At 34.5% G+C, this 144,179-nt stretch overlaps 3 protein-coding genes, 1 long non-coding RNA gene, 1 other non-coding gene and 2 pseudogenes across 14 annotated transcripts; all 7 read right to left on the bottom strand.

Moving 5' to 3' along the window:
* Nucleotides 1–327: 327 nt before the first annotated feature.
* LOC146902770 (uncharacterized) lies at nt 328–7,100 on the bottom strand. 3 transcript variants are annotated; one of them, XM_085732340.1, is made up of 5 exons: nt 6,926–7,100; nt 6,262–6,341; nt 3,245–4,769; nt 2,117–2,196; nt 328–625 (listed from the first exon to the last, which is right to left on the bottom strand). In XM_085732340.1, the coding sequence occupies exon 3, from the start codon at nt 3,950–3,952 to the stop codon at nt 3,251–3,253; it is 702 nt and encodes a 233-aa protein (XP_085588466.1). In that variant the 5' UTR covers nt 3,953–4,769; nt 6,262–6,341; nt 6,926–7,100; the 3' UTR covers nt 328–625; nt 2,117–2,196; nt 3,245–3,250. The 3 variants fall into 3 exon arrangements, with proteins under 3 accessions (XP_085588466.1, XP_085588464.1, XP_085588467.1); XM_085732338.1 differs by lacking the exon at nt 6,262–6,341 and having other exon boundaries at nt 2,781–4,769; XM_085732341.1 differs by lacking the exon at nt 6,262–6,341 and having other exon boundaries at nt 6,926–7,099.
* Nucleotides 7,101–15,077: 7,977 nt separating this feature from the next.
* LOC146902771 (65-kDa microtubule-associated protein 1-like) lies at nt 15,078–19,668 on the bottom strand (annotated as a pseudogene). The gene is made up of 9 exons (XR_015023865.1): nt 19,474–19,668; nt 18,267–19,335; nt 18,153–18,183; nt 17,970–18,018; nt 16,817–16,891; nt 16,405–16,715; nt 15,853–15,940; nt 15,572–15,718; nt 15,078–15,412 (listed from the first exon to the last, which is right to left on the bottom strand). The product of XR_015023865.1 is annotated as a 65-kDa microtubule-associated protein 1-like (transcript).
* Nucleotides 19,669–23,377: 3,709 nt separating this feature from the next.
* On the bottom strand, nt 23,378–28,236 carry LOC146902772 (uncharacterized). Of its 4 annotated transcripts, XR_015023866.1 has the most exons (15): nt 28,101–28,236; nt 27,779–27,808; nt 27,505–27,686; nt 27,287–27,419; nt 26,460–26,554; nt 26,331–26,358; nt 26,099–26,187; nt 25,875–26,007; nt 25,636–25,716; nt 25,456–25,554; nt 25,196–25,272; nt 24,858–25,084; nt 24,185–24,228; nt 23,820–24,040; nt 23,378–23,726 (listed from the first exon to the last, which is right to left on the bottom strand). It is a non-coding gene; the product is annotated as an uncharacterized LOC146902772 (long non-coding RNA). The 4 variants fall into 4 exon arrangements; XR_015023869.1 differs by lacking the exon at nt 25,196–25,272 and having other exon boundaries at nt 23,820–23,988; nt 24,185–24,235; XR_015023868.1 differs by lacking the exon at nt 25,196–25,272 and having other exon boundaries at nt 23,838–24,040; nt 27,779–27,819; nt 28,101–28,204.
* A 5,962-nt stretch (nt 28,237–34,198) lies between these two features.
* On the bottom strand, nt 34,199–38,945 carry LOC146902773 (Galactosyltransferase family protein). 4 transcript variants are annotated; one of them, XM_085732343.1, is made up of 8 exons: nt 38,891–38,945; nt 37,170–37,974; nt 36,581–36,816; nt 36,220–36,498; nt 35,833–35,961; nt 35,500–35,676; nt 35,287–35,394; nt 34,199–34,601 (listed from the first exon to the last, which is right to left on the bottom strand). In XM_085732343.1, exons 1-8 carry the CDS (start codon nt 38,918–38,920, stop codon nt 34,395–34,397), a joined length of 1,971 nt encoding a protein of 656 aa, XP_085588469.1. In that variant the 5' UTR covers nt 38,921–38,945; the 3' UTR covers nt 34,199–34,394. The 4 variants fall into 4 exon arrangements, with proteins under 4 accessions (XP_085588469.1, XP_085588468.1, XP_085588471.1 ...); XM_085732342.1 differs by having other exon boundaries at nt 37,170–37,995; XM_085732345.1 differs by having other exon boundaries at nt 38,775–38,945.
* A 3,324-nt stretch (nt 38,946–42,269) lies between these two features.
* LOC146902774 (calcium-dependent lipid-binding family protein) lies at nt 42,270–92,849 on the bottom strand. Its single transcript, XM_085732346.1, has 63 exons — nt 92,648–92,849; nt 92,390–92,471; nt 91,553–91,656; nt 91,120–91,215; nt 90,996–91,043; nt 88,901–88,951; nt 87,712–87,815; nt 87,459–87,576; nt 85,783–85,884; nt 85,450–85,650; nt 84,960–85,117; nt 84,656–84,814; nt 79,698–79,790; nt 79,181–79,529; nt 78,751–78,864; nt 78,270–78,365; nt 76,520–76,587; nt 75,985–76,105; nt 75,686–75,907; nt 75,349–75,576; nt 75,138–75,247; nt 73,824–73,920; nt 71,576–71,674; nt 71,329–71,469; nt 70,764–70,832; nt 69,459–69,929; nt 69,038–69,355; nt 68,715–68,846; nt 67,087–67,200; nt 66,738–66,922; nt 65,820–65,928; nt 65,603–65,746; nt 63,450–63,725; nt 62,599–63,270; nt 61,712–61,918; nt 60,347–60,450; nt 59,692–59,987; nt 59,457–59,541; nt 56,667–57,362; nt 56,243–56,561; nt 53,958–54,116; nt 53,663–53,826; nt 53,336–53,516; nt 52,988–53,257; nt 52,687–52,893; nt 52,549–52,603; nt 52,173–52,303; nt 51,572–52,078; nt 50,675–51,478; nt 50,476–50,552; nt 49,567–50,014; nt 49,065–49,151; nt 48,740–48,895; nt 48,457–48,641; nt 47,555–48,079; nt 47,095–47,272; nt 46,844–46,989; nt 46,636–46,762; nt 45,478–45,699; nt 44,912–45,268; nt 43,508–43,666; nt 43,134–43,421; nt 42,270–42,904 (listed from the first exon to the last, which is right to left on the bottom strand). Exons 1-63 carry the CDS (start codon nt 92,660–92,662, stop codon nt 42,746–42,748), a joined length of 12,765 nt encoding a protein of 4,254 aa, XP_085588472.1. The 5' UTR covers nt 92,663–92,849; the 3' UTR covers nt 42,270–42,745.
* A 19,091-nt stretch (nt 92,850–111,940) lies between these two features.
* On the bottom strand, nt 111,941–112,047 carry LOC146902775 (small nucleolar RNA R71). Its single transcript, XR_015024402.1, has one exon. It is a non-coding gene; the product is annotated as a small nucleolar RNA R71 (small nucleolar RNA).
* Nucleotides 112,048–129,399: 17,352 nt separating this feature from the next.
* LOC146902776 (uncharacterized) lies at nt 129,400–130,947 on the bottom strand (annotated as a pseudogene).
* Nucleotides 130,948–144,179: the final 13,232 nt, after the last annotated feature.

Below are 144,179 nucleotides of genomic sequence, written 5' to 3' on the forward strand. Positions count from 1 at the left end.
AATCCATAATCCTAACATTCAATGAGACCCAGCTTGTCTGTCAAGCAAGTGAACCTATCAATCTTCAGAGCCTTTGTGAAACCATCTGCCAATTGAGCTTCAGTAGGACAGTACTCCACTTCAATCATTCCTTTTGAGACTTGTTCCCTGATGAAGTGGAATCTGATTTCTATATGCTTGCTTCTGCCATGTGCAATTGGATTCTTTGCCAAATTGATGGCTGACCTGTTGTCAATCTTCAGTTTCAGTGGTTTCTTAACTTCACAGTTAAGTTCCTTTGTAACACCCCGTTTTCCCAACATAAAAATTGCATCATAAATCAGAGTATTTAAATCACAAACGGAATGTCACATACTTCTTTTAAAACATAAAATGGATAATAATAATTATCTCTCAAATTCAACATCAAAATCTAAAATCATGCAGCGGAAAATAGTTCAGCATACTAAAGTCTTGGCACGCAGGCCTTATCAGAAAATCTCATAATTTGATTCAATACTTATTCGTAAAAAGTTCATAAAGACACGTAAGGAATAGATAAGAAAGCAAGCCCCATCCCGTTACGTATCAGAGCACCTAGACACGAGTGAGGAGTCCTCTCACGAACACTTCTAATCCTTATTACCTGCACATTACCCACGGTCGAGGCAACATATACGCAGAAGGGGTGAGATTTCACAGTCAATAAATTAAACATATAATTCATCAAAATGCATTTAACAACATAAATCATCATTTACATATAAAACATTTATCATTTAGCATTATATCGAATCATATTTAATTATCATTATCAAATATCATCATTAGTTCGTAAACAATTATCATCTCTAATTCATAAGCAAAAATCATAATCAAGTATCATCATATATTTTACAACTTAAGACATCATAAACATCAGCGTTAATAATCATTTAGTATCATATTATTATCTTCATCAATCATAAACAGACATCATCATCAAAATATCACCATCAAATCATAAACAAACATCATCATCAAGGCATCATCGTCAGACATCATCGTTAAATCATCATTAAATATAAGTTATGACGACTCTACAATGCAACTACAACTTCAACAACAACTTAGACAACTTCAACAACAACTTAGACAACTTCAACAACAACTTAAACAACTTCATTATGCATGTGGTACCACCAGGGCATTAAGCCCCCTTCGCTAAGGTCATATTTGGACCTGTCGGCATTAAGCCCCCATCGCTAAGGTCATAAAGGACCTGTCAGGCATTAAGCCCCCATCGCTAAGGTCATAAAGGACCTGTCAGGCATTAAGCCCCAATCGCTGACTATGCAACATCACAACTCTAAACGCAACTTGGACAACAACGTGAATATCTTATACGACTCCATTAAAATGGACAACTTCTTAAATCATGACAACTTAGACCGACTCATGCAACTTCAAGACATTAACAGTCAACAGCAGTAAACAGCAGCAAGGTATAGCATATAATGGTGCTTGAATGCATTAACATCATTTAAGGAATGAATTACATCAATTTAATTATCATAAAGCATCATAATATTACTTATGCAACATTACTAATAATCTCAGTCATCTAATCAGGCTTCTGGACATTCTGGAAATATCCTAACAACTCTCACTCTTACTCCTAAGATCAACTCACAACTACACGTGCGAAAGAATCGCATGGAACAACAATTTTGGGCAACTAACAGTCTAGCTCGCAATGGCGAGTAACTTGGCTCGCAGTGGCGAGCTCAATGGTCTTGCTCGCAATGGCGAGCGATTCTGCTCGCAATGGCGAGCGGTCCGGGTTAGCTCGCAATTGCGAGTGCTCAAGCTCGCAATTGCGAGCGATGTCAGTTCAAGCTCGGGCAGAAACCTAAAAATCTCAACTTTTCATCTCCCTTCATGATTCTAACACCAAAACAGCATCTAATTAACACCCTAATGTATATCCAAGGTCTGTACGCTAATTTTGCATCAATCTAACATCTTTTCATGGTTTAATCATCAAATCGATCATATAACCCTAATCCCAATTCTCACCAAAACTCAACATAATCATGTCAAATTCAATTCTCAGAATCATACCCTTAATAATATTGAAAGTTAGTCTCACCCTTACCTGAATTGAAGATTCACCAAATGAACTTAAGCAGCTTATTTAATGTGTCTCGCCTTCGTCGAACGTAACATCTAGTAATCCTTAAAAACAATAAATTATAATAAATATAGTGAACAGACACGAAATGCATCACGTACTACTTCTATTGAAATCTAATAATCCAAACTAATAATATATGGATTAATCTACATCACGTGTTTTTAGACTAAAGCAAAAGTAAAATATTAAGTTGATAGAATATGTATCAGTTGGCTTAAAACATGAAGATATCTATTACTTAGAATTCATAATGCTTCTTAGCAATTAGGCAAGACACTAAAACAATAATTTAGAGACTAGAGTGATTGTCCTTCAGGATCGGTTCTGCATAGTATCGGTGACATAACTTCTATTGTTTTACAAAGTTTAACTATTTGTTTACATGTTTTGGCAGTCCCAAACCTAACAAGGTTTAACTATCAACCCAACTAATTCATGCATCAGACTTGTTATGTCTTTCCACTACTGTTTATGTAAATTCAAATTAACAAAGTCCTCAATCCAACATCATCAACATAACCTAAGTAAATTTCACGTCCAATTCACCAATTATAGTAGTATTAAGGTGCGTACAAAATCAAAAGTATAGCGTTGCATGAATTTTGTATAGTTGATGATAGCTAACCTTTTCTAAAGAAGCAGCTGACTTCTTCGTTCTCTCATCACACGATGGCTTTTCTATAGTGCAGTACAACGGCGGCTCTCTTTGTTTCAACTAGTTCTCAGGCGATTAGGCTATTGACCGTATATAGGTTTTATTCATTTTGCTGAGCGGTGGTAGAATTTCTAACCTAATTCTCACATTGCCTTGTATGCTATTAGCTATTTATATGATATGATTAGGGTATTGTTAACTAAGTGGGCCAGTAACGTATTGTGTCTACTTGTTATTCTTACCCCCAATTCTACTTATCTAACAATTCTCATATTCTAATAAATAATAGAAATATGCCACGTAATAAAATACTAACACCTCTTATAAATAATTAAATCACATAAATAAATTTTAACTTAATAAAAATAATTAAATAAAAAGGAGGGCGTTACAACTCTCCCCAACTTAAAAGAATTTCGCCCTCGAAATTGTACCTCAGATCAATGATCCTCATCCTCCGTCTGAGTACCAGACAAGGCAAACACCTTACCCTTGGCCGGGGCCTTCTTTGGTTCAGTACACTTAGCAGAAATGTGCCCCTTTCCACCGCAATTGAAACAAATAATGTCGTCGTGCTTGCAATCTGAAATTGTATGCCCCTTGACGCCACAATGGAAGCACCCTTTCACCTCATCAGCACCACAAGCATTACTCTTGTGACCTTTTTCTCCACATTTGAAACAAACAATCCCAGCAGGTGTCTCATTCTTCTCAGGCCTTCCCTCATTATTCCCCCTTTGCTTGCCCTTATCAGCTAGAGCACTATAAGGCTTCCCACGATCTTGTTGCTGCTTACTCTTCCTCTCATTCACAATCTTATAATGAGCCTTTGAATCATCTTCATAGATTCTGCATCTGCTCACCAAAGCAGAAAAGTCACGGATCTGTTGGTAACCAATGGCTCGCATAATATCAGCACGCAAACCATTCTCAAACTTGATACACTTAGAAAACTCAGCATTGTCTCTGGCATAGTGTGGATAGAACTGAGCCAGCTCCACAAACTTCGTTGCATACTCTGTCACTGACATGTTTCCTTGCTTCAGCTCAAGGAACTCGATCTCTTTCCTTCCGCGAACATCTTCAGGAAAATATCTGTTTAAGAACTCTCTCCTAAACACAGCCCAAGTAATAACCATCATCTTCTTGCTCTAGGGTAGTTTGAGTGCTCACCCACCAGTCATCAGCTTCCTCGGCCAGCATGTGCGTACCAAAACGCACCTTCTGATCATCAGTACATTGCATAACTCGGAAAACTCTTTCAACCTCTTTGAGCCACGTCTGTGCTCCATCAAGGTCGTACCTTTCTTTGAAAGTAGGAGGATGATTCCTCAGAAAAGCCTCCAACATTCTCACTTCAGCATTAACACCAGCACCAGCATTTTGTTGTTGCCCTATAGCTTGGGCCACAACTTCCAATGCAGCAGCTACCGCAACATCGTTTCTTCCAGCCATTCTGGTTCTCTTATAACAGATAAAATTTGTAGCCTCCAGATCTCTTCTCCATACAACACACAACAATTGGAATAACATAATAATGGTATTCCAACTACTAAAAGACACAACTCGACTCACTACTTGGCCGGATGGACCGACCTGCTCTGATACCAATTGTAACACCCCGTTTTCCCAACATAAAAATTGCATCATAAATCAGAGTATTTAAATCACAAACGGAATGTCACATACTACTTTTAAAACATAAAATGGATAATAATAATTATCTCTCAAATTCAACATCAAAATCTAAAATCATGCAGCGGAAAATAGTTCAGCATACTAAAGTCTTGGCACGCAGGCCTTATCAGAAAATCTCATAATCTGATTCAATACTTATTCGTAAAAAGTTCATAAAGACACGTAAGGAATAGATAAGAAAGCAAGACCCATCCCGTTACGTATCAGAGCACCTAGACACAAGTGAGGAGTCCTCTCACGAACACTTCTAATCCTTATTACCTGCACATTACCCACGGTCGAGGCAACATATACGCAGAAGGGGTGAGATTTCACAGTCAATAAATTAAACATATAATTCATCAAAATGCATTTAACAACATAAATCATCATTTACATATAAAACATTTATCATTTAGCATTATATCGAATCATATTTAATTATCATTATCAAATATCATCATTAGTTCGTAAACAATTATCATCTCTAATTCATAAGCAAAAATCATAATCAAGTATCATCATATATTTTACAACTTAAGACATCATAAACATCAGCGTTAATAATCATTTAGTATCATATTATTATCTTCATCAATCATAAACAGACATCATCATCAAAATATCACCATCAAATCATAAACAAACATCATCATCAAGGCATCATCGTCAGACATCATCGTTAAATCATCATTAAATATAAGTTATGACGACTCTACAATGCAACTACAACTTCAACAACAACTTAGACAACTTCAACAACAACTTAGACAACTTCAACAACAACTTAAACAACTTCATTATGCATGTGGTACCACCAGGGCATTAAGCCCCCTTCGCTAAGGTCATATTTGGACCTGTCGGCATTAAGCCCCCATCGCTAAGGTCATAAAGGACCTGTCAGGCATTAAGCCCCCATCGCTAAGGTCATAAAGGACCTGTCAGGCATTAAGCCCCAATCGCTGACTATGCAACATCACAACTCTAAACGCAACTTGGACAACAACGTGAATATCTTATACGACTCCATTAAAATGGACAACTTCTTAAATCATGACAACTTAGACCGACTCATGCAACTTCAAGACATTAACAGTCAACAGCAGTAAACAGCAGCAAGGTATAGCATATAATGGTGCTTGAATGCATTAACATCATTTAAGGAATGAATTACATCAATTTAATTATCATAAAGCATCATAATATTACTTATGCAACATTACTAATAATCTCAGTCATCTAATCAGGCTTCTGGACATTCTGGAAATATCCTAACAACTCTCACTCTTACTCCTAAGATCAACTCACAACTACACGTGCGAAAGAATCGCATGGAACAACAATTTTGGGCAACTAACAGTCTAGCTCGCAATGACGAGTAACTTGGCTCGCAGTGGCGAGCTCAATGGTCTTGCTCGCAATGACGAGCGATTCTGCTCGCAATGGCGAGCGGTCTGGGTTAGCTCGCAATTGCGAGTGCTCAAGCTCGCAGTTTGCGAGCGATGTCAGTTCAGGCTCGGGCAGAAACCTAAAAATCTCAACTTTTCATCTCCCTTCATGATTCTAACACCAAAACAGCATCTAATTAACACCCTAATGTATATCCAAGGTCTGTACGCTAATTTTGCATCAATCTAACATCTTTTCATGGTTTAATCATCAAATCGATCATATAACCCTAATCCCAATTCTCACCAAAACTCAACCTAATCATGTCAAATTCAATTCTCAGAATCATACCCTTAATAATATTGAAAGTTAGTCTCACCCTTACCTAAATTGAAGATTCACCAAATGAACTTAAGCAGCTTATTTAATGTGTCTCGCCTTCGTCGAACGTAACATCTAGTAATCCTTAAAAACAATAAATTATAATAAATATAGTGAACAGACACGAAATGCATCACGTACTACTTCTATTGAAATCTAATAATCCAAACTAATAATATATGGATTAATCTACATCACGTGTTTTTAGACTAAAGCAAAAGTAAAATATTAAGTTGATAGAATATGTATCAGTTGGCTTAAAACATGAAGATATCTATTACTTAGAATTCATAATGCTTCTTAGCAATTAGGCAAGACACTAAAACAATAATTTAGAGACTAGAGTGATTGTCCTTCAGGATCGGTTCTGCATAGTATCGGTGACATAACTTCTATTGTTTTACAAAGTTTAACTATTTGTTTACATGTTTTGGCAGTCCCAAACCTAACAAGGTTTAACTATCAACCCAACTAATTCATGCATCAGACTTGTTATGTCTTTCCACTACTGTTTATGTAAATTCAAATTAACAAAGTCCTCAATCCAACATCATCAACATAACCTAAGTAAATTTCACGTCCAATTCACCAATTATAGTAGTATTAAGGTGCGTACAAAATCAAAAGTATAGCGTTGCATGAATTTTGTATAGTTGATGATAGCTAACCTTTTCTAAAGAAGCAGCTGACTTCTTCGTTCTCTCATCACACGATGGCTTTTCTATAGTGCAGTACAACGGCGGCTCTCTTTGTTTCAACTAGTTCTCAGGCGATTAGGCTATTGACCGTATATAGGTTTTATTCATTTTGCTGAGCGGTGGTAGAATTTCTAACCTAATTCTCACATTGCCTTGTATGCTATTAGCTATTTATATGATATGATTAGGGTATTGTTAACTAAGTGGGCCAGTAACGTATTGTGTCTACTTGTTATTCTTACCCCCAATTCTACTTATCTAACAATTCTCATATTCTAATAAATAATAGAAATATGCCACGTAATAAAATACTAACACCTCTTATAAATAATTAAATCACGTAAATAAATTTTAACTTAATAAAAATAATTAAATAAAAAGGAGGGCGTTACATCCTTCATCACATTGTCAAGCCATATTGCTTGACATGCTGCAAATGTACCAGCAATGTACTCAGCTTCACATGAAGATAGAGCAGTGACTGGTTGCTTCTTAGTGCACTATGAGATTGCAGCACGATTGAACTTGAATAGGTAGCCAGAAGTGCTCTTCCTATCCAATCTATCACCACACCAATCTGAATCAGAGTATCCTTCTAGTTCAGCTTCTCCTCCTTTGTTAATAGTTGGAAATAGTAGGCCATACTTTAGTGTACCTTTCACATACCTCAGTATCCTCTTTGCTGCAGTGAGATGAGACTTTCTTGGATCATTCATGAATCTACTGATGATACTTACTGCAAAGCATATATCTGGCCTGTTATTGCATAAGTATCTCAGTGATCCAACTATCTATTTGAATTCAGTGGACTCTACCCTTTCTTCACTACTGCATTCATCCAGTTTAGCATTTGTTTCAGATGGATTTGATGCAATATTGCAATCAATCATTTGAAACCTTTCAAGCAGTTCTCCAAAATGTACTTCTGATGATGCATCACTATGCCTGCTTTGCTAGTTGTGAATTCAAATCCAAGGAAATATGATAGCTTTCCCAAATCTGTCATTTCAAACTCACTCTTCATAGTGTGTTTGAACTTCTCAATCTCACTTTGATTACTTCCAGTCACTAGTAAATCATCGACATATAGGAAGATTATAGTTATGTTCTCATCAGCTAGTTTCTGAACATACATACCATATTCTGCTTTGCATTTCCTGAAGCCAGTTTGAAGTAGGAACTGATCAATTCTCTTGTTCCATGCTCTAGGTGCTTGTTTCAGGTGTAACGCCCTCCTTTTATTTAATTATTTTTATTAAGTTAGAGTCTATTTATGTGATTATATATTTATATGAGGTGTTAGTATTTTATTATGTGACATTATTCTATTATTTATTAGAACATGAGAATTATTAGTGTCAGTAGAATTGGAGGTTAGAATAGAAAGAAAAATAAGTTATTGGGCCTAAATAGATTTAGGAAGAGTGATTAGTATTATAAATAAGGAAGCTTAGGTTAGAAAGAGTTTTTATGTTAAACCGCTTTTTGGAAAAGAGGAGAACAAGGAGAGAAGAGAAGAGGAGAACTCAGAGAGAGAACCCTAAGAACGAAGAATGCTGCTTTTGATTTCAGAAAAACAATCTAAGGTAAGGGTGGGACTATCTTTCACTAATATTAAGTATGTGAATCATTAGATTGCATCTAACATGCTTTAGGATGAGTTTGTGAGATTATGAGAAATTAGGGCTGTATAAACATAGGGTAGTGAAGGGTTTTTGTTTTTCATGATCTTTTATTTAATTCATGTTAAGTTCGTGCTTTAATTTGCTGATGAAATTTTGGGTATATTCTTGTCTCTAAATTATTATTAGATACTACACTTCATCGTTGGAAAATAAGAAGTGAAAATTGATTTCTGGCTTCGAGTTTTATAAGCTATACCAAACCGTCAAGTTTGACTAGTTGAGCCGTAAATCGGTGTTTGATTAATTTAGCCCAACATCCCAGCCAATCTCAATTAGTTTTGAACTAGTAAAGAACTGGTCGTGTCACAAGTAACTAACTATGTTTAATTAGCCTCCCAACCTATACACATAATGATCTACTGGTTAAGGGATAAACACTGGAGAGTGATAGACGTAGCGAGGACTCAAAGTAACCATGGATACAAGTTCTATGAAATTTTAGTTAAGATGCCTTTAAATTCCTTATATTATATTTAGTGTCGTTAAAGGGGTGACATGCACATATATTGTGGAGGTTTAAGGTAAAAGCTTTGCCATCTAGATAGATATACCCAATTCATTTAGTAGCACACTTTTGAGGTTACACCTCAATTTTATTCTTAGTAAACTAGTTACAAACCCGTGCTTCGCACGGGGTGGATAGCTTTTTTTCGGATAATTTTGTTGACAAACACATATTTGTTAATATGCTTAAAAGTAAACTGATTCGAAATTTAGATATTACATGCATATAAATATAAAAAACCATGATCCATAACATATCAAATCCTAGATAGGTCTACCATAAACGAAACCAAAACAGAAGTTATACAACAGATTCTAAAGTAATTGTGTTTGATGGAAAACAAACAAAAATCTAAAATTAGAAAATATAACGGGTTGAATAACGTATTTTGTAAAAAAATTGTTCTAAAGGAAAAATGAGCAAATTAAGGAAGATAGTTGCATTTTTCTAAGAGATTGTTGTTAATTATAAATGTGAGAATTAAGTAAGCATATTGCACAGACATTAGAAATGTGCACCTTTTTAAAATATTTATCAAAGCATCAAAAGAGCATATACTACAATCAACATTTAAGGTAGTAGTCAGGTCTATCTATTTAGATACAACACTAATTATCTCAAATAGCTAAAATAGACCCGTGTATATACATTAAAGACATTGAAGAGATCTAAAGACAATCGAATTTTTAATAAGAGTACTTAAAAAATGCATAATAATTGTATTTTTAGTGGACAAAAGATAGAATACTATCACAAAGTGCTTATTCGTTATTAGTAAGAAAATATAAATGGGATCTGCGGTGCCCTGCGTAACAAAAAAAAGTAAACTGATTCCAAAGTGCTTATTTTTCATTAACCTTTCCTGTAAATATTTATCATACACGGGTTGTCCACATGAAATTAACCTTAGTAACTTCATAACCTTAGAAAAACTTTATTATTATGAAGTGATGCACGGGTTGAATTACTTTTCCTTAAAAAAATTGTTCCAAAGGAAAAATGAGCAAATTAAGGAATATTGCACAAACATTAGAAATATTTATCAAAGCCTTACCAAGTCTTGATTCATAAAAAGAGCATATATTTTGTTGATGAAATCAGGAAAACAACATAATAATTAAGATTAAACTAATTGGAACCAATGAAGGAACCAATGATGTGCAAATTACGATTACATATTAGCTAAAATTATAAAATCGAGCGCTACTGTCGTAGAGTTACCAAAAAGGGATTAACACCAATATTCACATCACACAAAATGAACCAAAGAAACAACATTCCCAAGTTAATATAGTTTTTGAAAAACTTTGTTATAAAGGAAGAAAGAGCAAATTAAGGAAATAGCTGCATTTTTCAAAAAAAAAAATTGTTGCCCTTTTTACACTCTAGCATACTAAGGGAAAATGCAAACTTCATAAATGTGAAAATCAAGCAAGCATATTGCACAAATCGTAGCTATATGCACCTTTTTAAAAATTTATCGAAGGATTATATAGTTTTGCTGCAGGAAAAGAACATGTCTTATTTTGTTAAGAGATTAGGAAAAAACATTAACATGATACTAATAGGAATCAATGAAGGAACCAACAATGTGCAGATTATAAGATGTGAAGTAAATATCAAAGAGACTGTCATTGTCATATACTAACCAAAAAGGGATTTTTGTGAATAAGTTTTGAAGAAATACTTATGAATTTACTTGATTGTTGGTTGGTTTCTTTGTGAAACCGACCCCTTCTTTAAATTTGACCTTAATTATTTACTTTGCTCATTTTTTACTCTTTATATAAGATGCTATTGGAGCTTTTCATGATGTAACTTCTACAAACAAAAGTGGATTAAAGATAAGATCAATCAGTTTCGGCATGAATACTTTATTTTGGTAAATTACTTGAAAAAATAGGTGATTTTCCAAAATGAAACGAATTTCGGTAAAAGGGTAGGATAAATTGTGATAACATTAAGACATTAAATTTTTTCTTGCTAAATGAAACAGAAGTTTTTTGGTTCCACATGTGCTCATAAATAAATTCTTTGGATTTTTTAATTAAAGAAAATAGGATTTGGTTTCATATATGGTCATAAATAAATTCTTTAGTATTTTCAGGAAAAAATGAAATGGTTTTTGTTTTTCTTTATGGTGATAAAATGGTTTATGTTCTTGTAAATAAAATAGCGCTTGTTCACTTTTGTTATATGCTCATTTCTCACTTGAAAAGAATATGTTCAAATAAAATGTCAATTTTCAAAATGGTTTTAGTAAAATTATTATTACTACTTTTTATATTACTTTCGATAGATAATTTAAATTTAAGGTGAGAAGAGAATACTATTTCAGTCTATGTTAAGAAATACTTGAACTCAAAATCTGATGTCAAAGATCCGTCTTTTGACCACCCAATCAAACACTTGGAGTTACTCATACTTTTTATTTAAATTATGAAAAATGATTTAATATGAATTTTTTTCGAGAAAGTAGTATCATTTTTGGTTATGGTCCAGTTAGGTCATAGAGTGCATAATGGACAACATCAAGAGTTAGATCAAATGCATGGTTCTTATCAGGGATTGTTTACATATAAGCTCCATTTTTCCTTCAATTAATGATGTGGTAACATGCAAGTGATTTGTTGGGTTGAGATGAATTTAAAAAAAAAAAACCATGGTATATTTTTTTGGGTTAAATATGTTTTTGGTCCCTATAAAATTGTGACCTTCTAAGTTTAGTCATTACTTAATTTTAATAGCATTTTCAATCCCTACAAAAAAAAATTTACTTATAATTTTAGTCCCTGCTAAAATAAATTTTGTTTAATTATCCTTAAACTCTTAAATTTTTTAACGATTCTTTTTATACAAGTTTAGAACACTATGAAAGGTTCATTTACTAAAATCTATAATTTTTTAACATGAAATAAATTAAATATGAATTTTTTAAAACGACAAAAGTTTAAGATATAAGTAACAAAAATATGAATGTAGAAATTAAATTTTTGCGATATTTTTTCCGGAGGACCTTTTAATAACGTTCTTAACACGCCTGTAAAAAATTGTTGAAAAACTTAAGAGTTTAAGCATAAATTAAACAAATTTGGATTGAGTAAGGACTAATATTGAGTGCAGAATTTTTTTGTAGGGATTAAAAAAGCTATTAAAATTAAGTAAGGACTAAACTTACAAGGTTGCAATTTTGTAGGGACCAAAAACATAATTAACCCTATTTTTTTTATTGACTCAACTGAACATGTATCTAGACTATTAAGTGTAGTTTTTGACCTCTAAAATTTCCATAAATGCATTTTCAGAAAACATAAAACGTGTATGCCTAAAATAATGTCAGGGATGGGAAAAGTTGCTCTCTATTTTTATAGTACCTGCATTTTGTCAACCTTAAACCTTCGTCCATGTCTTATGGACAGATTTTGATAACTCCAGAGAATGATGTGTGGACTTTGAAGTCAATAACATTGGTTTATTATTCTTATTGATGAAGCTATTTTTCCATATTTTAAAATGAAAACAAATAGAAATTAGAAAGTATTATATAAAAAGAAGCAGACCTGCTAGATGAAACATAAATTTTATACTATTGGCACTTTGAACAACGGGTAGGTACCACACTAAAGATAAAAGAAGCACAAGACATGCATAGCAAAAGCCACAGGTAGCTACAATACAACAGCAAATCATGGGACATAATAATCTACAAACATCTTACAATAGTCTCTAAATCCACAGTGAAATTTAAATTACAAATTTGTGGGACATGCTTGACTAACTCAGCGAATAAGTTGTTCAAGTCGAAGTCAAAACTGAATCTAACTTTGTTGCCCACCTGAAGAGTGTTGTCAAATGCGAACTGAATCCAAGCATCTTTCATACATTTCTCATCCCTATCCCTGGACTGAATAATGTCAGTTTTATACAATTCCATTTTGTCTAAATCCATCAAAATAATCGACATCTTCTTGACTAAATAACTTTTTACAGAAAATGTTTTTAATCTCTGTACCTGTATTCATTCAGTCCCTATTAAAGCAGAATAAGGACCAAGATTTATATAAGGACTAAATTTGAAAAATTGTGAATTTTATAGAGACTAACATTAACCCTAAGATTAAAAAGAAAATAAAAGAAAGTGAGACCAAATAAAACTTTAAGAAAAATGTAACCTGGAAATGATGGATGAACCTTTACCTGACCAACTGATGTTGCTCCATGTCGCTTTGATAATTTACTCCGATCAGGAGCTAAAATCAAGGAAACGTCTGCAAAATGAGGCATATGGGAAATTCTAGTGCCTGTAAACAGATTCATGCACACATGCAGAACAAACCAAAATCAGTGACCAAGATGCTATAAAAGATTATATACTTTACTGTTTGCGCTTTACCTTATATATTAATGCCTGCCTTAGAGTGTTTGGTAAATGCTCCTCTGCTCTGAATTACAAACACTTTGCGAAATAAGATAGCGAAAGTATTTAATCAAACAGATTCATTTGATTGAATAAGAACTTTAACCATTACCTGATAACATGAGAAATAGCCATGGTAGCATTATTAACTGTCACACAAAAGTTATAAACTGGCTGACCGTTACTCCTCATTATCACAAAATCTCCAGGTGTATTCAAATTCCAACTAACCATCAAGACACTAACAAAGAAAGTTAATATCTAGTCAACATGATTTGCAAGAAATTTGTTTATTTTTTTATCAATGAAAAGCACATCTTAAACATGTAAAGAAATAATGTGTTTATGCGATTACATTAATCCACTGTTTCAAAGGGATCATGGATAGCAAATTATGAGATGAAGTACATTACTTAATCAGTTGACTTATGAATATGAAGGCAACACATTAAAAGAAGTGAAGTACTTCATTTTTGTACTACATGGAGTAGGAAATCACCGATCATACCTTCAAAAAAAATACCAAGATAAAAAAAATGGATAAAGGGCGGAAGAGAAATAAAGAACTCACCTCGCCTCGTATTAAGTCAGTAATTTTTAAAATTCCTTTGGGGACACGAAACTGGAATGTATAAGGAGTTCCTTTTGCCGGCTCTTCTTCTACTTCCGCATTTGTCGCATTCGCCCATTTACCTGTGTATACTTGAGGCAAATTTTTTAGTTTAGCATCATTGGGAGAAGCTTTATGTCACTCACTAAATGAGGTTATCTATTTTTCCCATGTCTCAACGAAATGTTTATGCATTAAGCTGATATGGTATTCATTAAAGTCTATGCCAATAATTAAGCTGTTATGGTATTCCTCAATGAACCAAACGGCCAAGGCATATACCAATAATTTTAAACTTTAGCCAAATTCAACCCTTCCACCGAATTTAATACACATATGGAATCTATAATATAAATATCCAACATGAGCTGTTAAAGTGTTTGTGCAAACAGTACTTATATATAAAAGCAAATGTGTAAAAAACTTGTATTTGTGATTAAGTCACCCTCAAATTCTGGTGTTGCAGACAGAGGTCACGACAGTAATTTGTGGACAGAAAGAATTGAAAACACTTTTAAATATTAGCGTCACATGAGAAAGCTCTATCCTTAATATATTCAAAACTCCACATTTACTCATGAACTCATATTTTCACATATTCCGACACAACAATATACACATGTTACCAAGAACTATTAATTATTAAGAAATACCTGTTCTAAAAAGGAATCAACAACACTGGGGTCATCGCTGCTACTCCCATTAACCTTGTAAGAACCATCGTGGTTTGGATTCGCAATGTTTTCTTCTCAACAATAATTGTTTGTTCTTCAAAGCCTCAAACTCACATGAATAAAATCCTGCATTTTATGCCTTGAAATAAAAAAGAAAATCAAAATATTTCAAATATAACATAAAATATAAGAACTCAGAAGGCTATAGTCTAATCAACAAAATGCTAACCTCACGAATTAAGGTTGGAAATTAAGCTCTCATTAGGGTGATGTTGGGATGGGTTCAGTACCAGAAACATGGGAAGCAGCGTCTTCTTTTGACATGGCCACAAATTCACAGGAGCAACTGGTCTAGTATTATCCCTTTTTCCATCTTTTGATATGGACCTGCTTCCATTTTGATGAGCATTAAGCGATAGCCGTCGGCAAGGAGTACCGTTGGCCCCTCCATTAGCACGAGGGCCACCTACCTTCTTAGCAGCACTAACTGGCCTAGCAGGGCTTCGTTTTGAACCAAAGGGGGCTTCTGGTTCCGTGCTTTGCTGCTCCTGAAATTTCTTCTGATCATATACAGTGGAAAGTCCAGAGAGTATTCGAGTCGGTAAAATTGTAGTGAACAGAATTACGTCAAGTTGACTGTTTACTTTTGCTCAGTCTTATTATTAGCAAATGCTCCAGTTAATTTGATAATCAGTCATCCTAATCATCATACCAATAAAACTTACCCTCATTCTTCGTTTTTCTTCTTCCGGTTCATGCCTAAGCATGGCATATTCATCTGACAGCAAGAAGACGAACACCATCATATGTGAATGACATATCATGAGTCTCTTCCCAAGCACATGTTTTGGCAACCAATGTATCAACCAAAGCTGCATTTACACCAAAAGAAACAATGTTAATTCTTCCAATAATGTAGCATCTTTTTGTTTTACCTAATATTGACAGCAAATATAACTAATAATAACATTATCTGATGGTGGTTGTGGTTTCATTCCATACATACCGGGAATTTTATTTACCAGTATCCGGGCTTTCTCTGCTCGCTTGAGGTTTAAATGTGCACCTCTGCTTGCATTATACCTGTTGTCATTCTGTTTTGCATTGTTGTGTATGACAAAATTATTAAATCGAAAATGATATATTGGACAAACTTATGCAACCATTTAATGCAATGATCAAATTGCAGTAAAGCTAAACTTGGTAATTCTGGAAACATGGCAAGGCACTATCAAAAAGCAAATCACTCATACTGATAGGCTATAGAAGAAAAATGAGCAAATTAAGGGAAATGGCTGCATTTTTCAAAGAAATAGCTGCATTTAGTATCAATTAGTTCTTAACTCTTTATTGCTTGAAGTTTTTAGTTGGAAGCAAGTCATCATTATCAACCAATACCATACAGATTATGAAGAGTTTACTTGGTTAAAATTTTAAATTTTCTTTGATACATCAATGCTTTTATACATCAATGCTAACATGATAGTAAATGTCTTGACTCGCCTCTCTCACCAAAACTGGACACAGAAAAAAAATGCACAAGGGAGATTATAATTACCCGATTATAGTCCTCAAGCCAGCTCTCCTCTTCACATGCTGACATCCATTTCTCAATCTTGTCCAATATACCTTTTCGGCTTAAAGCTTCTTCTTGGCTTTTGCTATTTGATTGTCCATGTCAGCCAGTAATTCAGTTGGTTCAATGTCTCCAGAATCAATCAATGCCATGATCTTCTATCTTGCAGCATCTGAATCTATTACTATATGAGCATTAGAAAATATCTCTTCAAGTTCTGCTTGCTTCTTGAAAGCAATTTCCTTCATCCTGCTTGCTTTAAGCTGGTCAAGTCTCTCAATTTCCACTTCAGCCTTCATAAAAAGAACAAAATAATATGTTAGCATAAGTTTCAGACCCCAAACTTTTAAACTTCAAAAGGTCTCTAGCAACCCTCAAGTGTTCATGTGATTACTCGATATTTCTGTTTGGCTTGCCACTTAGCAATTAGATCCTTGAAATAGGGCATGATGCATTGGAAAGAACTAAGCTGTGAGTGGACCAATAATAAGTGGTAAGCAAAAAGGGTTACTCCAACCCTAAGTATAAATAATATAGAGGCTATATTCTTGTATAAAATGTGCGACATCCATAGTAATAAATAATATACAGTTCTTTGACTTATTTCTAGAAAAATTTTAACTTGATTTTTAGCAGTCATTCTCTATATTTTCTTTTCCATTGATCTAGTACCATATTGCTCAACATTTAAATTTTATACTCCCTCCGGTCTCATTTATAAGCAAATTTTGACTTTTTAAATTCATTGAATAAATAATGTATGTGGTCTATATCATATACCACATACATCATTTATTTAATGTACCTAAAAAGTGAAAATTTGCTTATAAATGAGACCGGAGGGAGTACCTCACTGTACAATAGTCCACTATAGATTTTAAAGAATTATCTACAGTTCTACACTGATTTTGTAAATCTTTCTTGAATGAAACAGGTGGTGAACACAACAAAAATGACAGCAAGGATATACAGTTATATACACACATAACACATTCATCTAGCTTTTACCCAAAAAAACAAAGGCAAAGTGTGGAGCCCTATTTATTTTCCTCAAACCTCCTCCTTCCTCTCACTCTCAGTCTCACTCACACTCCCAAAACAACAAAATGGCACCAAGCACTTCACTCATTTCTCATCTTAAATTTTAAAACTGATAAGATGCAAACAATAAGATGCTATACCAACATTTAAAATGGATTTAAAACCATTTTAAGATGCCTTTGTTTTTATAATTGATCAAACTTATTTCACACATTTTGGTTTTAGCGAAGGTGAAAACTCATTTCTGACAAATACCAACATTTCACACATTTTGGTTTTAGCTAAGGTGAAAACTCATTTCTGACAAATCAATTTTGTGTATTCAACAACCAAACTCACCAAAATCCAAGATAATGTATCGAGTACACTACTGCAGATTCAAAATGGATACTTAAGATTTATAGGAAATGACAGATTTGGTGAATATTTATTGAAAACCATTCTAGTTGAATTAATGCCAATATCTTAAACAAAAATCTAAAATACCAAAGAAGAGCATAAGCTACCTGTTAGGAACCATGGAATCTTCAAGTGGAACACATACCCCTATAACCACTACATCAGCAAGTACATGTTGATTAGTACAATATCAACACATTTCACTACTACAATATCTAGAAGTAGAGCATTGTTAATAGCTCTGTGATAAACATATCAATCATAAACAAATCATAAATAACAAATGGTACCTTCTCTTTGATACAAAATGTCCACTCCAACCTATCAATCATAAACATAACCAAATCACATAACATTACCAATATCAGCAAAAGCACATTTCAGTTTCTAAATAAATAACAAACCATGGCAAATCATCATGTTTTCCTCCCTTTAATAATCCATATTTGCGAGCTATGCAACATTGACTGCACATATATTTATAGGCTAACAATTGTAGCTTCTCACTTGCGATGCCCGGGGACATGAAAAAGGTGATGCTACCGTGAAACCAAACAGCTTATAAGTTGTCAGGGAGATTGAAATCGAAAATACCTTTGTATTTCAGTGATGGTGTCACAGCTGGTTTTAAATTCATGAATTTTAATGGATCAAACCTATTGATGATAGTGAGTGAAATCCAGCAATTCATGCTTTTGGACAGCAAGAAAAGATTTTTAAAAATTAATCCATTGAGTTACATAAAGGTTCTGAAGGAAACTTGATATACACATCTCACAAATATGACACCCAAAACATGATAGCACCCAACAACCATAAAAACGGCATCTGAAAGATGGCTTAACAGAGTTTATGATATATGACATCAACCGTAATAACATGACATTTGGCAAATTAACACCCAAATCACAGAAGCAGCCATAATTTGATAAATGATAGCAATATGAGACTGGTTTCTTATCCCATGACAGCAGCCAACAAAACCAGTAATTTAAAAATCCTAATAACATATCAAAGGACCCTAACCAAGACAACAAAATTCCATTTATTTTCAAGAATCTGTAAAAGACCCAAAATTCAAGCATACCCTAATTCAGAAAACAACAACAAACCCAGTCAATCACCATTCTCAAATCTCAACAACAAACCCACAAAAAATTAAAATTTCCAAAACTCATAAAAACCAATCCGAACTGCCATCAAAGATTAGCAAATTACCTCTTTTTTATTCTAAGAACAACAATAAAAATTTCACTCTCACAACAAACCCAATAATTCCTTTATCTAAAATTTTTAAACGTAAAATTCATGTATACAAAAAGGAATCAATAAACAACAAAACAAAATCAAGATATCAAAACCTCAATTATAATCAAAAACAATTTTCTGGAAACATGCAAGCAAAATTACAACTGAAACCAAAAAAAAAATCTGGAAAAAAGAAACCTGCACTAATCCACAGTAGTAATGCACCTGCAATTTCAATTAAATCAACAACATTAACAACATAATTAACAATTTCATTAACAATAACAAAAACCCAATCAAACAAAAAAAGGGTATTTGTGGTTCAGCCAAATCAAAAACGAAAATTGAATAATCACAACTCACTTTGATTCTCTGCAATTTTTGTTGATAGATTTGAGAAGAAAATGATACATGCAAAGCTTCAATCACTCAACAATGGAGGTTTTGTGAGTTATGGGTGAGAGGGAGTATGCAAGTTGAGGAAGAAGAAGGAGGATCTGTTTGTTTTTTTCTTCTTTCTCTCGTCCCCCCTTCTTTCTCCCGTTCCCGTTTCTGTCTCCCGTTTTTTTTTTCTTTTTCTTTTCACATATACTAGTTGTCAACCCGTGCTTCGCACGGGGTGGATTGCTTTTTTTCGGATAATTTTGTTGGCAAACACATATTTGTTAATACGCTTAAAAGTAAACTGATTCGAAATTTAGATATTACATGCATATAAATATAAAAAAGCATGATCCAAAAACGAATATTGCACAGATAAGAAGATAAAATCGAATAGGAGCTTGTCGCCCTCTTGTAGGTGATTGTCCCTAACAAACTGGAACCAACCTCCTCCCAAGGATTTTTTTAGCCTTGTTACGCTCAGTGGTAATGAGGCGGCAATTGTATTCCTGACCGGTAAGCACATCAAGCAACCGCATTGTCTTTCTTGTAGTTGTATTTTTCAAAAAAATAGCTGCATTTTTCACATTCTAGCAAATTAAGGGAAAGAGCAAAATATGAGTGAAAATGCAAACTTAATATTCATAAAAAAAAAGGTAAAAAAAAATGTAAGGACAATTTTTTTTTAATCTAATATAACAATAAAAAAAGGGTCCTTAAACGCATGGTTATTTGATTTTTTTTTCTTTCAAAAATGATATAAAGGATGGAAAAACCTAGAATAAAAGAAAATTGTCAAAGAATGGATGATAATTACTATAGCCACTTTTGAACATCTAAATTTACTTGAATCTTGAAATAAAGGGGAATGGAGAGAAGTTTCTTTGTAACACTCTTTAAGGTTCTCACGCAATTTTTTTTTATGGTTCAAGTGAACGTTATAGTTTAAGTATCCGCTAATAAATACTGTTACAAACTAAGTATATGATATCTCATATAATCCATTAGATATTAAGTTGTTAAATATTAGTTACATAAAATTATTCAAGCTTTGTGGTAAGAGAAACCAAAATACAATAAAAAACCTCATTTGTAGTAATTTATACATAATCACAAATCACAACAAAGATGTATGATGACCAAGGTTTTTCTATATGTCCCTGCAGCCAACATCATTTTTTGTTTACCTTAAATAACAGTCCAAATTGTGTACTTTGCATTTTTAAAACTTCAATAGTCTTAGATTAATATCTAAAGAGTGCAATATTAGATGTAGTTAGTTGATTATAAGGATAACGAAATGCAAGCAGAAAGCAAGATAATTACATTTAACATATTTAACCATAGTAAGTTCATTGTAGCAATTTGTGATTAGCATTGAATTGAATAAGATGCAATCATAATTGGAATCTTGATCTTCATAATTAACTTATTACATACCATTATCTCCTTTCTCATTGTCAGCTGGATATTATCTGAGTGTCTAGGAAGCGAAAATATTTCAATTGTAGTTGAAGAAAATGTTCAAAGTCTCCAAATCTAATGCATCTGAACTATTAAACTCAGTGGTTAAAATTGTGAATGATTTCCTAGCTGAAGCGCCTTGATTTGGTGTTCAGAAGACAAGAAGCATAGTGTAGATTCTTTCCTAAAAAAAAGAATAGTGCATATTGCAACATTGTTTATGAATTTATGGTAAATGTAATAATAACATGACCCGCATAAATGTCTCCAATAGCACACAAGTCTCCATCTAATCAATGCAAGAAAATAAAAAATGCAAAAGCAGGATGATTTACATTCAAATGAAATGATGGCATGAGCACAGTTAGGCCTCATTGTAATCATCAATTGTGAACATGAAGTGGGATTTTACTACTCTAGGGAAAACCCTTTCAATTGGGACCATTAAGATTAATATGCAGTGGCAAAGAAAGGAAAAAAAAATCATGAAACCAAATATGCACAAGAAATGGTCTAAAACTCTTTTGTAGAGCATTCTCTTTTCTGTCTTTGATATAACTCAACGTTACACAAGTGATGAACCTAACTTGTCAACAACATTCATGTATCTCTTGGAAGAGAAAACATATGGTGTTGGTGACATTTTTTTTATGACTTTATAAAGTTTCAATGAAAGAATCTGTAAAAACTTCCAATAAAAATTGTGAACATAACAATTACAAATACAGAAGAAGTATTATACCACTATATTACAGGTACAGAGATGGACATTGGTACTGAAACATCCCCTGCAGCAAAGCTTGAATCCCTAGTTTGAGCTGAATTGCTAGCCAATGCATAGCCTACACCTAATACACCATAATGTAGAGATGCATTTTCACATCTCTGAAACACTATAGCAAGTGAAGCGGCTTTACGTCTAGATCGCTTTGTCCCGGTAAATAGTAGGGTTTGAAGTAATCCGGCAATAGTTGGTGCCTTAACCGCCCTTTCAATTGCAGCTGAACCTCCACTCCGGCATAACTCGAGCAATGCTGCAACTGCATTCTCCTTACCCGTTGGTGTTCCACAACGCATCATTCCTATCAATCCAAACAAAGCAAACAAAAAGATGCAAATACAATGATATAAAATTACGTTATTCAACCCGACTCAATAGTCCTGAACAAAGAAAAAAATTGATGGTTCTAGTTAACAACACATTTATAAGAAGCACAAAAAGTTTATCACTGCAAATTAGGAATTGTCTAATTAAGCAATAAGTTAGTTAAGTCCTAATACTGCACTAATGGAACATGTTTTAGTTCATATCACTTCAGAAGAGTATATTGAAAAGGTAAAGCATTTGTTATAACTTCATAAGGATCTGATCCAGCCCCAATAAACACCAAATGAGTCCCATCAAATTCCTCCACATCAGGACAACCTACAATCATACATAACACACATTAGTCTCGGCATTGTGGTCCTACCCAACTCCGGGGATTTGTTTCTACCATTGTGAGCAGAGAATACACGATTTACACAGACAAAAAATACTAACAAATTTATGATTGTTTGTTGTGTTGTTCGAAGAGTACATACCACTTTCAACACAAATCTCAATTTCATTTTGATCATTCCCCTGAAGAACAACCCTGAAATCTCCTTCCAAAAGTGGTAACAAAACCACGTAGGTAGAACCATCTTGCCATTAAAATAATGTAGAAGAAAATGAGAACATGCTAGACAAAAAACAAACAACAGATGAAGAAGTTATTTGCTAAAGGAGTATTCAAATATAAAACTGTTAAGATATATGAACCCGTAAAGATTATCTTGTAAGAGAACCGTTGCCCGTCGTATGCTACGTTTGGTTTTTTCCTCAGACTCTCAGAAACATCTTTGTTAGCCTCATATCAACATAGCATACTTCATTTATTTGCTCTGGTGTAAAAGCTTGTCGTGCCTATCAGCAAACCAAAACACCAAATCAATATGGTTTTAACGAATCAATTCCTAATTGTGGATATTCATTGGTAAGCTATCTTAAGTAACATGACTAATTTGCAAACAATAAAAAAACGTTTTTGCTTCTTAAATGAATTTCTCAATATGTTTTGCTGGGCGGTGAGTTTCACGAAATCACAGTGCGTAAAAGCAAATTCAGCACGTTGAAGCTTCAACAAAATCACAGGTCCACAAGCCAAACATATTAGTTTCAATTTGCAATTGGTGACTTTTAAGCTATAATGGGTAAATTAACCTCAAACTTAACAGCTAGGCTTCTCATAGAATATGTAAAATGAGTGTATACAGTCTAATGAAATTCTTTTTTCCCCTCATCTCATGCATCAAAATCACTACAATAAAACCGCCAGTCACTAACAATAATTAAAAAAACAAACAACGAAATCGAATTGAATGCGAAAGCCAAAATTACCTCAAGCAATAGATCAATAACACGCTCCATCTGAGCACCAACGGGGGCTTTACGTATATTATTAATCTGCTGAAGCCTCTCAGTATCATTTGAGAATTTAACACCAGTTTTTGAATTTCTTCCATTTGATGAAGCATTTGCAGCCACCACCGGAGTATTAGGTTTTCTGCTACCAACTTTGCTCGACGCAATTCTCAAGAGTGTCGATTGACACTTCTCTTGTTGTTTCTTGAACCTATCTAGCTTTTCCGCCACAAACATTCAAATGTGCTTCTCCACCATGACACAATGTGTGGCTTGACACTATATCAGAAGTTCGTCGCAATCATCATCAACACAAAAACTAACGCTGCATATAGTGATGGATCAATTCAATATAATTCATTCCACTGAAATAACTCATTAAACCTAAATCTATTAGTCCTTCAGAGAAAGTACAAACTTTTTGGGAAAAGGTTACCGAAGTATCCAAAGTTTCAAACATTTGTACATGTTTCTGTCTCCTTAAGATTATTGTGCTGCTGTAGTGTCAATTTATATCCTTTCTTAATGTTCCATACATGATATCACCATGTATCTTCTTCAGCGCTACCCAAACTTGCCAACAATTTCTGATTCAAATGGAAGCATTATACTTAATGTTCTGTCAAAATTGCCATCCTTCTAAATATGCACAAAGGAAGAAAAAAAATCAAATCTTAAAAACGCAATTTTGAAGAGATAAAAAAAAGTTCACATTGCATGTATTTTACAGAGAAATAAACAAATGGTTTTCACATGAAAAAAAAATGAAACATTGGTACTGACCTGCACTTTTATATCATAGTTCCAATCTCACGGAACCATCAATCCTACAAACTTCAAAACCCTTATTCAGTAAAATATTAATCCATTTTATTGGGCACTTTAGTCCACTAACTAAAAATTCAAATATGATATCATGATATAGCGTAGTTCATCCAAATAAATTGTGCATTTGAACAAAATATGACTGTGAGTGGTTTCAAAAATTCCAAATCATGGTTCATCATCAAGATTAATTCAGTTTAATGAACCATGTAACATGCCATTGAACATGTTTATCAAAGGTCTAGAAAAGTTACAAACCAATTGTTTAGCATACTTTAATTTCAGGAATCAAACTTGAAGTCTGAAAGTAAAGCAATGCAAAGCCTAAAATTCAAAACTTAATGTTGTTGCACATGGGAATCCCAATTTGGAATCAAAACCAAATGAATGTCAACCCAATTTTTAACACAATGAAACAATCATCAATGGAAGTAACCAAACAAAGGCTAACAAACAATGTAACAAAGCACAAACCTTCTTGTTCCACTTTAATTTCAAACAGGACAACAAAGCTATAAAATTGAACAAAAAGTTTGATATCCATCGAAGGAGTTTTAAGTATGAAGTTCAGGGTTTGATCCTTGGAAACTAACATATATCTATCCAAAAAAAGAAAGAGTTGACTACTCACATTGTTTTTCCATATGCTTTGCCTATCTCACTTGAGACTGTGTCACTCAACTTGGTATAGAAACTTGCAACAAACCCAAGTCTCCAAAGCTGAGAAAAAGCCGCTCCTCCAACTCCAAAAATTGTGAGGAAAGCACAAACGCAATCGGCAACACTATATCCAATTACACTCCCTGGACCCCTTCTTCCTTTTCTTTTCTCAGCAACCCCTTTTGTTCCAGCTGTACCCTAAACAAACACCAAACCAATCAACTCTAAAGTATAAAAAGCATCAACCCTAGAACCAAAAACAATGAAAATTTTCATATCCATTATCATAATTGCATAGACAACACATACTGTGTGTCCTTGTAGAACTTGAATTTCCCAAACTCAAATCCAAATTGTGATCTGCAGCATTACCTGATGATATGATTCTGTCATTTAATAATGCACTTAATTATTAATTAGCTTTAAGTGAATTTGAATAATTAAAATGTAAACAAACACTTCCAATTAAAAGTGCTAGCCAGAATTAAGTTCATTATCAAAATGAAAACAGGAAAAACACCCCAAAATTCTACAGACCTTAATAAACCAAATCAAGTTCGTAGTCCTACCTGAGTGGCTTGGTGAAGAAGTCATCTGCTTGATCTTTTAACTACCAGTGACAATCCAAGATTCAAGGACTCTAAATCCAATTTTCCAAATGTCTGATCCTATAAAAGAACCAGAATTATACAGCTTGGTTAAGGCGCATATGGTTCATGGTCCATGTGGTTTAACAAACAGAAACTCACCTTGCATGAGAGATGGGAAATGCTCTAAATACTATCCTAAGAAATTCCAATCAGTAACAATTGTCGATCAAGAAGGAATCCCTGTTATAGTAGAAAATATGGGATATCAGTCGCCATTTACCATAACCGAGAACATAAAAACTATCAACGCAATCTGCCATAGCGCCGTAGTGACAGATATTCCATAACAATGCTAAGAAAAAGCATTAGAAACAAATTAATTTTTTCCAGAATCTCACCTTACAATATGTCTGGACGTTGTTCACCTTATAAATTGTGCAATCTCACATTTCCTTCTCATGTGACTTCTTTTTTTATTAATAAATTGTGCACCTTCTCTTGATTGACCAACCTTTTAGCATCTTCAAAAGCCTATATAGAACAAAAATGGAATCACATTTCTCTTCCATCAAAAGTGCTACAACAATAACTATTTATACCTTAACCACTAAACACCACTAACCTTTGGTTCAGATTGTTTAAGACACTTTATCAAGTTCAACACCACTAACTTGATCAGTACCATCATCATTCCCTTTGTACCTATACCACCTAAAACACAATACAAAGTAACCCAAATTAACAACTTAAACTTGCCATATCAAGTTGCACAAATTAATCTCAAATTGCAATCTGCAGCTATAAACTTAAAAATCAGGAGGGAGATCCGCAAGCTTGTTGCTGACAGCAGGCACCTTAATGGATTTATTCACTCTATGCTTCCTGTCAAGAACACGTCAAGTTATAAATATCATATTATTACGGTTTCTTAAACCTTTAAAGTAACAGAAAATAACTATTAATGTAGCAACCATAAGAATTACCTCTTCAAATTTCTCCTTCTCATTTTGCACATGATTTGAGGTTCCACTCCCCTCCCTCAAATTCTGAAAAAGAAATACCTACCAAAAAAAGATAACTATAGAAACCATAGTCACAAACCAAGAAATGAAATCCACCAAATCAAGGACATAATTGAATTCACACAAGGGAGACAGAGAAAGGTAATAGCAAAGAAAGAATTTCTTTATTGGTCATGTGTTGGAGATAATACTGGGAATTTTTTTTTATGGCGACCAATTGGTTAAATTTTTGGAAAATATTAGACATTTAAGAACCTCAATTCTGCTATCAATTGCTAATTCTTCAAAAACCATTTTAAAAAAAATGATACATCATAAAAGCCTATTTTTGTTACGGCAATATGAGTAGTAGACATATAGATGACAAATATGTTTTCACAGAATGTAGAACCCTATAAACTTTGCTACTTGCATAATCATAAGCTTTATAGAAAATACCTATTTGATGTAGAGCATGAACTTCGGCAACAGACCTGACGAGTTCCCGTTCAAAGTTTCATATCCTACCCTCAAGTTTTTATTTTTTATTTTTACAATTGAATAAAAACTCATTTGTGTAAAATAAATCACAATTTCAACTTAATGAATTTAGTGGTACACATCATATTCATTGTTTTAGGTCTCTAAAACTGCAACATTGTGGCTTAAAAAATCTTAATATACATCATGCTAGGATTAAAAAATGAAGATATTTGACAGATAAAAATGCAACAAATGATGCTTGTTAAGTGATACCAAACTTCAAAACAACTTATATTCATAGTTGTTCGTTGGCAACTTAAAAATACCTATTGTTAAGTGATACCAAACTTTAACACATCAAAACAACTTATATTCATGGTGGTTCAGCACAAATTCCTACTTCTGCCCCCAACTTCAAAATCGTCTACAGAAGTCAAATCTGGACCAAAATCAATGAAACTGGTACAAAAACGTCCGGAATTTCGTTAGCTAACCATAGCATCAAAAATCACTTGATTCCAAGTTACAGGGAGTGAGTTCTTACCGTTTTAGTGGAGCCCTGTCCCAAATACGGGTTTCACCAAACTTCTTCCAAAAACAGCTTATTCCTAGCTTGTATCCCAATCAGCAGCCTAATTACAATTTATCCACTTCTGCCCTTGCCCTAATCCTCCATAATCACTTTCTGTCAGCTTCTAAAACAGCTCAATTATGATTTAAGCAATTCTGTCAACTCCCAAAATAGTTTATCAGTTCACCAACTACTCATATGGTAACTTAAATATAGCATTGGTAATATAAAGAACACATAACCATACCTGCAACAACTTGTATTCCAACTTAAGCTTCTGCAAAACAACTTAATGGACAACTTATTGCTTCTAAAGACTTCAATTTTAACCCAAACACTAAAACATCAATTCAAACATACCCCACAACAACTTAATTGCTACTTTCTAAACAATCTGATGGCAATAGTTCAAAACTATACAAATTGAGAAATTTAATTTCACATAGATGAATTAAACCCAAAATTGCAAAGAAACAAACCAAAAACCTAAATTTTTGAATTAAAAGCACAAAACTCATTCAATCTGAGACATGCATGGCCTTAGATTCAAGAAGGAATAAGAAAATCACCTCTTTGATGAAGAAGAAGAAGACGCCGACCCTTCTTTCTCTATTCCCGTTTCCTCTTTCTCTCATCCCCCTTCTTCCTCTCCCGTTCCAATCTCTCGTCCCCCTTCTTTTGTTTTGTTTTTTTTTTTTTCCTTTTCACATATATATAGGCAAGGGGAGTCCATTTACTAATTTACGAAAATGCCCTTATTAAGGGCAAAATTGTAATTTCCACGGACATTGATTTTCCTATCTAGTTTAGTAGATAGGCAAGGGGAGCTCCAATTTGTAATTTACCAAAATGCCCCCACAAGGGCAAAATGGTAAAAAGAAGGGACAATGATTTTCTTATTTAGTTTAGTAGATAAAGGATGATTATAAGAATATATATGTGTGGTTCGTGTAATTTTTATTAGTAATCAAAGGTATAAAGCTTGATAATTAGGGTTTCTAAATTACAATTTTTATTTAGTAATTAGTATTATACGCATATGTTTTTCTTCTTCTTTTAATTCGATGAATTGAATTGATGAGTTATTTAATTAAGTTTAATTGATGAACTAATTGACCAAGTGTAATTTGTGAAATTGATTTGTTATTCGAGGATGTGTAAAAGATGTGTTATTTGAAGATGTGTGATTTAAAGATGGGTTATATAAAGATGTGATCTTGTTATTTATGCACTATATGTGTTAATTATAATGCTTATGATGATGTGATGTTTAAGATGTTGTTGATTATCATTTGATGCTGTATTTATATGCTGCATATACTGCTGAGTCTTATTTAAGATGTAAGTGTCGGTCTAAGTCAAGAAGTTATAAGAGATGTTCATGATGTTGTCTAAGTTGTAGGAAGATTGAGTCCATTGCATACTCATTAAAGATGGGGGCTTGAGGCCTGGCAGCTTAATGCTCAAACTACGTTGGGGGCTTTAGGCCCGACATCTTTATGCTCAAACTACGTTGGGGGCTTTAGGCCCGGCAGCTTCATGCTCACTTGTTGAAGAGCCTAATTACGCTCATATATGTTGCTGAATGGTACCACATGCATTTGCATATCAATAAGTTTTTACGAAGGTTTAAGATGTTAAGAGTTGCATTGTCAAGTTGAGTCGCATCGTCGAGTCAAGTGTTGAGTTGAATAAGATGTCTGATGATTTTAAGATGATGTTTGCTTATGTTTTAAAGATGATATTTGATTATGAATTTGAATATGAAGTTGTTTATGAATTTGATTATGAAGTTGATTATGATAATGCTATGTTTGATAATGCTATGATGTTTATGATTAATATTTGACGATATGTGATGATGTTTGTGATTAATATATGTGATGATGTTCGTGATTATTATTTGATGATATAAGATGAAATATATGACTAATGTAGGAGATTAATGATGCTAGTTAATGAAGTTTAAGATATGTTAATGATATTTAAGTTGTTAAATGTAATTTATGATTTATAAGCTTGATATTATTGTTTGAGAAATCTCACCCCTTCTGCTTGAAAATGTTGCTCTTCGTATGGGTAACTTGCAGGTAATCAAGATTAGCTGCGGTCGTGGGTGACTATCTCTCACTGTGTCCTTAGGTGCTCTGATACGTAACGGGATGGGGGTTTTGATACTATTTTCTGTTCCTTTACGTATTACTTTTGAAGTTTACGAATTATTATTGAACTAAGATTTATGATACTTTTATGATGAGGCCTGCGTGCCAAGACTATTTCTATTGTTAAACTAAATCTGCTGCGAAGTTTTTAAATATTATGTTGATGAATTTTTGAAGGATAAATTATTATCTATTTTGTTAAAATTTTATGAATAAAGAGATGTAGCATTCCGTTTATGTGAATTACTCTGATAATTTATTATGAAATTTCTATGTTGGGAAAACGGGGTGTTACATCAGGCCATAGAGTGCTTTATGTAATTTGTACACCATATGCTCCTTCCCATTTACTTCAAATCTTGGTGGTTGTGTAACATACACATCTTCATCCAAAGGTCCATTCAGAAATGCAAATTTTACATCCAGGTGTGTAGTGACCAGTTTTTGCTGCTTGCAAGTGCCACTACCAATCTTATTGTTTCTAATCTAGCAACAGGAGCAAATACTTCATTATAGTCAACACCATATCTCTGTAAGAAACCTCTAGCAACCAATCTGGATTTGTATTTAGAAACTGACCCATCAGGATTCAGTTTTACCTTGAAAATCCATTTGACATCTATGGTTTTCTTCTTCTCAGGTAACTCAACAAGTTTCCAGGTGTTATTCTTCTCAATAGCTTTGATTTCTTCAATCATAGCTTTCTTCCAAACTTCAGTTTGAATTGCTTCTTTGTAGTTTAGAGGTTCTGCATCAGCCAATAATGCAAAGTGAATGAGTTCACCTTCATTATTCACTGCACTATCAGGCAATATCTCACAATCTTCCAATCTGCTTGGAATATGCATGTTTCTTTGTGGCCTCAGGATTGGTGGTGTGACTTGATCATCATTAGAATCAACTTCAGAATCAGCTGCAATCTCTTCATCATCTTGAGCTACCTCCATATCTTCATCAGATGTTTCACTCTGATCTGATTCAGTGAAGATATGTGAGTTCACATTCTTAATCTCAGTGTCAATCTCCCATCTTCAGGCTTCATTGTCATCTACTATTACATCCCTGCTAATGTGAACTTTCTTACTTATTGGATCATACAACTTGTATGCTCCAGTTGAATGATAACCAAGCAAGATCATTTTCTCACTTTTATCATCCAACTTGCTTCTCTTAGCATCTGGAATGTGCTTATAGCAGATAAATCCAAACACTTTCAAGTGTTTGACACTTGGTTTTCTTCCACTCCAAGCTTCTTCTGGCACTTTGTTCTTCAACTTCTTAGTTGGACATTTGTTCAAAATGTAAGTAGCTCTACTGACTGCTTCTCCCCAAAACATATGAGGCATATTCTTCTGTTTCAACATACTTCTGGCCATGTCAAGGATTGTTCTATTTCTTCTCTCTGCCAAGCCATTATGTTGAGGAGTATAGGGAGATGTCACTTCATGAGATATACCCTCATTGCTGCAAAATTCTTCAAAACTCTTAGAGGTATACTCTCCACCACCATCTGTTCTTAAAGTCTTAATTGATTTTCCACTTTCCTTCTCAGTCAAGACTTTAAATTTCTTGAACACTTCTAAAGCTTCACTCTTTAGCTTTATAGTGTATAACCACAGCATTCTGGTATGCTCATCTACAAAGGTGATAAAGTACTTGCTTCCACCTATTGTAGGTACCTCAAATGGGCCACAAATATCAGAGTGAACAACCTCTAGAGCAGTATTGGACCTCTTAGGCTTCTCAGACACAAATGGGAGCCTACTTTTCTTGCCCTTCAAGCATGTTTCACAGGTTTTCTTATTTGCATCCAAAACTGGTAAACCAGATACTAAATTCTTAGTTCTTAAGTATGATAAGCTTCTAAAATTTAGATGACCATACCTCATGTGCCATAACCAGTTTACACCTTCATCAGAAGCAGCTGACATACACACATCTTTGGCATTTTGAATGCTGCACAGAAAGGTTCTATTCTTTGTTAACTTTGACTTCAGTATCAGATTCTGTTGCTTATCATATAGATTCAAGGTGTTGCCATGCATAGTGACTGAAAATCCCTTTTCAATCAGTTGCCCAGTACTCAATAGGTTGCATTTCATTCCTGGAACCAGTAACACCTTCTCTATCAATGCATTTCTTCCATCCTTCATCTTTATAGCAATGTCACCAATACCTTCTGACTCAAGATTTCTGTTGTCTGCAAGTCTAACATTTGTTTTCCTTGAGGAATCAAAGTTAATCAGCCATTCTCTACGTCCAGTCATATGATTGGAGCACCCTGAATCAAGGTACCAATCTTCACAAAGTGAATTTCCTTCACATGTAGTAGCCATCAGCAAAACTACTTCAGAATCTGAACCATCTTGTGCTATGTTTGCCTTTTCTTCACCTTTCTGATTTCTCTTTCCATCTTTCTTGTGCCAACATTCATCAGCATAGTGTCCAAACTTATCACAGTTGTAACACTGAATCTTTCTCTTATCAAAATCTTTCCTTTTGTTCTGATTTTGACCAGAAGTTGCACCAGACTTTGAGTTTTCACCCTTTTCATTAGGCTTACCCCAATTTACCTTCTTGGATCTTCCTCTCCCTCTTTGCTTTGAATTCTTGTCATTTCCATCCTTCTTGGTGGTTTGTGCTTGCAGAGCTTGTTGAGCACTTCTTTCTGAACTTCTTTCAATCACTAACATCTCATGAGCTTCAAGTGATGATTGAAGTTCCTCAATCTTCAGAGTTTTTACATCTTTGGATTCTTGTATGGCAACTACTATGAAATCAAATTTAGATGTGAGAGATCTCATTATCTTACCCACAACTTTTTGATCTGAAACTTCTTCTCCACATGCCTTCATCTGGTTCACTACAGATTGCAATTTGGAGATGTAATCACTGATCCTCTGATCTTCTTCCATCAGCATCAACTCATACTTTCTTCTCAATGACTGAAGCTTCACTTGCTTCACATTGTCACCTCCTTCATAGTATTTTGCCAGAATATCCCAAGCCTCTTTGGATCTTGTTATCTTTGAGATCTTCTCAAAGTGATTAGAATCCACATTCTGTTGGATGTAGAACAACGCTTTGCAATCTTTCTTCTTTTGTTCCCTGAACGCAGCTCTTTGAACATCAGTTGCATTTGCAGCAAGATCTTCATATCCATTCTCAACCAATTCAAGAACATCTTGCGCGCCAAATAGCGACCTCATCAATGCACTCCACCTTTCCCAATTCTTCCCATCAAGAACCAGTATATTTGTACCAAAACCTCCATTGTTGGCCATGATTGCTTCGCACGAAACCTTTGAATCTTCACACTTCACTCGTGTTTCCCAGAAAATTCACCCCTCACAATGTCTCTCGTGTTTCCCAGAATGAAGAACCAGAGCTCTAGATGCCAATTATTAGCGCAGCAATGGTTTCTTGGTGCACAAGCAATTTCAAAAAAACTAGGGTAGGGTTTCAATGGAGAAGATGAAGTTGGTTAAAGGTGTTGATGAGTTTGTTATGATTGTGAGAGAGAGAGAATATTGAAGAAAAATTGTATTCACACATTGTTATGAAAGAGTTACAAGCATTTATATATATACAATGACTTAGAGATTAAGTCTCTTGTAACTAACTATTAAATCTTTGTAACTAGCTGTTAAATCTTTGTAACAAACTAAACAATCTCTGTAACAAAACTAAACTCTTTGTAACAAACTAAACTCTTAAGTGTTTGCTAATCATGATTATGGATTAAAACACACAAACTAATAGTTCCCACCATCGGCTCAACTTTTTTTTTTATAGGGTTAAATATATTTTTAACCCCTTTAAATATTCTAACTTTCCATTTTAGTCCTTCCAAAAATTTCTTTAAATTTTAATCGCTTTAAATTTTCTGTTATCAATTTCAGTCTTTTTTTAAAAAAAATAGTTCACGTCCCACATTTTCAAGTGATTTTTCTACGCCGTGTCATTATTAAGACCTTAAAATATCATTAACTTATAAACTTAACTATTTAATCTTTAATTTAAAGTATAGATAAATTAATAAAGATTAAATAATTAAACCAATGACATTTTAAGGCCATATCAATGACATGTCATAAAAAATATGTCACTTAAAAGATGCAGGGTGAACTATTGTAAGAAAGCAGAGACTAAAATTGTTAAGTAAAAATTTAGAGGTATCAAAGGTTTAAAAGAGGAATTAAAAATAAAAATTATAGTACTTAGAGGAACAAGAACTTATTTAACCTTTTGTGAAGGAAAAAAAAAAAACAAAACTTTTTTTTGACAAAACTTATTTGACCTTTGTTTTTTATTTTTTTTTTTGGTGGAAAATTTGACCTTTGTTTTAACCAATTTTTTTTATATAAGAGACCACCAGCTCAATTCTAACGATATAAGAGACCACCAAGACTACAGTTTTGTCAAAAATAGGGGACAAAAACTGCATTTAAGCCTAAATTTTAATGTTCAGTACTAGAAAATTAACTGAACATATATCACTGGTGTTTTCAAACAAAACAGTTTAAGTGAGAAACTGTTTCTTTATACTTAAATGGTCAGAATGAATGAATAAATCAATTAACAGTAGAATACAAAAAAAAAAAATGATTAGTAATTACAACATATTAAATTACCCATTTAAATACAGCTCAAACCTCATAATCAACAGAGTTATTAATTATAGCTACAAAACTTTGATATCTACTCACAACATTCTGGTTTGTGTTCTTTCTGCAGTTTCTCCCAAAGGCATAACACCATCCTTGGATTTTGATAATGCGCAAGTACATAATTTGAGTCACATCCAGCATTGTAAAACCTCTCATCATTCTCATAATGAACTTCTTTTCCACCATTCCTAAATTGTTCAATCCATATGCCCATGGCAACATCTTCTAATTTAAAGAACTGTGAATAAATAAATAAATAAAATGCAGCAGTTAATGGAAGGTACAAAAACATACCATATAGCAAGATGAATAGAAGAAAAATGCAATGATGGCAATTTAGCCTTTTGCGAATACATATTTAAGATGATACTTTGTGTATGTCCATTTAAGTTCCAATTCTTTTAACATAAGTGGTTCCCAGGAAAATATGTGATATTAAGTGTGATTTGATTCCTCTTAAAATTTGGATCGGGCCTAACTCAATCCTTACAAAACCGTAAGGTGAGAACTGCCCCCATTTATAAGTTCATTTTCAGACCTTCTCATCCAATCAATTTGAGACTCTTAATGCATATGTCATACGCCCAAGACTGGACATATGGAGTGTGACCCAAGTGTTCCAATAGTGAGTGGCCCAATGGGTTTTTGTTAGGTTTTAATGTCATCTTAAAATTTGGGTTGGGCCTAACTCAACCATTACAAATCTGGCTTGTAAGGTGAGAATTACCCCCACTTATGAACTCATTTTGTGGACTTATCTCATCAAATGTGGGACTCTTGGTGATTCCCAGTCCCAACAATCAAGTAAAGTATGCGGCGACCTTTTGACACTTCTAATACGAGAAAACCCTTAAGATATATCCTTGAAATATCCGAAAGATTATAACAAAACTTCATGATGGGAAAGGAGGAATTCTTCTTACTTTGAGTTTTCTTTCCTGGTGGCCAAAGACAACGAATTTTGCTATGTCGCGAGATATGACATATCCAGGACCATGTGCCCATGGTGGGTACGTATCATGTGACCATTCCTAAAATAACAATAAGATAATGATTAATAGAAAAATAAAAATTTATGGGAGGATACTAATTCAATTTATGAATACACACACACACACACACACACAGGTTAATACCTCGTCACTGATGTACCACTTGCTGTCCTTATCCCTATCAGGAGATGACTTAGAAGATATTAGACCGTACAAGAGGCCTTCAGATGGCTTCCCTTTGAGGCTGGAAAGCACTTCATCAATCCTTATGAAAGCATCATCATCTGTTTTCATGATGTATTTAGAAGGGATGATTTTTGTCTGCAATTAAAAAATAAATAACAAATAAGGTTGCATAGTAATAAATATAGTGATTTGACCACTAAATAAAAATCACTGCTTATTGACCAGCATTAACTAACAAATAAACAACAACAATCACAATATCTTCTTTGCATATGATGTTGATCAACTCACCCCCAAAATGCAAATTGCAATTGTCTTCAAAGAAATCAAACTATAATAATCAACAAAAGGCATTAATTGGATATCTCCATATGCTTGAGCTTCCGTCCATAATTCAAGATTAACTCTATTATTCTTATGCTGCAATCAAATGAAATAAAATGTCACAGAACAGTTTTTAACAAGAGAGGAATAATTTAAAGGAAGAAAACTTTGCTATAATATTGAATGCATGGTTTAGTCCACACTACAGCATTTGGTGGGTTAAGACTGTTAGAGTATGGCAGCTTTTAATTCAATTTCACCTATTGCCATTTTATTGTGCTAAAAAAATCATTTGATTCTTTTGATAATGAATTTCAGCATTCAGATATCACAAGTCTAAAATACATGACTTACAAGTCCAATGAAAAATCTGACAGCAACTTCACCAGAACGTACAGCCTCATATTGCATCCAGGACCTCCTCAGAGCCATTCGGCGCTCAAAGTTATTTCCGGTAGAGAATACTCCGATCAACAAAACAAGCCTTTTTCTAGGGATAGCTGGAGCCTTCAGGTTCTCAACATCAACAACGATATCATTATCTTCCGTAACAGGTAAACCTTTAGCCAGAACTGATAACAGACTTAAACTGCCTGCTACTTTAATCGTGCTGACTAACCATGGTTCAAGATTCTGCATCGACAAAAATATAAAATGTTGGAATGACCATTCCAATTATTTAATTTTTAGCAGTATTTATCTTCCTATATCATACCTCCCTATATGCAAAAGATGTTTCATGCCTTCCATTTACAGTCATATGAAATCCTTCTGACCCAACCCACAATGTGGCAGTGAAAGGATTAGCCTCAGAAAAAGGGAAATTAGCAGTTCTATGTGCACTTTCTGAGGAAATATTAGAAGGTATATCGCTAGTAAGTTGACTAGCATTTACATTCTCTTCGTTGTTACTTCTGACAGCTTGTACATTGCAGAGAACAAGATCATCAACTACATCATAGAGTTGGACAATTTAGAATTCACCACTAAAAGCTTCCCTCATAAAAAACTGCACTCAAGAATAAAAGGAAGCAAGATAGCATAACCTGAGGTGTTGCTAATGTAGTTACTACAGCCTACTAAGGAATGAAGATGGTATTTAAACAAGACATAATCCAAGCTAGGTTCGAATTATAAATCAATAGTTTTATATCCTCGACATAAAAATCACATATTTCTAGTTGGTTTTACCTTTTGTCCATTATAATTGCATGCAAACGAATTTAACATGTAAAGTTCTATCAATGATCATCACTTCTAACAATGAAAGAATCGTGAATATATGATAATCATGCTAAATATACCTTTGCGGATGTTAGCAGAACCATGAGCAGGGCATCTTTCCTCTTTCCCCCACCCAAAATCACTAGTCCATGTATTTTGAACAATATACGGCATCTCTGTCATGTTTTCTCCAGGAAGACTCACATTATAATGCAAGATAATTGGAGGATTTGGCTCCTCTTCTAGCTCTTGTCCAGCTAGCTCAATCTGAAAGCTACTGTTTTGTCCATTAGGGATGCCGATCAGTGTAATAGAAGAATCTACGACCAAACCACAAGGGAGATCCAGTGTGATTTCACTATCTGTCATTGTCTTGCCAAGTTTGGTCACAGAGAATGGACAGTTTTGATTTTCTGGGCCGTCTATCTTACTAATCTTCGAGGCTTTGTCGTTTTCAACAGTCGACAGCAACTCTTTCCAAGCTACAGAAGCCTCTTTAACTCCTTGAGCTATTTCGGGTAAAGCATCTGACCTCGACAGCAACAAACGTAAATGTGTCCAAACAAGTACAACATTCATTGCTTGTTCAGATAAATTTTTCGTGTCATACAGATCATCTAGCCCTGTGACATGTATCAAATGTGGCCGTTTTGTTGGTTTTGGTGCCATTTTCTGATCTGCATCGAAAGAGGTTACTACTGCAACGTTGCTGTTTTCTTTAATAGAATCATTTGGTGGTGAATGGTTATTGAAAAAACTGTATGCTGACTGTTTTGCTGACTGCTTTTGTGGCTGAATTCCTTTAAGACTGTACAGTAGAAACAACGTCATACCTAAAGCCATGATAAAAAGGCCTCCATACCACTTCTTCATTTTCAATAAACCCTGAAATAAATATAACCGTTTCTGCAGACAAAGAATTTGACGAGTCTCATCATAAAATGAATAAAAAAGTCATCTAGGAGTACACAGCCCCGACACTTGAGATTGAAAGCGTGTTCGGTGTCCAACACTAACACATGTTGTTACATTCAATCCCTTCTATTTTCTTAAATTATTACTAGTGTCTACGTGTCAGTAGTGTTGTGTCTGTGTCAGTGTTTCGTAGAGAGTCACACACACACGTAAAGAAAGAACGAAAGCTAATTGACAAGGTTAATTTAACATGATCTAATGTGTGGATCATGATGAACTAGAACTATCCCTAATTTTATGCCTTTTTGCAAAATGCAACAAATAATGGAGGAAGGAGCCATTTCTAGGATATTCAAACCTCACAACGGGGACTCCTATATCATAATAAGGCATTATAGAAAGTAACCTATTCTACTTCACATACTTTTTTTTAATTAATGTTAGTGATTAATTAGTAGTTAGATTAATATTTACTCATTCGTCCGAGTTTGATTGAATCTAGGATCTCCAGCTTCGTATTCCTTAACTCAAATCAGTTGAGCTACCCAACCTCCAAATATTGAAAATGTAATATGAACAATGAGCATGAGTAATTGTACACTCCAGAAAAATAGATAGAAAATAAAATAAATGAATCAATAGAGTTTACATTATTGAATCTTAATTGACATGGTTTGAACAAGAAACAAGAAAGTTTGAATGAAAGTTGCAAAAAGTAAAACAGTTGAATGAATGCAAGTAAAGTGTAGTGTTATTTGCTACGCTCATACCTTGATGTTGTGCTGAATAAACCTAATTCAAATGTTTGAGTAAAGAAAAGCGCAAGATCCGCATATGTGAATTTGAAAGAGAAAAGAGCAGTACTTCAGAAACAAAGGAAACTCACCAGCTCCAGCTCCAGGTGTGAAACACTCATACCTATTCACCACCATATTCATAACACCGATTCAACAAATTAGTAAAGAAATAAATACTAACGTGGTTGAAATTTTTAAGGCACATTCTAGCTTGTAAAGTGCGCATCTTAAGGAACTAATTATAAAAATACTATACGCATAAAAAGTTGTGCATTCAACTTCTTAAAAGTTGTCGTGTTATATTTTTTAATACAAAGTTTGCTCTTTTTAAACAGCTTAACATGCACCTTAAAATTACAAGGTAGCATGACCCAATTTTCTATAAACTCAAAAGGATTTTAAATTTTATTTTCTATTATCATTTTATTTATGTTTAACTAACCAAAAGATAGACTTTTTGCTCTTTTGTTGAGTCAAAGTTGAAAAATGTGAACGGTGTTCTTTTATGAAATTTTGATTTTGATTAAAGATAAAATATAAATGCGTTGAAAAATGTGAACGGTGAAATTTTGATTTTGATTAAAGATAAAACATAAATGTTTTTTTGCTTTCAAATTATAACAAATCAAACTAATCATGATTATCTATTTCAATGACCCCAACAAATATAACAAAAATAATATAATTTAGGCCAAATACCTCTCTGGGTCCTTTAAGTTTCACGTTTGTAACAGATAGGTCCTTTAAGTTTCAAAGGTTACAGATAGGTCCTTTAAGTTTCTAAGGTTTCAGATAGGTCCTTTAAGTTTCGAGTTTGTTTTAGATAAGTCCTTTCTATCAACCTCCGTTAAGGACCTATCTGAAACCTTAGAAACTTAAAGGACCTATCTGTAACCTTTGAAACTTAAAGGACCTATCTGTTACAAACGTGAAACTTAAATTGTTATTTTTTTGTAATGAGAATAATTTTCTTTATATACATTGCGTGTTTTTCCTGGTAGAAATATACACAGCAATAATTTTGATATATTCAAAATATAATAATCTTTGTATATTCTACCAAAAAAACAATAATAATTTTGATAAACGCTCTCTCATACTCAAATTATGTTTTTACTCTATTTCTCTTTATCCTTCTCTTTGTTGTTATTGTGTTTTTACTCTATCTCTTCATCTTTCTCTCGTTTTTTATTAATAAAAAGAAAAAAAAATATTATTTCAAAACTTATCTCAAAATAGTTGTACAAGGATGATTACTGAATATTTTTCCTCAGTTTAGATTTTTTTTATGTTTTGAGAAATTTTAGGACGGTGCGTGTTAACTTGCGCAATAGGTGGGTTGTCGGATTGATCCTATAATATATTTGCGTGTAATTTCCGATCCATTAGCAATCATTCTCATATTTTTGTCCAAATTACACAAATATTTTGTTTACTCCCTCCGTCCCGGAATATCTGACCCATTTTCTAAAAAAAAATGTCCCAAAATAAATGAGTCATTTCAATTTTCAATACAACTTTCATCATTCTCAATACAATATAACTCTAATTAATACTACTTTCATCATTTCCAATACAATATATTCTACTTTTCCCTTTATTTATACATTTTTCTTAATCTGTGTGAAAAACCAAACTGGCTCAGATAAAACAGGACGGAGGGAGTATTATAAGAAGAGAAATGATATTTTGACAACCACTTTTTGACAACTTTTGGACAACTTTCTCTCTCATACTCACATGATGTTGTTATCCTCTCTCTTCCTTTTTCTCTCTCCATTGTTTTTGACCAATAAGAAGTGAGAAAAACAAGGTTGTCAACAAAGTTGTCATCAAATGGATGTCAAAATATCATTACTCTTATAAGAATCGTGTTTGTGAGTCGAACTTTCGGAGACTCACTATGGTTATAGTAAATATTAAGGTGTAGCCAATGTAAATATAAGTATTTACAAATCATATATCCAAAAAAATTCACGTTATCATCAAAATTTATTAAATCCACATCATCGCTACATGAGTCAATATTTATTGGCAAAATTACACAAATATTGTACACTTCTTTTGTAAAAAACCAAAATAGATTTTTTAATCGACTTTTTGTAAAATCCATCCCTTGAAGACGATTATCGTTATATTGGCAATCTAAAGAATAACTTAAGATGAACATAATAATAGTTATAAATAAAAACTGAAACCATCCATCCAATGAAGACCAGAAACTAACACTTACATTTGTCGGGGATTAGAATGACCAAAAAAAAAAATGTATACCGCATGAAATAAACAAGTGTCAATGCCACTTCAAGGTTTTCATCCATTATACGACTTATTTCCTTTTTCTTATTTTACCGACACAGCCGATGACCAACTCCGACAGAGTCGGCGGTTTAAATTTGGTGTAGTTTTTATTTTTTTTGAGGAATTATATTTGGTGTAGTAAGACAATCAAATTTTTAATATTTGTAGTAAGACAGTAAAATTTAAAAATTTGTTCATAATTAGTAGTTAGACAATCAAATTTTAAAATTTTGTTTATAATTTGACTTTTTACACATCGAGACAATCAACTTTCTTTTGTAATTTTTAATACAATTATTTATCTTTTTTTTTGTTGAGGGAATTATTTATCTTTTTCTTATAATACCATTAATCATTTTTTATTTCCCTCCTTGCAATATATAATTAAGAGTATTATTATTTTTTTTAGGGAATAATTAAGAGTATTATTGAAAATCAATAATATCACAGAATTTAAAATGCCAAGTAAATTACGAACGAAAATTATCCTGCAAATGCAACAATTAAAAAAAAAACTGAGTATTTTTTTTTTAATCACAAAGTATTTCATGATTTCTCTTTAAATACTCAAATATCCATTCAATTGAAACAACAATTTGAACGAGTTACTATGTTGATAAAAAATGCACATGAACACATAAATACAAATTTCATATCTTTTTAATCAACGACTCACTAATAGTCAATACTGTTGTGGGTTTGATCCTCGACGCACGGAAATCTCTAATAATACTAGTCAACAACTTATTGATCCAATACATGATTTAGGGGTCTTTGGCCAATTCAACTTTTCATACTATTTATTCCATTCAATTCTATCCATTTATAGATAACCAAACACAACCTAAGTTTTTCTCCCTACAATTTATGAAACACCTTTTTTTACAAGTATTATTGTTAGTGGTATATTATATGATTTATTTTTTCTAATTTGGTAATGAGTTGGCATCTGTTTTGTGTGATTTCTTGCTCAGCCGAAATGTAAGAGATCACTCTTTATCCCAGGGTAAAGTCCTAACATTTATTAATGATGGATCATACACAAACATTCAAAAATTGCATCTTCAAATGGAGGAACGCGTTTATGATAAATTTCGAGGTCATGCAGAGCAGCCACACATCATTGAGTTTTGCTCAATATATCAAAATTTGAAAAGGGCATGGAGGTGGACAAGTAAAGGTCCTTACTATGAGCTGTGATTTTTATATGTACAACGAAATTGTTTTCCTTCAATACTATACAAGAACTATTGGAGATGATACAGAGGACTAATGCCTACTCCCTAAGAAATTCATTGATTTAGAATCAAAACCCTCCCCTAACCAATTATTATTGGTTCGGTATATTGTTCTGGGAACTGACATTACTATCTCAATGGTAATAGACAGGAAAATGCAAAATATGATACTTTTCAAACCGAATAGCAAATGGGCTCTTCTATGCCACCATTGGTTGAACGGATGTCAGCAAGAATAAGATCAAACAGGAGGCTCTTCTACACCGCATTTGTTGAACGGATATCAGCAAGAATAAAATCAAACAAATTGATGACGTTGCGAAAGGGGGAAATTTGGCTGGGCAATTTGAGACAAATCCTTGACTATGTTGAATGTAGTGAAGCAGTATATGATGAAACTCAGTCCTAGTGATTGGAACTGCTTCCAAAACTCGAAGAGAGAGGAACTGATCCAGGCATCTGTTGTGGGGACCAGGGGCATACGCCTTCTTTTGGGGTTACATCTACACTAGGACCATCAACAAGTGGAGAATATGGCTTGGTTACTTTATTTTTCAGCATTCCCTGAATATCAATGGAAACTAAGTCAGAACTGAGTAATATTATGTCTAATATTTGGGAACAAATATATGTTCATTAGGCATGCTTATGCATTTGAGAGTCAGAGAAAAGTTTCCAAAAGTCAGTTTAGCCTGGTTCAGTTAATTAAATGCGAGAAGGATACCACAGGAAATACCTAACTAATAGACAAATGAATGTTAAATGAAGCACGATGAAGGGAATAAAAACATACTTTTGATGCACTTGGGCCATAAATGCTCAATGCATGGTCAATTGAAGAGTAGACTTGAAGAGCTTGATGGGATTCAGGGTTGCATTTTACAATGCGAACATTTTCTTTAACATCCAATGATCTAGACTTCAAATATAAAATGAGACGCGAAGGAGGAGATTTTGGGTTGTCTTTTTTTCCATGTGTCTGTTCCATTGCAGCCAAGTCATCCCACATTATATCCCATGCTATTGAACAAGGATCCTTTGCAGGGCTAAACTTCCTCTGAGCAATAATATTGGACGGTTGCTAACAACGAAAACAGATAGCTGATAAGTAACAGTGGATTGAAGAAAATGGGAATTCATTTATTGTTCAAAATCGTGAATACATACTTGCAGTAATATGACTCTTCTATGGGTAACCATGAGGATTTTCCCTTTTGGAAGCATGAAATGATCTTCATAAGCATCTGATAAAGCAAATTTTCCTCGAACTTTGAACAGATCAACCTGGCCAAAAAATGAACCTGATTCTGCCAACTGTAGTATGACCTTCACGACAAAATATGGCAATTGTTTAAAATTGAGCTCCCAAAATAGTCAAATTTCATACAAAAATCAAAAGATACAAAGGAATTGAGGCTCATTGATTGCACAACTCGCTCATGCAATATAACAAGTGAATTAGATAGCAATTTTTTTGAGAAGTCACAGCAGTGACCATATCCCCATGGAGCTTAGCATTCGAAGTTGTGTTCCTGTGACTAGAAGGTCACAGGTTCAAGTCGTGAGATTAAACTCTTATAAATACAAGGTCTTAGAATTTTTGTTTGGGCCTAACACAGCCCCACAAAACCGGCCTGTGAGGTGATGACTACTCCCACTTATAAACACTTGTTCATGCCATCTCTCATCCAATGCTGGACTCACAAGGTAAGGCTCCATACAATTGAGACACAATGGGTCATGGAGGACCTGGGCCCTGCTATGGTGAGAGCTATCAAGCAATAACAATCCACAAAATTGAAATTTACTCTTAATAGCTGCTCAGTATCTACTGGACAGCATTAAAGTTCAAGGATAGCAGCTATTGAAGCTCATAATGGGATTGGGCAGTATAAAAAGCTTTAGGCATACTTGTTGGCAAGGTGTGACCACACACACACTTTCTATCAGAGAATGAGTAAGAAAGGTAAGGGATGAATCTCAAAACTAAATTTTATTCACCCTACAGTACATAATGCACTAACTGCATTTGTACACTATCCATGGTCCAATTTAGTTGGCACATTAACTGACTTCACTGACTGAATCAACTGCAACAACTAACTAACAAACTGTGTTAGACAGTAAACATTGAATTACCCTACAACAATATTTACTAAAATTTATGGTAAATTATTGAGACATTAGTTTAATTGAATGAGGGTAAATATTCTGTTAATGAGGGGTAATGGGAAATGTGCCAGTGTGATGAGAAATGCATGGATATAGACTTGTGAAAGTTTTACATTAGAGTTATTTTTGGTTCAGGATCATTGGCAACATCAGAGATAGTCAGTAAAACAAAGTGGATCTTCAAATACATTATTTTATACAATCCTAGCATTTGCCCTTTTAGCCTACAAATGTAGTGTTTGTCAAAAGTTGCATATTTCAGAAATGAATTGTACATGTAAAACATATTTCTTCGCTTCACAATACATATCATACTTGTTATTATAATTAAAAGTTAAATGTTCAAATAACAGAATGAGCTTCAGGTCTGTGATTTATAGTTAGTTGAACACATGGTACCTGTCCTTGAGCTTTGTACTCATCATAGAGTTGAAGCAAATTATCACCACTTATAACACGAGGCAATCTCCTCCGGAGAAGTTGTTCATCAGATGTTAGAGCAGAAGCAATTTTCATTCTCATAGCATTGGCACCTTCCGTCGTTTTTGACAGAAGGTCCAGAACACCACTCACTGGTTGCGCAGCTACACCAATAATACCCCTCCCAACACCCTGAACAAAACCTTCTACACCAGAAGTTTTTGCTCCTTCAAGAGGCTTCGTTAAAATGCCAGTTACCCCTCTGAATAAACCTTTAGCGAATGCACCACCTCCCTCTCTTATAACATCACCAAAATCCTCCACACCTTTACTTTCCTGTCACACAGTTATATTAAACATGGCTATCAGCATCCTATCAAATCACTACACATGACCAGAGATTTTTAAAATTGAAAAATAAGAATAAGAATAACAAAAAAAAAAAACGAAAGGAAAGTACTACTTAAGAGTTTTGACTTTTAGGTTTAATAGTAGTAATATGGCTATCAAAACTTAAAGCACAAGAAAAGAACAGCCTAGACAACCTGTCTCTGTCTACTTTGAATGAACTTCTTATCCATAGACAATGCAGCTACACCTTTGCTCATATGTCCAAGTGCACTACTTGCATTACCCAATATATCGACACCTGAGAGCAGCTGAAGTGGTTGACCTAGAAGATCTTTCCGGATATTTGAGATAGCCATGCTAATCATAGAACTCTGCCTCATGCATACGTTCTCGTTGAACCTCTGGTTTATCCTGACCTGCATCAGCACATTTATCATTAGAAGCACTTCGTTATATTCTCCAAATCCTAAAACTGCGTAAACTTAAGGCATAGCATATCTTTTTTCAAAAAAAGGCATAACATCTCAAAATTTATCATGCCTAAGATCTTCAGCATTTATAGATATATCTGCAGAAAAGATAGGTCTCATAAATTGAGATTATTGCAAAATTAGTCAAACAATGTTATGAGCATGGTCAGAATATAGTCTTAGCCAAGCCTTTAACAGAATCCTATAATAGCTCCTGTCGGCGAGGCATTTAGTCATGTTCTATAGAACAGAATCAGTTATAGCTAATGTAAGAATGAGAAACCACATCCGTTCTAATTGTTTTCAGACATCCCTAATATGTGTTGGGCAATACCGATCTAACATGTGCATCAGAACTATAAATAAGTAGATCACTGTAATCAGATCCCCTTTTTGTCAATGGAATTAATGGCAAATCAAATTCTATAAGATTGCACATTTATTTGTAGTAGTCAAATAATCATTCTTTCAATTAGCATAATTAGCTGTAAATATACATATGTCAGTTTAGCTAATTTAGTGGGTTGAAAGTGAACTTGACAGCTTGTAAATACATTGTATTTATATGAGAAATCAGAATGAAGAGGGACACAGTTTGACACTCATTTCTCTTAGTCTCTCTGAGTTTAACATCCCTCATTTCTCTTAGTTTCTCTGAGTCTAACATGGTGTCAGGTGAGGGGTGTCTCTCTTTATAAACTATAGTCAGACATTATCTTTAATCTATGTGGGGATTGGTTTTTCGAATACTTACATATCGCGTTCATAGTTAGAAAACAAACATAAAAGGCTGACTAAATAACCTTCAGCAAGAAGCTACTAGAGATTTACAGAAGGTTCCTTAAAATAAGGCAACTCAGAGAAAGAAACTAAAATACTTACAGGCATGTTTTCCGTGTTGCCTAATGCAGTCATTAAGGATGCCCAAAATCCAAGCACTCCCCTTGGTCTTTGACTTGGCGACATAGCCATCGACACTTTGAACCGTACTTCCGAAATATTAAGGACACTGTAATTCAAGGTAATGTCATGCAGTTTCTAAAAGCCCAACACAGATAATCACACATTTCCAACAGAGAGTATTGCTTACCCAATTTCGATGATTGGATCAACTGATGCAGCAGTAGTTTGAGATTCAGAAAGCCTACCGAGCTTCACCTGCTGGATCATTTCATGAAGGCGCCAAATAATAGGTTCATGGATGTTTATTAAAAAGGCAGCAGAACTTTCCGGCCCCTGCTTACCATAACCAGTTACAAAACAAGTCAAATCTCACGATTCATAAAAAAGTTATGAATTGACATATCTCTTTGCTAAATATTGTCATCTGATAAAACTCACGTGAAGACCAATATATGGATAGACACAAAGATCCAATGATCCATCTGACTGCATTGTAATGGAAAATTTCAGGATATAATCAGTTTCTGACACAACTCTCTGAGGCCTGAATAGAACTGGTGTTGGAGTTAATGGTAGTTGGTTGTCCACTTGTAGCCCACACATTCTGAGTTTGAATCTGGAACACCAGAGATATCACAATCTCAAAATTAGAATTTGTAAATAGAGTTGTGTTATTTGAACAACCATTTGATTGACCAGACAAAAATGTCTTGTAACCAAAATGTCTTGTATAGTTATTTTAAATCTTGGCTGAGTTGCACCAGTCAACAAGATATTAGGTATGAACTGTATTTTCACCAGGAAACTTGAGAAAATGTAACCGAAAATATATAAATGTCCATTTTTCATGTTGCAAACGAATTCAAAGATGCATATGTTGACTAAATGCAAATCTCACCTACTGATTCCGGAGCCCAAACCAGTCGAATATGCCAGAACAAGATTCTGAACAGACAGGTACAAAATTTCTTCCGGTGTATGGTCAATAATAGACACCCCAAGCTCAGCAAGATCAACATTGATGTGAAACTCAAAGTCTGTATCTGACATTAGTTGTTGCTTTTGAGAGTCATTCACTGATAATGAATGTCTTCTGCTCAGAACTCTAATAGGTTCAATTTCAGGCATCCAATCACTGATCTTAACAACATTGGTTTTCTCTTCCTTTACAATTGTAACACGCAAGGCTCTGGTTGGTCCATCTGCTACTTGGAGAGGCTGGTGATCAGAAATTTCATCGATATCGTACTTCAGCGATTTCATTGGGTCAGTTCCATCTACCAAGAGTTCCAATAAACGTCTCCTACCAAGATCTTCCCACAGAAATGAAGCAGCAGAATTTGGAAGCAGTAACTGCCAGGAATCACCGATACCATCAGCTTGACGAATGCGAATAGGCAGGAACATCGAACGATTTTCAACCCTGCCAATAGAAAAGTATATTAAAAACGGGGAAATGTCGGAACTAACACAGAGTGATGTTGATGAAGAAAGCGAAGAAGTCAAGAAAAATTTCGTCTCAAATCATAACCAAAATTTAGGCAACAACAACGGCATAGGTAGATGAAGTAATGGGAAATACACAATCCTTCAAATGTTACTTAAAAATAATACATTACACACCTTATCTTGGTCAAGTTGATCCTAAAGCCAGGAAAATAATTGCTTCAAATGATTTTCACAAAATATACAGGGATACACGTAAATACTATTCTCATTTACTTCAGTGTTAAAAAAAAAAATACAAGAAAAGATTAATATTATGATGATTCATAGGGAAGATAATGAGAGGAAAAAAACCTGTAAGGACTTGACAATGAATTTAGACGAAAAACAACTTCAAAGCGTGATCTCTTGGCACCACTTCTTACTGCTACCCTCAATTGCATTCTTTCATCTCCAACTTCTTTTTTCAAACTAATGCGCATCACACCTTCATAATTTACACTGAATGGTGCACTCCATTTGTAGCCATCGATACACAACTGAATGCATAATAGCAATTTCTCATAAGGAACTTTGTAAGATATAGATAACAAGGAAAATAAATAAGCTAGAAATATTTTGAAAATTAATAATAAACCTTCAAAAGTTCAACTTTAGCTGACGACTGCCATTCAAATGGTTTTGGAGGATCAGTGGGATGTATCCATACAACTGACTGAGTATCACATTGTTGCAAGCAGAGACTACATCCAATCCTATTGGTGAACATTGTATGTGGCTGGAAGTGAACCACCTGGACATCAAATAGAGTAACTATTATCAAGGGTATGGTATGGGGGCTGACTTGAAACACACGATGTGCAATAACCACGAAAGTTAAAGATATTGCAGGAACATAAGAGTATAGACTAAAAAATAAATTAATATATGCAAGTATTAGACTATTAGTATAACATTCCAACCTTTGTTCTGTCTGAAGTCATTTTCAACAATGCTGAAAGCTTGTAGTAGGATCCTTCAGATTTGAAAGCCTTAACATCAATGCGTTCCTAGAAGAGTTTTAATGAACATTATATACTAAGTCAAAAACCATACTAATATGCATATGCATTGCCAACAACAGGCAGTTGGTTTGTCCATCTATCATGGTTCGTAAGTTACAGGTTATAAAAAAAGTGATTTTGATATTCAATAATTTAGAGATTGATTTTCATAGATTTTTTTTTTTTTTAAAAAAAGTCGAATTGTTGTGTTTGTTTACCATAATGAAAATCAATGTTATGAAAAATGATTTTCTGGAGAAGGAACTCTAAACATGTCTCATTTGAAGCAGTTTTAGATATTATTTTTTCAGATTCTTATTTTTTTTTCCTTCAAAATTTGCGGATGAAAATTTCTAAAAGTTATTATCATTATTTTTTTTTCTTCTAAAAAAAGCCATAACAAACGAGCTCTTAGTAACACCTTGTTTTCCAGTTCAAGCAGAGATATCCCAGGGCTGTAAACTTCAGAATAGCGCATCGAAACAGAGATGCCCAACCTAGGAGACAGGTATGTGTCTTTCTGAGATTGAAATACCCCACTACGGCCAGCATAATCTTGTGGAGAAAGCATGCTAGGAAATGGACTATTATCTTCAATTGTTTCGAGTACTTGTAGGTTTCTCCTTGAACTAAAATGCCTTCTATCCATCGAGCTAATGGGATTTTTCAAAGCTGTCTTGGCAGACTTGACAGCCCTAGAGAGTAGGACTGAATCTGTCTCTGCATTTTCCAAAGGTTCCACTTCTACCAAACGATATGCCAACGGTAGAGAAGAATCATTGGCAATCCAATAAGGGACAAAAAGTCTTAGGGTTTTTGGTGCAGCACTGGTCCCACCCATGTCATGTTCTATACTCACACGCAATCTCCTGAAAAAATGATCATATATATCATCAATGCTAAAATAAAGATTACGCTTATAAAAAAATAATGTGTCAGTGCTACGCAACAAAAAGTCTGTTAAAATGAATAGCAATTAGCTTATGATTTTGCACAATGGTATTAATTAACCCAAAGGTAGGACTGAATTCAAATGAAGAAACATTATGGAAAATCAGGCTTAAGAAACACATAATATAACTACTAGTAAACTAGAAGATACATTTCAAGGGCATATTACATTTGAGAGCTTTGAGATCATCAAGCTCCAAAAATTAATTCAAATAAGAAAATATAGACACAAGAAAAATATTACTCCCCAAAACACAGGAAAAGTACATTATCACCAAGAGTAATATTGAAAAAGAATATCCATTATGATGGGTATTGCGTGAACACAAGTAACTTAAAGAAAATTAATTTGACATCTCCAAAAAAACAGATTACAAACCTTCTACTTTGTCGGTGAACCATCCAGAAATATGAGACGTGATTTGAGAAAGAAGGATCCAGTAGAAGAATTGGGTCCTGTACAAGGGAATCAAGGAAATAAGAAGAATAAGTAACAAGATTGCGAAGCACAGGCAATTTCAAATATAAATATCATAGTCATACAATGATAATACACGCAGAGCAAGATTAGTTATCACCTTTTCCATAACCCAACCATGCTGCACAGACAAAGTAAGATACAAAGGTTTCTGAATATCAACCGAATAGATATGTACACTCTGACGAGAAGAAATGACACCACGATGTCGCTCGACACAATTTCCTTCCTTTGTTTTCTCTGAGATTGAAAACTCAGCAGGACAAGGGAGCCGGTTTTCCAATTTCATTGGAGAGAAAATGGATATTCTCCAATCATATACAGGTATATTTAGTTCAGTATTAAGGACTGAGGCATCTGTACCCACACTAAACCATAACTGTTTATTTCCACTACTAGGGTTACAGCATAGAAGTATATCCTTTTTCTCCATCTCATTTAGCTTCAAAGAACAATTAGATGTCACACAATTTTGCCTAAAACCTGGATCTAACTGTTGGTCTTTGCTGTATATATAACTTGAACCAACAGCTACAGCATGACCCCATGAATACGAGGGTTGAGAGTTATCAAAACTAGGTCGAATTTGCAAATATTGTTCAGAGTCCTTTGACGTACTTCTCCATGATAAAACGGTAGAAGCTCCAGGGTGCACGGTACTCACTCCGCTCTGCAAGGATTCTTGACTTTGCTCAGAAATTGTTTGTCTAGTACGAATCCAACGCCTTCGACGGACAACATCAGAGGATAACTTCGTTGGAGATTTTGATGAAGCAGGAGGCCATCTTAAATTTTTAATGTCTGGTCCATATGCCCACCCTTCCTTGTCAACATTCTGAAACTTGTCTATGGACCAACCTGAAGCCCATTTCCACCCAGGAGGAAGTGGAGGTTCAAAGAAGTCCTGAAAAAATGATACAGGTGAATGACGATTTTAATCAGTGTGATAGGTAAGGAAATTAACAATTGATAACAGAAAGCCTATAAATATGCGAACCTTCGATGAGTAGGAAAAGTCCCTTGTGCTCCAGTGTCCAGGATTATCAGGGTGTACACCTGGCCAATTGTTACCCCAACCTGATGATAACTGATAATACTGATTTTGAAAGACTTCTTCAACTACAGTATTCGAAGTGTGTGTTCCAAGGGAAGGATCATGACCAAAAGAAGCTAGACACGTTGAAATATTCAACATAACATCTGAATCATTCACTACTGCGACAAGACCCCTCAAAATTACATGCTTCTTCCCATTTTTCATCACAACTTCCATACCAATATATTCATTTTGTAATGATTTTGGAGCAACTGAAAGTGGAAGCAATGATCGGATACTCTCCCACTCACCCTCTGGGTCAAGGCCCACCCAAAAACCTATCTCTCTATTACTAGTATTTTCACTTTCCAATTCTTTTTGAAGGTTAACAATAGTATTTCTTTCAAAATAAGAAGTTGAAACAGAGAGGCAGCCATCATGCTTGATTTCAACATTGCTTTGCTGAGCCTGCAAAACGAGAAAGAAGCAAAACATTATAGAAATTTAATAACTTATCGGACGGACAAATCTGGTAAAAACGCCATAATGTATGGTAACCAACCATTCTAGTAAGTGGATACGATCTAATATTTTGAACATCATATGGTTGATGAACCATTCTCACTGAAGCAACTTTCTTTAGAGTATTTGCACCATGTCCAACAGAAAAAGAAAGTGCACCTACGACATCCCCTGCATGATGAATACCCATGTTTTGAGGAAAAAAAACAAAAATAAGCTGAGTTACAGAAAAAAGAACTCCAATGTGGAAATGATTAATGATAACTAATCATTTGAAGAAAATGTAACATGTGGGAATTTTGATTTGAGAGATTCGATTAATCAGATTGCCTATAAACTTCTACAAACAAAGCCTCACTTAAAAGGGCAACCAAACAATATACGGCATTTCACTAAATAAAGAAGTCAATAAATACCTTTCCCAGCTTTTGCAGCAAGATTTGTAACCTCTATTTCCAATTTAGCAGGGGCCTGTAATTTTTTTTTCAACAACCATCATAAAAAATACATAAAAAATAAAAATAAATAAACCTCCTCAATTAATGATGCAATACCTTTCGAGGAACTTCAAATATAAAAAGTTCATTCCACTTTACATTGCCTTCATCCCAATTATTAATTCTTGATATTACAGGCTTGACACACTTTGTTCTTGCACTCTGGGGAAAAAGCTTTTGCTGCTCTGATGCCTGACTGTCAACAACGAGACGCAACGCACAGAAGAAGCTATGACTGTTACCATCATCATTGATAGGTAAACCCTACAAAATTTGAAACGAATTGATTTCAATGTTTTGGGTAGGAAGGAAAAGCAGGCATTCAATTAGAATTCTGCATAAGCATTTGCATCATGACCTTGGCTTCCAGTATCTGTACAGCAACATAAAAACGTGATTCTCTAGATTCATCTGCAACATTTAACCTATCTGAAAATCGCGGAGGTGGAATCCACACAGAAACACAATTTCCATGATGTAGCATATCAACTGTATCTACATCATGCTCAACTTTTTTGACAAAGATATCACACCCAAGCTTATTTTCTACTATCACAGTCTGCAAGTCATCCTCATCTAGTGCAGAAAATGTTGTACTTTCTCCTTTGCTGTGTTGACCACCAGCTTCCTGCAAACCAAACAGTTAGCAAGGCTTTTAAAAGATAGGAGCTCTAAAGGATAAATGGATAAGGGTTCAGATTTTGACCGCATTTAGCTTGGATGCTTTCTGTTCAAACTCTAACTGTCTTCTCCAGGAATGAACACTTCCCACAAAAGATTCAAGATTAGCCGCACTGACATTTACATTCAAGATGCTAGTTGCAGAAATTCGAATTCTCTTCCCTAATCCGAATGGTGGTTGAGCATTTGTATCAAATGTTTCAAACCTAAACAATTTAGAAAGGAAACATCTAATTATTGGCATATTTTCAACAGGATTTGCACATGAGTGAGGTAAAAAGAACATACTGAATCATTGGTATCTATTTTAATTAAAATATAGTACTGAGAAATAACATAACCAATCAATTACTTGAATATTCCATCAAATGGTTCCACGAGGGGTTCCCATGCCTCTAATTGTGCATTGAAGGTTGATGCAACAATGGAAGAAATAAGCACTGCATTCATCCCATGTAGTCCACCATGTGTTGCAAGCTTAATATTGGTAATTGTAGTGTCAAACAGGGGTCTCATCTGAAAGGTAGTTCAATTCAACGTTGAATTTATAAAATGAATACTCCTTTATAAAAAAAACTTATCATTGATAAATGACTCGGAAAGTATTGGCATTTGTTTTTGTAATAGACATAAAAAAAAAAACATACCATTCCACATAAGCTGTCTAAAATCGTCAGGGAAAAATATCGCAGCTTCAGCTCAGCATTTACATTCTCCCGGGTCTTCGGCTTTACTGAATCACCAATTATGTAAGCCAAACGGCTTGACGGCTTTTTAAGGTCAGAACGAGCCAGAAAAGTGCATGCCTGCATGTATATAACATGATAAATAAACTTCTTTTTGGAGTTTAAAATGTTACAACAACTCAACGGATATAAGCTTTTCCATAATGTAAATGTTCGTTATCTGAATTATCCTATTCGAATTTGAATGCTATCTTTCTTTTTTGTATTTTTTTTCTTCAGTTGCAGTAGATTGATTGGTATTTTTCATAGAAAATGTGGCCTACATATTCAATCTCCATACCTCTTTACACGAATGAGAGAAACAATTATTATCTTTTTTCCTAAATTACATGGTACAAAGATTCATGTTCTGGTCAAGAAACTGACCCATCAATGGTGAAAACAGTGATGATTACTGCACTAATTCCAACTCCCACAAAATCCATTAGGCCACCTGTTATTAGGTTTCCGCTATGAGGCCACCCACCATTTATATCCACACTCGAGATGTCCAGTCATGGGTGTGAGGGGGTGTGTTAAAGAGTCTCACATCGGATAAAAGATGGTTTAACATGTGTTTATAAGTGCGAGCAATCCTCACTGTCATAGGTTAGTAGGGAAGTATAACTACTAATCACATAATTGGCTAGACATTGTTTTTGAATTTACGATGTTTTTAACAAAAACGGAGGAGGAAGAATACACACTTTTAATTGTTATTATGGCATGGTATACCAATTTATAATGATGGCTTGACGCAAATAATACAAGAAAAACTAAAAAAGAAAAGACAATCCTTATAATCATGACTTCTCTCTATTTTATTTTTAATGAAATATCTCCTGTCTTCACTGTGCAGGCTCCTGGATTTTACAGATATTCTAATGTCTTGATGTTCCATTTCCCATTTTGGTTGTTGGTTCCATTTTCTTCCGTCAAGCCTTGTCGCACCTTCGACTCGACTCGTTCACTTGGACCTTCATCACAATGGCCCATTCGAGTCTTGTGTCGATCTCATATGATTGAGTAAATAAGAAAAAAAAAGACTGCTTCCTTTATTCCAGAATCAAGGAGTGTATCCTCCATTCCCCCTCCAACCATTTCCCCTTGCAATAGAGAAATAGGCTTTGTTTAGTCTGTAACTTTCCAATCCCCTTCCCCCATTACACTTTCTATTACTTAACCTTTTACCAACTATCCCTCCCAACTGTCCTAACTTTCCCGCCAAATTTCAAATTGAATTTCTTTTCCTACCGTACACTCCATAGCACCCTTCCCCTATCATTATTTTTGTCCCTAACATATTGTGAGTAAAACAAATTCTTTAAGAAATTGAGCTTGTTTATCTACCTATCAATGAAGCTACATTGTGATTGTAAAGGCCGCTACTTATTGCTTATAGTTACTTAACATAAAATAGATGGAGTCATTTGTATGCTTATGTTTCAACCATTCAGTAGCTAGTCGACATCCTCAAAGAGTTATTCCAACCTAACTTTGGAGATTATTGTAAGAAAATTTGGCATGGTGGATATCAATGCACCAAATTGAGAGTTATGAATAATGATTTGAATTAGTTTTGATTACTTGAATGTTAGCAAGCTCGTCAGAATTGTCCTAACCAACTCTATCTTTGATACTCAATCCTAATATCGCTTAATTCTTTTCACAAAACAATAATAGAAACAATTACCTTATCTTGGCCTCAAAACACATGATTAAGCATTAGAATGAAACTTTTGAAGATCACAAACAAGCAACTATATTTGTTTTACTTTAGAAGACATTGCTAAAGAGTGTATTGAAGAGTCCCACATTGGATGAGAGATGGCTTGATCAAGTGTTTATAAGTGGGGACTGCCCTCACCTCACAAGCTGGTTTTGTGGGGTTGTGTTAGACCTAACCACAAATTCTAAGATGGTATCAGAGCCTTCGCCAAGATCCGTTGGGCAACTACTATCAAGTTTCCGCTATTGCACCACCCACCATTTATATCATTTATATCGATGCACCAACCCCATTAGTGTTGGGCGTGAGGGTGTGTGTTTAAGAGTCCCACAGATGGCCTGATCAAGTGTTTATAAGTGGGGCCATCCTCACCTTACAAGCCAATTTGTCGGGGTTACGTTAGGCCCAACCATAAATTCAAAGAGACATTTATAAAGAATTTTTTATTGTATTCAGGAAAGGGAAAGTTATGGTTAACCTGATTTTCTACTTTCCAAATGCTCCAGGATTGAGGAGCTCTTGAACCTGCAGATCTTGATAGAGGAGCCTCATGAATGTTTGCTTGGCTAACAAGATCCATCCTAGGGCAGCAAAACAAATCTGCACGTGGTGCTTCATCTGTTCTCGTGACAACACAACCCAGAGAAACATAACCAGGAGGGGCAATAGGATACCAGAAGAAAACTTCCTCAATCCCTTTCCCTGCAATATGGGAAACTTTGGTAAATTGAAGAGGTTTTGAAGAGATTTCAGGATTGTCATTCTTGAAGATTATTCCCAGCGCAGGAGGTTCTAGGCTGAAAGGCAGGTAAAGAGAAAACATTAATCCCCATTAAACTTTCAACTAAACGATATGTGATAAAAGGTTTAGATAAATGGCTTAAAAGATAACAAGGTCTAACCCTTCAGTGATGCAATCTCCCAAGACAGCATAACCACGATGTGCAGTAGGTCGCCAAATAGAGACCGGACGACGGAGGTCACTGCCTTTGTCCCACCAAATCCTTTCAAAGTTTGGTGTAGACATATAGCAGTTGGTTGCCTTTGTAATAGACTTGAGAATATCCCATCCAGATGTATTTGTGCTTTTTGTTGTCTGCTGATTATTATTTTCCTGGTCAGAATTAAAATCTGACACTAGACCCATAAGAGGAGCTCTATTTGAATTCCAGACAAGAAGATGATTTAAGTCGTAAAATCTGTCTTTGAGAGGGAAGCCCGAAGAAGAATACGCAAAAAAAGAGCCAATAGCATTGTCAAGGCGCCATACGCTAAATCCAGAGGTAAATTGATCATTTGATGAGATATTAAATATGCAGTCCGAATACTTTGCTGATGTTACAAGATCAGAACGTAGGCAATAAACAACATGATTTGGGGGTGGTTGATTCCCAACATGAGCTACGCAACCCAGTGTTGTGTATCCTGGGGGCGCAACAGGCATCCAAAGAGAGCAATCACTGGCACCAACAGAATGGCCATCATTTCCACCTCCTTGAATATTCTGGAATGACCCAATAAGATGGAAATCAACAGGCTTCCTTACACGACCATATGTGTTACTTACTGCCATTACTGCCTGTGAAGGAGGAATTGGCCTGAAAAGACATTGAAATATAATATTAATGTAGTCAGAATTCAGATCAGAACCAGAAAGAAGTTTCACAAAAAAAAAAAAAAAAACTAGCAAAACAAGAACGTCATATTACATTTAGTGTAGAATGTAGATGGAAAAACAATATTCACTGTTTTCTTGTATTCAAGAAATGTTTTTGTTAATTAAAATCAATAAACTGTTAAGGTAGTTTGCATCATACAGCACTTTAACTCTTGAAGAAGTTTACATGAGAGGTCCTTCTGTTACAGTGATCTCTACTGAATGAATGAATTGTGTTTTCTACATTGTGAACTCTGTTACAGTGATAGCTATTTATATGAGAGGTGCTTCTGTGCCACCTCAACACATTCTGTTGAGGCAGTTATCACCAGACAGCTGGCACACTAATCAACATATAAGACAGATTACAAAATAGCTAAACTTAGTAATATCTATGCACTTCTCTGACAGAGCCATATGAGCTCACATGTAGTGAGTGCCATAGCTCAGTATTCAACCTCCGTACTGGATATAGCAACATTCCACTTCTTACTTTTCGATGAAATCAAATTGCCTCTAATAAGAACACAATGTCTTTGGGATGAACATCCTGCCAAATTTGCATCTATTGTATAGAACAATATCCGAATGACCAATATTTGTGCAGACTAGACCTTTCCTAGGGTACCTTTAATGTATCTCAAAAGATTCTAACCACAGCATCACAATGGACATCGAAAGGGGAACTCGTGAATTGATTCACAACTAAGTTTTTGTAGACATTACAACTAGGATTTTGGGATGTTTTCTAGGCCCATTGATTGTGAGCTCTGGTACAAACTCAAGACCGAGAGTTTGATGCTGAATAGCTTGAGCGAATAGCTTCCAGCGTTTTGTATTTATAATAATAAGGCTCAAGTCCCCTGACTGTCCCAATGTTGCGATTTTGGCCCCCTATAGAAAAAAATGACAAATTTAGTCCCCTATGTTTTAGCCCCTTTGCAATAGTAGTCCTTTTCTCCAATTTTGACTTATTCAACGCTGGCACGGCATCTCATTAAACCAGTTGGCATGCCACGTGGGTAATTAATGAATTAAAAAAAATAATTCCACATAATCATTTATGAAATTAAATATATAAAAAACGGAAAAAAAATCAGAAAATTGTTGAATCTTCATCATCTACAACAACAATCACTCCAACAACAACAACAACCTTCATGGGAAAAAAAACCCAGAAAATTATCACCAAACCTAATTCCTCCTTTGTTGAATCTCAAACCAAAATCTCTCCTCAATCTCTGCTCTCCAAATCTGAGATTATGAGTAAGGAGAGGTGAATATCATGAGATTTAAGAGAAAAGGGTGTGTGGCTGCAAGAGAATTTGGGAGATTCAGGCAATTACTCAAACCATGATTGGAACTTTCCAAACAAGATTCAGGCAATTACTAAAAATCGCTCATCAATGTAGCTACAACATACAAGATTCAGGCTATTACTCAAACCATGATTGGAACTTTCCAAACAAAAATTCAAACATGCCAAACAGTGAGGAGATAAGTTCTTCTCTCTTCCCGATTTTTAGATTCCACTCCATTCTCACTATCACTAGAAGAATCATTCTTCCTCCAAATTTTTCGCCTTTCAGACTTTTATGCCCCAACCCTCTTCTTATCACTCAAATCCCTAACCTAGGAACAGAACGAGGCTAATTACGGCAACAATTGGGCCTGGGCTTGCGGGGTTTCTGGGCCCCCTAATAATAAACTGTACAACAGGAATCCCTTGATTATAGAAATTAAATTTATTTTGTATCAGTCTAATTACATCAAAGATATATACATGGAAACAGAGAATATTCACATAGAAGAATATAAGGGACATAGTTCAAAAAAAAAAAAAAATCTATTGACAATGGATATCTCAACTAAAAATATTTTTTTTTTTAATTATCATCTTAAAGGACATTTCATCGTATTTTACCAGGGCGAAATTTAGTGTTAACAAAGTTCTACACTTAGATTTTTATGGGTACAAAAAAAAAAAAAAAAAAACAGTCAAAAAGATTTGAACACAATGAAAAAAAAGGTATACCTCGATGTCACACAATCTCCTAATATAACATAATTGGCAGGAGCTTGAGGCCTCCAAAAGGTAATATTATTGTTGGGACCTGTCTCTGAAAGAGAGAAGACCAAATAGTTCATTGTAAAAGCCTATTTTCTCAATTATATATATAGCATAGAACATAATGTTCAAGCGGATAAACTGAATACACGAAAATAAGAAAATATTGTGATCAGGCTATTGCATTTAATTAAGAAGAAACCTTTTTCAGACACCCAAACTCGATCAAAGTTGGTACATGGAACTAGGGGAGTTGCATTTCCAAGATTTAATGCAGCAGATGCCTGACTTTGAAGATTTAGTATAAGAGAAATAGCACTAAGTGAAAGATGAATACAGATGTCCGTTGAAAGCAAAGATATATTTGTTTTATCCTTCACAGATGTATATCCCCCAGAAATATCCACTGGATCTAGAATGACAAGACCAGAACCAGCTTCAACAGTAAAATCCTTCGCCAGGGCTCTAATCCAAGTGTCTTTTTCCTTTGAGGCATACCTACTCAAATAAACAGGAAAGTTGCAGATCAAATGCTTGCTGAGAAACTCATTCAATTTTTAAAGAATGTATTAACGAAAAGAAGTGAAATTGAACACTGCTTAGCTCAACTGAGCTGATATTGAAGGTTTTGATAGAAAGAAAATTAGGAGAATTAAATATGGGAATTCTTGGCAATAATAGTTCCAATTGAGGAACAATTAACTAAATAAGACGGTGTCTAATTAGTGGTTAATGGACAAAGTATAATGGCATGATTAATCACTTTGTTAATTGTTCGTGAACTGAATATATTTTTGTCAAGAATTCCTAAACAATAATTTTCCCAAGAAAATAAAATGTCAGCAAAAACGTCTCACATGAAGCTAAGGTCCAACTTTGCACGAATAAGCTTCTCACTGTAAGATGAATCATCGAGAAACGACTTAGTACCATCGTAGAAGGTGAAGTCAGAAGAAACAACCTAACAGAAAAGCAAAGCAGCCTTTAGACAAAAGAACACCAAAATCTAAAAAGCAAAATGGAAAATGAAAGATGACAAATCTTCAAGGGGAGGGTAGTTGTGCACATGAATTAAAGCTAGACAAATAAGTAAAGTAATTTTCGATGCGTTCTATTGAAAAGGGAAAACACAGCAAAAATGCAATGCAAACTATCTACAATAAACAATAAACCATTTTTGGAACTTCCTATCTTCGACTTTGATTGTTTATGAAACTAATCAATGATAATGGAAAATGAAAGATGTTAAATCTTCAAGTGGTGGGTAGTTGTTGACATGATTTGAAGCTAGACAAATAAGTAAAGTTATTTTCAATGTGTTCTATCGAAAAGGGAAAACACAGCAAAAATGCAATGCAAACTACCTACAATAAATAAATAAATACAGCATTTTTGTAGGTTCTTATCTTCGACTTTGATTGTTAAAGAAAATAATCAAGGATAATTGTTGATTCAGTATGACATAGACTAATAGCTTAGACATATTATGTTTCGAATAGAGCCTCAGATAGCAAAAACATTACTAGGAGAAGCAATACAATCTTAAAGCACAATAATTCCTCCAGAAGAGATATCTAGTCATAATCCAGTTGAGAGATAAGATAGCTCAAAACAAGTAAACTTAAATGATCAAATTATAGATAATTGATAATTAAACATGCCCAAATTTCAGATCACAATATAAAATTATAATTCATCATAAATTAACGGCTTATCATTACACTTGCCTTGTGTAAAAACTATTTTCAGCAGAGGGAATAAAAAAAGTTATTATGTGATTCAGAAAGGAAAAAAAAAGTCATGTGGAAGCATGGCAACTCATTGTCTATGAAATGGAATTTGAAGAAACGTCGACATGAAATCCTGAACAAAGTACAACATGACTAGATATCGCTTGAAAATGGTTTTGATAACCAGAAACAGCAAAGATCCAATGCACACATCTTGATCGACAAATCACAAACATGCAAAGAAATCCAATCGGTGTAGTCAAATATCAGTCATGGCGGATATCAGTGGCGGTTTTTGGGCTCTCCGCCATGCCCAATTTTGGCCGATATGCCAGGATTTTCAGCCATATTTCGATATGATGGCCCTGCAAAGTAATGGTATGGTGGGATCGACAACACTGGATCCAATTAAGATGTAAGGTCTTTGGGCATATGTGATTGTGCCATTCGAAGCATTGTGCGTTTTATTCTTGGAAACGTGAAGTATATTACCTGGGTTTCAAACGTAAAACTTTGAGTTTCGTTTGATTCACTCTGAGAATTTAAGGAAGACCCTGACGTTTGATTCATGGTGTCAAGGCTTTTGTCATCACCAGAAGACAAATTGCCTGGAACCACAATGTCAACACCATCTTCAATAGAGATTGAGTAGCTGCTATCATTACTCAGGTACGTATACTTCCTTAGCAGAGAACCATTCTGATAGATAAATGACAAATGTCAGTTTCTAATATGCAGCAACTCCTATATCTAATAGGGCAATAAATGCTTTTTAGAAATTCTTATTCCCTAATATTCAGTATTTATGGCCTATTTCTCTGGCCCTATTTGACCAACGAAGAAACCTTAAGAAAGAAAGATATCAGTAGAGATAAAGATGACACAACACATTCCCCTTAACATGGTGAAAAAAATTAAACAGTAGAGATAAAGATGACACGAGACATTCCCCTTAACATGGTGAAAAAAATTAAACAGCAGGAACCAACAAATGTAACACAGAGCTTGAAGAGAAACACTCACAACAACCTACCCTACCAACAAATTAAATGTCTTAAAAACACCAAGTGTTGCTCTCCATTGAAAACATTGAAGAACATCAAATATTAAATACTACAACAAACCATTTCCCCTTCAAGGTTCTACTTAAACAATTGACCATATTCAATAAAAAGTGCTTCAAAATCTGAGCAAACAAGATATTTGTGAAAACTTAGCACACGTGACATTGAAGATATACATTTTGCAAAGTATCATCAGTATTAATCACATTGTGAAATATTTCAATTCCTGAAGGCACTTTAAAGAGTTAATTTTGCCCTAAAGTATAAACATGAAATTAGAAGAAATAACTTCCTGATTAACGGGAAGCGTATTACCTCAATTTTTACATTAACAAATCGCAATCTTTTGCCGCGTCCAATGACTATAATTGGTCTAAACCTTGTACTGCGGACTTCTTTTGTATCTGTTTCAACAGATAAACAAATAACCTTTCCACAGCCATCGTATGTATATTCATCAATTCCTACCCAATCTGCAACTAATTGTTTAGATGGGGAGAGGTGCACCACATCCTCTTCCTGCCTGTAAACTGCTTCCATCAGCACTATGCTACTGTTTCTGCTAATCGGGTCGTTCTTTGGATCTGTTGTTTCCTCTCTTCCAGTGAGTGCTCCCAAAGCAGGCACAAAAAACTCTGCCACTGCAAGAAGAAAATCGGGCACAACAAGGACTCGAGGTTGCTGCACACGAATTACAAATGATTGGGATGACATACGCCACCTGTAGTCCATCAAGAACATTGTTGAAATGGGCATATTATCTATTCCAGCTTCACTGGTTGTCCTCCGAAAGCTGCCTGGGTTAAACAAAAAGGGAACCTTTACAGTAAAAGCTTGTTTGAAAGCATCAGTAGATGATCCAAGCATCAGGCGCATTTCAGGTTTCGTATCAGGACGAAAATCTAGTATGGAAAATTTTGGAATTGTCACAAACAAGTCTGTCTCTGATGAAGATGTCATACGATATGAAACCCAGAGACCTTCCAGCTGCATAAATAATCCCAATTAAAGAAATGAGAATGAAAGGTTAGCACATAAAATTCAGACATATCAAGCTGACAAAAAAACTCATTCATTTAGTTAAAATCAAATCACTAAGAAACTGTCATGGAAACAACTTCATTTGTATATATAGACAAGTGAATCATATAAATATAAATACTCACCGCAATATGAGCCAATGGCGACTCCCCATCAGTACCATTACAAAGCTCCAGCAAGGCATGGTTCCCCACAACAGTTATAATCGTAACGGTCTGTGACAATAGATTTTGACTGTTCAGGTTAACCTTATCAACCAGAAGCTTAATAGTATCCTTTGAACCAGATTTTCCACCACGAAAGCTAGCAGGAAGCCTTGGTTCTTCTGATAAATTCATGGTTGTACAATCCAAAATCACCTTATATTCTTTATCGGACATTACCCCGTGCAATAGATCCACCTGCTCAAGTGATCATAAAATTAACTGAAGGATATGGATTTTTTTAGTGAAATACAAGAATTAAAGCATGCAATCGCAGGTACTTACGACATGAAATCATTGTGGGATTTAGATATTGAGAAGACTTCATATTTTCAGACAAATACATGATATACCCTAAGCTTTAAAATGGATATAACAAAATTTGGATTTTTTTAGTGAAATACAATAATTAAAGCATGAAATCATAGGTACTTATGATATGAAAGCATTGTGCGATTTAGAGACGGAGAAGAAGATTGAGGGATACAATGTGACTAAATCTGTAGTGACTAACTAAATGCCAACCGTTGATGTAGATCTGATGGTTATTAATGATTCCTCTCATCTCTCACAATAAACACTCCTCTCACTTGATATGCCCTATATATAGAGGGTGTATCAAGTGAGAGGAGGTTTTAATGTGAGAGATGAGAGGGTTAAATCACAACCCTCAAATTAATCTTTCTTGTGGTATGTAATTTGCATAACTGTAGTGGAATTTCAGCGTCCTTGTCTTTTAACGCGTCTTCTCTCTTCTCTCAGACTTTTCCAATTCCTCATATTCCAAACCAAACTCACCATCTTTCAACAATCAACACCTTGAATCCTTCATATGCTCCTAAAACCTCAAATCGTTCTAGTTTGTTTTGTTTGTTGAAGTCTTAACAACAACTTTGACTCACGCCCAGCTGCGACGACGCCGTATTTTCAGGAGCAACTCAATGCACGTTGATTCACCATGATGAATTTCAATCCCTATTTGTAGAATCAGTTTTCGGCCACAGAGAATCACGGTATTGGGCGATTCGAAAAATTAGGCGATGGGTGATTGTGTTCTTTGTCTCTCTTTTATATATATGGCAGCCATTGATGACTGGTTTTGGAGTTTCTGGAGTTTTTGGGTCTGATTTCATGAATCTAATTTTGGAGTTTCTTGGTCTAATTATATCTTTATGAGTGACACCCATTGATGCTGGATTTTGGAGTTTCTTGATCTAATTTTATGAATTTTTCTTTTGATTAAAATATAATAATACAATTAGTTGTCGCTTTAAATCCCAAATAAAATTCAGCAAGACTTTTATATGATGTCTAATTGAGTCTCCAATTATACGTTTTCTAGTAATCAAATAGTTGGGAGATGTGATGTAAGGGAAAAGTCTGTACTTGAATCTTGAGGAATAGGGAGAAGAAGAAGAAAGAATAATCCCATATGCAAAGAAAGAGAGAGCGTATAAAAAATGTGAACCATTAAGATTGATCTAAGGGCTATGGTTTAATCCTCTCATCTCTCACAATAAAACCCCTCTCATTTGATATGTCCTCTATATATATATATATATATATATATATATATATATATATATATATATATATCATCTTAGGTCAGCAGATAGGTCAACAGAGTGTATATTCCCACGAAAATGAGGATTTTGGCATAATCTTTACAACTCTTTGTTAATCATAGATTATTTTTGTTTGTTCATAATTGGGGGTCAGCATTCTATGTTAACTCTTCTCCCTCTCCTAATTACAGGTACAATAGCCTCATACATACCCTCAACTTTAAAATTTTCTAATACAATAACTTCCTCTCCTTTTTTCAAAACACGCAACTTCTGATATATCTAAATCATAGTTTATGCAGCTTTACCAGAAAATATTAATAAATCTTATCTTGAAACTTCCTCAAAAAGATATATTTCTTGTACTTTTTTCATTTTGGTTGAAAAAGCGTTGAAAATTCTGACATTTCACCACACTTATCAATTCATATAAACATCTGGAAGAAATGTAGTTTTACACATTTTGAAGGAAATAAAATACAACTATTAGAAATTGGGATTTGAAGTTACCTTCACGTCGAGCGAAAATGTCGGAACTTTACGGAAAACATCCCTCAAACTTCGACGAACAAATATATCAAGTCCTTGACCTTCCCGTATCATTGGTTTTCCAAGACAACCATCAATTCCAACAGACATGTTAATTCCCAGAATCTGTAATTCATATGGAGTCAGGAATATGTCAATCATTTTAATCGCGATAGGTCATATGACGGGAAATCTGTACCTGAGCATGAAGAACATCAATATGCACAGCTGAAGGATCTTCTTCTCGAGATCCATGCCAACTGAATTCATTTTTAATCTGAAGCTTTCCCAGATCAAGTTGTATAAAACTGGAAGTGAATAAAGCAATTACATTTCAGGTTCTAAGATACAAAAACCATTCATGATCTTTCACCTTATAGCTTAGACTATTAGAAGAATTGATGTATCATGTATGGTATAGTATCAAAGTCTATACGACTAAGTGGATAGGTCTTCAATCCTGGCCATAACTTACCTTGAATTTTAGCATAACATACAGTAAACATACACATGGTACATCCCTCAAACATAAAGGACACTTGCATGACGGGGTGTTTTAGACATAAAAAGTTACTAATTTTGATGAAGCAAGTTCCTTAAAGGAAGAAGAGTGGAAACTGAACAAAAGATATGCTGTAAAAATAATTAGCCTTGAATTCAATTCTTTCTGCCTCTATATGCTTCTAGTACAATTGTTTCCCTTTCCAATATGCGATTAGAGGAAGACGTCATTATAAACCCATCTAAAATTAACAAACAAAAAAAAGTAACATCCACCAATTGATCTGTATTTACAGATATGCCAATAATTTAACGTAATGTTTCCATTAAAACCTTAAATTGATCTGTTGAATCTTAATATTGATATGTTAAGTCTTATGCCTTCCTTTATCCTGAATTAAAGAAACTGCCCCTATCAACAGTCCTATCAAATTTTCACACTTGATGTAATTTGATGCGACAGTTAATTTTGTCAATATTCGCATAATGCAGTTTCTTCTCAACTATAAGTGGAGTTTTACACTAATTGCCTAGACCATCATACAAAATATCCAACCACTTTGGAAAAGAAAAGATTGCTATTACATTCCATAAACAGATTTATAGATCCACTCACTCTTTGCTCATTGAGTTCCTTGGAACAACGATAATTGGTGTATCAAGTGCAAGATCCAGCTTCAATGCAGTAGCTCCATCTATTTCGTATTTCTGAATCAACCATTCAAATCCTCCAACTTTATCAACAAGTTTGATTGCTTCTTCCGTATGAGGGGATGCCAGTTCCATAAAGTACACCGTTATCTACAGAAGTAAAGCATAATCGACTTTTGTAATTTCTTTTTGTTAGACAAGGAAATATATCAACGTGGATGAACCCATAGACCACACAGATTTAAAATTCTCAAAGCAGGAGAAAAGCATAAATTTTAATTTGAGACCAAGTTTATTGAATTTTCTAAACGTACCTCTTGCACAAATCTATAAAGGAAAACAATGCGAACAGCAGAAAGTTGACCTTCCAAGCTGTAGTCATATCCTTCATAATCATCATCTTCGGCGCTATAAGAATTAAATTTGAACTGGAAAAAAAAAATTCAAATATAAATAACTTGAATGAAGACACCCAGAGTAATGAGCTAGTGGTGAGGGAATTGAATGAGGTTGAAGGTTCAAATTTCATTGTGACCGTTGTACACAAAAACAAATCAGTAAAATTTCCCTTTAAAGCATATAAATGATAACAAGAATGACCAAGCATTACTTTAACTTGAAAAATTATCATAAAATAATTTCAAGTTAAAACTTATTGTTGTTAAATGTGTTTGGGTCTCACTCACAAAAGCTAACACATAGGACGAAGTGTCCAAATGATTTCAATACCCATCCTCACGGTTAGTGTGAGCTGAACTCTAATCCTACATTGCCTGCAAAGTCCAGCTCTAATACCAGAATTTGGGTCTAACTCAACCGCAAAAGAGCCGTGGAACAAAAGAAATTTGCCTCTCTCCCTGTGGCATATGTGTACAGGGAAGACCTCGAGGTAGTGACATTTGTATTGTCCAATGTTGGTGCAAAGCTCTTGGACATTTTGCTTCCCATTGTCCTAAAAAGTTTTGCAACTTCTGCAGTAAAGGCCACATTATTAAAGAATGGCCACCAAGGAGAAATGCAACAGCTTCCACGGCCTCTGCTGGGTTTTATACTTTTGTTGTTTCTGTGGATCCGAATTTTCGTAATTCTATGCCTCTAAAATGGTGATGTCGTTAGTGCTCAAGAGGGAAGAGTGAATCCCCGTACAGGTGGACTTTCAAGCTGCACAGGGACGTTCGACGATATGTGAGAGAAAAGGACAGATTTCCAAACTGCATCAGCCGCTACTTCTGGACAGCCAACGGAGCAGCTAGAATTTTTTGGACTTTACAGCTAGGGTTTTAGTACTATTAGCAGGGCCACTGATCGTTAGCTATGGTCCCAAGTTGAGAATAATGACTTGTTGCAGAATAGCTTTATAAGATTAACTCTCAGCCTGTTGTATTTGTTAAAATTAAGAATCTTAAGATATTCCTTTAATTGTACAACTTTCTAGATTGATTGTTATTACTCCTACAATATACAACTTCCTAGCCTAGTGCTTACTTATTAAGCAGTTAATGCATTTATTGTCAAACCAATGTAAATACAAGTGTTGTTATCTCAGTATTTACACAGAATTCACACAACTAACATCAAATTCTATAATATTCGTTAATCTGTACAAAAGAAATCCCATGATCATAGCAATATTTACATTACGAAAATCAGAGTGTTAGATATCAGTCATTAGCCCATATAATTCAATTCTAGCCTGTATTTCATATAAAAAATATTGAGAACTATTCTCTATCTTAACTAGCAAGTTTTATTCTGTCAAAATAGTTTGCAGATTGTTTCGAATTTAAACTTTTCAAAAGCCGTTAAAAGCTAATTTTAATCAGTCAAAAGCTATATTGTCAATTGAAATGTATGACTGATGTCAAAATCAAACAGCTATTTAAAACAGTTAAGCTTATGTAGAGCAGTGGAATTTTACAGACACATGGAAAAGAAAACTCGCCTTTATAAGGGATTCAACACCTGGATTTCGAATGTCACAAAGCCAATCCCAACATTGATCTGACCCGAGAGACGTATCACATAGTCTAAAATTGCCTAATGTTCCATCAATAGAAAGAGAACTTGGGTGAACCTTCATAAGAGAAATAAACAATTTTAGATTTTTCAGATATGACAACAAATGGAAAGAAAAAAAAACTATGCTTCCAGAGCAACAATTACTGGAAAAGAATAATTTTAAAAAAGATAAGAAACAAGTTATGAATAGAAAGCCAAAGGAGAGAGGAAGGCGATAAGACCAACTATTAGAAAGTAAGTCATTACCTTGAGATCCATCAGGAAACTTTCTTGTACTAACTTGGCAAGTTGAGAACCATCCTCCTTGTTAAGAAAAATAGTTACACTGTCCATATTCATGTTCAAATGAAATACTACACGTTCTTTACCAAATCCTAATAATCCTCTAACGCGGCCCTTTTCATCAGTCCTTTCCTTTACTAAAGGTCTCTCTGGAGAAGTTTTCAAAGTGTCTGCATCACTTGTCACTTTATTTCCTGAGCTTATATCCAAGCCAAAACTTATCAATGCAACAATTGTGGGTCGGTTGCAAAAAAATTCCAGCTTGGACATACGAACACACATCTGAAGATGAACAAACAGAAATGTAAATACAGCATTGTATCTCATTACATAGAAGAGAAGACCTGAAAATCAGATTCAATGTTAACAATCCTCGTTAAAGTACCTGTGTATCGATACCATCATAATCAGGTGAGCCAGGGCTCCTTGTTGAGAAAGACATAGATACAAAATTTGAAGTATCACTTCCCTCTGCCTCATAATATTCCTCATGAGGAGTACTATTTCCAGTTTCGATTTCTTTTTCATGAATTAAACTTTCAAGAGACTCAAAATCAGAAGCAATCCCCATCAATCCTTGCTGATCCAACTCCATATTATGTAAAGAATGTCCTCCGTCTGTTTGAGAAATGAAGTCTGATAATGCATCCATAAAGCTATCATCGTCATCGGGAATCCCAAATGAATTGTCCTTCCCATGGGAGTCGGAGGAAGAACATAAAGTTTCATTCTTCAAGACTGAAACAGCTAGATATTGTGGAGATACAGATAGACGACCCTGAAGTTCATCCTTAATTTTTAAAGAATGCAATTTCATCTTCACTGTCAGATCACTATCTGCAAGAATGACATGCACCTGGGAGGCAAAACAGTAACCACAAATGACTTCGTTTCTAGGTCAGATATACAAAAGAAGCAAAATGCCAAACATGCTACTAAATTGGAATAATTTTGTTGGAAAAGAGCAACAACTCAAAAAACTTCATAAGAGAAATTTTATATAAAAATAATGGCAATGTAATCATTGAGACTGATATTGATGCTGACTATGCAGGGCCAGTTGATGGCAGGAGGTCCACTACTAAGTATTGTAGTTTCGTTGGAGGAAATTTAATAACTTCAAGGAGTACAAAGTAGTATGCCAAGCACATTCTAATACTGAAGGCGTGTTCCTCTCTTCCTGTAAATTGGTCACCTTGTACTGGAAATTTTTAGTTGTAGAAATAACTTAATTACTCACCTTTGTAAAATGCATTTTACATTTATTCTCCTTGCAATCAAATTAAACATTCTGCTAGGAGCTAATTCAACTAAGCAGATTAAGAAAAATTATCGCAATCTGAAAAAAAAAATCAAGTTCACCCAGAATATAGTAGCAAATTCAGTTTCTAGGACTTGGACCCGTGACCTTTCAATCACGTGACAACAACTTTACCGTTGCGCCAAGGCTCCCCCTTCGGACACATAAAACAGATTAAATAAATACACAAGTTCCTGTTGAAATCGAAAAATATATGCGTAATACTAAACACAAAATGTCACTGAAACCTACAGACACTTGCCCACATTCTTATACATAAGGACAAAAAATGCATAAAAAGACAATCAAAAGAGTTAACCAGTCTAGGGAAGTTCCAATTCAAGATTATATCGATCTAAGAACCAAATGTAGAATCTTATACAAACAAACCTTTCCCCCATCTGCAACAATTTCAAGAATAAGAGACTCATCAAGATTTCCATCAGTCGTGTTTCCAGCCTGCACATACATTAAAACACATACATTTCCACATATGTCAGATATTACTGATAATAGGTTTTCTAGAATATTCATTGTTGTTTAAGTTTATTTTGATTAGTTGGCAGACAACTGTCATAACTACCTTTCTGTTAGTGTGTTAGTTAAGCTGCTAGGCACTATAAATGCCAAGCTTGTATTCAGAATCCTCAAGAATCATTAATACTTGACAAATTAGTTAGTCAGTGGCAGTTGATAGTTCAGTTATGTTATACGGTGGCTTGTCTTACAATCTTCAGAGACTATAAATACAGCTGTACTCACAGATAAATACATAGTAACTTTCAGTTTAAACAGTTTTACTTAGAAAACTCTCTCGATTCAATACAGGACAGGCATAGTTTGGGAATGTGATAAAAAGTAACAACATGAAAGATGTGTGTGCGCTCGTGTACATATTACACTAATCATTTTTCATGCTTGTGCCAGAAAAAGCCTAAAAAGGAATGTATCAAACCTTTCCATATACAAACAGTTTGGCTTCCATCAATGCCCCATTTATAACAATATCAGCTGTTTTTGAATTTGTGTTATTAAGAACATTGTAGGATGCAGTAGCACCCTCAGAGTTACCTAGCACATCAACTGATAGAGGAGTCTGCAAGCAAAGTGTATACATCTAAGAAATTAACTATGAAGATCAAGGATATAATAACTTATCAAAGCAAAATGAATGTGAAAAAAGCATACTAAGGCTGTCTTACTGAAGCTTGATATGTAGCTTGGATGAGTCCCTTAAACCAGCAACCCTTCTCCTCTTCTTCCCGAAAGTCTAAGATCCAGGTACTAGAAGATTCCAGAGCCTGGAAGGAAAATCATATATCAAAGAGTCAGTCATGCAGAGCCAGTTAAAAAACAAGCATACCTATTCACAATGGTTACCTATACGAAGTTTCTAGCAGCTGAACCAAAATTTAATGTTTGATCCCCTACTTTTTATTTAAAAATCAGAAACCAAAAGATGTGCTCGTCAGACTTAGGAGAAGCCATGGGGCTGTCGCATGCTATGTATTGGGTGCAGAGCCTGCAACTAAGAAATGTAGATTTCGAGCTGGATGCCAAGAAGGTTGCAGATTATTATAATCATGGTAGTAGCGATATCTCCGAGTTTGGAGCAATTATTGATGATTGTAGACGGTGTCATAATTTGTTTTTTGAAAACTCTAAGGTAGAGTTTAGTCGGAGACAAGCGAACGAGGTCGCTCATACTCTTGCTCGAAAGGCCTTGTCCTTATCTAGTCCAATGTGTTTGATAATGTTCCACCTTGTATTTGGTCTTTAATATCAAATGAAAAGCTATAAAGCTACTTTCCTTCAAAAAAAAAGATGTGATCAAAGCATAAAGGTAGGTCATCTGGTCTTGTTTCATCGGGGTATTAGAGTTGATAGGTTGAGAGAGGAATACAAAAAAGGTTAAACTGAATTTGATTGAAATGGTTACACTAATGTTAACTCTGCCACAATTATCCATGTATATGCAGAGTTTTCAGGACTGTTTCAGTCCATTCCAACAGAAAATACTTCAATTTTCCCAAGGTCTTAATCTCAACTTCCTTGGCTAAGTGTTGGCCTAACAGTTGTTGCTCCTCTTCATCATCACATGTCGCTATAATGTCGTCCGCATAAACCAACACAACTGTCACTCCCCCGGACACAATGTTTGATAAATAGAGTATGGTCTCTGTTGGAGTCCTACCTCAGTTGAGAGATGGCCTGAATAAGTGTTTATAAGTGGGTGAAATCCTCACCTCACAAGCCGGTTTGTGGTGCTGTGCTAGGCACAATCACAAGTTCTAAGATCGTATCAGAGCTCTGGTTAGGTCCCTTCCGCAGTTTGGATTGATGGAGAGTGGTGGAATGGAATGGATTGGGATGGAAGCATGTTCCATTGTTTGGTTTTGTAAAAAAGGAGTGGGATGGAATGGAGTGTGATGGAACTCATTCCATCCAATACCACCCATTTAGCCAAATTGTCATTCCTCCCAATTCGGGGTGTATCCAATAGAATGGAACACGTTAATAATACAATTACAACTTTGCCCATACCTTTTCTACTAATTGTGCCGCATAGTAGAAATGCTTTCTTTCATTTCAGAATTCCTCTCTATATGTTTAGGCATAAATGATTTTGGTTATGTATATATTTATTTAAATATACAAAGCTATTATCTCGTACACACGCACACCAACATAGATGTAGGTGCATGACATGATGTGTTATAGACACCTTGGATTTATGAAGTCTCTTGTTCTGTGTTTTTGTCGACATTAATCCATGTTGTCAATTGCGTAAAATAGCACCGTTATAACATTGCTGTCAAGCTTAATTTTCCGTTAATTTGATTTCAATATTTAAATTGTGTAGTTTTATGCATTGCACAGTTATTTTCAATTCTAACTAACCAGTACTTTTCCTTCAAATAAAAATTAAAAATTAAAAAATCAGTACTCTACATTTTTTGTTGTTATTGACTTTGAGGACTCATGAATATGAAGGTGGTGGTTAAAAAAAAGCTTTGGCAAAATATATTAAATTTGTGGTGCTACTCATGTTTGTTCCGGTACTCGTTTATTAAGGTACTACTCATGAACGATGGCAAAATAACCAAACATCAATTAAATTGAATTGACAATTCAACAAATTTGATGCTTTTGAACTAAAGGGTAAAAATGAAATAAAAAAGTTATAACCCATTCCATTCCGTCCACTTTCCAAATAATGGAGTAGGAAATTAGTTTCATTCCGTCATAAAATATCCAAACAATGGAATGTAATCTTTATTCCATGTTCCATTCCATTCCGTTTCGTTCCGCTCCGTTAGTTTGATGTTATCCAAACAGAGCTAAGTGTTGAATGAGAGTTCGTAATGAACAGTAGTGGAAAAAATAGGAACAATTTTAGAAATGAAACACCATACATATCTCAAGATTACCGGAACGTATTTAGCTTACCTTCTGAATATCCATTCCCCTGGTGCTTACAGCAATACAAAATGGGGAGCCGCCAACATTCATTGGGGGAACATCAAGGACTTGCCTACCAGCCATGCTGCAGAATCCAAGCACAAAATTACATATATAAAATAAATTAAAACAAATTCTGTTTAAAGGTAGTATAACAGCAAACTCGTAAAAGCTGAAGGCAGAATAAAAAGTTGGAAGATTTGGAAGACATAGGCTTTGGTCTATACAAAAATATTGCATAAGGGTAAGGCCTAATTCAACCCCAAAAGCAAGCTCAAGCCTTATAAGGAATACTTTGGCTATATCTTTAGTCAACATACCCTCTCATGCCCATGAGAGATCATTAGAACATGGACATCTGTAGATGGCTTAACAACTCATTTGGGTAATGACAGTTTTTTAAATGATTTTCCCTCCCTATAATCAGCTCTTTCCAATTAGTAACTTGGCCAAAACCAATTTATATTATATTCATGATTCTAATTTACCTTTAGACTTTCAAATCGATAGCGCTTAAAAATTATTAAAGCTACTCAGTTGCTTCAATTACACTGATTTCTCAACGACTCCATACAAAAGACAGTAGGCTCTGGTTTTTTCTGGTGTATTATTTTTAGTTAGAAGATTCAGAATCGTAGAACTTACTGATTCTGTCAGCATTGCTAGGGCATGAAGATTTACCTTAAGTGATATCCAGCAGTTTCTAGCAGCAAGTGTTGGTAAATTAGTTCTAATGTTTTTTTTTTATAAAGCAATGAATTCAATAAATGCAGGAAAAGGCCTGAACCATGTACAATTGTTTCGTTACATATCTATATGAGAAAAGGATAAACCTAATCTATCTCCCGATATATATTATTGTAAGCAGCCATTCTTGTGATTCATAGTAGGAAGTAGATGTGCCCCTATACTTTGAAGCAGTTTTTGATTGTTTAATTTACCAAAAAAGATTCAAAAAAATAGTGTTCATTTTTAAGACAATGTGCAGTTCTTCAGTGCAATTGCGAGGTGACTCATGGCCCCATATCATTAAGGGGGCCACTTTATCCCATAACTTCCAAATATAGAATGTTCTTATCATGGCTATTTTAAAGGAAGTTCTAGTTTCTGACAAGAAAACAAATGGGGCAGCCTTGCTAAAATATTTTTTTCATAATTCTTTGTAAATTTTTCCATTCTGGAGGATAGTACACCCTCCATAAAAGAGTTGTTTTCCTCTTTTTTCTTGAATAAAATATTCTTCTGTTAAAAAAACATTGGCATTAATTTCCAACAAATAAAACTGAAAAGGATGAAAAAAACCTTAGGTATCGGTGGTAACTCTGGGACTTTGCAGATTCAAATACATAAAGATATGATCCTGAAAGCACCAAGAAACAAGGATGCCATGTAGCAACGGAATTGCCAATTCCCTATGCAATGAAACATTATTTTCAATTTATTGGGAAAAAACAAATTGATATCTTAGAAATAAATGACAAATAAGTGAATTTGCAAAGAATTATGGAAATACCTTCCACACTAGAATTCTACCATCAGTGGCAAGATCTGCAGGACCCCAAGGAGTAAGTTTAGATTGGAAACTATCTGACGCAGGCTGGCTACAAATCTCCATAGTCTGGTATAATATGTTCAGCAGTTCCATGATTCTGAAATATCTCTCTGATGAAAGGTGAATGCCAAGGTTCGGCACTTGAATGGAAATAAGCGTGGAGGGGTAACTTGGATGACGGACTTTAATCTTGAGTAACCACAGGCAGAAACATGATAAGTTAAGAACGATATATGCTTACTAACGTGTCATACAGACAATGATTATAGAATAGTTTGAATGAATATGATAAACAAACCTGATTAACAAGTACTGCCATTCCACACCTATCAAGCAGAGAATAAACATTTTCCTCTTTTTCGGTAGTGGATGAGTTCATTATTTGGCTATCATAATTTGGCTTCACCAAACTGCAACTCCCAAAATCAGAGCCACAGTCGGTAAAAAATGCAGCAATATCTCGTCCAGTAATGTAAAATCGAGAATAAAGATTCTGCCTCTGCTCATCAGACTGGCTTTCCTGTGAGAATACTGAATAATTTAAGAAAATACCACGGCCATAATCACAATTAAAATCTTGTCACTCAAGAAGCATACCGCGGTGTGTAGGGTGAAATGACCAAAATCCAAAAGAAAATGACTATCACATCTGTCGGAACCACTAGTTCTGAGAGGAACTCTTACTTTAGGAGCATCGAGATCAATATCAAATGCAAATCTGAAAAATCAGTCAAAAACAATAATCTATAATTGAGCATTATATACTAGTACAATTTAAGAGAAAAAACTAAGAAAACGAAATGAAAAAAATAAAACACGAAGTGAAGAATAATGCTTTAGCATTTAAAAAAAAGAATACATTTCCATTTTAATCCTCACAAATTCCTTAGGAAAAGCTTCTGGCCACATCTCACTCAGGATATCTAATAATTCAAGCATATTGGTTCTGGCCACATCTCACTCAGGATATCTAATAATTCAAGCATATTGGATCACTGGCTTCATGAACACTGTTAACTTTTTCATAGGTATGAACATTGAAAAAAGAGGTATCAACGAAACAACAGGAAAGACAGATGAAGCAAAAACATTCCAGAAAATAGAAAAAGAACAAAGTAATAACGGTGAATACCTGCTTTTTTCCTCTAAAACCATTTGAAATTGCTCCTGTGCTCTACGAGTCACTTTCTCAAACTTCATCTGCCCTTCCAGTTATCGGTTAAACAAGTTAGGCCAGAAAGAGTATAAAGCTACAACAGGTCCCCATTCAATACATGCTGGGGAAAAATACATTCGAAAATTGAAGTGATAATATTGCCTTAAATAATTGTTTTATTTTATTTTATTTGCTGCAAAAGTCTGGATAAAGGAAGGCACACCCTCTTCTAAGGCCAGAGAGATCACCAACCTCAGCAAAAACTTACAATGGAACTCACGTAGTGCCTCTACCCAATTGAGAAATTTCAGACTTGAACTCAAGTCACACTCAATATGAGCACATCACATTTCCAAATTCACCTTAATTAAAACATTAATATTTTTTAATTGGACCCTGTTCACATTGTAATAGTCCCAATTCTAACAAAAAAATATATTGTGTAACCAAAAAAATTTGTAATAGTCCCAATTAAGAAAAGTTTACAGATTTAATTTTTCTGTTTTCTCTCCTCTCTTAAAACTCTCCCTCCATCTCCATAATTATACTTGAGGTGATATCTCAGTGGTATGAGCTTAGCCTTGCAACCTAAGGTACCGAGTTAAATCCCCTAGGGGTCGGATGTAAAATGGTCATTAATGCCACTTTAATTAATTAAAAAAAAAAAAAAAAACTCCCTCCATCTTTGTAATGGAGTTTCTATGTTTTTTCACAATGCAAATTTTGTTTATTTTTAATCCCTACAATTAACAAAAAGTTGTGTTTTATGCAGGGACGAATATAGAGGAGGGCGGGCATGCCCCCCCCCCCCCCCCCCCCCCTCTTTCCTTCTAATTCTCATATATATAAACACAGCCTATATAAAATTAATAACTTCTATACATTATATTCAATATAAAATACTGTATGTGTTATTCTTTCAAAAAAATACTATGTGTTATATTATACTATAACATATATATTTTTAAAGTATTATTATATATTATACTATAACATATATATTATTAAAGTATTATTACCATTAAATGTTGAGATTAATTTATATCAATTGGTATAAACTTTTTTTACACATGTATTCAATTAAATCATGTCAAATAGACATTTGTAGAGATATTTTAGGAGTTGACCGAGAAAATTGGCATCATGGAATGATTTGATAGGATACATGTGTAAAAAATGTTTTACATCATCGATGTATACAATTAAATTTTTCAATCTTTATATAATATTATTTGTCAAAAAAAAAATTTAGCCCTCAGCTTAATATATTTCTGGATCCTTCTTTGGTTTGATGAACTCAACAAGGACTAAAAAGACGTACGTTTTAGGACAAAAATGTAAAGTTACACATAAATTAAATGTAGAGACTAAAAATGAAACAGAAGAAAATGGACTAATCACAAAAAAAAAAAAAAAAAAAAAAAATGTCCTACTTTTAGGGACCACGGGTATATATTGAATCTTCCTAATTATATAACCGCACAAGACCTAATACTTAAAGCAGTAGCATACAACAATGCAGTGGAAGTTAGCAATTTTAAGCCACAAACACAAGGACAGCAAGTCTGAAGAATCCTTCAATATAATAATCAAATGGAAACGAAAGCTCAAACAAAACATATTATAACAGAGAAATAATTTAGGAATCCAAACAGTGGCTTCCTTTACAATCACTTAGTTTTTGAATTAAAAATAATCCAAAAGTCAAATACAAGGATAACATCACCTGCAAAGCAGTAGCTGTCTCCAATGCAACAGTAGGACTGACTGCCTTGCTCCGCTTTAAAAACTCAAAGACGCGGTCAATACTATCCATCAAAACCTGAAAACAAGAGTAAGAAAGAACCCTCCATGATGTGATTTCAAGCCTTTAAGCAGTGCAAATTTTCCACTTCAGAAAGAATGTAACACCTGGGTCTAAAATTTAAAATGCAATACCAAATGCATTGCAGAAATATTCTTTTCATTGAAACTCGTGTACAGAGTTGATTTTCTAATTTCATGATGGGTCTAAGCTTATTTTTATTTTAGGGGAAGTGGGAGTGTTTCATAATTAGACCAAGAGAAGGATCTTATTCAATAAAAGAAGAAAATCTTATGACAAAATAGAAGAAAAAGTACATGGAAAAAGGAAGATAAGGGATTTTTTGGGAAAATAGAAAAATTAAAACACTTCTTTTTCACACTCTTAAACATTCAGAAATTACCGTAACGTGGCATGGGGCAATTGTAGCCGACAATCTCCAATCAATATTCTCCCCAATTGGCAAGTGCACAAAACTAGCCACTAAAGCATTCACCTTCTGCTCACTATAGACACTCTACACATCAAGTTCCCAAGAAGTAAGAACTAGCGAACAAACAAAAAATCTAAAAAGAACAGTTGTTAGACTTCAATTATAAAAAAACACATGATATAGGATTTTGATCACCTAAAAAAATAATGTAGGCAAAATAGTAGAGCTTGAAGAAAGGAACTCAAATGTAAGTTAAACGGATAAGATACATGCACATATGTGTGCGCGTATAAGGAGAGAGATACAGAGTAATAAAACACTTAAACTATTCAAGTCTGCAAAATAACCTATAGTTATTTCAGCAAAATAATTATGCAACTTCCAAGGAAAAGAAGCAAACCTGGGTAAGTGAGCCTTCAGGAGCAGATAAGCCATAGAATTTTAGTAATACATCACAGTAAACACTGTGATGCCTAAACTTGGTTGACACATCAAGTTGCTCGAAACGACCACATACAAGTTCCACCTGATTCACACTGATAATCCTGGCAGCCGCCTGACCAATAGATACAGTTACCAGAAACTGGACCATATTCTGCGCATCTTTTGCAGATCGTAGTATCAACTCCTCCTCGGGCTGAAAACTTAGTAACTTATTGATTGCCTGCCATTCCTCAGTAGTCAATCTTTCTTCTTTAAGTTGTTGCTCCTCAGAAGCATCACTCAAAGAATCTTCTGCGTCAGCATACCTACAAAAGAATAGAACTACAGTAAATCTTCATCTGTACAGACTAATACTATGGAAATACATATCAGAAAGGCCTGAGAATGTTGCTGAAATTCATTCCACAAAATGCAAAAACAAAAACCAATTAGAAAGTGGGAAGAGTATGCAAAACTGCGAAATTCCCACATACCATCTAAATGAAAACCAGCTCTTGTTCTTGAGTTTCCTTTCTTCAGCAGCTACCTTAGATTTCACAGATTCAGCCTTGGCATGAGCTAGCAGCCTGTAAATAACAAGCAAAAATTGACAAACATGCAAATTACATTCATTTATAAAGTGAACATATATTGATTAAAGAAAAAAAATGTTACCCAAAAAATTAAACATTCTACAAGTAGTAGATGAAGAAAATAACATGAAATAAAAAACAATTTAAAAACAATCAAATTAAATAATATGAACAAGTGTTTCAACTTCTTGGGAGCACTCGTGAGCAAAAAAATTCCAGAAATAAGTATGAGTTGAATTTTATTTTTATTTTGTGAGCAAGTATGAGCTGATCACATCAGCAAATTTCACGCTTTTAAAAGGTGTGGTGGCTTCCCTTGGTTAAGTTTGCGGCATATTTAGTTTAGATTTATTTGAAGTACTTCCAAAAATACCACACACATACGCACACACATATTTGAGTGTTTTAAGCACAAGTATCTTGCTGTATAATTTTCCAGCTTCATCATCTTTTATTTTTCCCTCAAAGTCATTTGACTCCATCTAATGAATCATCTTTTGTTTCTGACTGATAAAAATAGGTATATGTATTGATAAAGAAAATGACAACTTAATTATAATTGAATCCTGGAATTTTGTATTAAAACAGAGGACCGGGGAATTACAGAATATCACGCCAGAAACTGACACAAAAAAAAGACAGGGAATAAGAACAGATTGGTCTGCAGTTACCATAAAATTCCCTTCCAAGAATTAGAGAGTTTGGTCTCTCCTTCCCATAACACAAAAACTGTCCAGTAATCCTGTTCCCCTTTCCTTTCACTATTTAGGGTGCGTTTGTTTTAGCTTTAACTAAAAATAGATTTAATCTAGAGATTTTTTCTAGAATTTTTTTAAAAAATATGAAGCTATTTCTGTTTGTTTACTAGCTGTAAAAATCACGTTTACAGAAAAATGAGTTTTAAATAATTCATGTGCTACCTCCTTGTACATTTCATTTGTCATTACTTGTCCTTGCAATCTTAGTCTATATAAATCAATCATGCAGCTGGACCAGAGAATGAGATCCAAAATACAGTACAAGGAATGATGAATACTCAATGATTATGGCTTGGCTGTGGAATTCAATTATTTCAAAAATAAGCGATACTCGCATCTTTTCCAGCAAAGCAAAACAAAGTTGAGATGCGAAAGGATCATCGTTATCAACTAGACGCTGTAGCATAGCAGATTTTGAAGATTCCGCTAGAGCAGTGCTACCCCAACTTGGTTACTACGGATATAGTATAGGGACCGCTACTCAATTCTGAAAATACCCCCAGTTCGGATTATATAACCCGAACTAATTTTCGGATTGTATAATCCAAAAATGACTAAAACCCAGAAATCGTATAGTAATTGATACAAAGGTATCTGCTGACCACCGTACTATATAAACTGCATGGCAATTTTGGGGATAGTATGAGTGGTCAACAGTGACCATGGTATCATAACTAACTCCCAAAATAAAAAATTTGAATGAAGAATGAATGAAAACGTTGAAGGATGCAAGGCTATTTATAGCCATAAAACGGTTCTAGATTGTAACTACAGTCAAAAGAAATGTTTATAACATTTAAAATTCATTAAACACACCACAAAACTGGGGAACCTTCCTTGTAACGCCACAGCCCACAGTTTGGGCTGATTCGGATTATATAATCCGAATTCATTCCCTGGCTATAACCAGTCTTAGACTGTGTTAAAACTCGAGGTTTGGAGGGTTTGACTGGGTTTAGAACACAAGAAATTTAATTTCAACTACATGCACTAAAAATAATAATTTCAACGTAAAATAACATAATAAAAAACTCACAAGATCATGGATCGACCAGACTAAAATCTCCATCTGGTCGATCCATGCAAGTCTTGATTTTTTCGGAGGTTCTGGATCAAATCAAACTTTCCCCAATATCTTTGAATGATGATCTGACCAAGGAAGCGTCCAACTCGATCGGTCCTCTAGAACCGTATTGACCAAATATAGAGAACATGGTTCTCGTAATCTCGTTATTTTGTAGCTTCATCAGGGTGCACCGGACCCTTCCATCTGAGCCTACCGACGGACAGTGATACTGAACATTGTTGATCCTTCTTGTGTCTCTGTGGTTGAGATGACTGTTAATTTTGTCCAACTGGTCATTCAAGTCAAATAGTGTGACATCAACGTGAACCCTAAACAGATTAGATTTCTCCCATTGTAGTACACTGCAACTAGTTTGGTGTTGACATTTACTGGATAAATGTTTATAGTTTTGTGGTGTGGTTTGCAAATGAACGAAACACGACAATTTATAGAAGTTTTTGTGCATCATGGACCACAAAAATTGTCGGATAGTTTTGTGGTGTGGTTTGCAAATGAACGAAACACGACAATTTATAGAAGTTTTTGTGCATCATGGACCACAAAAAATGTCGGTGCAATGTGGACCACAGAAAAATCTTGTACTTCACTACTTCGAATTATAAAATCTGAAATGTCTCAAACCCTCCAAAGTACACGTTTTTACACAGTTTTGGACCAATTCGAATTATATAATTAGAACCAGTCCAGAATGTGGACGGAGGCTTGGTCAGCAAGTCTGACTCGTTTTTACACAGTTTTGAACCAATTCGGATTATATAATCTAAACCAATCCAGAATGTGGACGGTGGCTTGGTCAGCAAGTCTGACTTATTTCACATGTTTTTCCCCTCGACTGGTCAGTAGTGATTGACCACGTTTTTTAACCCTCCCTTGGCTCTTCGTTACCCTCTATGGCAGCATTTCCCCTATAAATATTCACTCATTCTTCACAAATTCTTATTCCAACTCAAATTATCTCCTCCTCTTTTATACATTTCTTCTGAGTAGTGTTCATGATGCCAATGTTCCACCGTTGGCTTTCCATAAAAGGTTCCTCTCATCTTTAAGGGATGCTATGAACAATCAATGGATGAAGGTCCACTTTGGAAATCCGCACCAAAATCAGTCTGGATCTGCAATCCGTCTGGATTTTAGGTTGCTCATCGTAGTCTCCTTCTCCCATGTTATCCCTTCTAAGGAAGTGCGAGAGGAAACAAGCTTCCCCCTCCATCTTCTTGTACCACAAATTTGGCTTTAGGTGTCTAATAGTTTGTTGTAATAAATATTATGTTAATGTAAATGTATCATGAACTAGTGATCAAAAAATAAAATGTGTTCAATTATTGGATAATTTGTATCATGTCTCTTTAAATTTATGTTATTTTTTTCATTTTCACTTATGTCACGTTAATAAATGTATGCCATAGCTTTGAAAAGTTGATTGAAAATCTGGTTAAACAAGTTTTCAGATTATATAATCTGACAGTTCCCAAAAAGAGTTTGGATTATATAATCCAAACAGGGGTAGTTTTGGAATTAAGTAGGGCGTGTTAGAACAGAGCAGGGTCGGAAAAGAAATAGCATTTAAATAATACTCTTAGAATTTGTGCTTGGGCCTAACAAAACCGGCTTGTGAGGTGAGGATTGCCCCCACTTATAAACACTTGTTCAAGCAATCTCTCATCCAATATGGGACACTTAACACACACCCTAAAACTATTAGGCTTGGCGTGCGGATATAAACGGTGGGTGGCCCGATAGTGAAAACTTGATAGCGGGTGGCCCACGGATCTTGGAGAAGGCTCTGATATCATCTTAGAATTTGTGGTTGGGATTAACACAGCCTCACAAAACTGATTTGTGAGGTCAGAACTGCCCCCACTTATAAACATTGTTTCAGGTCATCGCTCATCCAATGTGGGACTCTTAACAAATACTACCCCATCAGTATATCAAATCCCTTCGAAAAATTCACACAGAAAATTTGTTAATTTGGTTTGTTGCATGGAATATGTTAACAATTTGTATTATATTTCCAAAATGACCCTTATAGTTACCGAGATTCGTGATCTCGCTCTTCAACCTAGTTGATCATCAACGTAAGTAATTTGTATTGGAATTTATATTTCCAACTCTTTCCCCAATGTGATCTTGCTCTTCAACCTAATTAGTAATCAACATAACTAATTTGTATTGGAACTTACATCTCCAACTCTTTCCCTAATCGTCACGTAAGAGAGAAGTAAAAAAGGGTGTTATGGTGAAAAATAGTTGATTCAAAAGAAAGTTTGGAGGGGTCTTATAAAAATGAACATGCTAACTTTTTTAGAGAGTAGTATACAGAGAAGAAGGTAATAAAACCGATAAAGCAGCATTGAATTGCACAAGACACATTTTTTAAATAGAAAAATGAAGTGTCAAAGTATTAATACTCCTATAATCACCCTAATACATAAACCTCCCAATATTTAAGTTGTGAACTGCCTCGTAAACCTCTAAATTCACTTTTTTATTATGCAGCTTTTTATTTGTAGACAGTGTACTGATTATATATGTAGGGCACGACTCATGTGAGACCACTTTGTTACTGTGAGGTAGGAGAACATTTAATTTCAACCATTTATAAAAATTAAGGGATAAGATTATATATGTAAATAGAATAGTCCCACTGTCAAATGTCAATGATGTAATCTGAGCCCTTAATTTTCAATTCATAGTGATTCTTTAAACAAACACACTCTAAGTACTTCTTACAAAAAATCTCAAAAGAGATTCTCAAAAAACCAGACATTGTGAGCTTTTCCATCGCATCAAATTTAAATCTCGCATGCACAAAAAAAGTATTTATGCATCAAATTTAAATCTCGCATGCACAAAAAAAGTATTTATGAAATTTGCAGACAAAAATCAGAAACAATTTTTTTTAAGCTGGTCTTCAAATGGGAGAAAAAAAATAGTCAAAAGTTATAGCATAAAACACTATATTCATCATCAATAATCAACAGCACATTAACCATCAAGAGTAATACACAGACCTCCATAGAAGAATCACTTTTGAATCAAGATCCTTCTCTATTTCTCTGATTTCTGAGTAGTTGACATTGGATGACTGTTGAAGAGAAGCCACATACAACTGAATGTATCGCCGCCGACGCTGACAAAGATGTCTAATCTGGTCCCATGACAAGCGATAACTGATTTAACACACAAAGTGTAAAATCAAGATCAAATTCAGGATTTAACAATAGCAGAAAATAAATATGATGGGGTACTTCTGCACTCATGCATATCTCATTAAAAAAAAGGTAATTTATTGAAACAAAACCATAATTTAATTACCACATCTTCAGCTGCTGGAGTGTAGCCTGTACCGCATACTGCCACCACAAATAAGGAGCCCTTGAGATGGGAACTGAAGGCCGTAAATGAGAAACTTCCATATATGTCTTGTATCTTGAAACGGCTTCCAAGAGCTTTATCCAATCATGATACTGAGCCTGTAGTTTAGACGGGAACACGCAAAACAAACAGTAATTTCAAGGAGACGCAAATGACGATTAAGTGACAAAAAGTAAAAATAAATAATCTTAGTGCTCATAATCTGTACAATAATTCAAAAAAATAAAAAAATAAAAATAAAATAAAATATATATATATATATATTGGATATCTAGTATGATATCAAAACAGATTAGGACCTAAGACAAGCAAAGCGGACACATTGAAGCATCCAGGATTCTATACCTTTACTCTTAATTATATTCATGTTGGAGACCACAATCAGGGGCAACTCTAGAAAGAAATAAATAAATAATTGAAAATTAAATACCTCGGTAAGAGTAAGAGAGACATCCGAGAGGACTAGTGAAACTTTCTCAAACGGAATCTCAGGATCACTTCTTTCTTGGTTTCCAAGACGATGATATTGTAGGACTGCATTGATAGGATAAACCAAGTATGTCCGGTTCATAGCCCACTTTGACACCGACTTATGGTGATCGGTAGGCTCATTTATGCCATCTTCAAATATCTGGTAAAGAACAAATATGACAAACGCATGAAATGAGGAGCATACGTAACATACCATGCTGATAAAAAATCTAGTTGACAGATACGTATATGTAACACAATGAATATCCGGAATTTATCAAATTAGACAAACCTCAATCCATTCATGTGGACTGATATCCTCCCATCTCTTGTCAATCTCCCAAGGAAGCCGGTCAGAATCATGATAAAGAGCTAGCCTCTCAAGGTGCACTGACTGTAATAAGAATAAAATATTTGTCAAACCAAAATAATGAGTTGCACTGCCTAAACAATGTAAAAGCCCACTTTGATCGTGAGCTGAACAACAACAACAACCAAGCCTTATCCCGCTAAGTGCGGTCGGCCACATGAATCAAACGACGCCATAGTGTTCTACCAAAAACCATGTCTTTCTCTAACTCGTTTATCTATAGATCCTTCCTAATAGTTTCTCTTAAAGTTTTTCTAGGCCTACCCCTACCTCTAGTGATCTGAACAATTTAATTAAATTAGAAGTGGAGGCAACAAGGGCCAAAATATATCAAAGAGGCTCTATTAAGATTTAAGGAACCAAGTCATCCCAAGTGGTTAAGCTGTCAAGGAAAGGACTTATTAATATCTATACCACCATTCAGTGGTGCATCATGTCACGTGGGGAGAGAAGTACACATAGCTGAAAAATTGGCTACTGAAATCTTCTAATAAAACCAGCCAGATATTGCCAGGAAGCTACATCTCTGACCCAAATTGTATAACCATGTGGCAAAAGAGTAAAATATAGGAATTATGAATACCATCTGCCTTTGTATCTACTGGTAAAACACCAATTAAGAGAATTTTCGATAGGAAATAGAACCCTGGTATCATAATATCAGAGCCACAGGGCCTTATTAATAATAGCAGTTGTCCACTTGACAGTTGATTGTAACAGAGGGAGCAGGGACAAAAAGGGGAGAGGGATAGTAAGTCTTAGAAATTGTGGTTGGGCCTAACACAACCCCACAAAATCGGCTTATGAGGTGAGGACTGCCCCACTTATAAACACTTGTTCAGGCCATTTCTCGACCAATTTGGACTCTTTAACACACCCCCTCACGCCCAGCACTATTCGGCTTGGTGGGAGGCCGGATTGCGAAAACCTAATAGCAGGTGGCGCAACGGATATTGGAGGAGGCTCTGATACCATCTTAGAAATTGTGGTTGGGCCTAATACAACCCCGCGAAACTGGCTTATGGGCTTGGTGGACTGTCCCCACTTATAAACACTTGTTTAGGCCATCTTTCAACCAATGTGGGACTCTTTAACAGTTAGTAAGTTAACTTTCCAGTAGACAGTAAAATGGAATAATTGGGGTGATAATAAAAAGGGAAGAGAGAGTAATGGGGGCAATTCAAATTTGGTTGAGAATTTCACAATTCAGAAAGTCTCGATCTCTAGATTACATAGGAGTGTCTTCTTTTTCTACTTTCTGCATTTTTTTTAAAGGGATCTACTATCTCCATTTACCATCTCAGTTATTGACTTTATTGTATATCAACTTAATACTGACCAAGATTTTGGAGTTTTTACTTGAATAAAATCTCTACTTTTCCTATTAACTCTGATCCACCTCTATCACTAAATTATGAAATATTGCAAAACAAATCCCAACTCTACAACAACCCAATACAGAAGTAACAATACCGAGCATTAAGACAGGAAGCTTTACTAGATCAAAAAACAATAATGGCAAGTCATAATTTGGTTTACTTAAACAGGTTGACCTTCGATAGAAGGTTCATAAAATATCTCAACAAAAAAGGTCTTACCTTCCTCAATCTATCCAAAGCACCACTAGTATCAAAAGTTTCATTCCCCTGTTCATCCATTGTAACAGCGGCAAGCTTAGCCAAAGTCACACCTGAAGAAAATGGATGGCCGGGATTACTGCAAACAACACTTAATAGCGTAAGCAAGTGGAAACAAAGAAAAAGAACCTCATTGATCTACAAAGTAGGAAAACTGAATGAAATGTCAATATGCATGGATACTTGTATGCTCTCGAAAAGAAAAAAAACTAACCTGACAGAATCTTCATATCTGATATGCACATTACTTATAGATATCTTGAGATTTCCAATAATTGTAGAGATCAGAGAACTCAGCCATGAATTTCCAGAAGATGGCTGTAAGATAATAAAGCTGTCAGTCAAATTATTTCAAGGGCATACTCACACAGATTATTTCAACTACACACGCAAACAGAGAGAAAGAGGGGGGGAGAGATCTTCCCAATAAAAGTACTGACTTAATCAAATCATGCTTAGATAAAACAAAATCCTCGGGTAAGATAGTTTTTGATGTAAGTACACCCATATATGTACTCAACTATTAAACAAGGTTAAGGTGCAGCAGTAGACGAGGAAAGGTATCAATGATTAGTTGGGAAATTAATCTATTTGTTTCACACAAAAAACATTTTATTCATTGTAAGTTTGCTCACTGCCTAGGCAATTCATACATAATTCCAGATAAGTTCATTTAAGCAGTTCCAAGAAGAAGTTTACAAAAAAGGAATGGCAGTATAGTTATTAAGACTTATATTGATGCCGACTATGCAGGGTCAGCTACTGGCAGCATGCTACCACTGGTTATTGTACCTTTCTTGGAGGAATTTGAGTACTCCTTGTGTTTCATAATATGTGTCTTTTAAGGTAATGCACACTTTTTAAGAAAGTCATTGGGTGCACTAATTTCTATGATAAAATGAATTGTATTTAGTAAAGTATCGTTATTAATAACAGTTGATGGACTAGTTAGGCGAGTTGAGATACAATAAATAAGGGTATATAAGTGGAAAAAGATAATGAATGTTTTATTGGTATTCTAAAACAACAAATAATATGAAACAAATTTCTAAATGAGACACATAATATAAGACGGAGGGAGTAATTGGAGCAATAAAAAGCAAGTGTGTGGCTCGTTCTAGCATTGAAGCTGTTTTCCAGGATATGCACAAGGCATTTGTGAACTATTTTGGCTCAAAATAATTCTAGAAGATTTAAACATTCTGCATCTACTTTCATTGTTACTCTAAGGAATAGAAACATATCTTGCTGAGTGCATTCAAAACTCAAGCACATTCAGAAAGTCATTTCTTTAAGTTCTCATACTTTCATTCAATGTTTTAATAACATGAAGAGAAAAAAAGGGTAAAACTAATCATAAAACCAAGTGAATTTTAAGCAGCTAGATTATATAAAAGTCATACATTTCCCAACTTGGACTTGGATATTGCATCAAGTGTTGCTGACTCTGCTTCCTGCATGACCACGGGAAAAAAAAAAAGGATATAATTGAAAACGAATATTACAAAAATACATGTTAGGAAATGAAGGTAGACGAAGTTTAACAAAGGCCCAAAAACAGGGGGAAATGAATCAGAAAAGAAAAGGCCGCCTGATTTTACATGAAACCAAATGCTAGTTTGCTTACAAGGACACAAAAGAGCAAAAATCTATACATCTTAATTTCCTTGCTAATCACTTTATTTTCCTTCTCTGAACCTTCCCTTTTCAAAGGAAGGCAACTAATTGAAATAAAGATAAAGCATAACAGTGCAAACTACGCTGACCTTTAGTAGTGTGTCTTTTAAACAAAATAAAAAAGGGTTAAATATGTTTTTAGTCCCTACAAAATTACAAACTTTCAAGTTTAGTCCCTATAAAAAATTTATTCACTTTTAGCCCCTATTTACATTTTATAGGGACAATTTTGGAGGACTAAAAGTATAAATTTTTTGTAAAAAGTTTTCAAAATAGGGACTATTATTACAAGGGTTAAATATGTTTTTGGTCCCTATAAAATTGAGAACTTCTAAGTTTAGTCCTTACTTAATTTTAATAGTACTTTTAGTCCCTACAAAAATAATTTACTTCTAATTTTAGTCCCTGCTAAAACAAAGTTTGTTTAATTATCCTTAATCTCTTAAATTTTTGAACAATTTTTTTTAGACAAGTTTAGAACACTATGAAAGGTTCATTTACTAAAATATAGAATTTTTTAACATGAAACGAATTAAATATGAATTTTTTAAAACGACAAAAGTTAAAGATAAAAGTAATAAAATCTGGACTTAAAAATCAAATTTTGCGATAATTTTTTGCTGAGGAACTTTTAGTATTGTTTTTAACACGTCTAAAAAAAATTATTCAAAAACTTATGAGTATAAGCATAAATTAAACAAATTTGAATTGAGCAGGGACTAATATTGAGTGCATAATTTTTTTGTCGGGTCTAAATGAACTATTAAAATTAAGTAAAGACTAAACTTAAAAGGTCTCAATTTTATAAGGAGTAAAAACATATTTAACCCTTATTACAAACTTCAATATTATGGAGGACTAAAATCATCATTAAAACTTTATAAGGACTAAAGTTGAAAACTCTTGATTTTGTTGGGACTAAAAAAATATTTAACCCAATAAAAAATTGGGGAACGGAGAAATTATTATTAACTAAGCGGTACTAGTGACCATTTTACAACCGTCCCCAAGGGTATTTGAACTAGTTCCTTAAGGTTACAAGTCCAAACCCTTACCGCTGAGCACCTCTTGGACGCCTCTAGTAGTCTGTCTAGATTGAGAGAAAGATAAGAAACTGAATAGTTTTCTGTAATTGATACTGAGGATTAATACATGCTGCAAGCATTTATAGTAGAAGTGACAGCTAAGCATAGTTGTAACAGAAGCTGTAACTTAAACAAGATGTTCCCCACTAGGTGAATCAGCTTTTATGGATCAAACAAATAATACCCTATCATGTATTGAGTCCAAAGATAGACCAATTTTATCTAACTTTTTCATAAAGGTACGGCCTATAATTTGTTGTCTCCCTCTGTTTTTCTATCAGTTGGGCTACCTTCAATCTACCCAACCCTCCTTGCAAGTGCTTCCATGGGTCTTTTCCACACATGTTTAAACTACCTAAGGCAAGCCTCTACAATCTTTTCTGCAATTAGATGTACACAAGTCCTCCCATAAATGATTGTATTTCTAAACCTACCAGGTCTTATGTGACCACTCAACAATCGGAACATTTTCATCTCTGCTCTCACTACGTTTACTATCTTGTTGGCTACTTACCGCCTAACATCCAGTCACATGCAACATTGAAGGTTCATAAAATCGATTGACAATAATAAAAACAAAATTTTGTCCAAGCACAAACAACAAGATAACCTTACACACTTCTATTGCAGGAAAATTAAAAATATATTACACAATTGACCCGGCAACAAACAACAATACAGCCTTAAAACAAATGTTATCAAATAAAGATATTTTCACACAAGCATAGAATCCTACCTCAATTTGCTGAAGCTTGTCTTGGAAAAGTTTTTCTCTATCCTCCTCCTGTAATAAAATAAGCTCAATTAAGCAAAAGATACAAACATTAGTTAGTTAAACAACAAACAGAATACTTCTGTACCTTTATAGTCCGGCTATCAGGAGCGGGATTAGCAAGAATAAAGACACGGTCGATTAGAACAATCACCGGTTCTTTCCCCAAACTTTTCCAAGGAACCTATTACATTATAGAGAGTGAGGTAGAAATTCTAATGAACATACAATGTGAAATCACGAGGAAGAATTCCATGCGACGTGAAAAGGGGAAAAAAAGAAGAGCAATAAAAATAAAATCGTAAACAACAAAAAAATACATTGAAATTACAAAACCAAACATGCAAACTTGTATGCCATATATTTTACACAACTAAACATGCATGTAAGCATGTGCACATGTATCCATTCATGTTTGTATAATTATCAAACATACATAGATGCACGCATATATGACTATGACTAAGAAATCCAAAGTAATGAGTCAAAGGTTAGCAGCAACCAGAAATGTTAAATGCTACCTTCAATGTGATGGTACCAACAAAGCCAGATTTGACAGTAACAGGAAGCTTTAGTGCATTTAGTGCCTCTGACTTTAGTTTCAAATCTTTGAGGACGACGTCGCCTGCAGAGTTGAGACTTTAGATGGAATACCAATGAACAAATGCCTCAATAGAGTACAAACCATTTCGGAGAAATGTGAAATTTTACAAGCATTCATGACAAAAAGCTTCAGCCAGCATTGTATTTTGAGATGAATTCATTCAATAAAAAGGTATTTGCTGGCGCAATATTTAATATGGTTCCATATAAAAACGCATAATATTAAAATGTAAAGGCGCATGTACATGAAACTACATTTACCATAGCATGTGATTAACCTCCATAGTTCGTAAATCACATCAAAGAGCAAAAAACAATTCCATTTGAATATCAAAAAAAAAAAAAAAACTTAGAAATCAATGACCTCAAAGCTAAAAAGTATCTTAGGAAAATAAACCCATCCCACAAAATATCTATCTAAAACTCTAAAGCGACACTTCTGGTCGAAGGCGTGTTTGGTGTCCGACACATGTCAGTGTGTTACTAACACATCTGATTAAATTGAATTATGTCATTTTTTCAAATTAAATCGGTGTCGACAATGTCGTGTCCAATGTTCGTGTGTGTCTGTGCTTCATATTCTAAAGACTCTAGAGTTAAGTTCCAACCAAATGGAGCATAGATTACTCTTCTTTCTATTTACAACAACACCTCAGGTTATCCATAATTACTAATTTAACCTCAGAATGCAAAATTTCAGCATAGGAATTCAAGAAAATTGAGAATAAGTTAAAAGAAAATAACAGAAAACAAACCTTTCCAAACACTTATTCTCAACGCCTCCGCAGAGAGTCCATGTACATATTCGCCCAAATATTTTCGAAGCAAATGCAGTACCTGTGAACAAAAGCAAAATCAACACTATTAATCGACAAAAAAATTTCGAAGCATGTGATCAAGAATCATCGCAAATCATTCAAACCGAAGCATAAAAAGAAAGATTGCGTACACAAATTGAAACGGAAAATTGAAATTGAGGTTGAAAATTAATGCGCGAAAGAAAGAATTCTTACGTGAGCTTCGAACATGATGAATAATCGGAGAAGATAGAGTGCGATCAGAGGGGAAATAGGAAAGGATCCATGAAGAAATGAGAGAATTAGGGTTTGATTGTTGTAAGCGGTGATGCGTAGAAATGGCGTGAATGAGAATGATAAGAGAGTGTACGTAACAGAATCGATTGAAAAGAAATGAAATGAAAATGAAAATGAAAATGAAGGAAATTAGAAGAATTGGTTTTTATATAGGTCCCTCCGCGGGTTAACTTCTTCTAAGTTTATTTATGACTTATATGTAAGAACCTGGTACTGACACCGCTTTAGTGGTGGTCCACTTTAACTTTTAATCAATTTTTCCTTATTTCATTTCCTTTTTTATCAGCTTTTTTTTTTTTTAGGTAATCACCTTTTTTGTTTATTCTTTATTATTTATTTAGTCTTTTTAGTTTTATTAATTAATTTCAGTAAGATATTTTATATTATTAATCTATCATATCGTATTAGGGTCCATTTCATGTACATATAAAGAGACATGATATGATAAAGTTATCATATCTTATTCAATGGAAGTCCCTAATATGGACCTCAAATTAAAGGACCATTGGTGGACCTTGGTTGGTTACCGGCTATAGCAAGTCACTATTTTTTTATGTTTTGTTTGAAGACTTGGTAATCATGAAACTCATCACCGCTTTGCCCATTCCAGTATACAGTAGCAGAACAACTCATCCTCTATCTCTCCTTTATGTTATCAACATAATTTCATTTGTGTGTCATTGTTTCTAGGAGAACACTAATGATCAACAAGCACCACATCAAACTCTTTCTCCAAAGCTTTAAATTTCATTTCAATCACAGCCACAAAAACTACAACCAAACCAGATCTCCTCTCTTTTCCAATTTCTTTTTAAAGGAACGAAAAAACAAAGAACACCATATGACATACGAATGGGACTTTATTTCAAAGTTTATTTTTCTCTGATTTTTATAATAGTCACAAAAGGAAAAACAATGATTGAATTAATCACCAATTTAACAAAAAAATAATAATGAAACTCTGTGGTTTGAGAGGATCAAAATGCAGAAGAAGAGAAAGCATTCTGGAAGTGAGTGAAGAAAAAATGGTGTCGGCCAAGAAACTAAGTGGAAGAAGATCCCAAACTTCTTAGGAGAGAGAGAAAGTTAAGAGAATTATCAACTAAAGCTGCACGTTAAGGTCAAACTTCCATGAAGATAAAAAGCAACCGGCTATAAACAGTCATTTTTTAAGGTCCACTGATGGTCCATTTAATTGAGGTCTATATTAGGGGCTCCCCTTATTCAATATGCGTGCATAAATAAAAAAGGATAATTTAAGCCTATTTACAATTCTATTTTACTCATTCTTTGTTATTTTTATCCTTAATTTTTGGTGGGTTAACAATATGATAGCATAAAGTTATCCCACGTGCTTCTTATGTTTCTCAAAGACCTCCTTCGACCCCCACCCTCTCCAACTGTTCTCTTCTAAAATTATGTTTCAGATCTTTCTTTCTCTTAATTGTTTCCTACTTATACCTTTCTTCGTGTTTTTTCTTTTCTCTTTTTTTTTATTCTCTTCCCAATCGTTTCTATTTGAATCAAAGTTAGCATACCATTTGCAAGGTGGCATTTACTATGGGAAAGGCTAATCCTTTCCCACCATGGAAAATGCTACTTTTTCTATACACCTGGCAAGTGCAACCGGTTGAAAGAACATTTGTTTGGTAACTTCCTTTGAACAAACAAAAAACAATACAGTATTATATTAAAGAGCAATGATATTTGTACATCCATTTATTGACAACTTTAGTGACAACCTTGCTTTTCTATCTTTTTATTGGTTAAAAACAATGGAGAGAGAAAAAGGAAGAGAGAGGATAACAACATCATATGAGTATGAGAGAGAAAGTTGTTCAAAAGTTGTTAGAAAATGGTTGTACAAATATCATTTCTCTATATTAAACTTGGTATTACACCTCCCTTTTAAATTGGTTTGCTTTATACACCATTAAAATCAACTGTCACTATGAATCGATCCGATCTGTTTCCATATTGTTATTATTTTGAATTTGTTGTGGGATTTTGAATTAAAACTGAACTTTATGTTTTTGCTTGTAAATTCATTGTACAATTTCAATCATCCCGATTTGTTTCCATCTGAATTAATTTGTAAAGGTTGTTATTGTTTTGTTTTTCATCATTTTTTTTTTGAATTAAAAAATAGTTCTTACTTTTGTTTAAGAGGAATTTTGAAATATTTTATGATGATATACGCGACACTTATGTAGGATATTACTGATTTCTTTGTTTATATAATTACAGCCATATTTTTAGTTAATGTTACTTCCTTATTATTATTATTTTTGACGATAATGTTACTTCATAATTGATAATTCATTAATGCAGGATATCGCCGATATCACTTATTAATTCAAAATTCTATTAATTTACTTTTATTCATTATTGATAATCCTTTTTAGTATTTTCAAATATGTACGCGGGGTTCCAATAGAATGTTTTGGTTGAGCCTTGGTGATTTTCGTTTTAAAATAGGCCCATTATCCATTATTGTGCCAATAGCCCATAAAATAAAATATCATTAAACCTTATCATGTGGGGTCAAAGTTTTTGTAAAATTTTAAAAACAAAAAGTCATCAATAGGTTGTAAGTGGACAATCTCAACCATTCAATATTTTTATTAATATATCAATGGTTCATATCCACCTTTCCCATGGTGGGAAAAGATTAGACCTTCCCATGGTAAATGTCACCCATTTGCAAAGGTATAGGCACAACAATATCATATGATGAGATAAACATCTAATTTAAGATGGTGCAGGTTTAATGTTTTGGTTGAATTGAAACCACCGATTTTTCAAACACCAAATCACACCACAGTGTCTTAGCTTCTTCTTATTTTGGGCTTCATGTTTCATTTGTTGTTTCTATTCTAATTGTTTAATATTATGTGCTTAATTTTCGAAAAACTCTATTTTTTGTGTTTAATCTTTTGTCTTTCTCATAGTATCTCAATGACTTTTTTCAATTAGGATTTAGTTATCACTGTCATATATTATCCTATAATGTATGCCAAACATGTGATAAGATAATATATTGTTATCATGTGTGCACCAAACGCATGATAAGATAAGCGTAAATCATGTCAATATCGTATTATATCCTTATCCAACTTATAATCACATCGTGTCTCTATCCTATCATTCACACCAAAATGGCTCTTAGGGTAAGTATTAAAAATCATGAAAGACAAAGTGTGAGTAAGGAGAACACAATATTGCATGTAAATCATGTACTCATGAATATGCATGGTAGAATGTGTAACGTGTAACGCCCTCCTTTTTATTTAATTATTTTAATTAGTTTTAGAATATATTTCTATATTTATATGATGTATATGAGGGATATATGATTTGTTGAGATTAGATGTCTTTTTATAATTTAGTTAATATATTTTGTTGAGCGATATTTTGTTATGTTATATGTTGGTATTTACTAGCATAATATATTTGTTAATTGTTATAGATATATATTTGTTATTTGGTGTATTATTGTATATTTAGTAGAGAAATATTATTTATTAGAATATGAGGATTATTAGTGTGAGTAAAATTGGAGGTTAGAATAGAAAGAAAAATAAGTTGTTGGGCCTAAATAGATTTGGGAAGAATATTTTAGTATTATAAATAGAAAAGCTTAGGTTAGAAAAAGTTTACCAAAAACCGTTTTTTGGAAAAGAGGAGAACAAGAAAGAAGAGAAGAGAAGAGAAAAGTCAAGAGAAGAGGAGAAGACCTTAGGAAAGAAGAACGCTGCTGCTGATTCAGGAATTAATCTAAGGTGAGGGTGAGACTATCTTGCATTAATATTAAGTTGTTAAATCATTAGATTACATCTAACAAGTTGGGGAGAGTTTGTGAGAATTTGAGAATTAGGGTTTTGAGAGAGATTTGATGATTATATGATGAAAACTTGTTGAATTGATGTAGAAATTGTGTACAGACCTTAGATAATCCATAGGATGATTACTGGAAGTAGTTTTGAGGGTAGCTCCATGAGATTAGGTGAAACTTGAAGAAAATTTGCATTCTGCCCAAATTTTGATATTAAAACTGGTATTGATCGGTGCGAAATTGGTCTTAGGTGTAAATACGAAAGTTGTAGGTATGGATGTTAGCTTTCTAATGTCGTTGGTCTCACGTCAAAACGATTTATAGAACTTGAGTTATTGTAACGCCCACTTTGACATTTAATTACTTTTATTAAGTTAGAGTTTATTTATGTGATTTATTTATATATATGAGGTGTTAGTATTTTATTAAGTGGCTTTATTCTATTATTTATTAGAATATTAGAATTATTAGTGTAAGTAGAATTGGAGGTTAGAATAGAAAGAAGAATAAGTTATTGGGCCTAAATAGATTTAAGAAGAGTGATTAGTATTATAAATAAGGAAGCTTAGGTTAGAAAGAGTTTTTACGTTAAACCGCTTTTTGGAGAAAGAGGAAAAAGAGGAGAACTCAGAGAGAGAGAACCCTATGAACGAAGAACGCTGCTTTTGATTCCAGAGAAACAATCTAAGGTAAGGGTGAGACTATCTTTCACTAATATTAAGTCTGTAAATCATTAGGTTGCATATAACATGCTTTAGGATGAGTTTGTGAGAGTTTGAGAATTAGGGTTAAAGTGAGGAATTGTTGATTAGATGATGGAAACCTGTTGAATTGAGGTAGAAAACAGTGTTCAGACCTTAGATTTTTCATAGTACAATGATTAGAACCAGTTTTGGGGTTGGATTGTTGAAAATTAGAGATTTTATGATAATGAATTATCTAGTTTTATATATGAACTGTCGACTATGAAGTTTAGAATCGCTAATACATATATAATTGCTGGATGTTTATCTATAGCTAGAAATATTCATTGCGATAATTGATACATCTTGTACTTGTGATTTCATCAAACGTGTAGTAGTCTGTGTGTAAATATGCTTTGATTTTTAAATTGAAAATTAATCAAACGAATGGAAAGTTAGATTAATATCTCTTGTTTAGTTTCTATACTCACGTAATATTGGATTTAAGACATCTTTTGGTGGACTAATATTTTACTAGATTTACATATTTAAGTTGAATACGTGTATACACAGTACATGTACATGCCTTATGATAAATTGCCATTATTTTTTTGGATTAAATTAATATGCTATAATTTCTAGTGATCCTTATAGATATAGATAGTACAATTATAATGAAATTATTTCTACTACTTTTTTCTTAAACGTGTTTGAGATAATATGTTTTAGACGATGAATCGAATTGATGAAATATTAGATGTTGTGTAATGATAAATTATTTGATGATGTGTAATTGATGTGCTATTTAACGGTGTTGTATCTGACGATGGTGCTATATAAAGATGTGTTACTATTTAAAGTTCGTGTTTTAAGATGAACTTGGAGTAGGAAAGGAAGGATGTCTAGATTATTAGAAGCTGTCCAGGAAGCCTAAGTTAAGATGTGATATTCAAGAAGTATAGTTGAGGTATTATTTGACTAAGTGTAATTTGTGAATTATTTGATGATGTGAAATTGATGTGTTAATTGATGATGTATAATTGAAGTGCTATTTAATGATGTGTATTTGATAATGATGTTATTTAAAGATGTGTTATATAATGAAGTGCTATTTGGAAGATGTGTGATTTAAATATGTGTTATTTATGATGTTTATGTTGATGTTGTTGACCATTAATGTCATAAAGTTGTAAGTGTCGGTCTAAGTTGTGAAGTCGTAAGAAGTTGTCCAAATTATTGGAATCATATAAGTTGTCTAAGAAGTTCAAGATGTCTAAGTTGTAGGAGTTGAGTCCATTGCATACTCATTAAAGATGGGGGCTTGAGGCCCGGCAGCTTTATGCTCAAACTATGTTGGGGGCTTTAGGCCCGGCAGCTTTATGCTCAAATTACGTTGGGGCTTTAAGCCCGGCAGCTTTATGCTCACTTGTTGAAGAGCCTAATTACGCTCATATATGTTGTTGGATTGGTACCACATGCATTTGCATATCAAGATGATTTAAGATGATTAAGAGTTGCATAGTCGAGTTGAGTTGCATAGTTGAGTTGCATTGTCGAGTCAAGTGCTAAGTCGATTTATCAAGTGATATTGCTGGACGAATATGAAATTGATTATGAATTTGAATATGAAGTTGTTTATGAATTTTGATTATGAAGTTGATTATGATAGCGCTATGTTTATGATAATGCTATGTTTAGATAATCCTATGATGTTACATGATTATTGTTAAGATATGTGATGATATTTAAGTTGTTAAATGTAATTTATGATTTATAAGCTTAATATTATTGTTTGAGACATCTCACTCATTCTGCTTGAAAATGTTGCTCTTCGTATGGGTAATTTGCAGGTAATCAAGATTAGCTGCGGTCGTGGGTGACTATCTCTCACTGTGTCCTTAGGTGCTCTAATACGTAACGGGATGGGGATTTTGATACTTTTTTATGTTCCTTTACGTATTGCCTTTTTGAAGTTTAAGAAATATTATTGAACTAAGAATTTATGAGATCATTTAAGATGAGGCCTGCGTGCCAAGACTATTTTAGATGTTGAATTAATTCCGCTGTGAGATATTAAATAATTTGTTGATTGAATTTCAAGGATAAATATTAATTTATTTCATTTATGATTTTTAAGAAATGTAACATTCCGTTTTGTGATGAAAAACTCTGATAATTGTTATGAAATTTTTACGTTAGGAAAACAGGGTGTTACAATTGGTATCAGAGCAGGTCGGTCCGTCTGGCCAAGTAGATGAGTCGTTGTGTCGCGCAGTCATGTTTTCTAGTTAGTAGTTATGTTTTATTATGTGATCATGTTTAACTGACTAACTTTGTTGTGATTTTTGTGTATTGTTTGAAGTTCTATTTTGACATATATGGTTTAAGATGCTGAAGCCAAATTAAATTCATTTTCTCTTATGCTCTGAATTTCGAGGACGAAATTCTTTTAAGTTGGGGAGAGTTGTAACGCCCACTTTGACATTTAATTACTTTTATTAAGTTAGAGTTTATTTATGTGATTTATTTATATATATGAGGTGTTAGTATTTTATTAAGTGGCTTTATTCTATTATTTATTAGAATATTAGAATTATTAGTGTAAGTAGAATTGGAGGTTAGAATAGAAAGAAGAATAAGTTATTGGGCCTAAATAGATTTAAGAAGAGTGATTAGTATTATAAATAAGGAAGCTTAGGTTAGAAAGAGTTTTTACGTTAAACCGCTTTTTGGAGAAAGAGGAAAAAGAGGAGAACTCAGAGAGAGAGAACCCTATGAACGAAGAACGCTGCTTTTGATTCCAGAGAAACAATCTAAGGTAAGGGTGAGACTATCTTTCACTAATATTAAGTCTGTAAATCATTAGGTTGCATATAACATGCTTTAGGATGAGTTTGTGAGAGTTTGAGAATTAGGGTTAAAGTGAGGAATTGTTGATTAGATGATGGAAACCTGTTGAATTGAGGTAGAAAACAGTGTTCAGACCTTAGATTTTTCATAGTACAATGATTAGAACCAGTTTTGGGGTTGGATTGTTGAAAATTAGAGATTTTATGATAATGAATTATCTAGTTTTATATATGAACTGTCGACTATGAAGTTTAGAATCGCTAATACATATATAATTGCTGGATGTTTATCTATAGCTAGAAATATTCATTGCGATAATTGATACATCTTGTACTTGTGATTTCATCAAACGTGTAGTAGTCTGTGTGTAAATATGCTTTGATTTTTAAATTGAAAATTAATCAAACGAATGGAAAGTTAGATTAATATCTCTTGTTTAGTTTCTATACTCACGTAATATTGGATTTAAGACATCTTTTGGTGGACTAATATTTTACTAGATTTACATATTTAAGTTGAATACGTGTATACACAGTACATGTACATGCCTTATGATAAATTGCCATTATTTTTTTGGATTAAATTAATATGCTATAATTTCTAGTGATCCTTATAGATATAGATAGTACAATTATAATGAAATTATTTCTACTACTTTTTTCTTAAACGTGTTTGAGATAATATGTTTTAGACGATGAATCGAATTGATGAAATATTAGATGTTGTGTAATGATAAATTATTTGATGATGTGTAATTGATGTGCTATTTAACGGTGTTGTATCTGACGATGGTGCTATATAAAGATGTGTTACTATTTAAAGTTCGTGTTTTAAGATGAACTTGGAGTAGGAAAGGAAGGATGTCTAGATTATTAGAAGCTGTCCAGGAAGCCTAAGTTAAGATGTGATATTCAAGAAGTATAGTTGAGGTATTATTTGACTAAGTGTAATTTGTGAATTATTTGATGATGTGAAATTGATGTGTTAATTGATGATGTATAATTGAAGTGCTATTTAATGATGTGTATTTGATAATGATGTTATTTAAAGATGTGTTATATAATGAAGTGCTATTTGGAAGATGTGTGATTTAAATATGTGTTATTTATGATGCTTATGTTGATGTTGTTGACCATTAATGTCATAAAGTTGTAAGTGTCGGTCTAAGTTGTGAAGTCGTAAGAAGTTGTCCAAATTATTGGAATCATATAAGTTGTCTAAGAAGTTCAAGATGTCTAAGTTGTAGGAGTTGAGTCCATTGCATACTCATTAAAGATGGGGGCTTGAGGCCCGGCAGCTTTATGCTCAAACTATGTTGGGGGCTTTAGGCCCGGCAGCTTTATGCTCAAATTACGTTGGGGCTTTAAGCCCGGCAGCTTTATGCTCACTTGTTGAAGAGCCTAATTACGCTCATATATGTTGTTGGATTGGTACCACATGCATTTGCATATCAAGATGATTTAAGATGATTAAGAGTTGCATAGTCGAGTTGAGTTGCATAGTTGAGTTGCATTGTCGAGTCAAGTGCTAAGTCGATTTATCAAGTGATATTGCTGGACGAATATGAAATTGATTATGAATTTGAATATGAAGTTGTTTATGAATTTTGATTATGAAGTTGATTATGATAGCGCTATGTTTATGATAATGCTATGTTTAGATAATCCTATGATGTTACATGATTATTGTTAAGATATGTGATGATATTTAAGTTGTTAAATGTAATTTATGATTTATAAGCTTAATATTATTGTTTGAGACATCTCACTCATTCTGCTTGAAAATGTTGCTCTTCGTATGAGTAATTTGCAGGTAATCAAGATTAGCTGCGGTCGTGGGTGACTATCTCTCACTGTGTCCTTAGGTGCTCTAATACGTAACGGGATGGGGATTTTGATACTTTTTTATGTTCCTTTACGTATTGCCTTTTTGAAGTTTAAGAAATATTATTGAACTAAGAATTTATGAGATCATTTAAGATGAGGCCTGCGTGCCAAGACTATTTTAGATGTTGAATTAATTCCGCTGTGAGATATTAAATAATTTGTTGATTGAATTTCAAGGATAAATATTAATTTATTTCATTTATGATTTTTAAGAAATGTAACATTCCGTTTTGTGATGAAAAACTCTGATAATTGTTATGAAATTTTTACGTTAGGAAAACGGGGTGTTACAGTTATGGTCAAATTACTGCACGTAGGTCACAGTGAATTTTTATGGACTTTCAGCACAACTTTTCCGAATTTAAAATGAAAACTGGTATTGATCGGTACAGAATTGGTCTTAGACGTAAACATGAAAGTTTTAGATAATTTTGTAGCTTTCTAGTGGCTTTGGTTTGACGTGAAAATGATATTTGGTATTTGAGTTATGATGAAAATACTACAGGGAGGTCTTTGCGAAATTGTACGGTGACAGCATTCTCTGTTTCATGTTTTTGCGTTTTGTTCATATGTTTCTGTTTTGAATTGATCTTTGTTGTAAACATGAAAGTTGTTGATATTTGTGATATCTTTCCAGTAGCTTTGGTTTGACATTAAAATATGTTGTGAATAATTTATTATGTTTTTACAAAGATACATAGTGAATTATTGTTGATGTTAAATACGATGTTATATAAAGTTGTTTATGATTGATGAATATGATGTTTTGAGATGTTGTTTATTATCATTTGATATTGTTATATTATGATATGACATGAATTATTTATGTGATCCATATGTTGTCAAGATGTTAAGACGTTAAGATGATAAGAGTTGTTAAGTCGTCAAGTCGTTATGAAGTCATCAACTTGTTAAGATGTTATGTTGTCAAGATGTTAGGATGTCATAGATGTTCATGAAGTTGTCTAAGTTGTACGAAAGTTATGTCGTTGCATTAGAGTTGTGTCGTTGCATAGTCAGAGATGGGGGCTTAATGCCCGACAGGTCCTTTATGACCTTAGAGATAGGGGCTCAATGAGCCCGACAGGTCCTTTATGACCTTAGAGATGGAGACTTAATGCCCGACAGGTCCTTTATGACCTTAGATAAGAGGGCTTAATGCCCTGGTGGTACCACATGCATAATGAAGATGTCTAAGATGATTTAAGATGATTTGAGAAGTAGAAGTTGTAACGCCCTCCTTTAATTTATATATTTTTATTAAGTTAGAATCTATTTATGTGATTTATTTATATATATGAGGTGTTAGTATTTTATTATGTGGCATTATTCTATTATTTATTAAAATATGAGAATTATTAGTGTAAGTAGAATTGGAGGTTAGAATAGAAAGAAGAATAAGTTATTGGGCCTAAATAGATTTAGGAAAAGTGATTAATATTATAAATAAGGAAGCTTAGGTTAGAAAGAGTTTTACGTTAAACCGTTTTTTGGAGAAAGAGGAGAAAGAGGAGAACTCAGAGAGAGAGAACCCTAGGAACGAAGAACGTTGCTTTTGATTTCAGAAAAACAATCTAAGGTAAGGGTGAGACTATCTTTCACTAATATTAAGTCTGTAGATCATTAGATTGCATCTAACGTGTTCTAGGATGAGTTTTGTAAGATTATGAGAATTAGGGTGTGAGTGAGAATTGATGATTAGGTGATGAAAAACCGTTGAATTGATATATGGGGGGAGTCTCTATTCACCGTAAGGGTTGTATGAACATATGGATAGTGAAGGGTGTTGTTTTCTATTGTTTTTTTTAATGATCTTTTATTGAATTCATGTTAAATCTGTGCTATAATTTATTGCTGTGATTTTGGTTATATTGTTGTCTCTGAATTCCTTATTTTCATGTGCTAAATTCGTGATTCCATTGTAGTTATATTGTATTTTGAAACTTGTAAACAAAAGTGAGTTATTCAGATTCTGAAATTAGTTATTTACTTATATTTGTGATTTTTGTGGCTGCTGGTTCAACGTAGTGCCTTCTTCTTTCTTTGTTGTTCGCATCTGATATCCTTTGGATACAAATTTTAACCGAAATAGGTTCAGAATTATTTTGTTAATTATTTTAGTTTAAAATAGAGGTGTAGCCGTCATGTAAGCTTTCTAAATTAGGATCTTACCCATGATCATGAAAGTTTGTAGGATTAGATTATAGAAATAATAAGATTGAGTGAAAGATAATGTGTTGACTTGTTATCATTAGTTTTAGAAAATCTACATGTTTGACTTGTTAAATTGTGTGATACGGTTCGGTATGCGATATTTTATAATTATGGTCACAAAAATTGTTTATGATAATTACCTGGTTAACTATTGTGCATGTGCTCCTAATCCTTTTATGATGCCTTCTATGTAGTATCTAAACAATATAGAATACATAATATTATTCTTTTAAAAGGTTCTAGTTTAATTTAATTATTTAAATTCTTGCTAATGACAAAAAGCTGAGTGAACGTAATCTAATTATCCCTTGGCTGAATTGGCTCTTTTGTAATTTCTTTTTGTCATTATTTCAATTTGGTTTTTCTGATGTGTAAACGATGAACTATTTGATGATGTGTGTTGATGTGCTATTTAACGATTTTGTATTTGACGATGATGCTATTTAATGATGTGAGATTTGTTATTTATGCACTATATGTGTTATTTATGATGCTGTTGACCATTAATGTCATAAAGTTGTAAGTGTCGGTCTAAGTTGTGAAGTCGTAAGAAGTTGTCCAAATTATTGGAATCATATAAGTTGTTTAAGAAGTTCAAGATGTCTAAGTTGTAGGAGTTGAGTCCATTGCATACTCATTAAAGATGGGGGCTTGAGGCCCGGCAGCTTTATGCTCAAACTATGTTGGGGGCTTTAGGCCCGGCAGCCTTTGTGCTCATTAAAGTTGGGGGCTTTAGGCCCGGCAGCCTTTGTGCTCATTAAAGTTGGGGGCTTTAGGCCCGGCAGCCTTTGTGCTCAAACTACGTTGGGGGCTTTAGGCCCGGCAGCTTTATGCTCACTTGTTGAAGGGCCTAATTACGCTCATATGTGTTGTTGAATGGTACCACATGCATTTGCATATCAAGATGATTTAAGATGATTTTAAGAAGTTGAAGTTGCATAGTGGAGTCGAGTTGTTAAGAGGTTAAGATGTCAAGTTGTTAAGAGATGTCGAGTTGTTAAGAGGTTAAGATGTCAAGTTGTTAAGATTGATTTATAAGTTGAATATGAAGTTGATGTTTGATTATGAAGCTGACCATGAATTTGATTATGAAGTTGTTATAATAATGCTATGTTTGATAATGCTATGATGTTTATGATTAATATTTGACGATATGTGATGATGTTTGTGATTAATATATGTGATGATGTTTGTGATTATTATTTGATGATGTATGATGATGTTTATGATTAGTAACTGGTGTTATATGATGATGTTTATGTCTATGATTAAGATGATATATGATGCTATGATTAAGATGATATAAGATGAAGTATATGACTAATGTAGGAGATTAATGATGCTAGTTAATGAAGTTTAAGATACGTTAATGATATTTAAGTTGTTGTAATTTATGATTTATAAACTTGATATTATTGTTTGAGAAATCTCACCCGTTCTGCTTGAAAATGTTGCTCTTCGTATGGGTAACTTGCAGGTAATCAAGATTAGCTGCTGTCGTGGGTGACTATCTCTCACTGTGTCCTTAGGTGCTCTGATACGTAACGGGATGGGGATTTTGATACTATTTTCTATTCCTTTACGTATTGCCTTTTTGAAGTTTAAGAATTATTATTGAACTAAGAATTTATGAGATCATTTAAGATGAGGCTTGCGTGCCAAAACTATTTTAGATGTTGAATTAATTCCGCTGCGAGATATTAAATAATTTGTTGATTGAACTTGAAGGATAAATATTTATTTATTCCATTTATGATTTTTAAGAAATGTGACATTCCGTTTTGTGAAGAAAAACTCTGATTTTATTAAGAAATTTTTACGTTGGGAAAACGGGGTGTTACAGAAGTTGCATAGTCGAGTCGAAGTTGTTAAGGTGTTGAGATGTCAAGTTGTCAAGTTGTTAAGATGTCAAGTTGATAAGTTATTAATGAAGTGCTATGATGAATGAAGACGAATGATTTATGATAAGATGTTACATGAGTTATAATTATGTTGATATATGAAGTTGATTACGAATTTGATTATGAAGTTGTTTTCGGTAATGCTATGTTTTGATAATAATACTTATGAAAAATTACATGATGATGCTTATGATTATATTTGATATTAGGTGTTGAAGCTTATAAATAATGTTTGATGAAATGTGGTGACGTTTGTGATTAATATTGATGTTATGTGATGATTGTTGGAGACTATTATTTGATGTTGTATGATGATGTTAAGATTAGTAATTGATAATATATGAAGATGTTTATGATTAGTATTAAGATAGTTTTACGACCAATATAAGAAGATTAATGACACTAGTTAAGGAAGTTTAAGTTGTTAGATATGTGATTAATGAATTATAAGATGTTTAAGTTGTTGAATGTACTTTATACGGTTTATATGCTTAATATTATTGTTTGAGAAATCTCACCCCTCTGCTTGGAAATGTTGCTCTTCGTATGGGTAACTTGCAGGTAACTAGGATTAGTTGCGGTCGTGAGTGGACTCCTCACAAGTGTGTCTTAGGTGTTCTGATACGTAACAGGATGAGATTATGTCTTCTATTTCTATTCCTTACGTATTACTTATGGATTTTTATGAATAAATGTTGAACAAGACTTGAGATTTTTATGATGAGGCCTGCGTGCCAAAGACTTTTTATGTTGAATGAACTAATTCCGCTGCGAAGTTTTGAATTACTTATGTTAAATGATTTTGAAGAATAAATTGCTATTTATTCAGTTTATGAATTTTTAAGAAGTGTAGCATTCCGTTAAAGTTGAATTACTCTGATTTTTAATTATCAAAAAAAAAAATTATGAAATTTTTATGTTGGGAAAACGGGGTGTTACATAACGCCCTCCTTTTATTTATATATTTTTATTAAGTTAGAATCTATTTATGTGATTTATTTATATATATGAGGTGTTAGTATTTTATTATGTGGCATTATTCTATTATTTATTAGAATATGAGAATTATTAGTGTAAGTAGAATTGGAGGTTAGAATAGAAAGAAGAATAAGTTATTGAGCCTAAATAGATTTAGGAAGAGTGATTAGTATTATAAATAAGGATACGTTAAACCGCTTTTTGAAGAAAGATGAGAACTCAGAGAGAGAGAACCCTAGGAACGAAGAACGCTGCTTTTGATTTCAGAAATACAATCTAAGGTAAGAGTGAGACTATCTTTCACTAATATTAGGTCTGTGAATCATTAGATTGCATCTAACATGCTTTAGGATGAGTTTGTAAGGGGGAGTTTTATTCATCGTAAGGGTTGTATGAACATATGGGTAGGGAAAGGTTTATGTTTTTCTTCTATGTTTTCCTTTAATGAATTGAGATGTTAAATTTATGTTCTACTTTGTTGTTGTGATTGTTTCTAAATTCATGATGCTGATGTGTTAAATCTGTGATTTAATTGTGGTTATGTTGAGTTATAAATATATAAGCAAAAGTAAAAATTAATTATATATATGTTCCTTGAACTAGTTTTTAGTGTTTTGAAGTACCTAGTTACTGTACCGATTGTACATATCCATTGTTCGACATATACCCCTCTTCTGAGTTATGGTTTTTAAATTCATACCTCCAACTATTATTTATACTATAAATTGAATTTATATACTTTAAAGTGAATTTGCAAAGATATACTGAATAAGAACTAGTTTATGAGAGGCCTATAATTAATCATGTCGCTATCTTCTATGTCCTTTTAATTGAGACTCGTTGGCTGTGATGATAATGACTTGCGACACTGCTATTCTGTATTAGATTTTTGTCATATATTTATGTTTGTTTGTTTTGTTACAATATATGTATGTCTGTTGATCGAAGATTCAATACTAATTTAGTTTGAAATAATATATTATATTTTTAAAGTGAATTTTTGAAGATAATTGTTATAGTGAATTGAATTGATGAGATATTAAATGATGTTATTTTCATTTTATTTTTAAAAGATGTGAATATTTGATGATGTGCTATTTAAGGATGTGTGATTTAAAGACGTGTTATATAAAGACGTGTTTTTTTGAAGATGTTTGATTTAAAGATGTGTTATTTAAAGATGTGTGATTTAGAGATGCTCATGAAGTTGTCTAAGTTGTACGAAAGTTATGTCGTTGCATTAGAGTTGTGTCGTTGCATAGTCAGATATGGGGGCTTAATGCCCGACAGGTCTATTTATGACCTTAGAGATGGGGGCTTAATGCCCTGGTGGTACCACATGCATATTGAAGATGTCTAAGATGATTTAAGATGATTTAAGATGTCAAGATGTCAAGTTGCCGAGTTATTAAGTTGTTAAGATGTTAAGATGTCAAGTTGTCGAGTTGTTAAGATGTTAAGATGTCAAGTTGATGAGCTATTAACGAAGTGTTTTATGGATGATTATGGTGTTTAAGATTAGTAATTGATGATATATGAAGATGTTTATGATTAGTATTATGATAGTTTTATGACTAATATAAGAAGATTAATGATACTAGTTAAAAAAGTTAAGTTGTTGGATATAATTAATGAATTATATATGTTAAATGTAGTTTATGAGTTACCTGCTTAATATTATTGTTTGAGAAATCTCACCCCTTTGCTTGAAAATGTTGCTCTTCGTATGGGTAACTTGCAGGTAACCAGGATTAGTTGCGGTCGTGAATGGACTCCTCACAAGTGTGTCTTAGGTGCTCTGATACGTAACGGGGTGGGGATTTTGATACTATTTTCTGTTCCTTTACGTATTGTTTTTGAAGTTTAAGAATTATTATTGAACTAAGATTTATGAGACTTTTATGATGAGGCCTGCGTGCCAAGACTTTTTTATTGTTGAACTAATTCCGCTGCAAGGTTTTTGAATTACTTATGTTAAACGATTTTGAAGAATAAATTGTTATTTATTCAGTTTATGAATTTTTAAGAAGTGTAGCATTCCGTTTAAAGTTGTTAAACTCTGACTTATATTTAAGAAATTTTTATGTTGGGAAAAACGGGGTGTTACAGAATGCATAATCATCTTAAACATTTTATAGCATGATATTGTAACACCCCGTTTTCCCAACATAAAAATTTCATATTAAATAAGAGTATTTAAATCATAAACGGAATGTCACATGCTACTTGAAAGTCATAAAATAGATATTAATAAATATCCTTCCAGGTCCAACATCATAAAAGTCTGAAAATACGCAGCGGAAATAGTTCAACATGAATAAAGTCTTGGCACGCAGGCCTTATCAGAAAAATCTCATAATTTGGTTCAATACTTATTCATAAAAAGTTCATAAAAGACACGTAAGGAATAGATATGAAAGCAAGCCCCATCCCGTTACGTATCAGAGCACCTAGACACAAGTGAGGAGTCCACTCACGAACACTTCTAGTCTTTAATACCTGAAAGTTACCCATACGAAGGGCAACATTTTCAAGCAGAAGGGGTGAGATTTCACAGTCAATAAATTAAGCATATAATTCATCAAAATGCATTTAACAACACAAAACGTTGTTAACATATCAAACATTTATCAATTAGCATCATATCAAATCATAAACAAACATCATCGTCAGAGCATCATAAACGTCAATAACAATAATCATTTATCGTCTTATAATCAACATAAGACATCATGTTCAACTTAGCACTTGACTCGACAACACGACTCATCTTGACAATGCAACTCTTAATAACTTAACAACTTAAACCATCGTGAAACTTCTTGATATGCATATGCATGTGGTACCATTCAGAAACATATATGAGCGTAATTAGGCTCTTCAACAAGTGAGCATAAAGCTGCCGGGCCTAAAGCCCCCAACGTAGTTTGAGCATAAAGATGCCGGGCCTAAAGCCCCCAACGTAGTTTGAGCATAAAGCTGCCGGGCCTAAAGCCCCCATCTTTAATGAGTATGCAATGGACTTGATGACATGCTGTCATTACGTAATTTTTAGGACTTATTGTGACATTTTGATAGAGTTCTCATGTAATTTATACTGTTCTGGAGTGCAAAAAGCTTACATATTTAAGTCTGTTCGAAGGAAATCGCGCCACGCCAATTTCAAGCCGTGCTGCGATTTTTGAAGCAAAATTACATCCTCCCTGTTTGAGGGAAATCGCGGCACGCCTATATACATGGCGCGGCGCAATTTTGACGGGTCAGACCCATGACTTCTATAAATACCGCACTCAATCTGAAGAACAAGGGTTACGATTTTGGAGAGCAAAGTGCGATTTTGAGACATCAGAGACGGCTAGAAGGGCGATTTCTTCAACCTTTTACCAATTCATGTATGTTTTAATTATTTCATTGATTATGCTATTCGTAAACTCGATTATGAGTAGCTAAATCTCTTAGAGATTAGATCCGAGATGAATCTTTGTAACCCTAATTGACACATGTTGCTGTGAAACTCTATTTTGTTTATGAATTCAATTCTAGTTTATTCAATTCAATTGTTCTTAATGCTTTTTATATCTTGATCACATATAACTTGATTTTGTGAGAACGAATGACCACTGACCATGGCTTTCGACTTAGACCTAATTGAATTGTTCTAATAAACAGGGTTAGTCTAGGAATAGATAATCGTTTGTTAGTGATAATAGGTTAACGTTCGGTAAAACCTTCAAGAATTATTAGACCACCTAAGGAATTAGGGGCTGTAGTTTAAGAAGAGGGTCCTAACTCAAGGGATTGATTAGGGCTAATTTGTTAATCATCGTAAACTAGAAGAGGGTTCATAACAAATAGGTGCAGTAGACCAATTAGGGGAACTTAGAGGATTCGACGGATCTGATCTCATCTTTCTCTCATATTTTCTTAATCAAATCTAATTTCTTTTATTTGATTTCATAAAATCAAACCAAATCTTCTGCCTAGTGGCAAACTAAAAATAAACTTTACACATCCTAATTATATAACGAAATTGAATTATTGAAGTTAAAAACAGTCCTCGTGGGATCGATATTTTTACTACTTCGATAGTATTTGGTGCAGTTGCCAAACGTCTATCAAGTTTTTGGCGCCGTTGCCGGGGACTGTTGATTTATTTCAACAAGGCAATTACGTTATAATTTAGGGTTTTTGCAATTTAATTTTCTGTTTTTAATTTTTATTTTTCTGTTTTCATATTCACTTGATTACTTTGCGTTGTGCAGTGCTACTAAGGTATTTTGCTGTTTATGCGAGGTAAACAGAGCTCAGACGACTTAGAGTACGATCCGGAAATTGAAAGAACTGCTAGAGCACTTCGGAAAGCTGTCCGATCGCAAAGGTTAGCTCAGTCCGTTCCACCGGGTGTTCGAGAACAAATACCGGAGCCACTCTCAACTGAATCTGAAACAATCTCTTCTCCTAAATCTGCAACTATGGAAGGAGAAGGAGTTGTACCACCGAGACCTAAGCTAGGAGACTACGGATTAGCCACTCATCGCAGTCAACTGACCCATACTTTTCAATCAGCTAACCCCGTAGCTTTCGACATCAAGACAACTGTCCTCAACGGTTTGAGGGACAAGAAATTCGATGGGACTGAAGCTATGAGTCCTCATGAACACTTGAGCCGCTTTGCTGAAACCTGCGAGTTTTGTGTGCAACCAGCCACCGTGACGGAAGCACAAAAGAAACTAAGGCTATTTCCTTTCACCTTGACGGGAAGGGCAAAAGATTGGTTGCTAACAATACCAAACGGGACTGTCCAAACATGGGAAGAGTTAGAGCTGAAGTTCTTGGAGAAATATTTCTCTATGTCTAAGTATTGGGACAAGAAGATGGAGATCTCTAACTTCAAGCAAGGAGAAGGTGAATCATTGTATGATGCTTGGGAGCGATTCAATTTGCTTCTTAAGAGATGCCCTAATCATGAGTTCACCGAGAAACAATACCTTCAAATCTTCACTGAGGGGGTAACACCAAACACTAGAATGTTCTTAGATGCTTCCGCGGGAGGTAGTCTCAAGAGCAAAACTGATCATGAAGTCCAAGCTTTAATTGAGAACATGGCTGGAAATGAGTATCGGGCTGAAGCTAAGAAGAAAGAAAGAGGAGTGTTTGGGGTGAGTGAACAAACTGCTATCCTTGCTAACCAAGCAGCTATGAACAAACAAATCGAAGCTCTAACTAAGGAGTTTCAAGGCTTCACTTTGGCTCATAAGCAACAACAAGTGGCTGCAATCAAGTGTGACTTATGTGGTGAAGAACATCCCAACGGTGAATGTGTTCCAGAAGGATCAAGTGAAAAAGCTAACTTCATGGGAGGTTATCAAAGGCAGAATCAATACTACAATTCAGGCATCAATAAGCATCCAAATCTAAGCTACTCAAATAACAATGCTTTGAACTCTCAAATGCTCACTCCTCCTCAACAACAACAAAGGAAGCCATCAGCTCTTGAGGAAACTATGATGAACTTCATGAAGATGACTCAAGGCAACTTTGAAGAGATGAAGAAGAGTCAAGAAGATGAAAGAAAGAACAATGAAGCTTCTAGGAAGATGCTTGAAACTCAACTGGGGCAATTAGCTAAGCAATTGGCTGAACAAAACAAAGGCGGATTCTCAGGTAACACTAAGGACAACCCTAAGAATGAGTCTTGTAATGCTATTGAATTGAGGAGCAAAAAGGTTTTGACACCTTTAGTTCCAAAAGCTCCAAAGAAGGTTGATGATGTAGTTGAGGTGGAGGAGAATGATGTAGTTGAAAAAAATAATGAGGGTGTAGTTGAAAAAGACAATGATCATGGAGTAGTTGAAAACGAAAGGAAGAAAAAAATAGAGGGAGAAAAAAGTGAGAAGTTAATTGATGAAGATTCAATCTTGAGGAAGACGAAGAGTCAAATATTGAAGGATGGAGACAAACCACAGGTTATTCCATCATATGTGAAGCTTCCATACCCTCAACTTTCAAAGAAGAAAGAAAAGGATGAAGGTCAATTCAAGAAGTTCATGCAACTTTTCTCACAACTTCAGGTGAATATTCCTTTCGGCGAAGCTCTTGATCAAATGCCGTTATATGCTAAGTTCATGAAAGACTTGTTGACTAAACGAAGGAAGCCTAAGGATGATGAGAACATTGCACTTTCTGAAAATTGTAGTGCTATTCTTCAAAAGAAGCTGCCAGCTAAGCTGAAGGATCCTGGTGCTTTTACTATCCCTTGTTCAATTGGACCGGTAGACATTGGAAGAGCTTTATGTGACCTGGGAGCAAGTATCAACCTGATGCCTCTTTCAATGATGAAGAAGCTTAAGTGTGGGGAACCAAAACCAACAAGAATGACCATTACTTTAGCTGATCGGTCAATCTCTTATCCTTTCGGTGTGCTCGAAGATGTGCTAGTCAAGGTTAATGACTTGGTGTTCCCAGCAGATTTTGTGGTCTTAGATATGGCTAAAGATGAAGACATGCCACTCATTCTAGGAAGACCTTTCCTTGCAACTGGTCGTGCTTTGATTGATGTTGAACGTGGAGAGCTAATGTTGAGGTTCCATAAGGAGCAGGTAGTTTTCAATATCTTTGAGGCAATGAAGCACCAAGATGAGAACCACAAGTGTTACCGGATTGATGTTGCTGAAGAAACAGTCGAAAAGAACTCCCTTGAATCTCAACCTATTCAACCTATGGAAGGAGAAATTGTTAAGCCTATTGAAAGTATGGAAGTGGTTGAAGATGTTGGGGTGAAAGAGTGCGTTAAGAAACTTGAAGTAAGCACAGATCAAATGCAACAACAATCATCAGAAGACATCATTGACAATAAGTATGGGGGATTTGGAAGTTGGAACAAAATGCCTAAGACTACTTTCACTAATCCTTGTAGTGTGTTTGCTGTGACACCCTAAATCCCAATTAATAATTATTGCTATTATTTAATTAAAAATAGAGTTTGATTCGCAGCGGAAAGTGTCAAATAAAAACTTCTCTAATGATATAGGAATTCTTCCACAAAATTTAGGATATCACATTGACTCATAACAAACATAATTCATATTTCACTTCATTAAAAATTATAGTAATAATAACATCGAATCTTTTTCTTTTGAAAATATTTCATTTTACATCATAGACAATGGTTTTCTTGCACAAAATTAAATAAGTAAGCATATCCCTTTTCCCGTGTCACTATCAGAGCGGTGCTTTTCCCCAAAATAATCGACGACACAAGACAAGTCCTCACGAAAGGCATGCACTTGACTCCAAGACTCATAACCTATATAACTACGGTTTCGCAACCGCAGGGCCAAGCCAGCAAACACAAACAACGAAGGGGTGAGTTCCGAGAACATGTAATAGTATAAAAAAAATGAGAAGAACACGTAAGCAATTAAGTCAAAGTCGTTTCTCATCACAAACATAATATTCAGAACCTTGAAGAATATATTATATCATCTTAATCTATATTAGTAGAAAATATCATTACAACTTAAGAACCAAAAAAAAACTTCACAAACACAATGTCACAATTCAATTCCAACTAGTCACAACACATGTAGTCACCAATAACCATCTTCATAAGAACATCAACAAATAATCACCTTCATCGTCTCACACAATTACATTAATAGACATCACAAAGTAATTCGTTAAAACATTACAACTTAACAACCTGATTCGACAACACGACTCAACTTGACAATGCACTCTTAACAACTTAACAACTTAAATCATCGTGAAACTTCTTGATATGAAAATGCATGTGGTACCATTCAACAACATATATGAGCGTAATTAGGCTCTTCAACAAGTGAGCATAAAGCTGCCGGGCTTAAAGCCCCCAACGTATTTGAGCACAAGGCTGCCGGGCCTAAAGCCCCCAACTTTAATGAGCACAAGGCTGCCGGGCCTAAAGCCCCCAACTTTAATGAGCACAAGGCTGCCGGGCCTAAAGCCCCCAACTTTAATGAGCACAAAGGCTGCCGGGCCTAAAGCCCCCAACTTTAATGAGTATGCAAGGGACTCAACTCCTACAACTTAGACATCTTGAACTTCTTAAACAACTTATATGATTCCAATAAATTAGACAACTTCTTATGACTTCACAACTTAGACCGACACTTACAACTTTATGACATGAATGGTCAACAACATCAAACGACAAACATCAACATCTTAAACATCGCGTCAATATAAGCATCATAAATAACACATATTTAAATCACACATCTTCCAAATAGCACTTCATTATATAACACATCTTTAAATAGCATCATTATCAAATACACATCATTAAATAGCACTTCAGTTATACATCATCAATTAACACATCATTTTCACATCATCAAATAATTCACAAATTACACTTAGTCAAATAATACATCAACTATACTTCTTAAATATCATATCTTTACATATCACATCTTTAAACCATATACATCTTCAAATATCACATAGTCAAATAATATATTTCATTTACACATCTTAAAATAATACATTTAGCACTATGGTATCCAAGACACATCTATAAGGAGAATAAATCTTATTTCAAACACATTCAGAGATAGTAAGAATAATTTCAATTATTATCTCTATAAAATCACTTAAAAAAAATAAACTATTATTTATACTAGGCATACGGCACCACTACAATTCCAACTTCTAATACATAACATCACATCTATATCAATCATTAAATAAGTCATCAATCTAAATAGTTGCAGCAAATCAAGCATAAGCACTCACAAATTTATCCATGGCTTCAAATACCACATATTCACATAATTTAAATCAAGCAACACCTTAATAATGTTTCTAATTCTTCTTTTAACCTCCCACATCTAAATTTGCACATTAATTAATTATTCTCTCAAAGGGCTACAACCGTCGCGGTGAGCCCCGAATGAACTTTGGGAAATACGGCTTTCCCGTTCATCCCAATTAATTTACACTCATGATCTCGAACTCTTCTCTCTCACCCCATACCTGGATTGAAGCTTTCGCATGACCACAAACTCAACGAATCCAAACAGCAGTTTTGTCTCTCCTTTTTGTTCGTTTGCATAGCGATTAATAACCGGTGAGGCTCTCAAGCAGGTGACTCAATTTGTTACACTTAATCTCCTCTTAACTCGTAGAGAAGGTACCCAGCGTTGAACTCACTCTTAGGGTCTGCACTAGTTTTCCTCACGTAAAGTTGCTTTCATACATCAGGATGATGAGGTTGGTAGATATATGTATATACACGATTTGATATATTAGGTTATTTTATAGAGTAGTGGTTTTGTTTTATTCTATGAGCGGCGGTGTTACAGGCAGGTTCTACTTAGCGATTGCGTTAACCTATTAGGTTAAGTTCATAGAATACATGCATATCTGCAGGCTTAATGGGTAATTGGATTTTATACACCTATATGGCTGCTACTGATCTTCGTATCTCACTCAATTATTATACTATTTTTTTTTTTATTTTTTCAATAATTCTCCCTAACTATTATTTTTATTGTACTATTCTATAATTTGTAAAAGTACAATTTTCTCTAATTATTATCTTTAAAAACATGAATATATTTAATATTCAAATAAATACGTATAAAATTATCACACCATAACAATTACACATATAAGAAAAAATAATCAAAATATTACTAAGACACTAAGATAATTATTTATAAAATAAACAATTAAATAAGATCATAGTTAGGAATAATTAAAATTTAATATGCACACAGTTCTTATTAATTCACACAATGATAAGCAACATACATGTACAAATAAAAATCACTTAAAATAATAACTAGAGATTTATACCATGAACATATATTTAGACATATAGAAAATATATTTTGGAAAATTTGGGGTGTTACAACTCTACCTCCCTTAAAAGAATTTCGTCCTCGAAATTCAAAGCATAAGAGAAAATGAATTTAATTATCGCTTAAACATCATAAACTATAAGGTATTTTCAAACAATAACTCACCAAAAGCCTCACAATAACACAACAGAAAATCAAAACAAGTTTTTTTTTTTTTTACCTAAAGACTCCCAACAACGAAAGGAAGAACTTCAAGAATCACAAAGGCAAATAAATAAGCCATAATGCCCCAACATCAAGATTAAACAACTAAATTCTTGACTACAACAAACAAGTAGATGAAAATAAGAGTTACCAAACTCATCCTAGTTCCACTCATATCAAGCATGCATTATAACTCAATCATAAAATATCTAAAGATTCTACTCTCATACAAATCTTCAAAGCAAATATTATAAAATCTACAGTGGGATAATGCAATTGCCTTCTAAACATGATCCAAAAAAAAAAAAAAAAAATTATCCATGCTACAAGTCTAAGCCAAACATGTATCTTTTGTCCGTACAACAAGCAAAATAGACTTCATATATCAAAGAGAAAAATTACTTTATCTACAAAAACTTTTAAAATCAAAGTTTCGTTTGGTATGGGACACAACATTCAAGATATGACGTAAATCACAAGTTTTGAAAACAGCAAAATTTATTCGCATGCTGAAAATCAGAGTTCTAGCAACCAACACATAACAAAATTTATTCATAGTTTCTTATAAAGCAGGAACACACTTTTAAATTTAGTGTTCGTTGAATAAATATTTAAACACATAGAACTAAAATAAAAATAATAATAATAATAATAATAATGTGAAAGAACACTTATATATATATATATATATATATATATATATATTTTTGAAAATATTGCCACTCTCAATACCTCAACCTAAACAATAGCATTAAAATAGTGAAGTGCTAAAGCATATAATTGATAATACAGAAATACAAAATGAAAATCTTTATATACTAATCCTTGTAAAATCACCATTTTACTTCAATTTGACTCCAAGTTTGCATCTACTTTGTGCTAAACCTAACTAAACATGTCAACTCTAATTCTGTATTCTAATTCAACTAGTTTTCAATCAAAGACTATTTCAATTTTTCAGTAAAAAGAAACACAAATAAATGCCTAAAACAAATTATGTGGTTACTAGTTTTAGAACTACTAGTTTGCTTCAAAAATCAAGATTAATATAATACTCTAATAAATATACCAACACCAGAAAATTTATGACGTTAGACATAGGAGAACATCTACTTTTACCCATTTTAAAATCCAAAATCTTAGAGGTCAGTTTTTGAGCTCAACATTGCAATAATATTTACCTTCACTAAAGCAACGAATCTGATCTAATTCTTAGAGTGGTACTACAAGCATTTCTTCCAAAAAAAAAAAAAAAAAACAAAACAATGGATATATCATATAGCACTTGATTTAAATGGTATGAATCCTCTTGGATGTTTTAGAGGGAACTAAAGTCCATCAATGATAAGGCTAAGATCTCAAATAAAAAGAAATTGTAAAATGAAGATAGAAAAAAATCTGCTCAAATAATTAACACACATTTAGCACCTCACAGTATTTTTTTTTTTTTTTAGGCAAAAGTTACAAAAATAAAAATATAAATAAATAAAAAAATAAAACTACGAGATAACAATGCAAATGGACTCATATTTGTCCCTGTAAATAGCTATAAGTATCTTTTGCAGTAGTTAATGAAAAATTATACACGAACTACACCATTCAAACAACACACTACAAATAGTCAAGTAAGGAAAAATAAAGCGCTATTTAAACAGTTCAAAATCCAAGGGTAAGCAATTATACCGTATTGATGAATTAAACAATTCAACACATAAACAGATGGCAAAACTAGAAATTATAAATGACTCACCAAATATTCATTCAATTAAAAATACAATTCTGCAATGCAATTATAACAACAATACAAGGTTCACATTGCAATCAAACTAGGCAACAATTTATGCATAAAACAAAGTATACACACAGGCACAATGAACTCATATAAGAATGTTAGTAGGCAAACAGTTAAACAACTAACAAACAAACACGCTACAAAAGATACACACATGAATGACACATTACCCACAAGGTCTGATTGGACAGACCCGCTCTGATACCACTAATGTGACACCCTAAATCCCAATTAATAATTATTGCTATTATTTAATTAAAAATAGAGTTTGATTCGCAGCGGAAAGTGTCAAATAAAAACTTCTCTAATGATATAGGAATTCTTCCACAAAATTTAGGATATCACATTGACTCATAACAAACATAATTCATATTTCACTTCATTAAAAATTATAGTAATAATAACATCGAATCTTTTTCTTTTGAAAATATTTCATTTTACATCATAGACAATGGTTTTCTTGCACAAAATTAAATAAGTAAGCATATCCCTTTTCCCGTGTCACTATCAGAGCGGTGCTTTTCCCCAAAATAATCGACGACACAAGACAAGTCCTCACGAAAGGCATGCACTTGACTCCAAGACTCATAACCTATATAACTACGGTTTCGCAACCGCAGGGCCAAGCCAGCAAACACAAACAACGAAGGGGTGAGTTCCGAGAACATGTAATAGTATAAAAAAAATGAGAAGAACACGTAAGCAATTAAGTCAAAGTCGTTTCTCATCACAAACATAATATTCAGAACCTTGAAGAATATATTATATCATCTTAATCTATATTAGTAGAAAATATCATTACAACTTAAGAACCAAAAAAAAACTTCACAAACACAATGTCACAATTCAATTCCAACTAGTCACAACACATGTAGTCACCAATAACCATCTTCATAAGAACATCAACAAATAATCACCTTCATCGTCTCACACAATTACATTAATAGACATCACAAAGTAATTCGTTAAAACATTACAACTTAACAACCTGATTCGACAACACGACTCAACTTGACAATGCACTCTTAACAACTTAACAACTTAAATCATCGTGAAACTTCTTGATATGAAAATGCATGTGGTACCATTCAACAACATATATGAGCGTAATTAGGCTCTTCAACAAGTGAGCATAAAGCTGCCGGGCTTAAAGCCCCCAACGTATTTGAGCACAAGGCTGCCGGGCCTAAAGCCCCCAACTTTAATGAGCACAAGGCTGCCGGGCCTAAAGCCCCCAACTTTAATGAGCACAAAGGCTGCCGGGCCTAAAGCCCCCAACTTTAATGAGTATGCAAGGGACTCAACTCCTACAACTTAGACATCTTGAACTTCTTAAACAACTTATATGATTCCAATAAATTAGACAACTTCTTATGACTTCACAACTTAGACCGACACTTACAACTTTATGACATGAATGGTCAACAACATCAAACGACAAACATCAACATCTTAAACATCGCGTCAATATAAGCATCATAAATAACACATATTTAAATCACACATCTTCCAAATAGCACTTCATTATATAACACATCTTTAAATAGCATCATTATCAAATACACATCATTAAATAGCACTTCAGTTATACATCATCAATTAACACATCATTTTCACATCATCAAATAATTCACAAATTACACTTAGTCAAATAATACATCAACTATACTTCTTAAATATCATATCTTTACATATCACATCTTTAAACCATATACATCTTCAAATATCACATAGTCAAATAATATATTTCATTTACACATCTTAAAATAATACATTTAGCACTATGGTATCCAAGACACATCTATAAGGAGAATAAATCTTATTTCAAACACATTCAGAGATAGTAAGAATAATTTCAATTATTATCTCTATAAAATCACTTAAAAAAAATAAACTATTATTTATACTAGGCATACGGCACCACTACAATTCCAACTTCTAATACATAACATCACATCTATATCAATCATTAAATAAGTCATCAATCTAAATAGTTGCAGCAAATCAAGCATAAGCACTCACAAATTTATCCATGGCTTCAAATACCACATATTCACATAATTTAAATCAAGCAACACCTTAATAATGTTTCTAATTCTTCTTTTAACCTCCCACATCTAAATTTGCACATTAATTAATTATTCTCTCAAAGGGCTACAACCGTCGCGGTGAGCCCCGAATGAACTTTGGGAAATACGGCTTTCCCGTTCATCCCAATTAATTTACACTCATGATCTCGAACTCTTCTCTCTCACCCCATACCTGGATTGAAGCTTTCGCATGACCACAAACTCAACGAATCCAAACAGCAGTTTTGTCTCTCCTTTTTGTTCGTTTGCATAGCGATTAATAACCGGTGAGGCTCTCAAGCAGGTGACTCAATTTGTTACACTTAATCTCCTCTTAACTCGTAGAGAAGGTACCCAGCGTTGAACTCACTCTTAGGGTCTGCACTAGTTTTCCTCACGTAAAGTTGCTTTCATACATCAGGATGATGAGGTTGGTAGATATATGTATATACACGATTTGATATATTAGGTTATTTTATAGAGTAGTGGTTTTGTTTTATTCTATGAGCGGCGGTGTTACAGGCAGGTTCTACTTAGCGATTGCGTTAACCTATTAGGTTAAGTTCATAGAATACATGCATATCTGCAGGCTTAATGGGTAATTGGATTTTATACACCTATATGGCTGCTACTGATCTTCGTATCTCACTCAATTATTATACTATTTTTTTTTTATTTTTTCAATAATTCTCCCTAACTATTATTTTTATTGTACTATTCTATAATTTGTAAAAGTACAATTTTCTCTAATTATTATCTTTAAAAACATGAATATATTTAATATTCAAATAAATACGTATAAAATTATCACACCATAACAATTACACATATAAGAAAAAATAATCAAAATATTACTAAGACACTAAGATAATTATTTATAAAATAAACAATTAAATAAGATCATAGTTAGGAATAATTAAAATTTAATATGCACACAGTTCTTATTAATTCACACAATGATAAGCAACATACATGTACAAATAAAAATCACTTAAAATAATAACTAGAGATTTATACCATGAACATATATTTAGACATATAGAAAATATATTTTGGAAAATTTGGGGTGTTACATTTGCTTATAAGAAGATCCCCTTTGGAATGCATAATGGGCCGGCTACTTTTCAATGGTGTATGCTTTCAATTCTCTCTGATACGATAGAAAGGGTTAGGAGGTATTATGACAAAGAGTTGGTAAGGAACAAGCCTGTTGATGAAGCTTTGGATCTAAGGAAGTCTGGTGCACAAGGAACTTTCAAGGGTAAGGAACAAAAGCTGAAACGGTACCGTAAAGGAGGACTCCCAAACAATGAAGAGGGAGAGACATCAACTGATCCTTAGGGATCGTCATCAGTCAAGCTAGTGACGGTAAAGAAGCGTTGGGTGGGAGGCAACCCACTATTTATTTTTCAGGTATGATTTTATTGCTTTCAAAAAAAAAAAACACAAAAATATTTTTCTCTTTTTTAATACAAGGCAGGAAAGTTTTAAAAATTTGTTCAAGGATACCTCTTGCCAAGAAAATCATGCAAGGTACTGATGTCTTGCATGATTCTCTTCTCAAAAGTTTTTCAAAAATTCAAGGAACCCAGGCATTTTTCAAGAAAACAAAATTTTTGGCCTGAGGAAGCAAAGAATGCTCCCTGTTCATTCAAAATCGCGCCGCGCCTATATATGGCCGCATCGCGATTTTCACAAGCAGCAAACAAGACCCCCTGTTTTGCCAAAATCGCGGCACGCCCATTATCCACCGCGGCGCGATTTTGGCTGTTATGTGAAAAAAAAATAGCCGTTGGAACTATCCGTTACTAGCCGTTACAAAATTTGCCCGTTATTGACCGTTGCAACTCAAAATCGCGCCGCGCCTATATATTGGCGTGCCGCGATTTTGCCCAAACAGCCCTATAAAAACCTCACTGTTCATCATCATTTTCATTCCATTCTTCCTACCTTTCTCTACCAAAACTTCCCTCAACTTCCATTCACGAATTTTTCTAATCTTCATCTCCTTTTTCACTTCCTAAACATCATCTACCCACAATCCTATCATCAATTCATCAATCCAAACCACCATCAAACCACCCTTATTCCCAACTTTCCCAAACTTCACAAAAAACTTCCCTTTCACCATCTTCCTAAACCACAAATGGCCTCCAACCAAAGAAACACCCGCTCAAAGAAAACCACCAACCCCAAACCATCCACAAGCAAATCCAAACGCCCTCGTGCCGCATCCGAACCACCCGAAAATGCCATTCATTTCATCAATGACCAAGCCCAAGAGTTCCACCAATCCATGAAAAGTTTCGAAGTTATAGGGGAGAGGAAGTTTGATTTCACAAAGCTTGTGAAGTATCCGTTCTTTGAGTCTGAATTACGAAGGAGGGGGTGGACGAAGTTGAATGAGATGATCGACGAAGCAAACAACAAAACAGTGATCGTCGAATTCTTTGCAAATGCAAGGGTGTCCGATACACCCTTTCAATCTTTTGTGCGAGGCAAATACATTGATTTCAGCCCGGATGCTCTCAATGCATGGCTGAATGTTCAAGCACCGGAGGAGTGTTGGGTTGAAAAATTGAGGAGGGAGAGATTTAGCATTACGGAGGATACCTTTGATGAGATCATCACCACCATGTGTAGGCCTGGGTCGACTTGGAAAAAGTCCCGGATGCTTACCTATGCAGAGATGCTGCCGATACCCAAGGCGTGGGTGTCCTATTTGGTCCAGACTCTTGAGAGTGCATCTTGCACTTCTGAAATTCCTCTCAAGAGGGTGCTTGCTGCCTATGCCATCATCAAGGAGCACCCTATAGATATTGGCCGCATCTTGGCCAATAGTCTTCATGATCTAGCAACCGGAAACACCACACAATTGGGGCATGGGAGTCTAATTAATTGGTTGTGTGAGCAAGAGCTTGTGCCGGCTTATGATAGTGATCTCAACACAAGCAATATGAAGCCAATCACCGACTCGGTAATGGATGGATTTGTGAAGAAATATGAGGGCTATATGAAGGAGAGAGAGAGAGAGGGAGGCAGCAAGGCAACAACAAATGGAGCAAGGAGGGAGTAGTAGCCAAGGGGGTTATGCTCCTCTTCACCCAAAGCTTGAGGAATTCATGCATGTGCAAGCTAATTGGATGAATGAGACTTCGGACCAGCTGTGGGTGAACCATCCTAGGTTCTCAGCTGCGTTTACTGCGGAGGCTCAATTGCATATGGGTCCAATTAGTGGGTCTTATTAGAGGTTTGGAGGCTCCCGTGAGCGCATGGAGCAATATTTTACACATCAAGAAGAGTATGGTCTGCGCATGAGGAGGGAAATCACTGATGATTTCTGTAACACCCCGTTTTCCCAACATAAAAATTTCATTTAAAATCAGAGTATTTTGATCACAACGGAATGTCACATACTTCATTTAAATCATAAAACGGATAATAATAATTATCCTTCAAATTCAACATCATGAAAATCTTAAAATTGTTGCAGCGGAAAATAGTTCAACATCTAAAAGTCTTGGCACGCAGGCCTTATTGGAAAATCTCATAAATTAGTTCATAAAAGAGACACGTAAGGAATAGAAGTAAAAGCAAGCCCCCATCCCGTTACGTATCAGAGCACCTAGACACCAACAAAGAGTCCACTCATGAACGCCTCTAATCTTTATTACCTGCACATTACCCACGGTCGAGGCAACATATACGCAGAAGGGGTGAGATTTCAAAATCAATACATTAAGCATATAATCCAATAAAATGCATTTAACAACTTAAACATTAATAACATATCAACAATTAACAATTAGCACATTTTTCATTACATAACAAATACAATCATCAAATACCATTACTAATTTTCATCACAAATCATCCTTGACCATGCAACTCTATCAACTCAACAACAACTTAACAACACGACTCATCTTTGACCATGCAACTCTATCAACTCGACAACAACCTGACAACTTAAACATCATGAACTTCTTGATATGCAAATGCATGTGGTACCAATCAGCAACAAAATGAGCATAATAGGCTCTTCAACGTGTGAGCACAAAGGCTGCCGGGCCTAAAGCCCCCAACTTTAATGAGCACAAAGGCTGCCGGGCCTAAAGCCCCCAACTTTAATGAGCACAAAGGCTGCCGGGCCTAAAGCCCCCAACTTTAATGAGCACAAAGGCTGCCGGGCCTAAAGCCCCCAACTTTAATGAGTATGCAATGAACTCGACTTCCAACAACTTAGACAACGACGTGTACAACTCATACGACTCATAATCATGGACAACTTCTTAAATTCCAACAACATAGACCGACTCATGCAACCTCAAGACACTACAGTCGACAACAGAAAACAGCAGCAACATACAACAATTAACAACACTGGAATGTGTTAACATTCACATAAAGAATTAATTACATCAATATAAATAGCACAAAACATCATTATAGCATTCATGTAGTAACACTTCTAATTTCAGTCACCATAACAGACTTCTGGAGCTTATGAAAGCATCCTAAACAGCTCTCTAACTTACTTCTAAAGTCATCTCAAGACTACACGTGCGAAAGGATCGCATCGGGACAATTTTGGGCAACTAACAGCCTAACTCGCAGTGGCGAGTAACTTCACTCGCAATGGCGAGCAAAGTGTGCATTCTGGGTTCCTACGTATTTACTCGCAGTGGCGAGTTATTCTGCTCGCAGTTGCGAGCTCACAGGTCACTCGCAGTTGCGAGTTGTGCTGCTCGCAGTTGCGAGTTCTGGGTTCTAGCTCGCAGATGCGAGTGTTCTTGCTCGCAGGTGCGAGCGATGAATGTCAGTACGGCCAGAAACCTAAAAATCCCAACTTTTCACTTAATCTCCTAATTTTATCCTCAATTCAACACCTAATTATCATCTTATGGTGTATCTAAGTTCTGTACACTAATTTAACATCAACCTAACATCTTTTCATGAATCAATCATCAAATTCGGTCTTAAACCTAATTCCCAATTCTCACCAAAACTTAATCTAATCATGCTAAATTTATCCTATAGAATCATACTCTTAATAATATTGAGAATTAGTCTCACCCTTACCTTGTAATTGCAGAATCGATAGCCTCTCCCTCAGGTTCTCCTCTTCTGACTCTTTCTCTCTTTTCTCCAAAAGCGTTTCACGTAAGAACGTTTCCCACTTATGTCTGTATTATTTATTTACTCTTATTACTCATCTCACCTATAAACTTACTCTTTCCACCTCACAGCCCAACTTCTAATATTTTTATTTTATTTCTAATATCTTATTTTATTTAATAATAAAATAAGTCACACCAACATAACAACTTCACAACATCAAATACTCCACATAATTCATTCATAAATCATATAACTTACTCAAATCATAAATCACATAAATTACACAAATTATAAATCATATAAGCATATATTTATAAATATATTCTAAACTTCATTGAATTAATTAAATAGTTAAGACGGGCGTTACAACTCTCCCCAACTTATAGAATTTTCGTCCTCGAAAATTTACCTCAAGAAAACAACTCTGGATAAGACTCCATCATCTTACTCTCTAGCTCCCATGTCAGGCTTTCACCAGTCGTTCCACTCCAAACAACTCTCACTAGAGGAATCTCCTTGCCTCTCAACGTCTTCATCTTGCGATCATCAATCCTCAAGGGTAAGGTCTCTACCGTAAGGTTGTCTCTAACTTGCACATCATCACTCTGAATCACATGGGACGGGTCTGGAACATACTTCCTCAATTGCGACACATGGAATACATCATGCAAATTTGATAAATGCGGTGGTAAGCCAACTCTGTAAGCCACCGTGCCAATTCTCTCTGATATCTGATAAGGACCAATAAACTTTGGAGTCAACTTCTTTGACTTCAATGCACGGCCAACCCCGGTCGTTGGAGTAACCCTCAAGAACACATGGTCTCCCTCTTGAAACTCAAGGTCTTTCTTACGCTTATCATGGTAACTCTTCTGTCGACTCTGCGACGCTTTCATCTTCTCTTGAATCATTTTCACCTTCTCGGTAGTCTGTTGAACAATTTCTGGTCCTAGAACCACACTTTCACCTGTCTCAAACCAACACAACGGAGTCCTACACCTCCGACCATACAAAGCCTCGAAAGGTGCCATCCCAATACTGGAATGATAGCTATTGTTATAAGTGAACTCTATCAACGGAAGATGACTATCCCAAGTTCCACCTTGCTCAAGCACACATACTCTCAACAAATCCTCAAGTGACTGAATCGTTCTTTCCGACTGACCATCTGTCTGAGGATGATAAGCCGAACTCAATCTCAACTTAGAACCTAAAGCCTCTTGCAAACTCTTCCAAAATCTAGAAGTAAATCGTGGATCTCTATCTGACACGATGCTTGAAGGAACACCATGCAATTTCACTATGTCTCGAATATAAATCTCTGCCAACTGAGCCACAGGAAAACTAATATTAATCGGAAGGAAATGTGCCGACTTCGTCAATCTGTCAACAATCACCCAAATAGCGTCATTTCCCTTAGGAGTATTCGGCAAACTTGTCACAAAATCCATGGATATACTATCCCATTTCCATTCTGGTACATCTAACGGCGTCATCAACCCAGCAGGTTTCTGATGCTCTACCTTCGACTTCTGACAAATCAAACAAGAGTACACAAATTGTGCCACATCACGTTTCAATCCTGACCACCAAAACAGCTTCTTTAAATCATGATACATCTTTGTAGCTCCCGGATGAATGCTCAAGCTACTCCTATGACTCTCTTCCAGAATCATCCTGTTTATCTCATCATTGTCTGGAATACAAATCCTACCTCGGAACCTCAACACACCTTGATCATCGACTTTAAAGTCACCATCTTCAGTTTGATTACTAGCAACCAACAAGTCCACAAACTTAACATCAACCTTCTGTGCATCTCTAATACTTTTTAGGAAATCGTTATCAATTTTCAGCATTCCTAACTTAACGCTCCGAGACGACATTTCACAAACTAAGCTCATATCTCTAAATTGTTCAAGTAATTCAAATTCCTTCACCATCATAGCAGACATATGTAAACTCTTCCTACTTAAGGCATCCGCAACAACGTTAGCTTTACCCGGATGGTAATTCAAGCTAAAGTCATAATCTTTCAACAATTCGAGCCACCGCCGCTGTCGCATATTCAATTCTTTCTGATCAAACAAATACTTCAAGCTCTTGTGATCACTAAACACCTCAAATCTCGAACCATACAAGTAATGTCTCCAAATCTTAAGGACAAATACGACTGCAGCTAACTCAAGGTCATGAGTAGGATAGTTTCGTTCATGAGTTCTCAACTGTCTTGATGCATAAGCAACAACTTTACCATCTTGCATAAGTACACCGCCTAAGCCCAATTTGGACGCATCACAATACACTGCAAAAGGTTCATCAGGTTTTGGCAAAATCAAAACTGGAGCCGTCGTCAAACGCTTCTTCAATTTATTAAAACTGTTCTCACAATGAACATCCCACACAAAGGCTTTACCTTTACACGTCAACTGTGTTAACGGAAGTGCCAACTTAGAAAATCCTTCTATAAATCTCCGATAGTATCCTGCCAAACCCAAAAAGCTTCTAATCTCTGTAACCGACCTAGGAGTCTCCCATTGTGATACTGCTTCAACTTTAGATGGATCAACCGCAATACCACTACTAGAAATAACATGGCCCAGAAAACTTACCTCGTTCAACCAGAATTCACACTTAGACAATTTAGCATACAACTTCTTCTCCTTCAGCACTTGCAAAACGATTTTCAAATGTTCTGCATGTTCTTCTTCTGTGAGTAAATCAAAATATCATCGATGAACACAACCACAAAGCGATCCAAAAATGCATGGAAAATGCGATTCATATACTCCATAAACACGCCAGGCGCATTACTCACACCAAAAGGCATCACCTTATATTCATAATGACCATATCGCGTCCTAAAGGCCGTCTTCTGCATATCTTCATCTTTTACTTTAATCTGATGATAACCCGACCTTAAATCAATCTTGCTGAACACACGTGCACCCACCAGCTGGTCCATCAAATCATCAATTCTAGGAAGTGGATATATATTCTTTATAGTTACTTTATTCAGTTGTCGATAATCAATGCACAACCTCATACTTCCATCTTTCTTCTTAACCAACAATACCGGCGCTCCCCAAGGTGAAACACTCGGTCTAATGAACTTCTTATCTAGCAAATCCTCCAACTGTTTCTTCAACTCAGCCAACTCAGAAGCTGACATACGGTAAGGTGTCATAGACACAGGCTTCGTTCCCGGAACAAGGTCAATAGAAAATTCAACTTCTCTTTCCGGTGGTACATCAGGGAAAACTTCAGGAAAATCACACACCACTTGCAACTTATCAATCACTGCTTGATTCTCCAATGATAAGGATGCCATCAAGGAAAACATCAAGATCCCATCACGTTCTAATTGCTTCAGCTGCTTAGTAGACAAAAATTCTGCTCCACTTTCCTCTTCGGCAGAAGAGAAACGCACCGTTTTACTAAAACAGTTAATGAGAACATGGTTGTACTCTAACCAGTTCATACCAAGAATTACATCCATTCCACTCAGAGGCAGACAAACTAAATCAGTCTCAAAATCACGATCAAACATAGACAAAGGACATCGTAAGCAAACAAGAGAAGTAGTCACCGAACCCTTAGCTGGAGTTTCGACGACCATTTCTCCACTCATATCAGACACAGCAAGACCCAACTTAGAAGCACAATCAAAAGCAACAAAACAATGTGTAGCACCAGTATCAATAATAGCAACTAAAGGAGTATTGTTAATATAACAAGTACCTCTGATCAAACGATCCTCATTTTCAGTCTGAGTACCAGTCAAAGCAAACACTTTCCCTCTAGTCTGAGTCTTCTTCGGATTCGTACACTGAGACCCAATATGACCCTCTTCTTTGCAGTTAAAACACACAATGTCCGCATGCTTACACTCTGCAAGTGTATGTCCTTTACTGCCACAACGAAAGCACCGTTTAATATCCTTAGTACAAGCAGTACTCTTATGGCCTTTCTCGCCACAAGTGTAACAAACAACCTCAGCACCAGCATCCTTCTTATTAGACCTCCTCTCATCATTAGCTCTTCCTTTTCCTTTGTCAGCAGGAGCACTGTAAGGCTTTGGGCGACTTTGTTGGCCCTTACCCCTCTTCTCACTCATAATCTTATAATGAGCTTTGCTGTCATCTTCATAGATTCTGCATCTGCTCACCAAAGCAGAAAAGTCACGGATCTGTTGGTAACCAATGGCTCGCTTAATATCAGCACGCAAACCATTCTCAAACTTGATACACTTGGAGAACTCAGCATTGTCCCCCGTGTAGTGTGGATAGAACTGAGCCAGCTCCACAAACTTTGCTGCATACTCTGTCACCGACATGTTTCCTTGCTTTAGCTCAAGGAACTCGATCTCTTTTCTCCCGCGAACATCCTCAGGAAAATATCTGTTTAGGAATTCTCTCTTGAACACAACCCAAGTAATAACTGCATCATCCTGCTCTAGGGTAGGTTGGAGGCTCACCCACCAGTCATCAGCTTCCTCAGCCAGCATATGCGTTCCAAAACGCACCTTCTGATCATCAGTACATTGCATAACTCTGAAAATTCTCTCAACCTCCTTGAGCCACGTCTGTGCTCCATCAGGGTCGTACCTTCCTTTGAAGGTAGGAGGATGATTTCTCAGAAAGGTCTCCAACATTCTCACATCAGCATTCGCACCAGCACCAGCATTTGGATGTTGTCCCACAGCTTGGGCTACAGCTTCCAAAGCAGCAGCAATCGCAGCATCATTTCTTCCAGCCATTCTAGTCCTCTTATAGCAAATAAGATTCGCAGCCTCCAGGTCTCTTCTCTGCACAACACACAACGTTTAGAATATCATAATAGTGGTATTCCAACTGCTAAGGACACAACTCGACTCACTACTTGGCCGGACGGACCGACCTGCTCTGATACCAATTGTAACACCCCGTTTTCCCAACATAAAAATTTCATTTAAAATCAGAGTATTTTGATCACAACGGAATGTCACATACTTCATTTAAATCATAAAACGGATAATAATAATTATCCTTCAAATTCAACATCATGAAAATCTTAAAATTGTTGCAGCGGAAAATAGTTCAACATCTAAAAGTCTTGGCACGCAGGCCTTATTGGAAAATCTCATAAATTAGTTCATAAAAGAGACACGTAAGGAATAGAAGTAAAAGCAAGCCCCCATCCCGTTACGTATCAGAGCACCTAGACACCAACAAAGAGTCCACTCATGAACGTCTCTAATCTTTATTACCTGCACATTACCCACGGTCGAGGCAACATATACGCAGAAGGGGTGAGATTTCAAAATCAATACATTAAGCATATAATCCAATAAAATGCATTTAACAACTTAAACATTAATAACATATCAACAATTAACAATTAGCACATTTTTCATTACATAACAAATACAATCATCAAATACCATTACTAATTTTCATCACAAATCATCCTTGACCATGCAACTCTATCAACTCAACAACAACTTAACAACACGACTCATCTTTGACCATGCAACTCTATCAACTCGACAACAACCTGACAACTTAAACATCATGAACTTCTTGATATGCAAATGCATGTGGTACCAATCAGCAACAAAATGAGCATAATAGGCTCTTCAACGTGTGAGCACAAAGGCTGCCGGGCCTAAAGCCCCCAACTTTAATGAGCACAAAGGCTGCCGGGCCTAAAGCCCCCAACTTTAATGAGCACAAAGGCTGCCGGGCCTAAAGCCCCCAACTTTAATGAGCACAAAGGCTGCCGGGCCTAAAGCCCCCAACTTTAATGAGTATGCAATGAACTCGACTTCCAACAACTTAGACAACGACGTGTACAACTCATACGACTCATAATCATGGACAACTTCTTAAATTCCAACAACATAGACCGACTCATGCAACCTCAAGACACTACAGTCGACAACAGAAAACAGCAGCAACATACAACAATTAACAACACTGGAATGTGTTAACATTCACATAAAGAATTAATTACATCAATATAAATAGCACAAAACATCATTATAACATTCATGTAGTAACACTTCTAATTTCAGTCACCATAACAGACTTCTGGAGCTTATGAAAGCATCCTAAACAGCTCTCTAACTTACTTCTAAAGTCATCTCAAGACTACACGTGCGAAAGGATCGCATCGGGACAATTTTGGGCAACTAACAGCCTAACTCGCAGTGGCGAGTAACTTCACTCGCAATGGCGAGCAAAGTGTGCATTCTGGGTTCCTACGTATTTACTCGCAGTGGCGAGTTATTCTGCTCGCAGTTGCGAGCTCACAGGTCACTCGCAGTTGCGAGTTGTGCTGCTCGCAGTTGCGAGTTCTGGGTTCTAGCTCGCAGATGCGAGTGTTCTTGCTCGCAGGTGCGAGCGATGAATGTCAGTACGGCCAGAAACCTAAAAATCCCAACTTTTCACTTAATCTCCTAATTTTATCCTCAATTCAACACCTAATTATCATCTTATGGTGTATCTAAGTTCTGTACACTAATTTAACATCAACCTAACATCTTTTCATGAATCAATCATCAAATTCGGTCTTAAACCTAATTCCCAATTCTCACCAAAACTTAATCTAATCATGCTAAATTTATCCTATAGAATCATACTCTTAATAATATTGAGAATTAGTCTCACCCTTACCTTGTAATTGCAGAATCGATAGCCTCTCCCTCAGGTTCTCCTCTTCTGACTCTTTCTCTCTTTTCTCCAAAAGCGTTTCACGTAAGAACGTTTCCCACTTATGTCTGTATTATTTATTTACTCTTATTACTCATCTCACCTATAAACTTACTCTTTCCACCTCACAGCCCAACTTCTAATATTTTTATTTTATTTCTAATATCTTATTTTATTTAATAATAAAATAAGTCACACCAACATAACAACTTCACAACATCAAATACTCCACATAATTCATTCATAAATCATATAACTTACTCAAATCATAAATCACATAAATTACACAAATTATAAATCATATAAGCATATATTTATAAATATATTCTAAACTTCATTGAATTAATTAAATAGTTAAGACGGGCGTTACAATTTCAATACCACCGAGCAAGATCAAGGGGATGGCATCTTTGAAGGATTGAGGACACCGGGGGCTCGACACTCGGATGATGATGTGAACATGGGCTGATCTACTGATGGATTAGCATTTTCTGCTTTGTATTTTATTTTCAGTCATTTTTCTTTTGATGTATTTTCTTTATTTTCTTTTTATGTCGAAGTCCATTGAACTTATTTCCCTATTGTAATTGCTCCTGCACTTGTTTATTATTAATGAATTTGTTTTGTTTCATGTGACCTATTCCAGTTTAGTAACAGTTGTTTGATGAAACGGTATTCCAAAAGTTCTAAAGGAGGGGTGACTTGATTCAAAGGCGAAGTGTACGGCGTTGCTAGGTAGTCACATACTCCCAGAAATCTCAGCCATAAGGTTCATTGCCAAAATTTGTTTTTCAATTTACTTATACTTAGATTAGTTTTCCATGCAACTACATTTCTAGAACTTGCATTGTTTCTCTATTATTGATTGGTCTTTGTCAATTACACACTGAGGCAAAAGTGCTTGGTCCTGTGAGCCTTTTTGAAGCCTACCCTGTTTTAATTTGTTAAATTTATCCTTTCTTAACCAATTGTGAGCCGGTAGGATTAGAACTTTTTGTTCGGTGACAAACTACATTACAAGCCTAGAGACTTTTAGGACTTGTCCCTTAATGTATTTTCTGAGTTAAGGCATTGTAGAATGTTGCTAAAGATTAAGTTTGGGGTTGCTATTGGAATTTGCAACCAACTAAGTTTGGGGTGGGGGTACTAGAGAATAAGAGAACAAAAATGAATAAAATATGAAATTGTCATGCAAAATACACACAAAAATGGTGTATCAAAAAAAAAAAAGGAATTGAATGATGAAAAAGGGACAAAACATTGAAAATCCGAGTAACTTCAAACTCGATTGTCCCTAAATGTTAAAAATGTTCTCTAGTACCTTTGCATTGATTGTATTTCCACAAGGTGAATGAATGAAGGATTGAATTTTGTGCTTTTACTTCCGTAGGAATGCCTAACTCAAATTTTGTGTAGCCTACTTATCCAAATATATCCCACCTTTCACCTAAGCCCCATTAACCCTAAAGAACTCGAAAGTGTGTAATGATATTGACTTTGATTGATGTTTAGAAACTTTTCAAGCGTATGGTAATATGTAGACCTGCATGTCGACTGGTAGAACCCTATTTCAATTTGAATGCGTGGAGTTGTGAATTGGTGGATGCGAACAAGTCAAACTAGCTCATCTTTAGCTAGAAGGAGAATGAACTTTTGGGTACTATCGTTTTGTCAGGTAACTGTTATTTTACTGTCTTTTGTCACTGTTGCAAGCAAATTCCTTGAGGACAAGGAATGGTTTAAGTTTGGGGTTGTGATGACATGCTGTCATTACGTAATTTTTAGGACTTATTGTGACATTTTGATAGAGTTCTCATGCAATTTATACTGTTCTGGAGTGCAAAAAGCTTAAATATTTAAGTCTGTTCGAAGGAAATCGCGCCACGCCAATTTCAAGCCGTGCTGCGATTTTTGAAGCAAAATTACATCCTCCCTGTTTGAGGGAAATCGCGGCACGCCTATATACATGGCGCGGCGCGATTTTGACGGGTCAGGCTCATGACTTCTATAAATACTGCACTCAATCTGAAGAACAAGGGTTACGATTTTGGAGAGAAAAGTGCGATTTTGAGACATCAGAGACGACTAGAAGGGCGATTTCTTCAACCTTTTACCAATTCATGTATGTTTTAATTATTTCATTGATTATGCTATTCGTAAACTCGATTATGAGTAGCTAAATCTCTTAGAGATTAGATCCGAGATGAATCTTTGTAACCCTAATTGACACATGTTGCTGTGAAACTCTATTTTGTTTATGAATTCAATTCTAGTTTATTCAATTCAATTGTTCTTAATGCTTTTTATATCTTGATCACATATAACTTGATTTTGTGAGAACGAATGACCACTGACCATGGCTTTCGACTTAGACCTAATTGAATTGTTCTAATAAACAGGGTTAGTCTAGGAATAGATAATCGTTTGTTAGTGATAATAGGTTAATGTTCGGTAAAACCTTCAAGAATTATTAGACCACCTAAGGAATTAGGGGCTGTAGTTTAAGAAGAGGGTCCTAACTCAAGGGATTGATTAGGGCTAATTTGTTAATCATCGTAAACTAGAAGAGGGTTCATAACAAATAGGTGCTGTAGACTAATTAGGGGAACTTAGAGGATTCGACGGATCTGATCTCATCTTTCTCTCATGTTTTCTTAATCAAATCTAATTTCTTTTATTTGATTTCATAAAATCAAACCAAATCTTCTGCCTAGTGGCAAACTAAAAATAAACTTTACACATCCTAATTATATAACGAAATTGAATTATTGAAGTTAAAAACAGTCCTCGTGGGATCGATATTTTTACTACTTCGATAGTATTTGGTGCACTTGCCAAACGTCTATCAGGACTCAATCTTCCTACAACTTAGACAACAACGTGAACATCTTATACAACTCCATAATCATGGAAAACTTCTTAAATTCTTGCAACTTAGACCGACTCATGCAACTTCAAGACATTAACAGTCAACAGCAGCAACCAACAACAATTACAGCATGTAACAGTGTTTAAATAACATATCAACATTAAAGGAAATGAATCAATATCAACTTATCATCATAAAGCATCATAAATAATACTTATACATCATCACTACTAATCTCAGTCACTTAAACAGACTTCTGGAACTTCTGAAAGTATCCTAAACAACCCTCATTCTTACTTCTAAGATCAACTCATGACTACACGTGCGAAAGGATCGCATCGGAACAATTTTGGGCAACTAACAGCCTAACTCGCAGTGGCGAGTAACTTTGCTCGCAATGGCGAGCAAAACGTGCTCCCTGGAACTCCTAGAGACCTTGCTCGCAACGGCGAGCTACTTTGCTCGCAATGGCGAGCGTTACGGGTTACTCGCAGTTGCGAGCGATGGTTCCTAGCTCGCAGTTGCGAGTGTTACTGCTCGCAGTTGCGAGCGATGAATGTCAGTACGGTCAGAAACCTAAAAATCACAACTTTTCACCTATCTTCATGATTCTTTCATCCAAATAGCATCTAATTATCACCCTAGGTAATATCTAAAGTCTGTACACTAATTTTGCATCAATCTAACATCTTTTCATGGTTCAATCTTCAAAATCGGTCTTAAACCTAATTCTCAATTCTCACCAAAACTCAACCTAATCATGTTAAATCCACTTCTAAGAATCATATCCTTAATGATATTGAAAGTTAGTCTCACCCTTACCTGGTTATTGCAGAAAATCGCAGCCCTCCCCTTGTTCTCCTCTTGTTCTGACTTTTCTCCCTTTTTTCTCCAAAAACGTACGTACTGTGTTTCTAACTTATGTATGCCCTATTTATCTTTCCACTTTACTCTACTCACCTCTAAACTTACTCATCTCACCTCACAGCCCAACTTCTAATATTTTTATTTTATTTTCATATCTTATTTTATTAAATAATAAAATAAGTCTCAACACCTCATAACATCTCTAAAAATCATAACATCGCATATATCACATAATTTTCAGGTAAATCATATATCTCTCATAAAGTCACATAAACCTCATAAATCACTTAAATCATAAATCATATAAATATATATAAATATATTTCTAAATAATTAAATAATTTACGACGGGCATTACAGATATCATTTGGGATGTAAGGATGCATGGTGTTTTATTTATTTTATCTTTAGGATGATTTGTTCAAATGTCTTGACAATGTTAAGCATTTAGGAGCATAGGAAGAATGTTATGACATTTAAAAGCCTGCAATACATTCTTAGACATGTTATACTACAAGGAACGTAAAACATATCAACGTATCATAACATTTACAGAGCAAGACATAGTAGACATGTATTCGTCCAATACATATCTAAACAAGAATCATAAAGACAAATACACAAGTACACACATGGTATCTAGGAAGACATATTTCCTACGATGTTAACAGATGCATAAAATACATTTGATGGCATATCTCCGCATATACTCCTCCATTGATAAAATTTCCCACACATAACATAGTTCCTCACAATGTCACTCTCAGTTCAGACAACACGTGGACATCTCCAATTCAATTGATACCATTACTTCGAACATTGTGCAACAAACATGGTTTATGCTCATGCGTGGGTGGCTACTCATAGACTCACTCAACTTACATTGATATTCATTTAGGTGACATAAAGGATGCAAGAAGGTTGCATGGTTGCTCTTGAAAATCGAGTTATCACATCAATATCGCTCAAAAATATCCCACTTAGCGTATCCCATTGGTCTCATAGAGACATCCCACTTAGCAGGCATGGTATACATATTGTGTCCCTCGTCATCTGGCTCGTCACACCCCAGCTATAGGACGACAACGTATGTTTGGAAATGCTCACATCGAAGTCAACTTATGTCACTCTTCAACGGACAACCAAACTTCATGGGAAGTTCAATTCTCTGAGAGAATAATCAATGATCTTATCACTGCCTTTTTCCCCTCGTTAGACTTAAGTAATTAGTTAGTCGGAAGGTTTAATCCAATCTAAAATCAAAGACTTAGTAACACTGTTTTGTAAAGGACTTAGCACAGTTATCATGTACATAAGGGACAAGCCACGTAATCACAACTACACTGATTATTATGACATAATTAAGGGGATATAACTACGACAACGTAAATAAACATAATTTTCCTTACGAGCAAGGACTTCAACTCATACGATTATCCACATATTTAAGGACAGGGTATAGATTGCACATCTAGAAAAGGTAAAGCACATATCACCTCAATATCCTTTCTAACCACATTTTACACTAACATAGTGATTTTAATTACTTAGTTCATTGAGTACGGTCAGTGGAACTATGAAACTGGCTTCATCCAAAATAACGTAGGGAAACCAAACGCTCTCGTTCATCCCATAAATGCTTTTGTCAATGTTAACGATCGATATTGTTTCACCTATATCTAAAACATAGCTCTACCACTTCAAGTGGGTTTCGATCATGAAAGTGGAGGTTGCACATGCATAACTACAAACAATGAGACACATCTTAATGAAAGGGTTGGGTCTCCTACGTACCGCATGTAGAAGAATCTCCAATAAAAACACGAATCTAAAGCAATGTACTAACTGGAAGGGAATCACAAGTCACGAAAGATCTTAATTAAGTTGATGTAACACCCCGTTTTCCCAAGATAATTAAGTTACATGTTAAGAAGGGAATCATAAGCATGAACAACATAAACATTGTGAAGGCTAAATGAATTAGTTGATGTAACACCCCGTTTTCCCAACATGTAAAATAATACATAAAGATCAGAGTATTCAACTTAAAACAGGATGTCACGCTTCTTACATAAATTTCAAATAGGATAAAGTCACTAGTTATTTAATAAGCATCTGTCAATATTTCAACTACTTTGCAGCGGAAAATAAAACATCTTAATTAATTCATCATAATGGCACTATGGCCTCAACGTCATTCAACTTATTAAAATCTAAATCAAAGGTTCTTCAACATAATTCATAATATAAACATGGTTCATGACAAATAACACAGTTCATGATAAAAATAACATTGTTTATGGCAAATACACAACACATGGAAAACAAGCAATATCCCCATCCCGTTACGTATCAGAGCAACCTAAGACGACACGGCAGAGACTACTCAAGACTGCAACTATTCTTGGTCACCTGCAAGTTACCCATGTAAGGCAACAATTTCCAAGCAGAAAGGGTGAGATTTCACATTCAATAATAATAAGCATATAATTCATCAGCAGAATTTAACAACATAAATAACACTTATTTAACTATGTTACTTCTTCGTAATACTTCTTAATTCAACTCCTTAATTTATTGATAACTTGACAACAATGACAATAGATCAACTACGACATCCACAACTTCGACTAGACATCAAGGACGATGCAACAACAACTCCTTAACTTGACAATGCAACAACAACTAAGACATCATGCATGTGGTACCATTCAAGGCATAAGCCCTCGTCTCTATTGAGCATAAAAGGCTCCCAGGGCTTGAGCACTTGTCACTTTTGAGCACAAGGCTCCAGGGCTTGAGCCCTCGTCGCTATTGAGCACAAGGCTCCAGGGATTGAGCCCTCGTCGCTATTGAGCAAAATGCTTCAGAGCATAAGCCCCCGTCTTTAGGGGTGAATGACTAGCATTCCAGGGCATGAGCCCTCTTCTCTGACAATGATGATGCATGGACTCAACAACAATACTTGACGAACAACGACTTCGACGACATCGACCAACAACTTACAACTTTAACGACATCGACAAACAACTTACAACTTAAACGACATTGACAACAACAGTGGTGACGACAACGAAAACGACTTCGCATCATAATCTCATGTTCATCAATCATAAACAACATCATATAACTTCGTATCAAATATCAACAATTCATCATGCATCTTTGTAAAAACATAATAAACTATTAACAACATATTTTCATGTCAAACCAAGGCTACTGAAAAGATATCACAATTATCAACAACTTTCATGTTTACAACAAAGATCAATTCAAAACAGAAACATATGAACAAAACGCAAAAACATGAAACTGAGAATGATGTCACTGTGCAATTTTGTTGTGACCTACATGCAGTAATTTGACCATAACTCAAGTTCTATAAATCATTTTGAAGTGAAACCAACGGCATTAGAAAGCTAACATCCATATCTACAACTTTCGTGTTTACACCTAAGACCAATTCTGCACCGATCAATACCAGTTTTCATTTCAAATTCGGGAAAAGTTGTGCTGAAATTCATAAAAATTCACTGTGACCTACGTGCAGTAATTTGACCATAACTCAAGTTCTATAAATCGTTTTGACGTCAGACCAACGGCATTAGAAAGCTAACATCCATACCTACAACTTTCGTGTTTACATCTAAGACCAATTCTGCACTGATCAATACTAGTTTTCATATCAAAATTTGGGGCAGAGATGAAAATAATCAAAAAAATCAACTTATATTATTCAAACTTCACATTCATTAAAAATCATCACAATCAACAACAACAACTCAACATAATTCATACCCAATTCATAATATGACATTAACAACAACAATCATCAACAACCACAACTCATAATCATGAATCCAACCACAAATCAACAACAACATAACATAAATCATCAACTGAGCATAGTTCATCAATTAAATTGCAATTCAAAACCCTATCTTCTTTTCAAACCCTAACTTTTCTAATCATCAAAATAAAACAACAACAAATATGTTAAACCCTATTTCAGAACCATATACTTATGATTAAAGAAGGTTAGTCCCACCCTTACCTTAGATTGATTAGCAGCAAGGTCTACAGACTTCTCTTTCTCTGACTCTTCTCTTCTCTCTAAACCTTGTTTTCTCCAAATCCTTGTTTTTGCATATATTAATCTTTCAACCTAATCTCTCCTCTATTTATATTACTAATTACTCTTCTTAAATCTGATTAGGCCCAATAACTCTCTTCTTTCTATTTCAGCCCCCAAATTTACTTATTCTAATAATTATATTTCTCCACTATATATATTCTTCCACTAAATATATTGTCCCACTAAATATATAAAATAGGTGCTACTAATAAATATTAACTCATAATAAAAATATCACTTATCAAATATATTAATTAAATTATAAAAAGACTCTAAACTCAATCAAATAAATAAATAATAAAATAAAGCCACTTAAATAGACTCTAACTCAACAAAATAATTAAATAACAAGGAGGGCGTTACAGTTGACCTCCTTGTCACAATTCTCGATTCTTATAGAATTGGATCGTCAACAAGGTTAAGGAAAAATACATAGATGGGGTTTTTGAAACAGTCGCGAGAAGGTGTGAATCTTACTCAAGAATCAACAAGAGTATCAGGAGTTTCTAAATGATTCACGAATCAAAGATAGAAAAATGAATGATGGACGATTTTCAAAGTTCTAAAGATGAGAATGCATCATTGACAAACCCACCACTGCAATTGCTTCCATTCACATAGTCTAATAAAAACTGCTCATGTTCACCTTCTTCATTCTATCACATTCTCTTTCTCACATCTTCCTTTCATTTTTCTATATTTATCATTATTTTCGCATAACCATTCCACCTCCATTTGTGTGGAAATATTTTCAAAGGTGGCCCTAAGGGTGTGTCGGAGGTGAGGTTGCACAGGGACCCATTTTTCAAGGGCACCAAATGTTTAAATTAGTGTGTGTGTGTGCGGGCGTTGGTGTTCCTCCCTTGGTGTTGATTTTTTTTAGTATAGAATTTGGGTATTGTTATGTTTATAAGAAGAATAATGAAAATGGTGTTGATTCCAAGATATTGGTGAGATTGAAAAGTTTATCGGAAACAACCAAAGGATTTCAATTTAAAGAATTAAATAAAGCTACCAATAACTTTGACAACAAATTGAAGGTTGACAAGGTGGATTTGGTTTAGTTTATAACGGAACATGACAAGAAATTGAAGTTTATATCATGATGTTTTATAGAGATAAGATGAAAAGCACTAATGATTTAAATTGTGTACTTATATGGAATATTTCAATTCAGGTTTTTGATAAAAAGGATAAAATCATAAAACTGTTGAATATTGGTTTAGGTGTTGGCTTTCCTCTTCGATTGAATTGAATTGGTTTTGTTGGTTTTTTTGTCTTTAGACTAGAAGATCTTTGTACTCTTTTTCCTCACAATCTTAGAAGGATTTGGAGACGGTGGAAGTTCAAACTGGAAGGCTTGCTAATCAACTTCTGGATTAGGCTGAACATTTATAGTTGTAGCTTCGGGCATAGATGCAATTGTATGATCTATCGTACCAATAATAAGTATAGATAAAACACTTTTTTTTTTTGCTTTTTTAAATGGCCCCTTCCGTGCATGCAGCACATGCATGCAATCTGTATAAGTATCAACATTCTTCATTTATGACGAAATACACCAGATTCAAACTTGAAGGAAACCTGGTAGAAAATAAAACAACACAAACCCAATCGCATTCAAATTTTGTTTTTCCACACACGAAGGTAACCATTAATAAATATCGATCCATAATTAACCACACACTCCCAACCACATATTTTGTGAAGTAATAACAAGCAAAACTCCATTAAGGAACATTTAAGATGCAAAATCTTCTCCGGTGTACCATCAACATTAAATTACACCCAATCAATTTGATCAAACTCTAGTTCACGTATACTTTTATTTTTTGAATGATCTAGTTCACAGAGACTTGAAAGCAAGCAAAATAATGTTGGACTCTGATATCAATGCATGTTTAGGTGATTGTAGGTTAGTGCGTACATTAGAGAAGGAAAAGGCAACATATGCAGAAATAGAAGGTGTACAATACATAACACCAAATGTTTTGACATAGTGTGTGCACGCACGAGTTTGTACATTGTTTGTGTGCATGTGCGCGTGCGTGCGTACATGTGTTTTGCGTGTAATAAAAAAAACTTAATGCCTTCATGTTTTACATAGGGCATTCAAAATTTCAGAGACGGCCCTAAATATTTTTCCTCATTTCGACAGAGCAAGCTTTTTCTCATTTCAAATGTGAGAATATGCATAAACCCTCAATTTTATGTTTTATTTTTTGGTTGCAATTCTGAGTTCAATTTCTAGGATTTGATAGATGATTTTGTTAGTTTGTCTTTTGCGTTGATTTTGAGCTAAATTAGTTTGTTTTGCGAGTTACTTATTTTTTATTTTATTTTTTGTATTTCCTCCATTTTCTCTATGTCGCACATATTATGCTAAATCTCTATCTTTATTATACTAAATATTGATTAGTGATGATTTAACCTAATCTCATCCTTTTTTGTTGGCCTAAAAAAAATCTTTATGAAAAAACACCCGCAAACAATCAAACACATTATATGCATGTAAAGATCCTAAAACATTACAGTACAGTAGCCAACCCTACAAGTATGGGATAGAAGGCATTTTCTATATATTGCCTTTTTAAATGGCCCCTCCCCCTGCACATGCATGCAAAGCTGCATAAGCATTCATTCTTCATTCACGAACCAATACACGAAATTCAAAATTTGAAGGAAACTTGGTTGAAGAAAACAAAACATAAAAAACCGATCACCTTGAAATTTTGCTTTTCCTCACACGAAGTCAACCATTGATAACTGTCCATCCATAACTAACAACCACATTGCATGTTGTTGCTTACCTCACTGCTCTCACTGGCATTCTTCTCCTCTTCTCGGCGGTAACATCCCCATCTCAAAACCTTAAAACCAAAACTCACTTTTACGGACCCTTCAATTCCACAAGTGCCAACCTTTTTGATGTCATACCTAGGACATTTATCTACCATAGAACCTTCCATATCACTTCGGACAACATTGGAAGTGAAACTGTCATCTCCCTGTTTAACAAGTCTGGCACAATCTTTCTAAAAAGCCATTTAGACTCTGTGATGACACCGAAAAAATCACTTCCTTCAACACCTCTTTATCTGGTGAGGGTCTTCACTAGACTACATGGTGGCAACAACAAATCCGATGTTTAAAACGATTAGTAAATTTGATGTTTTTTTAAATAGCTAATGGGCTAATGGTCTAGAACCATTAGTTCATTAAACTATATAAAAATATATTATTAAAAAACTGTATAAAATATTTTAGGCAAAATTACATAAATAGTCCCTTAACTTAATTTTAAGTAACATTTTAGTCCTTTATGTTTTTTTTGTCCCGTTTTCATCCTTTATCTTTTTAAATTGTTTCACCGTTTGTTTTCTGTTACACTTCTGTTAACAAAAACACCAATTCATATTATTCTTTTAAACAAAACTTCACTGGAAAATGATTGAAGATTATGACTTTCTTTAATTAAAAAATTGCAGATTTCAATTTTTTTATAAAAAT

Source organism: Medicago sativa, chromosome 8 (assembly GCF_051527215.1).
Source record: "Medicago sativa cultivar Bolivia chromosome 8, Bolivia_mono, whole genome shotgun sequence".
NCBI lineage: Eukaryota > Viridiplantae > Streptophyta > Magnoliopsida > Fabales > Fabaceae > Medicago > Medicago sativa.

Excerpts from the sequence above, each read along its gene's own strand:
- LOC146902770 (XM_085732338.1), bottom strand. The coding sequence starts at position 3,952 with ATGATGGTTATTACTTGGGCTGTGTTTAGGAGAGAGTTCTTAAACAGA.
- LOC146902774 (XM_085732346.1), bottom strand. Across the intron at positions 76,106-76,519 it reads GTTTTAGAGGAAAAAAGCAG|ATTTGCATTTGATATTGATC; the intron begins GTATTCACCGTT and ends CTGATTTTTCAG. Across the intron at positions 60,451-61,711 it reads GTTTTACGTTTGAAACCCAG|GTTGTTTCTTCTGACTTCAC; the intron begins GTAATATACTTC and ends CTTTTCTGTTAG.
- LOC146902773 (XM_085732342.1), bottom strand. The coding sequence starts at position 38,920 with ATGAGTGTTTCACACCTGGAGCTGGAGCTG. Across the intron at positions 36,499-36,580 it reads CATCTTTTGCATATAGGGAG|AATCTTGAACCATGGTTAGT; the intron begins GTATGATATAGG and ends TTGTCGATGCAG. Across the intron at positions 35,677-35,832 it reads TTGCAATTTGCATTTTGGGG|ACAAAAATCATCCCTTCTAA; the intron begins GTGAGTTGATCA and ends TTTTAATTGCAG.